At 37.3% G+C, this 117,728-nt stretch overlaps 8 protein-coding genes and 1 pseudogene across 10 annotated transcripts; all 9 read left to right on the top strand.

Moving 5' to 3' along the window:
* Positions 1-5,718: 5,718 nt before the first annotated feature.
* LOC149026174 (putative LRR receptor-like serine/threonine-protein kinase At1g07650) lies at positions 5,719-20,497 on the top strand. The gene is made up of 25 exons (XM_089143628.1): positions 5,719-5,847; positions 6,023-6,233; positions 6,679-6,847; positions 9,652-9,726; positions 9,843-9,911; positions 10,008-10,079; positions 10,154-10,225; positions 10,392-10,463; positions 10,594-10,665; positions 10,768-10,839; positions 10,961-11,032; positions 11,134-11,205; positions 13,069-13,140; positions 13,248-13,310; positions 13,463-13,528; positions 13,646-13,681; positions 13,842-13,885; positions 15,755-16,131; positions 16,206-16,404; positions 16,851-16,994; positions 17,396-17,514; positions 17,615-17,825; positions 18,788-19,025; positions 19,300-19,450; positions 19,586-20,497. The coding sequence occupies exons 1-25, from the start codon at positions 5,719-5,721 to the stop codon at positions 19,991-19,993; spliced, it is 3,285 nt and encodes a 1,094-aa protein (XP_088999754.1). The 3' UTR covers positions 19,994-20,497.
* A 773-nt stretch (positions 20,498-21,270) lies between these two features.
* Positions 21,271-49,628, top strand: LOC149026173 (putative leucine-rich repeat receptor-like serine/threonine-protein kinase At3g14840). Its single transcript, XM_089143627.1, has 27 exons — positions 21,271-21,274; positions 21,821-21,970; positions 22,417-22,582; positions 24,806-24,883; positions 25,020-25,088; positions 25,187-25,258; positions 25,334-25,405; positions 25,578-25,649; positions 25,767-25,838; positions 25,944-26,015; positions 26,137-26,208; positions 26,310-26,358; positions 26,683-26,698; positions 28,677-28,683; positions 41,749-41,823; positions 41,931-41,993; positions 42,147-42,212; positions 42,338-42,373; positions 42,518-42,561; positions 44,002-44,381; positions 44,467-44,665; positions 45,110-45,238; positions 45,635-45,753; positions 45,852-46,062; positions 47,091-47,325; positions 47,661-47,811; positions 47,946-49,628. The coding sequence occupies exons 1-27, from the start codon at positions 21,271-21,273 to the stop codon at positions 48,351-48,353; spliced, it is 3,087 nt and encodes a 1,028-aa protein (XP_088999753.1). The 3' UTR covers positions 48,354-49,628.
* Positions 49,629-52,415: 2,787 nt separating this feature from the next.
* On the top strand, positions 52,416-82,438 carry LOC149026172 (putative LRR receptor-like serine/threonine-protein kinase At1g07650). Its single transcript, XM_089143626.1, is given in 25 exon segments — positions 52,416-52,632; positions 52,946-53,083; positions 53,086-53,113; positions 56,323-56,397; positions 56,603-56,671; positions 56,774-56,845; positions 56,921-56,992; positions 57,154-57,225; positions 57,349-57,420; positions 57,517-57,588; positions 57,700-57,771; positions 57,873-57,944; positions 59,739-59,810; positions 59,918-59,980; positions 60,134-60,199; positions 60,318-60,356; positions 60,521-60,567; positions 71,369-71,748; positions 71,822-72,020; positions 78,098-78,241; positions 78,675-78,793; positions 78,894-79,104; positions 80,170-80,404; positions 80,654-80,804; positions 80,939-82,438. Coding segments are annotated over 25 exon segments (3,297 nt in total). The 3' UTR covers positions 81,479-82,438.
* A 631-nt stretch (positions 82,439-83,069) lies between these two features.
* On the top strand, positions 83,070-86,676 carry LOC149026171 (protein trichome birefringence-like 41). The gene is made up of 4 exons (XM_089146418.1): positions 83,070-83,601; positions 84,072-84,249; positions 85,681-86,015; positions 86,128-86,676. The coding sequence occupies exons 1-4, from the start codon at positions 83,333-83,335 to the stop codon at positions 86,414-86,416; spliced, it is 1,071 nt and encodes a 356-aa protein (XP_089002544.1). The 5' UTR covers positions 83,070-83,332; the 3' UTR covers positions 86,417-86,676.
* A 1,407-nt stretch (positions 86,677-88,083) lies between these two features.
* Positions 88,084-89,659, top strand: LOC149026170 (protein trichome birefringence-like 41; annotated as a pseudogene). Its single transcript, XR_016171461.1, has 4 exons — positions 88,084-88,413; positions 88,564-88,741; positions 88,850-89,187; positions 89,275-89,659. The product of XR_016171461.1 is annotated as a protein trichome birefringence-like 41 (transcript).
* A 3,784-nt stretch (positions 89,660-93,443) lies between these two features.
* Positions 93,444-95,880, top strand: LOC149026169 (protein trichome birefringence-like 38). The gene is made up of 5 exons (XM_089146417.1): positions 93,444-94,022; positions 94,092-94,263; positions 94,782-94,957; positions 95,069-95,227; positions 95,329-95,880. Exons 1-5 carry the CDS (start codon positions 93,736-93,738, stop codon positions 95,630-95,632), a joined length of 1,098 nt encoding a protein of 365 aa, XP_089002543.1. The 5' UTR covers positions 93,444-93,735; the 3' UTR covers positions 95,633-95,880.
* A 1,821-nt stretch (positions 95,881-97,701) lies between these two features.
* LOC149026168 (protein trichome birefringence-like 38) lies at positions 97,702-100,071 on the top strand. Of its 2 annotated transcripts, none has more exons than XM_089143261.1 (6): positions 97,702-97,894; positions 98,001-98,294; positions 98,371-98,542; positions 98,647-98,822; positions 98,915-99,073; positions 99,163-100,071. In XM_089143261.1, the coding sequence occupies exons 2-6, from the start codon at positions 98,017-98,019 to the stop codon at positions 99,461-99,463; spliced, it is 1,086 nt and encodes a 361-aa protein (XP_088999387.1). In that variant the 5' UTR covers positions 97,702-97,894; positions 98,001-98,016; the 3' UTR covers positions 99,464-100,071. The 2 variants fall into 2 exon arrangements, with proteins under 2 accessions (XP_088999387.1, XP_088999388.1); XM_089143262.1 differs by having other exon boundaries at positions 97,704-97,801.
* Positions 100,072-106,284: 6,213 nt separating this feature from the next.
* On the top strand, positions 106,285-108,249 carry LOC149026167 (protein trichome birefringence-like 37). Its single transcript, XM_089143260.1, has 5 exons — positions 106,285-106,544; positions 106,647-106,809; positions 106,897-107,072; positions 107,705-107,863; positions 107,949-108,249. Exons 1-5 carry the CDS (start codon positions 106,285-106,287, stop codon positions 108,247-108,249), a joined length of 1,059 nt encoding a protein of 352 aa, XP_088999386.1.
* A 1,039-nt stretch (positions 108,250-109,288) lies between these two features.
* Positions 109,289-111,309, top strand: LOC149026166 (protein trichome birefringence-like 38). Its single transcript, XM_089143259.1, has 5 exons — positions 109,289-109,524; positions 109,612-109,783; positions 109,876-110,051; positions 110,127-110,285; positions 111,009-111,309. The coding sequence occupies exons 1-5, from the start codon at positions 109,289-109,291 to the stop codon at positions 111,307-111,309; spliced, it is 1,044 nt and encodes a 347-aa protein (XP_088999385.1).
* The last annotated feature ends 6,419 nt before the right edge of the window (positions 111,310-117,728 follow it).

The following is a 117,728-nucleotide window of genomic DNA, read 5'->3' as shown; positions in this document are numbered from 1 at the left end:
TTATCAAAGACAACTGTCCATACCCAATTTGTGAATATTTTTAGGGTATCGAGAATGGACTGGATTAGTTAACCTTTACAAAATATTGTTAGGGTGATGGGAATGCATTGGGCTAGTCAATTTGTCAACCTTCACAAAATATTAATATGGAAGCCATGCATTGACTTACCCAACTTGTTCAAACACTTCTTGTGAACGCATGCTGTCTTTCCTTCCATATCTTTTCCAACCTTTAGTCTTGGTTATCCTGTAGTTTTTGGATATGGGGTTTAATAAACATTTGGGATTAAAAATATTACTCATTCTTGAAATTTGACTTAGAAGCACACGTTGTGTTGTGCTGTTTGTGGCAAACACCTATTTTCAAATTCAGTGTGATGTCATTTAGGCTGTGTTTGTTTGGGGTGGAAAAAAAGGGGTGGGAAAAAAAATTTGGGCCCAAGTAGAATATGGTGAGGGAGAAGAAAAGGAAATGAAAAAAAAGATTTTGTGAAAAACTAAGTGGTGGGTCCCACTTTATACTTTTTCCAACTTTCCACAAAAAGTCCCACCGAATATGTAGGGTTTTAAAATGGCTTGGGATTGAAAAATTGAGCTGCCACATCACCAAATAAGTTTCCTTGATTCAATGAAGCTTATCTCTCACTTTCCCACCCTAAGCAACCAAACATTCTATCATTTTAGAATTTAAAAAAAAAGTAAAAAATCTACACATTTTTTAAAAATTTTCCCAACCTACCTTTATTCCAGCAAACAAATGCATCTTTATAGAATGTTGATTTTCCTATATAGTGTCACCCAGACCCGTCTTTTGCTTCCATCAAATTAATCCTTTTTGTGGTTCACACACCTTGTTTGGCTCATTAAGAGTGTCCGGTATATGTATTATGGTTGGTTTGACTTATGTACGGTTCATTCTACTTAAAGTGAACTAATTAAGTACATATTCAAAGTCAACTGTTAATGTTTAATGAAAATATCTGCCATGATCTGGATGGCCAGACCACACCATTACCCTACAGGGTATGGATCCGGTTCAAAACCTAAATTGATTTTTTTTTTTTCATTGTCCCATATAAATGTTGTGAGTTGGGATTCTCTACCGCCAGGGTAGAGGTCTTTTAACCAGAAAATAAATAAAATAAATAAAATAAAAGAATACTATCAGATTGGTATTATTTTTCGGTTTTGTAGGCTAACCTTTCTGAAGTTATTAATTAAATGGTCAAAGAGTAGCTCATCGACTTTTGGATATTATTTTAAATTGTATAATCTTTTCTGGAATGTAAAATACCATTATTTGTCTCCTTCAATATTAAAAATAAAATTTTAAGATAAAGATGATGGGTTTAGATGTGATTCTTAATCATTATCAATGATTGCCATTAAACCCCTATTTTAAGGAACAAAATTTTGAAAAAAAAATTAAAATTTAATTAGGAAGTAATTAGTATTCGTAAATTTTCTATTTTTCTTTGGAGAAAGCGAATTCATATTATGGGGGGAATATTACTAAAATATGTGCAGCCGGCTGGTTATGAACCCAAGACCTCCCCATGGGAGGTTGGATTGTTAACCACTTGACTATCCTACCATTGACAAATTCTCTATTTTTGTTCTCTTCTTTCTTCAAACCTCTCATAAATGGCTTAGGTAGTTAGGAAAAATTTGAGAAAACTAGTACATGTTGCATGAACAAATTGATTTTTTCTTTTCAAATTAATTACTAAATTAATTTTTTTTCTAATATTATATTTAAGTAATAGATATTCTCTCTTTTTTTGAACTTTTTTTAATTTAATTATTGAACTAATTGTAATAATTATTTTTCTAACATTTTATATTTGTATAATTGTAGGTGATATGGACTTATTATTCACCCCCTATGTTTAATCCTAGTTCCGCCCTTGTTTTGTATAATATTTTATGAGATAATGCTACCCATAAATACATCTTTAATTGAATGCTTAACATCCCCAACTTGTATTCATACACAATGCTTCAGTGGCTAAGATGGTTAGACATTGATATAGTTCTCTGGATTTGAATTGGCTAGTCTATATACTTTGGGTCTTTGAAACTATGGATACTTTAACTTCAATTTAATTATAATATTCTTGCATTTTTTTTTTTTTTTATGTATTGATGAATTTTGAAATTCTCACAAAAGAAATTTTGAATTAATAGTATTGTAAATTTTCCCCAAACAATAGTGTTGTAAAAATTTCCCAAAACTATATCATGTTTAATATGTCATCTCTATTCATTTACTTTTAGCGTAATATATTTTGGTACATTGTCTAGTAATCTTTTCATGATTTCTGCATGGTCAATTAAGAACACTACTTAAATATTATAAATTCAAAACAACCATACCACCTTTCTACATGATGCAAATAAGTGAGCATGTCATATATATTGTTCGATGTATTTCTTTTTTTCGTATTCTTTTTTGTTTAATTAGTAAAAGCCAAAAAATTACAACAGCTAGTAAGTATGCGTTTGGTAACATTTCTGTATGAGAAACAAGTTCTTATGCAAAATCGTTTTTTAATGTTTCTGTGCTAAAAGATCGTTCTTTGCTTGAAAATGGCGTTTGATAAATCCATTCTAAAAATATTTTTAGAACACTAATAATAGAATAAGTTGGTGTTTTTTTCCCTTTTTTTGGATTGAAAAATAAAGTTGATTTTTGATAAACTCGTTTTAAAGCTTCAATTTGAACCAATTTTATCACTTTCGTTTATGTTCTTTGGTAAAAACATATTTTTTATGTTTTGCAAAAAGCGTTCTTTATAACACTTTTTTGACTGGTTCATTCTTAAAGAACAAAAGAATGAACCGTTTTATCAAACGCCTCTAATCCGTTCTTCCATTCCTAAAGAACAGAAGAAATGCCAAAAATGTTTTTTAAGAACATTATTAAACACGCCATTCTAGTCTTCCTAGTACATTCTCAATAGTACATTCTCAGTTGAGAACTAGTATCCATAGATAACCTATCTTATTGTACTAGCAATGATTTTATTTTCCAAGCTCAAAATAGATATCATCTATTTCTACTATTTCATAGGAAATTGATTTCAACGAAGAGCGACTCAATGCCGAGTCTCAAGAACAATCTTCTAAAAATGATGTGAATAAATCATATCACATGCCATAGTTTCAATTTATCATTAGATTTTTTTTTTTTGTAATCAACATCTCATTGAAAAGGAGCAAAGGAGTGACGGCCTTTCAGCTGGGCTCTCAACATCAAATGTCATCCTAGATAGAATCCACTATAGTATTGGAATTTACATTAGACTTTAAATCATATGATATGCATAATATAGTTTCATTACACATGATTTCAATTATATGATTTTCCCAGTTTCACTTTCAAAACTTGTTATAGGCACTCAAATTATTATTATTATTTTAAGACAAATTTGAACTTGGATAACTTTCTTTGGATGGCTGTAACATTTTCCATGTGATAAATCTGAAACTTTTTATAGATTTTTTTCTTTTGCAGGTCAAATAAACTTTAATGGATTGGTTGGACGTCAAAATCTCCAACTTGAACTGTCAGTTTTATAATGAATTTCCAGGTGACAGAGAAAAAAATTTATAAACACCAATATGGCAACATGGTGGATGGTTTTGCCCAAAAAAACAAAACATGGTGCATGGTGGAACTCCACAGACAATTAATTAATAGAACAGCAGGTCCTCGTTAGGATCAATTTGAATAGTGAATTTTTCTGAAGGTCAAGTAAAGTTTTTCCCTTTTACCAAGGAAAATAATAAAAATGTGAGTTTTTTCTTAAGCCATGCATGGTCAATGAAAAACTTTTTGCCTTTTACCGAGGAAGAAAAAAGAAAGTGAGTTTTTCTTAAGCCATGCATGGTGATCGAGAAACCCCTCACCATTATTTTTTATGAATAAGAGGGGACACGGTGCAACAACGAAGGATATGCTTTTGGACTATTCTGGGTTGCTTGGTTAGCTACGAAACTAATGAAATATGGCACGTTGGTTTATCCATGTTTGCCTTTTGAACCACATTTTTAAAACCACCTCTGCAGTAAACTATATAGAATATTGGTGCGAAAAGATGGAATTTAGAACCCAGGAAAGGTAGAAAGTTTGTGGCGCCCACAACAACTGACCAACCCTTATAGCTAGCCTTCTTCTGCTTCTTCCGAGTAATTAAGAGGTTGATCTGATTATTAATTATCACTTTCTGAATTGTCTCATCTGCTCTGTGTATCAGTCTGCTCCATGAGAAGTTGTTGCTGCGTTAGTGATTCAGGAGCTGAGACAAACACAAAGAAGAAGAAGATGTTAACAGGAAGAAGCTTTGCTGTTATTATTTGGTTTATTTCTCTGATGAGTTGCTTCCTAGCTTCTGCATTTGGAGCAATGACCACTCTACTACCTGATGAGGAAGGTATTCCAATTTATTCTTCTGAAATGTTGACATTTTTTTTTTTAACTTTTTACATTAATTATTACTTTCTTCCTCATATAAGTGACCTAAAAATCATCACTTCATCACTTATTTCTACCATTTTAAAAAACATGACAAGCCTGGTTCTTGGATTCTCTACTGCAAGGTTTAAAATATCCCACGATACCATACGATATTAGCCGATACGTATCCATATTTAACCAAATCGATACAATACATCTCTCCATTGCATTACATTAAAATACACTAGCCAAAGCGATACAATACTCGATACAAAACGATACGTCTCTAAAAGTCACATAACCGATACGGTAATCAATACCGATATGTTAAACCTTACTCTACTGTAGAGTAATATACTATATTTTAGATTTCTCAAAACACATTCAAGGGGGACCCATAAACCAAAATAGGAAGTTTCAGGGAATACTGATGTTTCTGTCTTTTTGTCTTTTGTTCCTTGAATTCAAATATGGTAACTTACAAATTCATCTCTCTACCCTAAAGCAATCTATGCTTTTATCTTGAAGTGGACCACAGTTAAATTAGGACAGCCTGGCAGGGTCCACTTACAATTATAAGACCCTAAAGCACTGTTTCTTGTTATCATCTTATCTAATAAAGCCCTTGCTCTTCATCTACATTTTTTAGTTTATTCTATTTTTAATTTTAGTGAAAGTTTTTCTTCATCAATGATGGCAACAAGAATCTTTCCACTATAGATAATGTGACCATTCATTGAGATCTTTGTCTTAATGTAGGAAAATTCTTCCCTTCCCTCCCCAATAGGGGAAGAGAAACTTACTCATCCTATTTATATACAAAGAGAGAAAAATTTTTAGGAAATACTTCAAAATGTGGAATATAATTGTTTGTACTTTGTAGGAGATGGGTAACAACTAACCACGTCATTTTTTATTTAAAAAAGAAAAAAAAGAAAAAAAAATTTACTCTTGTCAATACCCAAATTAGAAAATGATAATAAATTATTAATCCCTTTTTTTTTGTTAGGTAGGCTAAACATTAAATTGGTGGTAATGAGAAAGCTTCAATTATTGAAATTAAATAAGGGTTGACTCGTATTGAAGCTGGCGAAATGTATTGAAAAGACACCAAATTCCCACTTTCTTTTCACATTTAATCAGAGTTTAGGTATCTGGACCCCAAAAAACATAAAGAAAAACGAATTTAGAGTTTAGGTATGAAAACAAGCGAAATAGACAGTTGGATAATCAATGATGTCTTGAAAGGTTTAGGTTGAATGCAGAGAATTAAAACACGTACACTGAAGAAGCTTAATAGCCAGCAGAAAAGAATAGATTCGATTCTAGATCCCAAGAAAGGTTGCAAAGAGTCTTTAAAGATCGAGTTCCCTTCATCGAGCCCACCAGTGTGGCACCCACCAACCATACCCCAGCTGAGGATCCTTATTATCGCGCCTTCTTCGTCTTTTCCTTCTTCTTCAGAGAGCAGCCATCAACTATCAATAAGTAGATCTGAGTTTCTTTCTCATCTTCTCTACGATGACGAGTGGTTCAGAAAGCATTCGAATCGAGTACAACTAGCTACGTACACAAGTACTAACGACAGCAACTTATTCTGCTTCGCTGCTGCTGTTTCACCTCTGCTCCAGGAGGAGGAAGAAGAAGATGTTATCGAGAAGAAGCTCTGGTGTTCCTTCCTCAGTTATTGTTGTTATTTGGTTAACTACTTTAATGAGTTGTTTTTTGGCTTCCTCATTCGGAGCCATGACTACTCTTTTACCAGATGATGAAGGTTACTCCCAACTTATTCTCTGAAATTTTTTTTTTTTTTTTTTAATTTGAAATTTTCTTCTACATTATTAGTTTCCCTTCTCATCAAAGAACTCAGATCTTCCTTCCTGAAAAAGGAATCTTGATTATTCATTCTTCATTTACTAGAATGAACTGTTGGTTGAGTAGCTGTGGCAGCTGTTCTAAGATCGTCGTGAAGCCCCAAAACGGGAAGTTTCACGGCGACTGTCGTTGACAACATACCTTCATTGAATTAAATGTATGATTTCATTGAAAACGTGAAAGATGAGATTTTACAAAAAGAAAAACACTGTTTTTTTTTTCCAATTTTGAGTTCCTAAAGGAGATCTACGAACAGGATATGTTGTTTCCTCCGCTTTGGTCATAAAAAAGTATATTTTATCAATATTTTATGAAGAAATGATCGATCTCTTCTATTGTTGCAGTGAATGGTTTGAAAGAAGTAGGGAAATCGTTGGGGAAGACTTGGGATTTCAGTGTGGATCCATGTAGTGGCAAATCGGGATGGGCAACAGCTAATCCCACTGAGGGATCGGAGAATGCCGTCACCTGCAATTGTTCCTTCCCCAACGGTACTTGTCACGTCGTCAGCATGTAAGTTTATCTTGCAATTTTTTAAAATAAATTAGCCTTATATTAAAATGTGGGAGGGTTATCTTTTTTTTTTTAAAAACCATCTTTTATATATATATATATATATATATATATATATATATATAATAATATAATATATATAAAATATTTTTTTTTTTTATATAATATATATATATTTTGATCATTATCTTCTCGAAGAGAAAATTGATAAACCCTTACTAAAAAAAGTGTCATGTGGTTTATCCACCAGATAGAGCTTCAGTGTTGTGCAACTAATGCACAGTACTGAGCTATGTACGGTGAAATTTCGATTACCTGATTTGTAATTTTTTTAAAAACCTTTTGGTTACCTGAGTACTTTCAAAAATTTAAAGATTTCAAATATACGTTCAAACCTCTAGAATCATGGTTAGAATTGAAATTAAGAACGGGGTTAGTTTGAATTTTGGAATGAAATCTTTGGATTTGTCCAAAAAAACTATTGAAGTTGAACCCGTCCATGGTTCAACCATGCTTTAACACTTGTGATTCAGTATGGGTTGATTTTTAAATAGTTCTTTTTTCTATAAACGAATCTTGACGTATATAATTGAAGAGCAAGAACAGTGGTGCAATGTAGGTAGCAGATAAATTATAAGTTGTCTGTCCATTTGTGAATCCGGAAGATTTGAGATCTCCCCATGCATAATCCCAGCACGGTCCAAACTTTGGGTTGGGAGGACCAGGCCTGCTTGTAACTTATTGTAAGTCATCTTAAGTTGGTGTAGGGTCAAATTCAAAGACAAAGACAAAGATAAAGACCCCACCATATATCATTTCTATGTGTAAGTAATGAAATCATCCACAACCATGTTTCAACCATGCCATATTTTTTGTGCTTTCTATTATGTGTTAATTTTTAAATAGTTCCATTTTTTCTTTGAACGAATTATGACGTATATAATTGAAGATGCCCCTCAAAGACAACAGGGGGTTTGGGTTCTATTTTGAGAGTATCACAAGGGCGATTCATTATAAGTTGTCTGTCCCTTACTCCTTTTCTACACCTCTTGAGGGAGAAGCTTTAGGAATTCGTGAGGCTCTTCTAAAGTCACTACTTCTGCATGATCCCTTGTTGAATATTGTAGAGGATAGGGGTCATCCACCTTTCTTCTTATTTTATGGATTGTCAGTTTTCACTTTGTGTGCCGTAGGGGATGCAACATTCAAAGACATTCTCTCGATAGGAAGGCCCCACCTTAACATCATTTCTAACTGTAAGCCATGAAATCTTCCACTAATTGGTTGTTGGCTCTTTGTAACCTTTCTACCTTGTCATTTCCCTGTTCTTTGACAATGAATGTTGGATTTCACTTCAAAATTATCCGTAAAATGCAGTCAAATAAATGCAACGCATGGTCCAATACACGTCTTCTTCTAGTAGACTCATTGGGCCAAATTTGACCTCAGTCTATCACTTTTTGAATGAAATTACTTGGGTCCACGCGCAATACCTATAGCGGATGGTTGAAATTTCAATCTCGACCGTTTATTTTTGAAAAGTTTGTTTTCACACTTTTAAGAAATGAACGAATCTCGATTGCGACTATTCGCAACATAGTGCTGCACACTGAAGTCGAGCTCCTTTCTCAACTTTAATGTCCCCCCATAGTTTACTTGCGGATATGTAGATCATGCAGGATTAATCCAATTTGTGGTTTCCATCACCTCTTATGACAACAACGATGATGGTGACATTTTCTTATATTTTTGTGGTTGTTATTTTTGAACAAATTTTTTTGTTCAAAAGAAAAATATTGCATTACCGAGTGCTGAAATTACATAGTTCCTCAGTTAGTATGAGGCTCATTTCACTTCTATTGTGGCAATAGTTATTGATAGTTTGACTGGCAAGGAATTTAAAATAGTATAGCAGGGGTGGGGACTTATAGTTACAAAAGATCACATTAGGCGGGGGGTGGGGGTGGAATAGGGATAGTGTTTCCTCTTCATTGAACCACATTTCCTTGATTTGATTTGTGTGTTGCATGGCTTCCCTTATAGCCCTTATTATTGCTTCGTCAGAATCGCTCTTTTTCAGGTATCCCGCCATTGCAATCAAAATTCCTCCTTGTTTCAAGGAAGTGTTATTTATGTGATGCTTTATAGCTTATAAAAGGTGTGGTAAAACAAATGCTTGAATCGATAATCACTTTGAACTCAGTACTTTTACATAAGAAGCTGTCACTATTATATTAAAAATTATATACAAGAGACTGTTACCACTATATTAGAGCATCTAATTAAAAGATTGTCACCAATATGTTAGAAAGCCCATCTATGCATTTGTATTTTTTTTTTTTTATAAAAAATTTTTTTTATATATATATATATATATATATATATATATATATATATATCACGGAGAGCCCACATGCATTTTCTATTATTTGCTTTTCTTTTAAAGGTTAAAATCCAAAATCGAGATTTATTCAGTTCTAACCGTTCTATTTTTTTTCTTCTTCTTTTTTGTGCAATAAAAAAAAATCACTAGGAATTAGCCAAAATGTACCCTAAGCTATCGATAATCGGTTCCAACTTCCAACATGGTTTATTTTACCAATTCGGTTCTAATTTCAGATAGGAAGACCAATACGACGCTGAGTCACATTTCCATTAAGTAGGACCGAATGTCTTTTGGCTGCCGGCTTGTTGGACCCGGTCCGATGGTTCAAGTGGATCCGGTCCCATTGGGTCAATTTTTGGGTGAGATTTCACCGGTGACAGTGAGCTGTAGCACTAATAAATCACCGTTTGAATTGCAGAGTTCTTAATTCTCAGGGTCTAAAAGGCGTCCTACCTGCTGGAGAACTGCTTAAGCTTCCCTACCTCAGCCAACTGTAAGACTCTTCATCTTATCTGGCTTAACACAGAAAAATGAAAGCAGAAATAATTGTCTTCTTTGTCAACTAATTTTACTTCAAACCCATTTTCTCCTTCTCTCTCTCGTGCACAGTGAGCTCAATCGTAACTACATTAGCGGTAGAATCCCTGCGGAATGGGGTTCCATGGCATTGGTGAACATGTAAGTTTTCCCTTTATTGTCTTTACTATATGTATGAATCCAGATATTTTGTTCGTTCCCTGAAAACTTTGGGTTGACGGAGAGATGTCCTTGTAGCTCCGTTCTTGGAAACCGGTTGTCGGGTGTAATTCCAGTGGAACTTGGGAACATCACCACTCTCAGAAACCTGTAAGTTTTGATTTTCAACCCTTATTTTCTTTTTCATTGTATAATTTTCCGCTTACACAAGTTTGATTTTTCAGGACCCTCGAGGCCAACCTGTTCTCTGGACCACTTCCTTCAGAACTTGGCAAATTGGTCGACATACAGAGAATGTACGTCATATTCTTTTTTCCACTTCGACTCGACGTCCCTCGTTTAATATTCACTTCCGTGTTGGGCTTTTTATTCCTCTCGAATTTGATATCCTTTTTAAGATATTTATTATGTCATGGAATGTCTTGACTGCTCTCATCGTTGGGATTCTATTGGTTATTACAGCCTGTTTTCCTCGAATTATTTTACTGGGCCATTGCCAGAGACACTTGCAAACCTAATCAACATGAAGGACTTGTAAGTTTCTACTACCATACCAACCTGTCCTGCTCTGATTTTTTTCCCCCACTCTTCTTCCTCCTCCTTTTTGAGGTTTATGATGACTCATTTTTTTCCCCAAAATGCTTTACTTTTCCGGGACATGCAGTCGGATAAGCCAAAACAACTTCACTGGAAAGATACCCAGTTTTATAAAGAACTGGAGAAGTCTTCAAAAATTGTAAGAATTTTCATCACTGAATCCCTCCAAGAGCCCTACTAAGAGAAGAGTTCAAAATTTTCACTTGGTTAATTCTCCTTGTCTTTATTGTATCATTGGCAGGGCCATGCAGGCAAGTGGTTTGGAAGGGCCAATTCCTCTTGAAATTTCTTATTTGTCATCTTTAACTGACTTGTGAGTGGAAGACTTATCTTTCTATAATCTTTCTGGTTTGTACGTTGTTACATTCCTTTTGTGTTCTTCATTGAACCAAATTCGGATAGCTAGTATGGGTGAAACTTTTTTTTTTACCCAGGCGGATCAGTGACATAACCGGACCAGAAATGAAGTTTCCTCCACTGGGTAACATGACAAGCATGAAGACTCTGTAAGTTGAATGTTTATATTATCTCTCAAAGCTAATTGCAAGTTGTGCCTTTTTGTTATTTTGGCTGGGTGAAGTGACAATACTTGGAACACTTCTTTTAGAATATTAAAGAGTTGCAATATTATTGGACCACTGCCTGATTATCTCGGTGAGATGACAACACTGAAACAATTGTAAGTACAATCCTTTCTGTGTCACCTCCCCCCACCCGCTCGGCCCATTCTTTACCAAAGTTTCTTCTTTTGGTTTTCACTTACCACCTGTTGACCTCAATATAGGTTTACCTTTCCATAATATATGAGAGGATATTATGATAAGTTCATCTTTTTGCACATTGGTCATGACAATTTAAGTTCATCTTTTAAAACCTGTTGAATAATATATATTTTATATAAACAGTGGGGAGGGGGAATCCAAAACAGTGTATCTGTAGATTGGGCTCCAGCGTCTGCAATATAAAGATTTCACCTCCAACCAACATATATCAGTCGTACTTTTTACAAAACCAAAAAAAAAAAAAAAAAAAAAAAAAAAAAAAAAAGAAAAAGAAAAGAAAAAAAATTGGGAAATAGAGGATAAAGGAAGAGTGAACTAATGAGTAGAAAAAGAAGTACCAAGAACATCTTTTGGAGATTACCACTGCAAACATCCATGGCCACCCATAGTTAATGAAATGATCAAGGGAGTAGCTGTAAAAAAGCCAAGGAGAGTGAGAACTTCTAGTGTAACTATGTCAGTTTATATATATTTATATACAGAAGGTTTATTCTGTTACATCTGCGCTGGACTTCGATTAAAGTATTCTCAATGTGAGATATCAAAAGAATTTCGATGACAGATTACTCCATGGTTTCGGAGTTGGTTATGTGTTGTATGAAACAGTTAGGTTCTCAGACCAAAATGTAATTATCTGGCTCACAGATTGAATAACTCTTAATAAAGTAAGTATAATACTAGATGACAATGTTAAGCAGACATTTACATAGGAACTGATGTTGAGTGTCCAAATCTGGGACCATTAAGTGAAGATACTAAAGGGAGAACCCCTAGAGGACCAATTTGATGTAAGAGCAAGAGAATCTCAAACCTGCAAGTGAGAGAGAGAGGAGACATAAATGCCCCTGAACATAATTCATCACATATAGAGAAACCTTTTTACCTGAAAGCATAAAACTACCCTTGGGATATAAAAACATCTGTGGGGAAAAGTGATCACTACCTCTGCTAATAATACCAATACTCCTCCTCAGCCTGGAGCTTCTAGATCTAGTAGGTTCACCCTGACAATGATGAAGTGAAAGTGAGCAGCAACAGATGAGAGACATAGTGAGAGAGAAAGTAGAGAGATATGAGACAGAGAGGAAGGGAGATTGTGTGAAGACCACACCATCTATTTTTCCAGCTGATTATAAAAAGAAAGAGAAGTAAATAAACACCCCTTGAACATAAGCTATTACATAGTGAAAAACCTACTTCCCAAAAGTATAAAACAGTCAAGGATATGAAACAGCTACCCAAGAAAAATACATTCACTGTTGGGGAGAAGTGAACAGTACTTCCTCTGCTAACAACACCAACACAAGTGGCAGGTGCTCATCTGCATTTGCTACTATTTCTATCATTTGCTCCTGTGTTGTCAATAAATGCTAACATATTTTGATATGAAGCTAGTTTCTTGTACTAAGAGTTTGTTCCCAGATTTTCCCATCGTAAATATTGCCCACCACTTGTTGAAATGTTCTTTCTTTTTGTTGATATAGGTAAATGCTGATGACAGATGTCTGAAGATAAAATTCTCTTACGGACTTTCTTTATATGTGTCATCAATAAATGTTAAACATATTTTGATATGAAGCTAGTTTCTTGTACTAAGTGTTTGTTCCCAGATTTTCCCAAAATATTGCACACGGCATGTTGAAATGTTCTTTCTTTTTGTTGATATACGTAAATGCTGATGACAGATGTCAAAAGATAAAATTCTCTTAGGGGACTTACTTTAGACCAAAACCTCATTTTTGCTTCCATTTTTTATGCAGAGATCTCAGCTTTAATAAGCTGGTTGGAGAAATTCCAAGCCGTTATAGTGGATTGGTAAAAGTAAAATTCATGTAAGTGAGTTTCCGTTGTAATAACCTCTAGGAGAATTGGTGGCACCTTACCATCCTAGTAAGATTTGGAAACTGCATAATCCAAGAACTCCATCTCTTGTGATTAGGTATCTAACTGGAAATTTGTTGAATGGTACTGTTCCTGACTGGATGAAGAAAGGCCAAAACATGTATGTTGGTACCCCTTTGATTTTACTCCTATTGGTACTTCCAAGATGGTTATCATATTACTCTATGATACCTATTTTCGAGGTTTGAAAATTTGTAATTAATATGAAAAATATTTCAGATTATTGAGATTATAATTTTCTGTGATGCATAGTGATCTTTCCTACAACAACTTCTCATACGGAAACTCGGGAGTGTCTACCTGTCAACAGTATAATGTGTAAGAATGCATACCAGTTGTTTCAGCTTCCTTGATAACATTCAGCTTAATGGAAGTTTCTAGTATTGGATCTGCTTATCCTTTTCCTTCTTTCTTTTCATTTGTTGGCCCACACAGAAATTTGTATGGAAGCTCTTCATTGGCCAAAAACTTGTAAGTTTCTCTATTTCTTTTGGTGAATTTGCATAACAGGTTTTATGTATTTTCCATTTGAATTAATTTTTTTAATTATATTCAAATGGGAAGACGAGAAAAAATTATAATGTTGTTGATCTCATAAATCTGACTTGATATTAAACTTCTATTGGTCTAGAAGTGGAGATGTTCCTTGCTTGAAGAGTCTTACCTGCCCAAAGAGTAAGTATATATATATATTGTTTCAAAGTTGTAATGAAAATTTTGCCTTGGTCCTGTTTTTGGTTCTATTGACATCCGCCTTGGCTAGTCATGGTATTGTTTTCATTTACACTTTGTCTAGTTGAATGTAAAATGAGCAAAAAGGAAATGAAAACAAAGAAATTAAAGTAAAATTTTCCTAATCATATTACCAAAAGTGTAACTAATTCAAAATCTCACTGAATATAATGTTACCTCATTTTTCAACAAAATTACTTATGTGTTGAATAGAAACTCTTATGGGGATATGATTCTGTTTGAAAATTTCATCAATTGTACTTGGTAAGATGTAAGTGCATTACACAATCAAAAGTACAAAGATTCCAATTTTCTTCGTTTGTATCAATTTTATTTCTCTTCATTTCCCTTGTTTGTAACTTGGAGCGTAGATGAACATAATCAGAATATTATTGGATTAAAGCACCTGATTTAATCCATTTTAAAGGCTGATGTACCATTTTAAGAATTTTAATATACCTTTTCCCAAAGAAAAGTGAAGCTATCCAGATTCTGCAAATTGAAATTTGACTGCATATACGTCTTCCCACTACTTGAAAATGCGAGCTGCAGTATTAGTTATGCATAATCCCATGTTATTTTATTTAAGACTAAATGTATATGTGTAAATATAATTTACTACATAAATTCATCATAGTATATACCTTCTAGAGGATGAGAAGCCTGAAGATTGTTGGTTCAACCTGAAACTGGCAAATAATTGAAAATAACAGGTGAATAGGTAGACAAATTACTAGTCATCTCATACTTTGTATAGAATGATTTCCCATATCATTGGCCCCAATGCAAGAATCTCTGTTATGTAGGCTATTCTAGGTGACTTATCTGAATCATTTTGCATAATAAAGGACAAACTTATTTTTGTTGAGATGCCTGGGGAAAACTTTTCCTTATTACACATAGTACAAAACAATAACCAATTTCAGTGAATACGTAACTCTTTTTCCATTAAAGAAACGGATATAAAAGAAATTTACAGATGTTGATATGATTTTCTCATCTATATAAGTAATGATTTGCCTCAAAACGTTATCAAGACATTGTTATTGAACTTCCAGATATTAAATTGTGAATTAATGATTGACAACCATTAAGAACATTTATAACCTATTGGGAGGTAGACTAATAATTTCCCCCTAACTTGGAGGATGCAATAAGTTTTTTCAAAGCTATCACAAAAAGAACATCCTAGTGCATGATGTTCCCACTATTGTAGGGTCTGGAAGTGGCAAATGTACGCAGCCCTACCCCTTTTTCTCAGAGATGCTTTTTCCATATCTCAAACCCGCAACCCGATGGTTGCAATACCATTTGGAAGCTCACACTGAGCATTATCCAATGATGCAAGAATCAAATCTAAGTTTAGCCACAAACTCTACTGAAAATGTGCAACAGGTGGCAAAGCCTGCTTGGCAAGGTGGGGTGGGAATTTGTAGTCATTCTGAATGATTCTCACACCATTGTCTAATGCGTGGCTCTCATATGAAACGAACAATTATTGTTTGTCGCATCAAAATGAACCACCCTAAATAGTTGAATTGTTGATTATCAAGCAAGTGAGAGTCTTTTGTCTTTTTCCCATGACTGCATTTTCCTTGAGAGAGATGTCAGATCTATTGGCATCCTACTGATATCTTCAGTTGGGGGGTTACAGAATGGGGTATCTGCTCTCATCCTCTTTATCTTTCCCGTAGCTTGATCTTTGCTTATTTCCAACTTTGAAGCACTTTGGGATTTTTCTTTAAAAAATGCTAATGATGTTATCTGCTTTGCTCGTTCTAATTCGAACTAATGAATTTCTCTTCTGTGCAGAGGGGTATTCATTTCATATCAATTGTGGTGGAGACACTGTCCACAATGGCAGTACCACTTATGAAGATGACCGGGATTCTGCTGGTCCTTCAAAGTTTTTCCAAAGTAGATATAATTGGGGATTTAGTAGCACAGGAAATTTCATGGACAATGACATTGATATTGATACCTATACAACTCCAAATGTGTCCACGCTCTTGATGAGAAACCCTGAATTGTACACAAGGGCACGTCTTTCTCCTCTCTCTCTCACTTACTATGGGTACTGTTTACTGACTGGAAACTACACTGTGAACCTCCACTTTGCGGAAATCATGTTTACGAACGATCACAATTATAGCAGTCTAGGGAGGCGCATATTTGATGTTTATATTCAGGTAGTTAAATGACATTGCATAAATTACTTTTAGTGGCTTATAGAAAAGGCTTGGTTATAACTAGTTCTATGCAGGGACAATTGGTACTGAAGGATTTCAATATAGTAGATGAAGCTGGTGGAGTTGGGAAGGCTGTCACAAGAAATTTTAGCTCAATTGCTGTAACGGATGGGACTATAGAAATCCGGTTCTATTGGGCAGGGAAAGGGACAACAGCACTCACTTCTAGAGGGACCTATGGTCCTCTCATATCAGCGATTTCTGTAGATCCTGGTAATGTTTGTCATCTGTGAGGTCAATTTTTCTCATAATGAATCATCTTGTTGGTGACATGAGTTTCATATTTGTGATGTCAAGATAGACTTTAATTACAGTTGATTAAAATATATAAAATGCATCCTTTTGTCACTCATCATCCTTTTTCCTTGCTTTGAATCCACATGAAAAGGCAAAATAGTTGAGATATAATTTTATCTGTTATATGTGGAAAACTGAAATAGGGTAGAAATAAATTACAGAAAAGTGATATGTATTTTAAATTCTAATCCATGAATTTTTTTTCTTATTTATTGGCTTATTCAGTTTGGTTGTTCTATTTCAAATTACAATTACAGGAATTCAGATTTTCTTGCTCTGTGTGTGTGTGTGTGTGTTTTTGAGTTCAATGCAACAGAACATCTCCTGATTATTTTAACCGTTTATATTCTTTCTTCATGCAGAGTTTACACCTCCCGAAGGCGGAAAGAAGATGTCTACAGCAGCTGTCATTGGGATTGTGGCTTCAGTGGTAGCCCTTACCTTTATAGTTCTTGGGATTCTTTGGTGGAGAGGCTGTCTAGGACGTAAAAACATGATGGACCAAGGTACAAACACAAAAACACACAAAGAGAGCTTAGAATTACTGAAAAAGTATATAAGAAAAAAGGGACAACTATTTTCCAATTTCATTTTTATCTATTTCATTAACATCTGCTAACAAAGGAACACCATGGATGAAATATCAGTTTCACCTTGATGTTTCCATGCAGTCAACATACCATTTGAAATATTTGTTTGATCCAGTTACTTATATTCTAGTTACATGGAATCTTCCTTTTTGTCTTTCCACATGCATATTAAGTATGGTTTCTAACATACAGTTGGCTTCTTTAGATGACATGCTTTTTCCCACTTTCAAGATTTGAGAGTTGAATCGAAGTTACTAGTCATGAAGCAATTGATGAACTTAATAGGACACATGTTTCTAACTAATATCCTCATGCAGAGTTGAGAGGTCTAGACCTTCAAACTGGTTCCTTTACCTTGAGGCAAATCAAAGCTGCCACAAATAACTTTGATCCTGCAAACAAGATAGGAGAAGGTGGTTTTGGATCTGTTTATAAGGTATGCCAAAAAGGTTCTGTCATATTACTAATTTGTTATATTATTTCTTCCAAATGCATGCTTAGTTTGAAGAAATGAGACAATTATTACCACACTGCAGGGCTTATTATCAGATGGCTCCATAATAGCAGTTAAGCAACTTTCTTCCAAGTCAAAACAAGGAAATCGTGAGTTTGTAAATGAGATAGGCATGATCTCTGCTCTTCAACATCCTCATCTTGTAAAACTTTATGGATGCTGCATTGAAGGAAACCAGTTGTTGCTAGTTTACGAGTACATGGAAAATAACTGCCTTGCTCGTGCTTTGTTTGGTAAGAGTAAGTGTCATTTGCTCGTTCACATTTTCTTGTGGTGTTAGACAACTCAATTATGTAAGCATAACGAATGAGAGCCTGGTTCCTACATGCCCAGCCAAAATGGCAAACCACATGGAACCAAACTTTGTGAACAGGTAGACCCCTAGTCACTGCTCACTTATCAAGCTTCAGGCCTACTAGGGTTTGCCACATGGCAAATGTGGGCTATGGGAAGGTAAGCATTAGTTTTTGGAGTTTCCTACATGTGCCTTGAGATGTACAGAATAGTGACATTTCAGGTTTGATCTCAGAACCAGATTCATCTCCTCCCTCTGTTTTCCCCTTCTCTTGCGCTTTCCCTTTCTTTTGTTCTTCTCTTTCCTTTCTCTCCCTTTTCTGTTTCAGGTTTCAGCTTCAACTCATCGAGGGATCCAATCCTTGATAGCCTCTTTGGCATTGGGGGAAAGCCATGAGAGCCATTGTTTGTCATTCTCTTTCTCTCTCCCTTTTCTATCGCCTGTCCTCTCTAACTTGGGATGCTACCAGCCCTAGCGCCTGTGGTGCTTTGACGGTATCTGCCGCTTGTCCTGCACTTTGTTGCAATGAATGCTTTTTGTGCCATTGATCAATCAGAGGAGACTGCATTGGTTTAGTCGGGTCTATTGCCCTTTGGTCCATTTTGGTTGTGCTAATATTGTATTTTCTGGTTTGACTCTATGGTTTTGTGCTTCTTGTGCTTGTGTTTTGTCTTTGCACTTGTTTTATCGAGCCTGTCTTTCGCTTTGTACTTTTTTTCTTCCCTTTTTCTCCTCTTTGGTTAGTGAATTATTTATTCATCCCAATCCCAAAAAAAAAAATGTCTCTACTCATTGATCCTTAAAGTGGGCATGTAGAAAGGGTTATCATCATGTGCGTTTAGGAAGCACTTGTTTGTAATATGAGCATCTCTAATTTGTCTTTATTTTGATAATGTAAAGGTTCATCAGAATGTAAACTGAAATTGGATTGGCCTACGAGACAAAAGATCTGTATTGGGATAGCAAGAGGATTAGCTTTCCTCCACGAAGAATCCAGGTTGAAGATTGTTCATAGAGACATTAAGGCTACTAATGTTTTACTCGATGAACATCTTAACCCTAAGATATCTGACTTTGGCTTGGCCAAGCTTGATGAAGAAGAGAACACTCACATCAGCACACGAATTGCTGGAACCATGTGAGTCATTTTAATCCCTCCCAGAAAATCCTGTAGCATTAACAAAAAAGAGAAAACCATTATTGCTTTGTTCATTTCCATTACTACGTATATTTCACATCCTGAGATTACCAAATCCCTTATATCTTTCTTTTAGATATTTGATCGAAGTCACATATATACTGAAAACTATTTCAACTCTGAGAACTATTGCCCATGCAGGAATTTCAGTGAATTTTTTGTTGTCGAGATTGACTTCATATGTGAAAATCTCTGATTTATCTCTACTTTACAGAGGATATATGGCACCAGAGTATGCCATGAGAGGTTACCTGACTGATAAAGCAGATGTCTACAGTTTTGGGATTGTTGCCTTGGAAATTGTCAGTGGGAAGAGCAACACCAGCTTCAGGCCAAAGGAGGAATGTGTTTACCTTCTAGACTGGGTAACTTTGTTAGCTTGCTATATTTCAGTTTTTGTCTGTCTTTACATTTGATACGTTTGCATGTGGTGGAAGATAACTTTATGTGATTGTATTCAGCTTCAATACAAGTACTCTTATCCCTTGATTGTATCTCAGGCCCTTGTTCTGAAAGAAAGAGGAAACTTAATGGAATTAGTGGATGAAAAGTTGGATTTGGAATTCAACAAGGAAGAGGTTTTGAGGATGTTAAATGTGGCTTTGCTATGCACAAATGCATCTCCAACTCTTAGACCTACCATGTCAGTTGTGGTAAGCATGCTTGAAGGCCGAGCTACAATTAAGGAGTTTGCACCACATTCAAGTATCACTGGTGAAGATGTGAAATTCAAGGCTATCAGGAACCATTGTCAATATAACCAAGATCTGAGCACGTCCACAATTGAGAGCCTCACCCATAGTACATCTATAGATGGACCGTGGACTGGGTCTACTGGGTCTGTTCCTGATCTTTACCCAGTCAATCCAGATTCCCAATACTGGAACGACAGAAATAGGCTACTGTAAACACGAGTAGAGTGTTGGCTATGCCAATACTCTCCTGTGTCTTTCTCCTCTTCAAAACAAGATGACAAAGAGAGAGATATCCTCATGTGAGTTTGTAACATTGACCAACATGTATTTTCGTGTAGTTTACAAATACAGGTTTTGGTATATAATTTATTTTACACATTTCTATGCTTATCTTTTTTTCTTCGTTTTCTTGGCACAACAGACAGATGCACATATGGTTGTGGCAACTTGTGTCAAATTTTTGTTAGCATGGAGTTATGATAAAAACAAGTATTCTACTCCAATAAACGTTCATGATTTATAAAGTTCCTTTTTTGCATATTTCAGCTTAATTGACTGCTCTCCAGTGTCGAACAAAAATCTGTCTCTTTTCCTCATGTATGGCTGCAGATATTGATGAATTAAGACAGGTTGCTAGACAAGATTCTTCATTCTATTTGCTTTATAAAAGGCAAATCTGGATTTGAAAAGATCACTACTTTGTCATGTAGCCCAGATTTCAGGAGGGGTTGAGTGGGTCATCTACTTGTGCATGTTGCCCCCCAAATCTCCCCACCAGAAATACAAGGTGGTGCACCTCTGAGAGCAAGTTTATCTCAGTGATACTCTCCTCCCCTTATATTTCTGTTGGCTGGACCTGATCGAGAGTAACATACAAACCTGCCTTACAGATAGAGGATCCAGACTCTCACAATGGTGTACAGCTAGAGAATGGAAATAATTCATAAATTGATGTTACTGTTGTATGCCTCATTCAACATAACTTAATTAATGTATATTATTTTTTATATAAAAATATATATTTTAATCATATCATTTATCTTATGGTTTTTATAACGGAAATTTTTGTCCCATATCGGACAGAAAAAAACTGATTATCTTGTTTATATATGGTAATGACCTATATAACATATTTTTGATATTAAGGATCGAATTCTTGTGAGACTTGAACCAAGCATGAACCTGGAATGACCCAACCATGGATAAATAACTATATATTAATTAATATTAATAATTCTATATGACCTAAGACTTTGGTCGAGATCTGTCTTAATGTAGGAAAATCTTCCCTCTCCAATAGTTGAAGAGAAGCTCAGTCATCCTAGTTATATATATATATAAAGATAAAGAAAAAAATTTATATGTTTGAAAATTAAAAAAAAAAAAAATACTTCAACATGTGAGATATAATTGTTTGTAAATGGGTAACAATTTAACAACTAGCGACGTCGTTTTTATATATATAAAAAGAATTTACACCTCAGAATAGAATGGGTAACAATTTAACAACTAGCCACGTCGTTTTCATATATATAAAAAGAATTTACACCTCAGAATAGAATGTATGTCAATTCTCAAATTAGAAAATGATTATAAATTATTAACACCCTAAACATTAAATTCGTGGTAATGAGAAAGCTACAACTTATTGAGATTAAGTAAGGGTTGACTTGTAACTTTGTGGGGTTCACAAATAAAAAATAACAAAATATTTAAAAAAAAAAAAAGTTTCTATCAGGTAAATCTTGTGGACTCTTGTCATTTGTAGTCAGTACTCGTCCGTCAGCACTTCGTGCTCCAGTCCGGAGAGATGATCCGGACTTATTTAATTAGAGTTTAGGTATGTTGAGTATCAAATATCAATAAATAGATCTGAGTTTCTTTCTCATCTTTTGTACAATGATGAATGGTGGAGAAAGCATTTAATTCGAGTGCAACTAGCTACACAAAGACTAACAACAGGATTCAGGAACTTATTCTGCTTCGCTACTGCTGCTATTCACCTCTGCTCCACGAGGAGTTGTTAAGTTAAAGATTCAGGAACTACGAGGAGGAAGAAGAAGATGTTATCGGGAAGAAGCTCTGGTGTTTCTTCCTCAGTTATTGTTGTTATTTGTTGGTTAGTTACTGTGATGAGTTTGGCTTCTTCATTCGTCGGAGCCATGACTACTCCTCTACCAGATGACGAAGGTTACTTATTCTAATAATACTCCCAACTTATTCTCTAAAATTTTGACTTATTTTATTTTTTGAAGTTTCTCTTCTACATTATTAGTTTCCCTTCTCGATCATCGGAGAACTCAGATCTTCTTCCGGAAAAAGGAATCTTGATTATTCATTCTTCATTTACTAGAATGATGAACTGTTGGTTGAGTAGTTGTAGCAGCTGTTCTAAGATCGCGAAGCCCCAAAAAGGGAAGTTTCGCGGACTTACCTTCATTAATGAATTAAATGTATGATTTCATTGAAAACGTGAAAGATGAGATTTTACAAGAAAACACTGCTTTTTTCAACTTTGAGTTCTTGAAAGAGATTTACGGACAGGATACATTGTTTCCTCAACCTTGGTCATCAAAAAAGTAAATTTTATTAATATTTTATGAAGAAATGATCGATTTCTTCTATTGTTGTTGCAGTGAATGCTTTGAGAGAAGTAGGGATATCGTTGGGGAAGACTTGGGATTTCAATGTGGATCCATGTAGCGGTAAATCGGGATGGGCAACACCTAATCCCAGGGGATTAGAGAATGCCGTCACTTGCAATTGTTCCTTCCTCGGCGGTACTTGTCATGTCGTCAGCATGTAAGTTTGTCATCTCTTTAGGTTAAAAAGTTAAAAAATGGGAGGTTTTTCTTTTTTGAATAACGATGCATGGTTGAAGGCTATTATAGAGTTGAATCTATGAGCTCTTTTTGAAAAGATATTGATCACTACATTCAGGAAGAGAAACTGATAAACTCTTACTAAAAAAATCTGTCCGATGGTATATTCACCGGATGGAGCTTCAGTGTTGTCCAATTAATGCACAACATTGAGTTGCTTACGGTGAGGATGGAATGAAAAGCAGGTGAAATCTCAATTACTTGATTTACATTTTTTTTTTAACTTTTTCAACCACACCAATTTGTAAAAAAATTTAAAAAATGCAAAATGAGTGGTCGACATTTTGACCTTGACCCCTCAAAAAGATCGTAACCATACGCAGCTCAGTGCTGCGCATCAAGCTGTAGTTCAAATTGCAGTCATGCCATATTTCTTGTGCTTTCTACCATGTGTTGATTTGAAATAATTCTTTTTCTTTGAGCCAAACTTGACATATATAATTGAAGAGTAGAACAGTTGTGCAATGTAGGTAGCAGATAATTTATTAGTTTTACCTGTCCATGTTAATGAAAGATTGACATTCTCCATGAATTATTGATCACATCATTTCTAAGTCTAGGTATGGAAATCATCCACAGAGATTTTTCTCCGCCTAATCTTTTCGCTTTATAATACTTTTGACTTTTCACACACACACACATGGACGCACGGACGCACGGACGCACGCACACGCACGCACACACACACACACACACACACACTCTTGTGAGGATTTTCCAAGAGGTCACCTATCTTAGTATTATTCTCGCCCAAGTATGCTTAATTTTGAAATTCTAATAGAATCTAATACATTAATACCACGGTATTGTGTGTCGGCGATATACGACGATCAATTGGTGTGTCGCTGGAGGGCGACACAAAACACCCCCTAGTGACACGATATATCCCTTAAGTTGGCGATTATTCTAGCGATGGAGGAGGGAAAACAGGAGGTGGCGGAGGAGGTTGTGGAGATGGAGTAGTGAGTGGACGTGGTGGTGGGGGTGGTGGCTGTGTTGAATAGAAGGATCCTCTTGAAGAGAGATTTCGAAGGAGAACAGATGGGGTTTGATTAGAGACAGAGAGAGGTTCTTTGGCAGCAAAGTTGGTAAGAGTAGAGCCAGTGAGGTGGAGAGAGCAGAGTAGTCGGAATGAGCAGGCGAGGGGTGGTGCCAAGCGTAAACGGCTTCTTTCATGAGGCGGCGTTGCTCCTTGCACTGTCTCACAAATCACAATGTCTTCATTGTCGAGCCCGAAGACTTCTCTGCTAAAAATTAAAAAAAAAAAAAAAAAACAAAAAAAAAAAAAAAAAAAACAGAGCAAAGGAAATTAACGGTTCTGGTCTTGCGGGGATAAAAAAACCCTAGTGTTTTGGTGGTTGCCCAAGACACTATGAAAGGCTGCTATAGATCTCCGGCGAAAAATAAGAACTTTGATAAAGCTAAAGTGGTGAAGCGGGAAGCTGTTATTGCTCACTGTCTCTTTGTCTCTATTGATGAGAGGTTTCTTCTTCTTTGCCCAAGTTGTGATGGTTATTTCAACTGGGTGTTCGATTCTCGGAAGTAAAAATCGTCTGACATGTCGACCTGTGTCGATGGTGTCGCTAGGCACCAACACAGTGACACTAGTCGACCTGTCGGACGGTGATTAATATTGATATGATGGCACCTACCACTATTATATTAGAAAGTCTATATAAAGAGACTGTTACTACTCTAGTAAAAAACATCTATTTAAAAGATTGTTACCACTATATATATATATATATATATTATGCTTTGATCATCGGGAGATTATTTTGTATTACGTAAGAAGGTGGAAGAATGATATGATCCAGGCAGAGCCAACATGCATTTTTCATTATTTGCTTTTCTTTTACAAGGTTAAAAAATTAAAATCGAGATTCAAATAGTCAATCAGTTCTGTTTGAAATCGAAGTACAGCTATCGATAATCGATTCCAACATGGCTCGTTCTACCAATTCAGTTCTAATTTCAGATAGAAAGACCAATATCTCCATTAAGTAGGACCGAATGTCTTTTGGCTGCCACTCTGCCAGCTTGTTGGACCCGGTCTGATGGGTCAATTGGATCCGGTCCGATGGGTCAATTTTTGAGGATATCTCTGAGCTGTTGCACTAATAAATGACCGTTTGATTTGCAGAATTCTTAGAGCTCAGGGTCTACAAGGCGTCCTACCTGCTGGAGAAGTACTGCTTAAGCTTCCCTACCTCAGCCAACTGTAAGAGTCTTTGAAGTATTTCATCTTATCTGGCTTAACACAGAAAAATGAAAAAAGAAATAATTATCTTCTTTGTCAACTAATTTTACTTCAAAGTTCAAACCCGTTTTCTCCTTCTCTCTCTCTCTCTGCACAGTTGGCTCAGTCTCAACTACCTTAGCGGTACAATCCCTGCAGAATGGGGTTCCGTGCCATTGGTGGACGTGTAAGTTTTCCCTTTCTTATCTTCGCTATATGTATGAATCAAGATATTTTGTTCGTTAATCCCTGAAAACTTAGGTTGACGGAGCGATGTCCTTGTAGCTACCTTCGTGGAAACCGTTTGTCGGGTCCAATTCCAGTGGAACTTGGGAACATCAGCACTCTCAGATTCCTGTAAGTTTTGATTTTCAACCCTTATTTTCTTTTTCATTGTATAAATTTTCCGCTTACAGAAGTTTGATTTTTCAGGACCCTCGAGGCCAACCAGTTCTCTGGACCACTTCCTTCAGAACTTGGCAAATTGGTCGGCTTACTGGTATTGTACGTCATATTCTTTTATCCACTTCGACTCGACATCCCTCTTTGATATTCAGTTCCGTGTTGGGTTTTTTTTTATTCCTCTTGAATTTGATATCCTTTTTAAGAGATTTCTTATGTCATGGAATGTCTTGACTGCTCTCGTCATTGGGATTCGATCTGTTGGTTATTACAGTGCGATTTCCTCGAATTATTTCACTGGGCCATTGCCAGAGGCACTTGGAAACCTAACCAACCTGGTGGAGTTGTAAGTTTCTACTACTATACCAACCTGTCCTGCTCTGTTTTTTTTCTCTCCTCCTTTTTGAGGTTTATGATGACTCATTTTTTTCCCCAAAATGCTTTACTTTTCCGGGACATGCAGTCGGATAAGCCAAAACAACTTCACTGGAAAGATACCCAGTTTTATAAACAACTGGAAAAAACTTAAAATATTGTAAGAATTTTCTTTACAGAATCCCTCCAAGAGCCCTACTAAGAGAAGAGTAGTTCAAAATTTTCACTTGGTTAATTCTCCTTGTCTTTATTGTATCATTGGCAGGTCCATGCAGGCAAGTGGTTTGGAAGGGCCAATTCCTCCTGAAATTTCTAATTTGACATCTTTAACTGACTTGTGAGTGGAAGACTTATCTTTCTATAATCTTTCTGGTTTGTACGTTGTTACATTCCTTTTGTGTTCTTCATTGAACCAAATTCGGATAGCTAGTATGGGTGAAACTTTTTTTTTTACCCAGGCGGATCAGTGACATAACCGGACCAGAAATGGAGTTTCCTTCACTGTGTAACATGAAAAGCATGAATACTCTGTAAGTTGAATGTTTATATTATCTCTCAAAGCTAATTGCAAGTTGTGCGTTTTTATTATTTTGGCTGGTTGAAGTTACAATACTTTGATCACTTCTTTTAGAATATTAAGGAGTTGCAATATTATTGGACGACTCCTGATTATTGTCTCCGTGGGAAGAAACCACCAAATCAATTGTAAGTACAATCCTTTCTCTGTCACCTCCCCCCTCCCGCTCGACCCATTCTTTACCAAAGTTTCTTTATCTTTTGGTTTTTACTTACCACCCGTTGACCTAAATATACGTTTACCTTTCCATAATATATGAGACGATATTATGATAAGTTCATCTTTTTGCACATTGGCCATGACAATTTAAGTTCATCTTAAACCTGTTGAAATAATATATATTATACATAAACAGTGGGGAGGGGGAATCCAAAACAGTCTATCTGTAGATTGGGCTCCAGCGTCTGCAATATAAAGAATTCATCAGCAACTAACACATATCAGTCGTACTTTTTGTAAGAAAAAAAAAAAAAAAAAAGGAAATAAAGGATAAAGTAAGAGTGAACTAATGTGTAGAAAAAGAAGTACCAAGAACATCTTTTGGAGAAGGTTTATTCTGTTAATGAAATGATCAAGGGAGTAGCTGTAAAAAAGCCAAGGAGAGTGAGAGCTTCTAGTGTAACTATGTCAGTTTATATATATATATAGAAGGTTTATTCTGTTACATCTGCGTTGGACTTCATTAAAGTATTCTCAATGTGAGATGTCAAAAGAATTTTGATGATGATACGGAGAAATTATGATCAGACCGGGTTCATACCTGGTCCGACCCTCGACCCCGGTCGAGACAGAGGGAACCGACTTGCTCCCGAGCGAACCGGATCCAGAAGATGGCTTGCTGAAGAAGAAAGCTTATTCAGCTACAAGCGTGCCCTAATCCTACTTATGGATTAGGGTAATTACCCTAATGATGGCAGACTCGAATTAACGGCTGCGGATAATCATTATCGAAGGGATAATCATCACATAACCTAAAGGTTATCTCAGGAGTCCTCTACTAGTCCAAACTAGTAGAAGTTTATTGCTCAACGGATCTAACTGTTAAGATCCAACGACTACCCGAAGAAGGCTCAAGTGCATCCAACGAAGGAGATTCGAAGGTACACTCTATATAAACCTCACTACCATACGAGGTGAGGGGATCGAAAAAACACAATCTGAGACTTAGGTTCAGATACATACTGATAGACTTAAACTATCAACGCTCTGCTATCTAAATCACCTTTCCCAGTTCTTCATTCCTTAGCTCTGTGCTTCTAGCAGAGCCGTTTGTGATTAAGTTCATCAACTGACTTAGCCTTCGGAGGTGGACTCCCGACTCCAGCGGTCGGGCCACATCTGACGCTTTCGTTTTGCAGGTCATCACGAGGAGATCTAAGGGCTGAGCAGATTTTGGACGCATCATTTGGCGCCGTCTGTGGGAAATGACTTGAAAAGCTATGGTGACTAGATCAGCAGCCGCTGCACAACGCAATTCCGGTGTTCAGATCCCTGGAGCGAATAATCCAGATATTCCCCAGGGAAGCCAAAATCCTATTGAGGTAGATGGTGGCCAGGGAGGACGTAATCCTCCTCCTGATACACTCCAAGATCAATTGGATCAGGTAAAGATTCAACTCTTGGAGGTGAGCCAAGCACTCCGCATGCTCACCAGACGAGTGGTTTTACCACAGGAACCTGATCAGCACGATTTAGGGAGAAGTGCATTGCCACGTGATCAGAGATTGGCTGAAGACCGGAATATCGGTCAGAATTTTCGTGAAGGAGACCGAGGACCTAGGAGGATTGATGATCAACCTAGGCTAGACGATCGGTTCGACAGGCCGCAAGAGAGTACAACTGATTCAAATACAAGGTTGGATACATGGGTAAGAACTCACTCACCCACTGACAAAAGAACCGTTCGTGATGATCGAGCAGTTCGCGACGAGCGGAATGCTCGGGAAGGACGGGCTGTTCGTGATGATCGAGTAGCACGGGATGATCGTGTTAATCGAGGTCGTGATCATATTGCTGAAGATCACCCGACCCAAATTGGTCAGGAATTGGCCAACATCAATGAGAAATTAGGGCAGTTGGCTAAGGGAAGAATAACTGAGGATATTTACTCAGTCATTCGGAAGACTCCCTTTGCCGATCCAATTGCGGGATATCAGTTTCCCCATAACTTCCGTTTGCCTACCTTTTCAACATTCGATGGCTCCGGAGATCCAACAGCTCACATCGGCTATTAACAACAGACCATGGCAGTTTCAGGTAATTCTGATGAAATTTTATGCAAGGTTTTTGGTTCATCTCTAACTGGAGCAGCACAAAAGTGGTTTTCAAACCTCCCCTCTGGAAGGATCGTAAACTTTGATGAATTGGCGCGCAAATTCATAGGGCGATTCCAGAGTGGAATACAGGTTAAGAAAACGGAAGAAACCTTGTTTACTGTCAAACAAGGAAAGAACGAATCAATCAGAAAGTTTCTGAAAAGATTCAACAAAGTAACGATGGAGATAGAAAATTTGGATGAGCAAGTAGCCAAAATTGCTCTATTCACGGGACTCACTAATCGGAAACTCCTGGAGTTATTACTACAGGATATGCCTGCGACTTATGCTAAGTTGGTACAGAGATGCCAGAAGCAGGCTGAAGTCATGGAGATTCTAGACGCGCGCCAAGGAGATAATAAAGTCTCCAATAAGGAATAGAAGGCTCCTGAGCAGAAGCAGAAGCCAAAGAAAAATGTCCATGATCGGGTTGGAAAATCTTAGGCTTGGCGCCAAAGGTCCCCCGGTAAAAGTGAGTACACTCCATTGAATGTTCCTCGGGCTGATATTTTAAATATCATCAAAAGAAAAAATATTTTGAAGTGGCCGCCTAAAATTCTTTTGAAACCCGGAGAGCAGCAGGATCGAGAAAAGTATTGCCGATTCCACAAGGACTATGGTCATTATACTAATGACTGTCGTCATCCGAAAAGCGATATTGAGAGATTAATATCTCAGGGACATCTGTCCAGTTTTGTTAGCAGGAGGGAGGAGCCATGTGAGCCACGTGAGCCACGTACGGCTGCTCCTAAAAGGGATCGTTCGGTTAGCTCGGAACGATCAAGGGAGGCCCCGAAGTCTAAGAAGGGCAAGGAGGTGATTGAAGCTACTCGGTCACCGATCCTTACCATCTTCGGGGGACCAGAGCCCGAATCACTCCGGAGTCTGAAAACAAAATCCAAATTTGTTGGAACCGGAGAGACGCAGAAGCGGAAGAAGCTGAATGGTGAAGATTCTATCACCTTTAGCGAGGAGGAAGAAAGAGATGTTTGTTTACCTCATGATGATGCCATAGTCATCAAGGTAGAGATTGCACGTCGGGTAGTGCATAGAGTTTTGGTTGATACAGGGTCTGCAGCTGACCTAATTTCTTACGAAGTGTATCAAAAATTGAAGGTGGATCAGGACTTGATAAAACCTTCATCCACACATCTATATGGTTTTGCAGGGTCATCTGCAGTGGCGGAAGGATCGGTCTAGTTGGACTTATCTATTGGAAGTTTTCCTAAGGAAACAACCGTCCGAATCAATTTTTTGGTGGTTCGGGAACTGCCAGCTTATAATATGATCCTCGGGCGACCATCTTTATCCAAGATAGGTGCTATTGTTTCGACAAAGCACCTGAAGATAAAATTCCCGACTGATATGGGAATTGGTCAAGTCTCCTCTAACCATAAGATCTCTCGGCAGTGTTACGTTGCCTATTTAAAAGACAAGGAGGGCCCGAGGAAGGTAACTGCCCTACCTATAGAAGTTCGAGACGATGGGGAAGAGGCAAAGATGCAAAGACCCGAACCAGTGGAGAAGCTGGAACAAATCCAGCTGTGTACCGAGGATGAGAAAAAGATTACTTATATCGGGTCTGAACAACTGGAGGAATTTAAAGATGAGTTGAAGTTATTTCTTCAACAGAATAAAGATGTATTTGCATGGTCTGCTGAGGACATGCCAGGAATCGATCGGGCCGTCGCAGAGCATAAACTCTGGATAGATCCTAAGGCGAAACCAGTGATACAGAAAAGAAGAAATTTCTCCATTGAAAAATATGAAGCCGTTCGTAGCGAAGTTGAAAAACTCAAGAATTCTGGTTTTCTAGAACCAATTGAATGCCCAACTTGGTTGGCCAACGTGGTAATGGTAAAAAAGGCGAATGGGAAGTGGAGGATGTGTACAGACTACACAGATCTTAACAAGGCTTGCCCTAAAGATTGCTATCCGTTGCCTCGGATTGACCTCTTGATAGATGCGACTGCAGGATATGAAACTTTAAGTTTCATGGATGCCTACTCAGGGTATAATCAGATCCTTATGAATAAGGAGGATGAGAAGTTTACGGCTTTCATGACTGATCGTGAAAGCTATTATTATAAGGTCATGCCTTTTGGCCTGAAGAACGCAGGAGCAACATATCAGAGGGCCGTCAACAAGATCTTCAAAGAGCTGATAGGAAAGAATGTTGAAGCTTATGTTGACGACATGCTAGTGAAAAGCTTTACAAAAGCAAATCATATTGCGGATTTGACTGAGGTATTCTCAGTACTGCGAAAATATCAAATGAAGCTAAACCCAGAAAAGTGCGCCTTTGGAGTCTCCTCGGGCAAATTTTTGGGCTTCATGGTATCACAGAGGGGAATTGAGGCTAATCCTGCCAAAATACAAGCTCTGGTTGATATGGAGGCTCCCAAAACTGTTCGTGATGTGCAGTGTTTAACAGGGAGAGTTGCTACTTTGAATCGATTCATCTCCAAGTCTGGAGAAAAATGTTTGCATTTTTTCAAGGCACTTAAAGACTTGAAGGGCAGCAAGGAAGCAAAATGGACTGAAGAGTGCCAGAAAGCTTTCGAGGAGTTAAAAGAAGCACTTGGACAACCACCGATCTTGTCCAGACCAGAGAAGGGGGAAATATTACAGCTATATCTAGCGACATCCCTTTCAATGGTCAGTGCAGTACTTGTTCGTGAAAAAGATAAAAAACAGTGGCCGATTTACTATGTAAGCCACGTGCTGCTAGATGCGGAGACAAGATATTCACAGATTGAGAAGCAGGCTCTGGCTCTCATGATGGCCGCCAGGAAGCTAAGGCCATATTTTCAGGCTCATCCAATTGAGGTATTTACAACTTTTCCTCTTAGTAAAGTTCTTAATAAACATGATTTGTCTGGAAGGATGGTGTCCTGGTCGGTTGAACTCAGCGAGTTCCAAGTGAGCTTTAAGCCCAGAACTGCAATCAAGGCTCAGGCATTAGCCGATTTTGTAGTAGAAACTACTGCACCGGTGGAATCCACCATCGAGGATCCCATTATACCAACCACTTGGGAGGTATATGTGGATGGTTCGAGTAATAAAGATGGAGCAGGAGCTGGAATTCTATTAAAAAGTCCAGCAGGATTTATTATTCAATATGCTTTGAGATTTGCATTTGAAGCAAGTAATAACGAAGCAGAATATGAGGCTCTGATAGCTGGACTTCGGTTGTCAAAAGCATTTTCTATTGCAGATATTACTATTTATAGTGACTCTCAACTTATAGTCAACCAAGTCCAGGGGGAGTATGGTATTAAAGAACCACGCTTGCAGAAATATCAAGAGATAGTGCAGGCATTTCAAAACCAATTTCGGAATTTGAAGATATCTCAGATTTCGAGGAATGAAAATTCAGTGGCAGATGAGCTATCCCGACTAGCCAATGCCAAAGAAAAGAATATAGACCCTTCGGTCTATATTGAAGAGATAACTTTTCCAAGTTATAATGAGAAAGAAATTTCTTATATTGAAGCAGAACATTGCTAGATTGATCCGATAATCGAGTATCTGAGAGATGATAAATTACCTGAGGATCCGAAAGAGGCAAAGTTGATCAAGATTCGATCAGCTAGATTTGTCATTCAAAATGGGAGACTATACAAAAGATCTTATTCTGGACCCCTTATGAGATGTATAGGCCCCGAAGGAGCAAAATCGGCTTTGGCTGAAGTTCATGAAGGAATTTGTGGAGCTCACATGGGTGGACGAGCCCTGGCTCACAAAATTCTGAGACTTGGGTTATATTGGCCTAAGGTCCAAGAGGCTGCTATGGAATATGTTCGTCGGTGTGGTAACTGTCAAATTCACGCTACAGTATCGAAGCGCCCGGCGGAAACCATGACTTCAATTCTAGATCCCATTCCCTTTGCGATGTGGGGAATTGATATCATGGGCAAATTCACCAAGGCGTCAGGCGGACGAGAAAATCTTATAGTAGCAATTGATTACTTCACAAAATGAGTTGAAGCCAGTGCATTGGCAGCAATTACTGAGAAAAAAGTGGAGAAATTCATGCTTGAATCAATCATATATCGCTTTGGGATTCCAAAGATTATTGTCACTGACCATGATACTCAGTTCGACTGTCCGCAATTTGAGCAATTTTGCGGAACATATATGATCGAGCATCATATGTCCTCGATGGCATACCCCCGAGCAATGGACAGGTAGAGGTTACTAACCGAACGCTACCTGGAAGGAATAAAGAGAAGACTCGAAGTCGACAAAACTTCTTGGGTCGAAGAACTTCATAATGTACTTGTGGGCTTATAGAACTACGGTTCGAACACCCACGGGAGAAACTCCATTCAGGGTGGCATATGGATCCGAAGCATTGGCACCAGTGGAGATAATGGCGGGGACATTACGGGATCGTGAGTTCGAGGAAAAAGCAAATGAACAAGGACTGCTTGATAGTCTTGATCTGTTGGACGAAGTTCGGGCAAAAGCAATAGTACGAACTCAACATTATCAAAGAAGGATAGCGTCTCATTATAATACTCGAGTGAAGAATCGTCGGTACTTAGCCAGAGATTTGGTGTTGAGAAACACCCTAGCTTCCGACCCACGTCACCAAAGAAAATTGGACCCTTCCTGGGAAGGACCTTATATGGTTGTGAAACCGGTCGGTTCAGGAGCTTACAGGCTGAAGAACATCAACACCCAGAAAGAGTTGGATCGTTCGTGGAATGCTAGGCATCTCAAAAAGTTTTATCCTTGATGATGATTTCAATTTTGTTCGCGATGTAATCATTTTCAACTCAATCAATGCAATTTTTGGCTTTCGACAAACTATCTTTTGGTTGGGGGGCATCATACACCACATTCAAGAACAAGATCCAACTATAAGGCATCGAATGAAAATTCGTGTGGGTCCTTCAACACTTATGGAATTTTTTTGAACTTTCGGAAGTCGAGGCATCGGATGAAAATCCGAGTGAGTTCCTTTTGCAAGGCGTCGGTTTAAAACCCGAGTAAGTTCCTTCAAGACTTATTGAATTTTTGAATTATCCTTGAGTAAAGGCATCGGTTTAAAACCCGAGTGAGTTCCTTCTCAGACTTATTGTATTTCTCTGGAAATCCTTAAGTAAAGGCATCGGTTTAAAACCCGAGTGAGTTCCTTCTCAGACTTGTTGTATTTCTCCGGAAATCTTTAAGTACAGGCATTGTTTCAAACAACTAAGACCTAATTCAACAGCGATTCAAATGGCTAGCAAAGTTCAAGATGAAGTTAATTTCTTATTTCTTCAAAAGATCGAAAGAGGCTAGTATCAAAACAATTACAAGAGCTGGATACAATCTTCGGTCAAAAAAGAAAGTCATCATCAATGACTGTTAAGAAGTTATACAAGATCGACACGACTTTGCTAGAATAAACATATGAGTCAACCATTGGTGTGGATTCAAGGAAAAGAAGAGGAGAAATGAGGATTACAAAAAATGTTTTGGTATGCATAAAATCCTCCGCAATTTCATACTCTTTGTCCAGCTTGTCCAGGAGAAGTATGGTCCTCGACCAAACTTGCATTCAAGACGAGCTCGTCATAATTGACTTCTTCCAGGGGAGAATAAACAGGAGAATCTTCCAGATAATGCATAATATCTGGATCGGAAGGTGGAGGATCAATCTTATCTTTGGTCCAGTCAGGAGGAGGAATACCCAGGTCGGTAAATACTTCAGGATGGCAAACAACACTGTAGGGAGTCGTATCAAAATGAGGATCCTTCCTTAATATTGATTCCCATACTTCGTTCTCACCATCCCGGAACGCCTGCAAGTTATAAGCATTCAGCATATCAACAAAGGGCTTACTGTGTAAATACTTGAAGACGTAGGCTCTGCGAACATCAGTTGGAAGGGATTCGGGCAAAGGAACGACAGCTTGCCTTGGAGGTAATGTCTCAGATCCTTTGGCTCCTGACTTTCCAACTGTTCGCTCCAGTCGCTGGATCTTCTCCCTGGCATCATCCAAGTCCGACTGAAGACGACCGATCATCGAATTCTTTTCTCCTGCCACCTCCCAAGCTAGTTTCCGAATCTCAGCATCTTTAGCTTCAGAGATTTCCCGAAGCTTGGAAACTTTATTGCTCAACCTACTAAGCCTAGAAACTGCTTCCACTTGGTTGTGGAAGTTACCAGTAAGACTCCTGCAAACAACTTCCGAGTTAAAAAGGAGCAGAAGAGTAATTTTTCAGAATCGAAAGATAATGAAGAAAGACTTACATCACTAGTGACTTCGTAAAGACTTCATCTGGAAGTTTGGAAAGAATTGCCCTCTTAGAAGTCATTCGAGCAGCAGTACACCATTCCAACGCTCTGTCAAACTCGTTTGACACTAATTCAGGAGAAGGATGAGAAGGATGAGCTACATCAAGAGAAGGATGAGCTGCATCACTTGTCACCCGACGGCGCTTCCTGGTGGCAAAATCCTCCAACTCGGAAGGAGAGGAGGAGGATGCCAAACAAGCACTAGAATTGGATATAAGAGCAACGCCTGCTGGGACCACACCTTCATCAGACGCCAACATAGTTGCCTCAGATGCCCGAAGAGTCTCCTTCGGGGGTGCACCAACAGTCTCACCAGCAGGGGCGTCGGCAGCGCCATCAACAACGAAGCAATCAAGATCTTCCTGGGAAAGACGAGCGATCACTTCGGGCAAAAGAGGCGCAGGGACGGCATCAATAGAAACTGTGGGAATCTGACTTGAAGATTCACCAACAGCAGTCGCCTTACGCTTGGAGGATTCACTAGCTGAAACCACCTCACTGGCCCCAACCACCGCCGACGGAACGATTTTCTTGCTAGATTTCGCTCTGATAAAGTTCGGGTTGATCTTGGGAGCCACTAAGCAAAAAGAAAAGCCGTATCAGTACAGAATACCAACGACGACAATAAAGAGGGAAAACCCTAGTTTTCTATCACTTCTGAAAAACCCGAGTAAATAAACCCCAAGTATTACTGCTGTGCCGTTTACTCAAGGGGGGAAGTGGGGAAAGAGATGAGTAATAAAAAAACTCACTTGTTCAGAAGTTGATAGAGCTGTTGTTGGAGTACGAGGAATACGGGAGCAGGCAGAAGGACGGAATGTCGCTTGAGCACTTTAGAAAATCTAACTTGCAGATAGCAGGATAAATGGAGAGTACCCACGAAGGCTTTAAATAGCCTCAGGTATTAAGACGACGGTTGAAGGCTAAGGACAACCGACGACCTAGATCGAAATGACGCTTCGAAATCCGCAGAAAGCAAGATCAACGGTCGGAGGGATGCCAAATGGAAACATGTGGAAACGAGCACCTGATGCAGAGATAACTCCAATCGTCGCACTGCCATTATAATAATGGATGTATTTCCGATTCATTGGAAATAGTGAATGGTATACAAAAGCAAGAAAACGTTTGAACTTCGCAGAAGGGAAACGTGTGGACTTTGCAATAAATGAAGTAGTGGGGAAGATTAATGCATCTTTCCGAAACGCATCTTCACAATATTTCTACAAAATTATTATTCAGCGAGGAATGTAAAGTTAAGTGATAAGTTTTATCATTTATACTTTGATATTCAACACAAGATTTCGGCAGGAGACGGGGAAATGGAAAGGCCAACATGAAAAAGAAATGTCTATTCATTAATAAGAGGGTAAATCTTTACAATAAAAGATAACTCCCTAAGCTTCTTCTTCATTGTTGCCCGAGGGACCTTGTTCGGGAGGACTTTTCTCAGGATCTTGAGAAGAGCCTTCCTCAAGAATGGCATCGGCTGAGTCCTCTACAGCAGCAACTTGAGACTCGGCTTGTGATTTCTCCTCTGGAAGCGCCGGCTCGTCAGCCAGGTATGCCTCATATTTAGGGTCAGCTGGAAAAGGATCATCTTCTTCCCGAGCCCAGTCTGGGAGATCCATGCCAACTTTCCCGAAGATCTCTTTATGGCACACCTCACGAAAGGGAGCAATATCGAAGGAAGGGATTGATGCGAGAATTCGCTCCCAAACGTCGTTCTGCCCCAAGCGATAAGCTTGAATGTTGTAGGCACCTAGCAGCTCGGAGAAAGGTACGCTGTTCAGGTATTTCCGAACACACTCCTTTCGAAGCTCTCGCTTTATATGCTAGGGATTGCCAACTTCAGATATTCTTCGTTCTCCCTACATCGGAATTCAAGCCTGTCACCAAACAACGTGGCAGCTGCTTTTTGCTTCCTGGCCTCGCTCTCGGCAGCAGCGGCACAAATCTTCGAAGCATCGAGGGCTTCCTTGAGGAAGATCACTTCTTCCTCATACTTTTTCTGCAACTCCTCAGCAGCTGCAGTCAGCTGGTCTATTTCAGAATTGGCCTTGGCCAAATTCTCTTCACAGGTTTGCAGCAAGGAGCTGGTGCGACCAACCCGGCTTAATGCTTCCATGTGTTGATAAAAGCTCAACACAACATTCCTGGGAAGGCGGAAAATATCAGAAGAAGTTATAAGAAATTATGAAAAAATAAGTAAGCAAGAAGACTGGTACCTTGTGGATTGACTAACAAGGGAAATGTCATCCAGGGCTTCAAATTCCTGGAGGTCAGAAGGAGCAAGACTGAGAGAGCTCCACTCTGCAGCTTTCTCAGGATCCCGAGTCACCCTGTCGGTCAGCTTCAGGGTCCACTGGGGGGTGAAGACCTCCTCACAATCCGTTGAAGCTTTGGATTTTTTATGGGAGGAAGCATCAATTGTGTCATGCCTCCTTTTGGTTCGGGCGGAGGAAGAGACATTAGACCTCTCCACCATCGGCTTCTTCCCTTTACCCGAAGCATCAGCCACGGGCCTGATATTCCTGATACCCCTATAAGAGGGGTCGGGAGAGGGAACAGAAGCCTCTTGATCTACGGTCAAGGCTCTGGGTGATCGTTGCTCGGCTGTCACAACGGCCCTAGCGGCCTTTACTCGCAGGTTCTCAGGGTTCATTCTTGGAGGCACTGCAAAGAAGAATGACGAGAGTTAGAATTAAAGACATATCACTTCAGTAAAATTAAAGGATGGTGGTTAGAAGCTCACAATGAGCCAAGCCCCAGTACTGAAGAATGGAGTTATACTCCACTTCAAGTCCATGTATCTCTTGATACCATGGAATGGATTTGATCTTCCTGACGGCCGCCTCGTCTTCTCTGGATAAGGGAAGACCTCGGTTATTCTCGGAAGAAGAAGTACACCTCCTCCAGGGCGGTTGGGAAGTTAAGATCCGATGGAGGCGCTCGACGAAAAAAGTATCGTTCGCGCCATCTTTTGTGATTAGAAGGGCAAGTTCCTTTAACAAGGATGCTGCCCCTCCAATCAAGTTCAGCCTTATTGGGTTTGGACAGAAAAACCCATCCGGGAGGATGGGAGATAGAAAGAACATGAAAATGTACAAAGAGAGAAAGAGATGGCGTAATGCCAAGTTCAAAACACAAACCCAAGAAGCCGACGATGAGACGCCAGCTATTGGGAAGGAGCATTCCGGGACAAATGTCCCAATGATTCAGAACTGCGGAGAACAAAGGATTAAAAAAGGGAAAGCGAACCCCGCTTTCCAGTGCATCTATATACAGAGAAAATTCACCCGAGAGGTTTGAATCAACCCTCTCATCAGGGTGGGGAGCCCTAACCTGATAAGAGGAAGGAAAATCAAAATCTTGGATGGTCGAAAGAAGGGTTTCCTCATTATAAATGGAGGGAACAGAGCCAGGTCCACCATCGGACCTGGAAGTTTGAGGCTGCCTAGAAGACTCGACAATCTTGGAAGATCCAGACTCGAGGAGGGCAGGAGGAGTTTCAATTTTTCTCTCTAAACCTTTTTGAGAAACTTCAGCAAACTCGCGCCAGAGGACAGTTAGGGTTTTGTTATCACTATCCGACTGTTCGGGAGCAGGAGAAGCAAAAGCCTCACTGCTATTACCAACACTGGGTACTAGAGAAGCCCCGTCGTCACACTGGGTACTAGAGAAGCCCCGTCGTCCGCCATTACTTGTTTCAGTAAACTATAAAAAGAAAAAGACCGGTAAGAAACTTACCGATTCGATGAGCGAAGCTTGAGAGCAAGAAGGCGCGAAGCAGACAACAAAGGTTCAAATTCCAGACAGGAAGAATGAAACCTACGAAGACAACAAACCGCTTTTAAAACCCCCGCACGAGTGTTCGGGAATCTGAACGATCGAGATTGAAAGACGTTTTGAAAGTTTGAACTCACGAATCCGAAATAAGCGTTCGGAAACCATCGCTTGGATGACGTGAGCCACGACAAATCGACTGCAAGGAGACACGTGGCCTTACACTCACAACGCTCGAGGAAAAGTGACCACCGCGTTAAATGTGATATGACATTTAATGAAGCACGCAGAGATTATCGCCTGACGAAGAACCCAGTTAAAAACCAAGCCCTCGGGATCGACCAAACGCTTGGTCTGGGGGGCTCATGATACGGAGAAATTATGATCAGACCGGGTTCATACCTGGTCCGACCCTCGACCCCGGTCGAGACAGAGGGAACCGACTCGCTCCCGAGCGAACCGGATCCAGAAGATGGCTTGCTGAAGAAGAAAGCTTATTCAGCTACAAGCGTGCGCTAATCCTACTTATGGATTAGGGTAATTACCCTAATGATGGCAGACTCGAATTAACGGCTGCGGATAATCATTATCGAAGGGATAATCATCACATAACCTAAAGGTTATCTCAGGAGTCCTCTACTAGTCCAAACTAGTAGAAGTCTATTGCTCAACGGATCTAACTGTTAAGATCCAACGACTACCCGAAGAAGGCTCAAGTGCATCCAACGAAGGAGATTCGAAGGTACACTCTATATAAACCTCACTACCATACGAGGTGAGGGGATCGAAAAAACACAATCTGAGACTCAGGTTCAGATACATACTGATAGACTTAAACTATCAGCGCTCTGCTATCTAGATCACCTTTCCCAGTTCTTCATTCCTTAGCTCTGTGCTTCTAGTAGAGCCATTTGTGATTAAGTTCATCAACTGACTTAGCCTTCAGAGGTGGACTCCCGACCCCAGCGGTCGGGCCACATCTGACGCTTTCGTTTTGCAGGTCATCACGAGGAGATCTAAGGGCTGAGCAGATTTTGGACGCATCAGATGACAAATTACTCCATGGTTTCGGAATTGGTTATGTGTTGCATGGAACAGTTAGGTTCTCAGTCCGGGGCGGACCCAGGATTCAATATTGGAGGGCAAAAAAATGAAAGCCAAATAACCTTCTCGTTGGGGAAGCATTAATGTTTTTTTGCCACACATATTGTGTGGCCCTTATAAGACCTATTGAGGATCCCACCTCTAAATTATTTTATTATATTAGGGAATAACCCACATATATTTGTGGGGCCCACACATATTTGAAGAAAAAAAAAGGTAAATTATTGATAATGATATACACACGTGACTTCAACCCTAAAAAGTTAGATGCAAGCCAAAATTTTATTTTGGTAGGAGATGTAGACTAAATTTTTTTTAGAGTAAGAGATGCAAATCAATGGTAATTACCTTACTAACTATAGATATTTTATTCACAAATCAGAATACAAAATCACAAAACAAAAATTGCAGAAGAAATAAAGAAACATAGAATATAAAATCAAATAAAAAGAATGACAAAAAAAAAAAGAGTAAAAGAGAAACTATAAATAAATTGAGAGAGAGAAAGAGTACCTAATTGTGTAGTATATTTTTTCCAAATTTTCTTAATCCATGCTTATAGAAAGGGAAGAGAATAAATAGAAAGAAAGGAAGGAGAGAGGAGAGAGGAGAATAAATAGGAATTGAGGAGTTAGTTTTTAGTTAGGAATGAAATTTTGAATCCCTAATAAGATTTTTTTTTTCGAAAATTTCCTTAACCCACGATTTTAGAAAAAGAAGAGAATAAATAGAAAGAAAAGATGAGAGAGAAGAGATGAGAGAATAAATACGGATTGAGGAGTTAGTTTTTAATTAGGAATGGAATTTTGAATACCTAATAAGATTATTTTTCAAAATTTTCCTCATCCCACGTTTATAGAAAGAGAAGAAAATAAATAGAAAAAAAAAGATGAGAGAGAAGAGAGTATAAATAGGGATTGAGGAGTTAGTTTTTAATTAGGAATGATGTTTATACCTATTATTTTACCTTTGAAAATTGTTATCAATATTTGGGGGACCATATAGTGATATTTCACATGTGGGAAGAGAAAAAACCGGAAAAATTAAGGATAAAATCCAGGGGGCATGCCCCCCTCGAGGTCTGCCCCTGGTTCTCATACCAAAATGTAATTATCTGGCTCGCAGATTGAATAACTATTAATAAAGTAAGTAAAATACTAAATGACAATATTAAGCATTTACATAGGAACTGATGTTGAGTATCCAAATTTGGGACCATTAAGTGAAGATACTAAAGGGAGAACCCCTAGAGGACCAATTTGATGTAAGAGCAAGAGAATCTCAAACCTGCAAGCGAGAGAGAGAGAGGAGAGATAAATGCCCCTGAACATAATTCATCACATATAGGGAAACTTTTTTTTTCCTTAAAGCATAAAACTACCCATGGAGCCAATGGTGGGATAATTGAGCGGTTAAAAACCCAGACTCCCATGAGGAGGTCTTGGGTTCGCACCCATCCGGCGGCATTTCATTTCACGTATTAAAAAAGTACCAGTACCAAAATAAAAAAATAAAACAGATGAGAGACTTGGTGAGAGAGGAATGGGGGATTGTTCTGATTATAAAAAGAAAGAGAAGTACATAAATACCCCCTTGAACATAAACCATTACATAGTGAAAAACCTACTTCCCAAAAATATAAAACAGCCACCCAAGAAAAAAACATTCACTATTGGGGAGAAGTGAACACTACTTCCTCTGCTAACAACACCAACACAAGTGGCAGGTGCCCACCTGCATTTGCTAGTTGCTACTGTCTCTATCATTTTCTCCTTTGTCGTCAATAAATGCTAACATATTTTGATATGATGCTAGTTTCTTGTACTAGGAGTTTGTTCCCAGATTTCCCATCGTAAATATTGCACACGACATGTTGAAATGTTCTTTCTTTTTGTTGATATAGGTAACTGCTGATAGCTGATGTCAAAAGATAAAATTCTCTTAGGGGACTTTCTTTAGACCAAAACCTCATTTTTGCTTCCATTTTTGTATGCAGAGATCTCAGCTTTAACAAGCTGGTTGGAGAAATTCCAATCTCTTATGATAATAGATTGAAAGAAGTACAATTCATGTAAGTGAGTTTCCGTTGTAATAACCTCTAGGAGAATTAGTGGCAGCTTACCATACTAGTAAGATTTGGAAACTGCATAATCCAAGAAATCCATCTCTTGTGATTAGGTATCTAACTGGAAATTTGTTGAATGGTACTGTTCCTGACTGGATGCAGAAAGGCCAAAACATGTATGTTGGTACCCCTTTGATTTTACTCCTGACTGGTACTTCCAAGATGGTTATCGTATTACTCTATGATACCTATTTTTGAGGTTTGAAAATTTGTAATTAATATGAAAAATATTTCAGATTATTGAGATTATAATTTTCTGTGATGCATAGTGATCTTTCCTACAACAACTTCTCATACGGAAGCTCGGGAGCGTCTACCTGTGAACAGTATAAAGTGTAAGAATGCATACCAGTAGTTTCAGCTTCCTTGATAACATTCAGCTTAATAGCAGTTTCTACTTTCTAGTATTGGATCTTCTTATCCTTTTTCCTTCTTTCTTTTCATTTGTTGGGCCACCCAGAAACTTGTACGGAAGCTCTTCATTGGCTAAAAACTTGTAAGTTTCTCCATTTCTTTTGGTGAATTTGCATAAAAGATTTTATGTATTTTACATTTGAATTAATTTGTTTAATAATATTCAAATGCGAAGACGAAAAAATATACATAATTCTAACTTGATATTAACCTTCTATTGGTCTAGAAGTGGAGATGTTCCTTGCTTGAAGAATCTTACGTGCTCAAACAGTAAGTATATATATATATATATATATATTGTTGCAAAGTTGTAATGAAAATTTTGCCTTGGTCCTGTTTTTGGTTCTATTGACATACACGCCTAAGCTAGTCATGGTATTGTTTTCATTTACACTTTGTCTAGTTTAGTTGAATGTAAAATGAGCAAAAAGGAAATGAAAACAAAGAAATTAAAGTAAAATTTTTCTAATCATTACCAAAAGTGTAACTAATTCAAAATCCCACTGAATATGATGTTACCTCATTTTTCAACAAAATTACTTAATGTGTTGAATAGAAACTCTGATGGGGATATGATTGTATTTGAAAATTTCATCAATTGTACTTGGTAAGATCTAAGTTCATTTCACAATTACACAATCAAAAGTATAAAGATTCCAATTTTCTTCGTTTGTATCAATTTTATTTTCTCTTCATTTTCCTTGTTTGTAACTTGGAGCCTAGATGAACATAATCAGAATATTATTGGATTAAAGCACCTGATCTAATCCATTTTAAAGGCTGATCATGAACCATTTTAAGAATTTAATATACCTTTTCCTTGGGAAAAGTGAAGCTATCCAAATTCTGCAAATTGAAATTTGACTGCATATACGTCTTCCCACTACTTGAAAATGAGAGCTGCAGTATTAGTTAAGACAAAATGTATATGTGTAAATATAATTTACTACAGAAATTCATCAGAGTATATACCTTATAGAGGATGAGAAGGCTGAAGATTGTTGGTTCAATCTGAAACTTGCAAATAATTGAAAATAACAGGTGAATAGGAAGACAAATTACTAGTCATCTCATACTTCGTATAGAATGATTTCCCATTTCAATGGCTCCAAATGCAAGAATCTCTGTTATGTAGGCTGTTCTAGGTGACTTATCTGAATCACTTTGCATAATAAAGGACAAACTTATTTTTGTTGAGATGCCTAGGGAAAACTTTTATTTTTTTATTACACATACTACAACTCTTTTTCCATTAAAGAAACGCATATGAAAGAGATTTACAGATGTTGATATGATTTTCTCATCTATATAAGTAATGATTTGCCTCAAAACGTTATCAAAACATTGTTATTGAACTTTCAGATATTAAATTGTGAATTAATGGTTGAGAACCATTAAGAAGAACATTTATAACCACCCTAAATAGTTGAATTGTTGATTATCAAGCAAGTGAGAGTATTTTGTCTTTTTCCCATGACTGCATTTTCCTTGAGAGAGATGTCAGATCTATTGGCATCCTACTGATATCATCAGTTGGGGGGGGGTTACAGAATGTGGGTATCTACTTTCATCCTCTTTATATTTCCCATAGCTTGATCATTGCTTATTTCCAACTTTGAAGCACTTAGAGATTTTTCTTTAAAAAATACTAATGATGTTCATCTGCTTTGCTCTATCTAATTCGAACTCATGAATTTGTCTTCTGTGCAGAGTGGGATTCATTCCATATCAATTGTGGTGGACACACTGTCCAAAATGGCAGAACCACTTATGAAGATGACAGGAATCCTGCTGGTCCTTCAAACTTTTTCTTAAGTACATCATCTAATTGGGGATTTAGTAGCACAGGAAATTTCATGGACGATAACAGTCATAGTGATACCTATACAACTTCAAATGTGTCCACGCTCTTGATGGGAAACCCTGAATTGTACACAACGGCACGTCTTTCTCCTCTCTCTCTCACTTACTTTGGGTACTGTTTACTGACTGGAAACTACACTGTGAAGCTCCACTTTGCGGAAATCATGTTTACGAACGATCACAATTATAGCAGTCTAGGGAGGCGCATATTTGATGTTTATATTCAGGTAGTTAAATGACATTGCATAAATTACTTTTAATGGCTTATAGAAAAGGAGGCTTGGTTATATATAATTAGTTCTATATATGCAGGGACAATTGGTACTGAAGGATTTCAATATAGTAGATGAAGCTGGTGGAGTTGGGATGGCTGTCATAAGAAATTTTAGCTCAATTGCTGTAACGGATGGGACTATAGAAATCCGGTTCTATTGGGCAGGGAAAGGGACAACAGCACTCCCTATTCTTGGGAACTATGGTCCTCTCATATCAGCAATTGCTGTAGATCGTGGTAATGATTGTCATCTGTGAAGCCAATTTTTCTCATTATGAATCTTCTTGTTGGTGACATGAGTTTTATATTTGTGATGTCAAGATAGACTTTAGTTTCAGTTGATTAAAATATATAAAGTGCATCCTTTTGTCACTCATCATCCTTTTTCCTTGGTTTGAATCCACATGAAAAGGCAAAATAGTTGAGATATAATTTTATCTGTTATATGTGAAAAACTGAAATAGGGTAGAAAAAAATTACAGAGAAGGTGATATATATTTTAAATTCTAATCCATGAATTTTTTTTTTCTTCTTATTTATTGGCTTATTTGGTTTGGTTGTTCTATTTCAAATTACAATTACAGGAATTCAGATTTTCTTGCTCTGTGTGTGTATTTGAGTTCAATGCAACAGAACATCATCTGATTATTTTAACTGTTTTTTTTTTTCTTTCTCCTCCAGAAGGCGGAAAGAAGATGTCTAGAGCAGCTATCATTGGGATTGTGGCTTCAGTGGTGGCCCTTACCTTTACGGTTCTTGGGATTCTTTGGTGGAGAGGCTGTCTAGGACGTAAAAAGATGATGCACCAAGGTACAGACACAAAAACACACAGAGAGCTTAGAATTGCTGAAAAAGTAAATAAGAAAAAATGGACAACTATTTTCCAATTTCATTTTCATCTATTTCATGATTAACATCAGCTAACAAAGGAACACCATGGATGAACTATCAGTTTCACCTTGATGTTTACATGCAATCAACTAACTGCTTAAAATATTTGTTTGATCCAGTTACTTATATTCTAGTTACATGGAATCTCCCTTTCTTTCTTTCCTTATGCATATTAAGTATGGTTTCTAACATACACTTGGGTTTAGATGGCATGCTTTTTCCCACTTTCAAGATTTGAGAGTTGAATCGAACTTACTAGTCATGAAGCAGAACTTAGTAGAACAATGCTTCTACTTAACTTATCTAATCGTGCAGAGTTGAGAGGTCTAGACCTGCAAACGGGTTCCTTTACCTTGAGGCAAATTAAAGCTGCCACAAATGACTTTGATCCTGCAAACAAGATAGGAGAAGGTGGTTTTGGATCTGTTTTTAAGGTATTCCAAAAAGCTTCAGTCATTACTAATTTGTTATATTAGTCCTTCCAAATGCATGCTTAGTTTGAAGAAATGAGACACTTATTACCACACTGCAGGGCTTATTATCAGATGGCACCATAATAGCTGTTAAGCAACTTTCTTCCAAGTCAAAACAAGGAAATCGTGAGTTTGTTAATGAGATAGGCATGATCTCTGCTCTTCAACATCCTCATCTTGTAAAACTTTATGGATGCTGCATTGAAGGAAACCAGTTGTTGCTAGTTTATGAGTACATGGAAAATAACTGCCTTGCTCGTGCTTTGTTTGGTAAGAGTTAAGTGTCATTTGTTCGTTCACATTTTCTTGTGGTGTTAGACAACCCAATTATGTAAGCATAATGAATGAGAGCCTGGTTCCTACATGCCCAACCAAAATGGCAAACCACATGAAACCAAACTTTGTTAGGAGGTAGACCCCTAGTCACCACTCATTTATCAACCTCAGGCCTACTAGGGTTTGCCACATGGAAAATGTGGGCTATGGGAAGTTAAGCATTAGTTTTTGAAGTTCCCTACATGTGCATTGAAAGATGATGGTGTCCACTGTTGTCTCTCTATCAGATGTACAGAATAGCAACATTTCAGGTCCGATCTCAGATCCAGATTCATCTGCTCCCTCTGTTTTCCCCTTCTCTCGCGCTTTCGCTTTCTTTTGTTCTTTCTTTCCTTTCTCTCCCCTTTCTGTTTCAGGTTTCAGCTTCAACTCATCGAGGGATCCAGCCCTTGATAGCCTCTCTAGCATTGGGGGAGAGCCATTGTTGTTGATCTCTCCGTATCAAGTTTGAACTCAGTTTCGACTTAATCTTCTCCCTCTGTTTCTCATTCTCTTTCTCTGTCCCTTTTCTATCGCTTGTCCTGTCTATCTTGGGATGCTACCAGCCCCAGCGCCTATGGTGCTTTGACGGTATCTGCCTCTTGTCCCACACTTTGTTGCAATGAATGCTTTTTGTGCCATTGATCAATCGCGAGACTGCATTGGTTTAGTTAAATTATATGTTTATTGCCCTTTAGTCCATTTTGTATTTTCTGGTTTGACTATGTGGCTTTGTGCCACTTGTGCTTGTGTTTTGTCTTTGCACTTGTTTTATTGAGCCTGTCTTTGGCTTTGTACTTTTTCCTTCCCTTTTTCTCCTCTTTGATTTGTGAATTTATTTATTCATCCCCAAGAAGAAAAAATGACTCTACTCTTTGATCCTTAAAGTGGGCATGTAGAAAGGGTTATCATTCTGTGTGTTTAGGAAGCACTTGTTTGTAATATGAGCATCTCTAATTTGTCTTTATTTTGATAATGTAAAGGTTCAGAATGTAAACTGAAATTGGATTGGCCTACAAGACAAAAGATCTGTATTGGGATAGCAAGCGGATTAGCTTTCCTCCATGAAGAATCCAGATTGAAGATTGTTCATAGAGACATCAAAGCTACTAATGTTTTACTGGATGAACATCTTAACCCCAAGATATCTGACTTTGGCTTGGCCAAGCTTGATGAAGAGGAGAACACTCACATCAGCACAAGAATTGCTGGAACTATGTGAGTCATTTTAATCCCTCCCGGAAAATCCTGTAGCATTAACAAAAAAGAGAAGACCATTATTTCTTTTTTCATTACCATTAGTATGTATATTCACATCTTGAGATTACCAAATCCCTTATATCTTTCTTTAAAATATTTGATCAGAGTGACTATATATATATATATATATATATATATATATATATATATATATCACACATATCCTGAAAACTATTTACTCTGAAAGCTATTTCAACTCTGAGAACTATTGCCCATGCAGGAATTTCAGTGAATTTTTTGTTGTCGAGATTGACTTCATATGTTGAAATCTCTGATTTATCTGTACTTTACAGAGGATATATGGCACCAGAGTATGCCATGAGAGGTTACCTGACTGATAAGGCAGATGTCTACAGTTTTGGGATTGTTGCCTTGGAAATTGTCAGTGGAAAGAGCAACACCAGCTTCAGGCCAAAGGAGGAATGTGTTTACCTTCTAGACGGGGTAACTTTGTTAGCTTGCTATATTTCAGTTTTGTCTGTCTTTAAATTTGATACGTTTGCATGTTGTGGAAGATAAATTTATGTGATTGTATTCATCTTCAATACAACAACTCTTATCCCTTGATTATATCTCAGGCCCTTGTTCTGAAAGAAAGAGGAAACTTAATGGAATTAGTGGATGAAAAGTTGGGTTTGGAATTCAACGAGGAAGAGGTGTTGAGAATGTTAAATGTGGCTTTGCTATGCACAAAGGCATCTCCAACTCTAAGACCTACCATGTCAGTTGTGGTAAGCATGCTTGAAGGCCGAGCTGCAATTCCGGAGTTTGTACCAGATTCAAGTAGTACTGGTGAAGATATGAAATTCAAGGCTATCAGGAACCATGGTCAATATAACCAAGATCATAGCACAACCACAACTGAGAGCCTCAACCATAGTACATCTATAGATGGACCATGGACTGGGTCTTCTGGGTCTGCTCCTGATCTCTACCCAGTCAATCCAGATTCCCAATACTGGAACGACAGAAATAGGCTACTGTAAACACTGAGTAGAGTGTTGGCTTTGCCAATACGCTCATGTGTCTTTCTCCTCTTTAAAACAAGATGATAAAGAGAGAGAGATACTCATGTGAGTGTGTTCCATTTACCAACATGTATTTTCCTGTAGTTTGGAAATCCAGTTTTCAGTTTATAACTATTTTACACATTTCTAAGGTTTTTCTTTTCTTTTCTTTTATCCCTCTTTTTTTTCGTTTTTTTGGCACAACAGACAGATGGACATATGGCTGTGGCAACTTGTTTCAAATTTTGTTAGCATGGAGTTACGATAAAAACAAGTTGTCTTCTCCAATAAACGGGTCATTATTTATAAGGTGCCTCCTTTTTTGCATATTTCAGCTTAATTGACTGCTCTCCAGTGTTGAACAAAAATCTCTCTTTTTCAGTAGCAACAATATTTATTTTTCCCTACTCTAGCCCTAAAACAACTTCTTTTTTCCCTGGGTTAATGCCCTAACTGCTAAGTAATGGGACACAAACATGGTATGTACCCTGTCTTAAAACACTAACTACAGAGAAATTTGTTGTAGCACATTTAATGTCTATAAAACAGTGAAAACTTCTATGGTCAATCATTCAAACTTTCAAATGATATTGATGAATGAAAACTTCTATGGTCGATCATTCATACTTTCAAACTTCTATGGTTTCATTCTTTGTATAGAATGATTTCCCATGTCAATGGCTTCAACGCAAGAATCTCTGTTATGTAAGCTGATCTAGGTGATTTATCTGCATTACTTTGGCTAATAAAGGAAAAAATTATTTTTGTTGAGATGCCTAGGGAAAACTTTTCCTTATTACACATACTACAAACCAACAACAAATTTCAGTGATTATCTAACTGTTTTTCCATTGAGGAAACGAATATGAAAGAGATTTACAGAAGTTGACATGATTTTCTCATCTATAAAAGTAATGATTTACTACTGCTTTGCACTATCCAATTTGAACTAATGAATTTGTTTTCTGTGCAGAGGGGTATTCATTGCATATAAATTGTGGTGGAGAATGTCAACAATGGCAATACCACTTATGAGGAGCCTAAATGACATTGCATAAATTACTTTTAGTGGCTTATAGAAAGGTTTGGTTATAATTAGTTCTATGCAGGGACAATTGGTACTGGAGGATTTCAATATAGGAGAAGAAGCTGGTGGAGATGGGAAGGCTGTCACAAAGAAATTTTAGCTCAATTGCTGTAGATGGTATTGTTTGTCATCTGTGAAGCCAATTTTTCTCATAATGAATCATCTTGTAGGTGACATGAGTATTGTATTTGTGATGTCAAGGTAGACTTTAATTCAAATATATAAAATGCATTAGCCGCTATCAGATTGGTATTATTTTTTGTTATGGTAGGCTAAGCATTAGCAGCACTAGCATGAACTTCGGTTTTTTGTGAAAAGTTCGTTTTAATTGTAATATTCGTGAATTTTTAAATATTTGGAATTGATGAATTAAAAATACTAGCATTCAATATTAAGGATATCCTTACGTGGAACTGTGAAAAAATGTTTTTTTATTGGGATAATTACTATTGGCCCCCTGTACTTTGATTTTATTACTAATGTATCCCCTATACTTTTCAAAATTACTAATTCAACCTTTAACTTTCTCTACAATTACTATTGTCCCCCTACCATTAAGTTCTGTTAATTTACTGATGATGTGGCATCTTTATATTTTATCAAAACCCCCAAAATACCCTTATACTTATTTCTTTATTTATTTACCCTTTTGTCAAGTTACAGTACTACCCTTAATTAACTGTGGAGAAAAAAGTAACTATAATCCATTTTATTCTCCAAAAAAAAAAAAAAAACCAAATAAATAAATAATGATTGAATAAAACTTAAATAGAAACCAAAGAGGAAGAAAAATCAAATTCAACTCAAATTGGAAACTGAATATCACCTAAAATATTTTCAAAATAAATGAAGTTAAGTGAAGGTGGGAAACCAAATTGGATTTGGATTTTATTCATTTCTTTAATTCAAAATAAATGAAGTTTAGGGTGAAATTGACATTTAATCTAGTTTTTATAGATGGGATAGCATCTTCTTTTGATTTCTTAATTTTAATAAAGGGCAAATTAGACATTACATATTTAAACTTCATGACTACTTAACACCGTTATAAGGAAGGGGGCCGGGGCCAACAGTAATTTCATAAAGAACAGGGTTTTATTAGTAATAAAATCAAACTACAGGGGGGCAACAGTAATTATCCCTTTTTTATTTTATTTTTGGCTGTAAGGTTCATCCGGCCAGTTTACGCACACCACGATTACATCTTCAAAGGAGTTTTTTTATATAATTAATGCCACCGAATGGATGCGAACCCAAGACCTCCCCTAAGGAAGTTGGGCCTTTAACCGCTTTACTAACCAATCATAGCCACACACTCTTAATGTTTTATCCAAGATTATGTTAACTCATGTGTAAAATATTCATATTACCTTCATTAAAATCAAATGATATAAATACCCCTGTCAAAAAATCTCTGCACCCATTGAGAAGATTTAAAAAGGGTATTTATGTCATTTGACTTTAATAATGGTAATATGGACATTCAAATATAAGTTAATAGAATTTTAGATGGAATGTTAGGAGTCTGCAACATGTAATTTTGAGTGTATGTAATCTGTAATTAGGGCACTAAAACGTGTAACCTAGAGTTTAAACTCCACTAATGCGTGCAATCTGTAATTTTCTCTACTTCTAATCTTTCATCGTATATACTGTCTTGGATCAACAAGCTATTTTATTTTCCAAGTGAAAATGAATTTTCAAAATAGATATATTGATAGGTTTTGGATTGTATATTGAAGATTCTTTTTTAAAATACCGATCTTAAAAATAAAATAAAAAAGAAAAAAAACACAACTAAATCTTTACTCAAGATATTGAATAATTTGGCTATATTACTGATTTAAAATTAGTTGGAAAATAAATTTTTTTGGGAGTATTGAGATAGAAAATTGTATTTGTTGGCTTACCAAGAATTTGTATATTTCCAGGAAGAAGAAAGAAGATAAAGGTGGTTGTATAACAATATTGTTGAAGAAAGACAGGCCTAAGAGTCTCTTTCTTTCATTGTTGCCTCCTCTTCATGTAAATGGCAGAGGTTTATATGTTTTTCATACATTTCCACCATTGCCCCTTCTTCATGTAAACTGTAGAGATTTGAATTTTTCTTTTCATACTTTTCCCCCATGCCTTACGAGACCAATCTCTGATGTGTTTTTTATCAGTTCACATAGGTGGGTCTCCTCCCAATATGTGGTAGAACACTGTGATGAAGGTAGCATATACTTCTATCGTGACGAGTAAAGAATACGTGTTAGAATTCTGCGACAATTCAAACCGTATAAAATGGTGCACACAGATGGACTTCGAATAATTATTAGATCCCAAGAAAGTTACGTCGACGTCAATGTCACCGATGGAAATTGCTTCAAAATTCAATCTTCACAGCTGGATTGAAGGCTAAATTTCAATCCGACAGTCCCAAACGTGTGGCTTGATGGTTTTGCGCATTAAATGTGCAGGACCCAAGCATGCTGCTTTTTCTTTCTACTTCAGCTTCTTCATCTTTCTACTTCATCTTCAGTTTGCTCCATCAGGAGTTCTTGGATTCTGGAGTACGTGTAGAGTATAATAATACTGTCCTGATCGCATCCCTCCTCACCACACATTTAATGAGAACCATTCAACTAAAAAATAACAAGTTTCAAAGAATATTATGTCGACGTTGTTGACCTTTCCTTCATTCCATGCATAAGCAATTTATGATTCTATGCATCATCTTGGCATTTAAGAGCGTTCAAGAGTGAACCACGTTAACCTAGGATAGGATCCAGCTCCAACTTATACTTTTTTTTCCTAAATAATTTAGCACTTAGTTGTTTATGTTCACAATCAAGCCCCTGATCCCTATCAACATTTTTAATTCTGGTTGAAGTTTTTTTAGGATTATTTGGAAAGTGACAAATTTCAGGATTTTTAAAAAATATAAGTTATTTTCACATTTTATAAGACCAATGAAATTCACAATTGAATCATCGGGAAGGCTGGGAGTTGTTGTTAAGTTAAAGATTCAAGAGCTACTGAGGAAGAAGAAGAAGATGAAGATGTTATTTGGAAGAAGCTCTGGTGTTTCTTACTCATTAATCATTGTTATTTGGTTAATTACTCTGATGAGTTGCTTTCTGGCTTCCGCATTTGGAGCCATGACTACTCTTCTACCAGATGATGAAGGTTAGTTTGTATAATAACTTCAATTTAATTATTCTCTGAAATTTATTCAAAAAATTCAATCTACTTTGAAAAAGAATATTAAGTTTTCGTTCTTTATTTCCAAAAATGTGTAATTTCATTGATACGTGAAAGATTGAAATTTTACCGAAAGCACTACTATTTCCAACTTAATTTGAGTTCCTGAAGAAGATGTACGGACATGATGTGTTGTAATTTCCTCAACATTGATTATCAAGAAAAAAATATTTTATTAGCAAGGCTAGGAATTCAATTCATTATGTTTAAGTGATATCAATCTGTTCTATTGTTGCAGTGAATGCTTTGAAAGAAATTGGGAACTTGTTGGGGAAGACCTGGGATTTTAGTGTGGATCCATGTAGTGGCCAATCGGGATGGGCAACAGCTAGTGCATCCAAAGAATCTTTGAATGCCGTCACCTGCAATTGTTCCTTCCCGACGGTACTTGTCACGTTATCAGCATGTAAGTTTGTTACCCTCGGGAAATTGATAGCTTTATATTAAGAGGTGACAAACTATTACATATACCAATTTTAGAGAATTGAATTTATGATTTCTTCACGAGTAGTTGATGGTCGTTGCCAAGTGAGCAACCATGGAATATCACTGCAAATTGTTGACTTCATTTTTCCTCACACCACTGAAGCCGTCATCTGGAGAAGAAAAATCTGTCATATTGGTATATCGGGTCATGTTTGGAGAAAAAACTTGATAGGATCAAATCGCAGACATGCCATATTTCTCGTGCTTCTCCATTGTTGATTTGAAAATTACATAAGATTGAAAAATAAGAACACGGTTTAATGTCAAGAGGAAAACAGAAATCCCACCATCCCATGGAATAAACATGCGACTGTGATTCAAATCATTCATAAAATATTTTTCTACGCTTTAACATTTCTTCTTTATGATAAATTGACCTTTCACTCTCCAAGCCTAAATTTTGAATCTTCCATATTATTTTTTTCGGTAGGAAAGAAAATTTTATTTATTTATAGGGAGAAACCTCAGGTACAGCGTAGACCTAAAATATCAAACAATAAAATCCAGAATAGATGAGGGGGGATTTGATTGTTAAGAAATCATCTTGGGTAAGAGCACCTTCCTTTGCTAGAACATCCATTGTCATATTAACCTTGCGAAATACATGCCTGAAAGAGATAGATTTATATGAAGTCACTAATTGTATGATATTTGCTATGATTGGGAATACCTTCCAAAGTGCTTCATTTGGATGATTCTTCAGGATACAAATGAGAGCTTAATTGTCAGTCTCTACTTCAATTTTAGGCAAATTAAAATCAATAGTTCACAATAAAAGCTTATTTCATTGCCAAAGCTTCTATAGTTAGGATGTCCTGAGCATTGGTTCCCCGACCAAAACAGAAGAGCATATAGCCTCAGTGGTCCCTTGCAATTCTTCCATAACTAACAACCCTTCGATCTTTAAAAACTGATCCATCGACATTCAATTTGAAACAAGGAGGAGATGGAGCCACTCATTTAATCCGACTCCAATTAGCATTGAGTATCTACACTTTCTTAGGGTCCTAACTATAGAATTGAAGGCATTTCCAAATTTGAAATTTTACTTGTAATGGAGAAAGATTCTCATGCAAATCAAATTGATTTGTATAAGCCTTCCACATAAGCCATAACACCATTAAATTTGCAATCGCCACCTCAGTTGTTGTCCTGAAATGCTATTGATTTGCTAGTTGTATGACTTTCTCCACCAATGTCCCATTTGTGGCCATTACAGGAAAGTGTAATGCCTCCCAAACAGTCTTTGCAAGTGAGCATTACACAAAGATACGATCGGGAGACGTTTGCTCCTCCCTATAGTGAAGGCAACTATTGGAACACGAGCACCCTCTTTGTATCAATAGAGAGGTAGTAGGCAAGTTGTGAGTCATTTCCAGATGTTAGCTTGAGAGACGAGGCTATTGGAATCACCAATCGATTCCAACATGGATCGACTTATTCTACCAATCCGGTTCCAGTTCTAGATAATATGACTAATACACTAGTCGCCTGGTCACCATTGAATTAATTAGGATCTGAATGTAGATCAATCATATTCGAACTAGATTAATGCGGTAATATCATATTCATCTTTTACTATATTCAGATGGATTCGAATAATAGCTTATCGGTTTTCAGACAGATTCAATTGGATCCGATAATAGGCGGATAATTATTTTTTTAAAGTAAATCCTTCTAAAACGTATGAATGTAGATTGAATATAAGTTTACGTCTATTTGTTGACATCTTTACCATTTTATTTGTGCTGGTTAAGTTTGAAATTTAAGAATGTAACAACCTTAACTTTGGTCAAGGATATGGAAACTTAAAGTTCCTCAACGTCTAATTACTCATCTTTGGTTGATTAGTAACAACCGTCTTCTTACAAACTCTCATTTAGGAAAATTACAGCTCTTGAATCATACAACTTGTAATTTTTGCCTAAATCCTTTTGAAGATATTCTTCATGTGATGAGGTATTTGCACATATGCGAAAGGATTATGGATCGAATTGCTTGGTTCCTACAACTCTACGAAATAAATTCTTTGAGCTCAACCAGGAAGCCTGGCTTCTGGATAACATTTGCGGCTATAGTACTAAAGAAAGAGATGGGTGGCCGGTAATTTTCTCATGCTTACTTTATCTATTATGGGGATGGAGAAAAAAGGAAGCTCATGAAGTAGATTATCATTGACCCAACCAAGGGTTGGAAACATTGCAAATTTATAAAGGAGGTAAATGAGCTGGCCCTGGACGGTGGTGGTTTTTTTAAAGAGAGGGGATGGCCCCCCCTATAGGCTGGTACAAATGTAATATAGATGGAGCGACTAACAGGAAGGGGGTTTTGCCCAAGCTGGTGGGATCATTCGTGACCCAGCTAGAAAGTATATAGCTGGTTTTGCACAACATTTATAGCCATGCTTAGCACTAGAGGTTGAACTACAAGCCCTTTTATGGGGGTCTACAATTCTCTTTATTGTTGCAAAAAATTCCAATAAGTATGGAAACGGATTCATCGGAGGTGGTGCATTTGGTGCACTCTTCCAAGAAGCTTCAAGGTAAGTTTGCAAATTACATATAAAAGATAAAGAAAATTCTGAAGGATAGAAATGATATTCGCTTAGTTTTGATATACAGAGAAGCGAATTCAACCGTTGACTAAATGGCGAGAGTTCACACTCTGGGAGAAAATGCCTTGCCGACCTATCTGGATCCTCCTTCTAGTTTAGAGAGAATCCTTCAGGCGAATAAGTCTCTCATTATTATGAGTTTGTTTTCTTTTTGAGTCCCTCTGACTCCATTTGTTTGCTTGGGTCTTTGACCCGTTTGTGTACCAAAAAACAACTTTGGTATTTATTTTAGTATAAAGTATAAACTCGAGAAAAAAAAAATTCACATATTTTAAATAAAATATTTATAAAAAAAAAGAATAAGTAACTTATAATCTGATAATTTTATCGACAGAGTCAGCAATGGGTATTATTATATGATTTATATCTACATTCTATTAATAATTATATATATATTTTTTTGGTAGAATAATTATATAGATTTGAATACTCTTACGCATTTCCTTTAAAGCCTAATATATTTTTTTTGTTTTTCGGATAAATGACTCTAATAATATGGCTGTTCGATAATGCAGAGCTCTTAAATCTCAAGGTCTGCAAGGTGTCCTCCCTGCTGGAGAACTGGTTAAGCTTCCTTACCTCAACGAGATGTAATAATCTTTGAAGTACTTTATGTTACCAATCTAACACAGAAAAATTAAAAAACGAAATGATTTTCTTTTTTTGTCAACTAATTTTACTTTAAGCCCATATACTCCTTCTTCCCCTTCTCTCTAAAGTTAGAAAAGAATTGATTATCTTCTTTGTCAACTAAATTTTACTTCAATCCCATTTTCTCCTTCTCCCTCTGCACAGTGATCTCAGTCGCAACTACCTTAGCGGTAGAATCCCTGCGGAATGGGGTTCCATGGCATTGGTGAACATGTAAGTTTTCCCTTTATTATCTTGGCTATATGTATGATTGTATGAATCCACATATTTGTTCGTTCCCTGAAAACTTAGGTTAACCGAGAGATGTCCTTGCAGCTCCCTTCTTGGAAACCGGTTGTCGGGTGTCATTCCAATGGAACTTGGGAACATCACCACTCTCGGAAACCTGTAAGTTTTGATTTTCAACCCTTTTTTTCCTTTTTCATTGTATAATTTTCCGCTTACAGAAGTTTGATTTTTCAGGACCCTCGAGGCCAACCAGTTCTCTGGACCACTGCCTCCAGAACTAGGCCAATTGGTCAACATAGAGAGAATGTACGTCATATTCTTTTATCCTTTTCGACGTCCCTCTTTGATATTCAGTTCCGTGTTGTTCCTTTTATTTCCTCTCGAATTTGGTATCTTTTTTAAGAGATTCATTATGTCATGGAATGTCTTGACTGCTCTCGTCATTGGGATTCTATTGGTTATTACAGTCTGATTTCCTCGAATTATTTCACTGGGCCATTGCCAGAGACACTTGAATACCTAACCAACCTGAGGGACTTGTAAGTTTCTACTATTATACCAACGCGTCCTGCTTTTTTTTTTTTCCCTTTTTTTTCCCTCCTTTTTGAGGTTTATCATGACTCATTTTCCCCCAAAATGCTTTACTTTTCCGGGACATGCAGTCGGATAAGCCAAAACAACTTCACTGGACAGATACCCAGTTTTATAGGGAACTGGATAACACTTGAAAAATTGTAAGAATTTTCTTTACTGAATCCCCTTAAGAGCCTACTAAGTGAAGACTTCAAAATTTTCACTTGGTTCTCCTTGTCTTATTGTACCATCGGCAGGGCCATGCAGGCAAGTGGTTTGGAAGGGCCAATCCCTCCTGAAATTTCTTATTTGACATCTCTAACTGACTTGTGAGTGGAAGACTTATCTTTCTGGTTTGTACATTGTTACATTCCTTTTGTGTTCTTCATTGAAGCAAATTCGGATAGCTAGTATGGGTGAAACTTTTTTCTTTTACCCAGGCGGATCAGTGACATAATCGGAGCAGAAATGGAGTTTCCTCCACTGGGTAACATGGCAAGCATGAAGACTCTGTAAGTCGAATGTTTATATTATCTCTCAAAGCTAATTGCAAGTTGTGCGTTTTTGTTATTTTGGCTGGTTGAAGTGACAATACTTTGATCACTTCTTTTAGAATATTAAAGAGTTGCAATATTATTGGACCACTGCCTGATAATCTCGGTGGGATGAAAAAACTGAAAGAATTGTAAGTCCAATCCTGTCTCTGTCACCTCCCCCCTCCCGCTCAGCCCATTCTTTACCAAAATTTCTTCTTTTGGTTTTTACTTACCACCCGTTGACCTCAATATAGGTTTACCTTTCCATAATAATGAGAGGATATTATGATAAGTTCATCTTTTTGCACATTGGTCATGACAATTTAAGTTCATCTTTTAAAACCTGTTGAATAATACATATTTATATTTAAACAGTGGGGAGGGGGAATCCAAACAGTGTATCTGTAGATTGGGCTCCAGCATCTGCAATATAAAGATTTCATCACCAACCAACATATATCAGTCGTACTTTCTGCAAAAAAAGGAAAAAGAAAAGAAAAAAATTGGGAAATAAAGGATAAAGTAAGAGTGAACTAATGAGTAGAAAAAGAAGTACCAAGAACATCTTTTGGAGAAGGTTTATTCTGTTAATGAAATGATCAAGGGAGTAGCTGTAAAAAAGCCAATGAGAGTGAGAGCTTCTAGTGTAACTATGTCAGTTTATATATATATATATATATATATATATAGAGAGAGAGAGAGAGAGAGAGAGAGAGAGAGAGAGAGGAGAGGGTTTATTCTGTTACATCTGCGTTGGACTTTATTAAAGTATTCTCAATGTGAGATATCAAAAAAATTTCGATGACAGATTACTCCACGGTTTCGGTGTTTTATATATATATATACAGAAGGTTTATTCTGTTACATATGTGTTGGACTTTATTAAAGTATTCTCAATGTGAGATGTCAAAAAAATTTCGATGACAGATTACTCCATGGTTTTGGAGTTGGTTATGTGTTGCATGGAACAGTTAGGTTCTCAGACCAAAATGTAATTATCTGGCTCGCAGATTGAATAACTCTTAATAAACTAAGTATAATACTAAATGACAATGTTAAGCAGACATTTACATAGGAACTGATGTTGAGTGTCCAAATCTGGGACCATTAAGTGAAGATACTAAAGGGAGAACCCCCTAGAGGACCAATTTGATGTAAGAGCAAGAGAATTCCAAACCTGCGAGTGAGAGAGATAGGAGAGATAAATGCCCCTGAACATAATTCATCACATATAGAGAAACCTTTTTTTCCTGAAAGCATAAAACTACCCTTGGGATATAAAAACATCTGTGGGGAGAACCTCTGCTAGTAATACCAACACTCCTCCTCAGGCTGGAGCTTATAGATCTAGTAAGTCCACCCCGACAATGATGAAGTGAAAGTGAGCAGCAACAGATGAGAGACATCGCGAGAGAGAAAGTAGAGAGAGATATGAGACAGAGAGGAAGGGAGATTGTGTGAAGACCAGTAGACCACACAATCTATTTTTTCAGCTGATTATAAAAAGAAAGAGAAGTACATAAATAGCCCTTGAACATAAGCCATTACATAGTGAAAAACCTACTTCCCAAAAGTATAAAACAGCCAAGGATATGAAACAGCTACCCAAGAAAAAAACATTCACTGTTGGGGAGAAGTGAACGGTACTTCCTCTGCTAACAACACCAACACAAGTGGCAGGTGCTCACCTGCATTTGCTACTATCTCTATCATTTGCTCCTGTGTTGTCAATAAAGGCTAACATATTTTGATATGAAGCTAGTTTCTTGTACTAAGAGTTTGTTCCCAGATTTTCCCATTGTAAATATTGTACACGGCATGTTGAAATGTTCTTTCTTTTTGTTGATATTGGTAAATGCTGATGACAGATGTCAAAAGGTAAACTTCTCTTATGGGACTTTCTTTAGACCAAAACCTCATTTTTGCTTCCATTTTTTATGCAGAGATCTCAGCTTTAATAAGCTGGTTGGAGAAATTCCAAGCTCTTATGTTGGATTGGTAAAAGTAAAATTCATGTAAGTGAGTTTCCGTTGTAATAACCTCTAGGAGAATTAGTGGCAGCTGACCATCCTAGTAAGATTTGGAAACTGCATAATCCAAGAACTTCATCTCTTGTGATTAGGTATCTAACTGGAAATTTGTTGAATGGTACTGTTCCTGACTGGATGAAGAAAGTCCAAAGCATGTATGTTGGTACCCCTTTGATTTTACTCCTGACTGGTACTTCCAAGATGGTTATCGTATTACTCTATGATACCTATTTTTGAGGTTTGAAAATTTGTAATTAATATGAAAAATATTTCAGATTATTGAGATTATAATTTTCTGTGATGCATAGTGATCTTTCCTACAACAACTTCTCATACGGAAGCTCGGGATTGTCTGACTGTCAGCTGGGTACTATGTAAGAATGCATACCAGTAGTTTCAGCTTCCTTGATAACATTCAGCTTAATGGCAGTTTCTAGTATTGGATCTTCTTATCCTTTTTCCTTCTTTCTTTTCATTTGTTGGCCCACACAGAAACTTGTATGGAAGCTCTTCATTGGCCGCCAAAAACTTGTAAGTTTCTCCATTTCTTTTGGTGAATTTGCATAACAAATTTTATGTATTTTCCATTTGAATTAATTTTTTTTTTTAATTATATTCAAATGGGAAGATGAGAAAAAATTATAATGTTGTTGATCTCATAATTCTGACTTGATATTAACCTTCTATTGGTCTAGAAGTGGAGATGTTCCTTGCTTGAAGAGTCTTACTTGCTCAAAGATAAGTAAGTATATATATATTATTTCAAAGTTGTAATGAAAATTTTGCCTTGGTCCTGTTTTTGGTTCTATTGACATCCGCCTTAGCTAGTCATGGTATTGTTTTCATTTACACTTTGTCTAGTTGAATGTAAAATGAGCAAAAAGGAAATGAAAACAAAGAAGTTAACCTCTTCTCTCTCCGATTACCGCCCTCTCTCTCTGTAACCTCCTTTATAAATTCATATCTAAGGTCCTAACAAATAGACTCAGAAAGGTTTTGCCCTCCCTTGTGAGCTTGAATCAATCTGTTTTATCTCGGGCCATGGTATAGCGGATAACATCCTTCTTTGTGCGGAAATTGTCCGCAACTTTGATAGATCCGTTCACTCCTCGGCTTCTTTTCTAAAGGTTGATCTCCACAAAACCTTTGACTCTATTCGCTGGGACTTCATTAGTGATGTTCTTTCTTCCATGGGCTCCCCACCTCTTCATCCATTGGATTGAGATCTGTATCTCCTCTCCCCACTTCTTCATCGTCACCTACGGCTCCCCTGTGGCCTTCTTCCCCTCCAGTGTAGGTATTCGCCAAGGTTGCCCCCTCTCTCCCTACCTTTGGAAGTCCTTTCCCATATCCTCCAGTCTAAAACTAATCATCTTCTCATCTCCCATATCCCCAATTGCAAATCCCTAAATCTTACCCACCTCGCTTTTGCTGACGATCTCACGATCTTCTCCAAAGTGGATAATCAGTCCATTTCCTCCAACCTCTTGGCCATTTTGCTCTTTGAATCCCTTTCTGGCCTTCGGGTCAACCTTGATAAATGATAAATCCACCCTCTTTCTCTCTGGTGTCTCTTATCAGCTTTGTGCCTCCCTTGTCTAGCTCTCGGGCTTTAAGCCAGGCTCCTTTTCTGTCGTATACCTTGGCCTCCCACTCATTCCCGGTAGGCCTACTTGCCACCACTGTCTCCCAATGCTCGATTACATCCGTAAAAAGCTTCAGCTCTGGAAGGGCATGCTTCTGTCCTTTGCCGGCAGAGTGGTGCTCTTCCGTTCATGCTTCAATCCTCCTATCTCTACTAGTGCGGGATCTTCTCCATTCCCAAATTTACCATCCATGCTATGGAATCATTGTTTTGTGCTTTCCTTTGGAAAGGGCAGGAAGCCTTGCGCTTCATCCACCCTGTTAGTTGGTCGACTATCTGCCGCAATCTTTGAAGGTGGCTTGGGTATCCGCCAGATCACTAATGTTTACTTAGCCTGCCTTCTCAAACTTATCTAGAAAATTGTCTCAAAGCATGATTTCATTTGGGTTAAGTGGGTCTATTCTTACCTTCTCCAGTTTGACTCCCTTTGGACTGTTCTTATGCCCTCCAACCCTTCATGGGTCTGGAGGAAAATCCTCTTGCTGCGTCCTTGTGCTCTCTCTACCATTTTTACCACCATCTCCACTGGCTCTTCCACATCATTTTGGCTCGACCTGTGGCATCCGATGGACATCCTCTTTACCCACTTTGGCCCCTGCACTGTTTATGATACTTTAGGGGTGTCAATGGTTCGGGTTGGGCCGGTTTCGGGCCGGGCCTAACGGTTTCGGGCTGAAAAACACCCAGCCCAAACACGGCCCATTAAGAAAATAACGGTTTTGGGCCGGCGCGGTTTGGGTTCGGGTTGACTAACGGTTTAAAATTGGGTTTACTAACGGTTTGGGTTCGGGCTTACTAGCGGTATGTTTTGAGTACTTTGATGATGTGTGGAATTTATCAAGAGCATGTAAACACATATAAACATTAAGTTCTCTCCAAGTCTCTTGTGTTCGGTGTTCAAACCAAAAACTTTTTTCTACAAAGAAGTAAAAATTATAGAACTAATATATACAAATGAAAGTTGGCATCTTGATAAATTTTAGTGGATTGTCTCTGCTTATTCTACTCCCTCTTCTTAATACTTGTAAAAATTGATCAAAATAAAGCATTTAAAGATTTTCAAATGATAATACAATTGCTAAATATTCACTAAACCCATCTTTCAAATGGCAAAGGCTTTGATTGGCTTCTTGTTTGCATGTTCCAAAGCAAAACAATTAAGGAAAACAAATGAACACTTGGGGGTTTTCTTGTCTTTTACATTTAAATTTAATTTATTTCATTTATTTATAACGGGTTTTATAGAACTAATATATACAAATTTATCATTTCCTTGATAAATTTTAGTGGATTGTCTCTGCTTATTCTACTCCCTCTTCTTAATACTTGTTAAAATTAATCAAAATAAAGCATTTAAAGATTTTCAAATGATAATACAATTGCTAAATATTCACTAAACCCATCTTTCAAATGGCAAAGGCTTTGACTGGCTTCTTGTTTGCATGTTCCAAAGCAAAACAATTAAGGAAAACAAATGAACACTTGGGGGTTTTCTTGTCTTTTACATTTAAATTTAATTTATTTCATTTATTTATAACAGGTTTTACGAGTTGGTTTGGGTTCGGGCTAGTTTCGGGCCAAACGGTTTGGGCTAGCGGGCCTGATGCAGCACAACCAGAAATTACCGTTCACGCTACAGTAGCGTGAACAGTAACCTAGATGATATTTTTCATATTTGGTGGGCCCCAAGTCTAGCTTGCATGGAAATAGATTCAAATTTGGTGGGCCCAAACTCCAGCTTGCAAGGAGATAAAATAGGATCTGTTTTCGTGGGAGTTCTAGAGATAATTTAGAATTTTATTATTTATTATTGGGATAATCATGTAATCAAAGTTTTTTTATTTGGGTAGGATATCTAGGATAAGTTTTAGTTATTTTTAAATTCCTAAGAGTCCTTGTAGGATCAGTCTTTTGTTAGTTTTAAATTACCAAGAGTCCTATTAGAGTCTGTTTTCGTATCAACTATGTTTGTTTTGTTATTTAAACACTTGGAATCAGCTTATTGAGTATGGAATAGAAAAATATGAATTGAAGCTTTAGCTTTGTGCGTTTGCAGCCCCCCTCTCTGTCTCTCTCTCTCCTCTTTGCTTCTTCTTCTTATAAGTGTTCTTCTCCTTCTTCTCCTTCTTCAAGCTTGATTCTTCTCAGATTTCTCCTTCTTCCCTCTTTCTTCTTTATCCTTCTTTCTACTCTATTCTGTCCCCCATTAGGGCCACACACGGGCTGGCCCGGCCCAGCCCGAACCATTGCGGGCTGAAGTTGTTCAGCCCAAACACAGCCCATTAAGCTTCGGTTCGGGCCGGTTCGGTCCGGTTTTAACGGTTCGGGTTAGGTTTTGACACCCTTATGATACTTGTATCCCCAAAGCCACCCCCTTGTCCACTTTTATCTCTGATGGCTCTTGGATCCCCACTACCTTCCCCATTCTCACACTGGTTTGGAATTCTCCCCCCTCCCTCTCGCTCCACTTGCGACCTCATTGTTTGGCTCCTACCCCCCACCAAAACATTCTCCACCCACTCAGCCTGGAATCTTCTCCGTGCCCACCAAGGTAAAAATTTCGATCGATATGAACATTTCGACCTTGGAAAAGGTCGAAATTTTGAGGTTTCGGTCAAAATTTTGACCGAAACTGGATACTTTTTTCCTGAATCTTGAAAACTCAATTTCGAGCCTCAAATGCACTCAAATTGATTTGGATTTTTGCATACTAGCTATTTCAAGCATAATAAACCCTATAAAACTACTAGTTTACTAAAAAACTACTGAAAATGTAACATCCAACATTCCAAGTATATAGTACATGAATCAGAGAAGAAGCGGGAATGTTATTACTTAGTACTTACAAGTCTATTCTATTCAAGCCTCAAGGTCTCCCTCTTCCGTTTGCACCCCATACAAATGACAATATAACTCCCATGATGTTTGCCCCCGCCCCATATAGTTTTGGACATAGTCAAGAACTGGTATTTCGTATGTGGCCTCATCCACATGCATAAGATTACCTAACGGTGGGAAGTTGTGAATCTCCAAAGGAACTGGTGGTGGTGGGCCTTGTGGCTGTGGAATAGTGTGGAAAATTTGCTCAACAAATGAAAGAGCACCCTGGCTCTCAGGACTAGGAGAAGGATAAGGATACTGATAAGGTCCCAGTGGTTGACTCCGATAATCGACAGTGGGAGGGACACCATAAGCTCCATAGGCCGCTCCATAACCATAAGGCTCCAGTCGTGGCTGACTGGCCTGACCCTGAATCTGATAGCCAGGAGGAACACCATATGGTCCATAAGGACCATAACCATAAGTCGATTCGGTAGAACCAATACTCTCCACAGCAGTATCATATGAGGACTCTGCAGGCCTATGCCATCCGGATCCTCTGGAGGTGGAGGAGTCTCTAGCATCATCAATGCTCATCGATCTCATAGATCCCACCAAGCTCTCGGCATCGGATGGACGGTAGGACCCATATGATGGCGTGTCCTTTATGCTCCAGCCGTGCTGTTTCCCCTTCCCCTTCCTCGAATATGTAGAGGAAACATTTTTGCCTTGAGATGCAGCTCCAGTATGGTCTGAATCTTGTGTCGTGTGGGTGAACTGACTCTCTCCTGTGAATCTCGGTGGTCATCCTCCCCCCATGACTCTCACGTACTGATGGTGGTCTGTCCGTGATTAGCTGAATCCTGATCATGAGGTCCCACACCCTCCTCATCCCCTCCATCATCACCGTCATTGCCATCGTCATCATCACCACCATCGTCGTCATCGCCGGAGGCCTGAGTCACCTCATCCTCAGTGTCGGACCAGAAAATCAAATCCTCACTTTGGGTGGATGCACTAGGGTGTGGCATGAAGGGACGGGCGGGCTCTGCATGTGGCCTCCCCTCCTGGGCCATGAAGTCCCCCACATCAGCCCCCATCTCCTCTCGCAACCGACTATTGGGAAGACCTCCCTCCTCATCCAAAGAATCCGTCTCCACTATCCCCCGATCCAATCAACTACCGGGTTATCATCATCATCCATCTCAAATATGTCGGCCAACTCGATATTGGTGCTCTCTCTATCCATCCCCTGTCTAATATGATCCTCTCAGTCTCATATTATAGTGTAGGTAGGCAAGGTCCTTTAGACGCTTCACACCCAATCGGTTGTGCCTCTTCGAGTGAATGAGGTTGAAGGTGCTCCAATTTCGCTCACAACCAATGGCAGAACATGTTTGGGAGAGCACTTTGCTTGCAGTCCTACTCAAGTTGTGTGAATCATGTCCAAATTGCAACCACCACTCAGCTGCAACAAACATAGACTCAAAGTCATTTTAATACTTAAATAACTAAATTAAAGATAGAATATAATAATTAAATGTATAATGAAATAAATGATTGAACTTACCCGCAGGGCGGTTTCCCGTCCCGATACGGCCACAACACGACCGAAGCTCCCAGTGGCATCCCTAAAAGCCTTTATCTAATATATAAAGAGAAAAAACAATAACTAGTTACTAGGTTAATGACTTAGTATAAAACTACGAATTGTGAATATCAAATGATTCAAATCACTATCTCACCTCCATAAGGATGACTGCTTGTTTAGCTGTATCCGGTTCGAACTTCTCCACTACAGTTTGGACAGCATCCATCAAATCTTGCCTCATCCCAAGATTGTCCTTGTAATGGTACTTGGGATTTAAATAGTATGCTGTGTAAGAAAAAGTATGTCATAAAAGGGAATAGTTAATGCTTAATAATGTGATAACATAATGAAAATTAAATTAAATACTAGACTTAACAACTCACCAGCCTTATGCAGTGGATGCTGCAACATAGACTCCCATCTATTGTTGATGATTTGAATGACTTTCTTGTTGCCGCGTGGGTGGACCTGAGTAACTTGCTGCTTCATCCTATCTACTGCAGCAAATATGTGCACTAGAGTAGGTTTTCTCTGCTGATCTACCATCCTCAACACATTCACCATATGCTTAAGCATCTTCACCACTATCCTCACATTGTGCCAGAAAGTCTCATCAAGGATGGTCAACTGTGCTCTCCTTCCTCCCACTGATGAAGAACCCTCCCAGTTAAACCACTCCTCTGATGCAAACATACTCCTAAGGCCAGTCTTCCTACTCTCAAAGCTCTGCAGTGCTATCCAATTAGTAGCAAATCTGGTTTTGCCTGGCCTCACTAACTCACCTTAACACTTGTCCCTCATCATCCTTAATGCATAGGTGTGGTTATATATGAAGGTGCTAACATGTCGAGCTTGCTCCACGGTATTCTTCACAAGCTTGACCTTTCCAATGTCCTTCAACAGTAAGTCAATGCAGTGAGCAGCACAAGAAGTCCAAAAGAGCCTATATCTGTCCATCCATCAAGGCATCAAGCCATCAATACAAAGTTATAAAGTGTACATGTATATGTGTAATGTAAATATATGTATTTACAAATGAAAATTTATACTATATGTTTAGATACCTGGAGTTCTCCTACATCTTCAACCCAGCTTTCTTGTAGTTGGAGCCATTATCAGTCACAATTTGAACCACATTTTCCACTCCAACCTCCTTCACCACTTGCTTCAATAATTTGTAAATGTATTTTGCATCCTTCTTCTCACCGGATGCATCTACTGACTTGAGGAACACTGTCCTCCCATCACAATTCAACATGAAATTGATGATGGACTATCTAGTGGGACCAGTCCAACCATCAGCCATCAGAGTCACTCCATAATGATTCCACATGGGCTTTAATCCCTTAATGTACTCATTTATGTCCTCTTTATGCTTAGGCAAATACACATTATATATCTCATATGGAGTGGGGCCCTGTACACCACTCCCACCCTCGCCTATCTCGCTTAATCATATCTCTCGTAGTAGGGCCCCCGGGCTGTATGTGCTGGAACACTATGGTAATGCGCCCATTTGGAGAAAGCCATCCCCACTTTCTCCTTCACACTCCCCCATAAGTGCTTCAACTTTCTCTGTTTATGCTCAGGCCTGGCAAATAGGGCCGGATCATTGTGAAGATTCTCAAGATCCGGATCTGTAGGATGTGCTGAGGAAGCTCGACCCCTTGTAGGGGCCCGTGGGATAGGAGCCTCCTGCCTCACACTCTGAGACCTCCTCATAGGGACTTGGGAGCCACCTGTGCCTCCTATACCTATTGGCTCTCTAGAGGACCCACAACCCAGACCCCTCTGTTGCCTCCTCATGTCATCAATCCTCTGTTGCTCCCTACTCATCATCATCGCCCTCCTCAGCTGATCGGCCTCTGGATCAGGGTCACTGTCTCCTGGCTCATCCCTACCATAACCCTCAGGATTTGGAAAGTCATCTAAGTAGGCATCCTCGAACTCGTCCCTCTGTGTTTACTTCTCTTTCCTCTTTTGCTCTGTACCAGTAATATATGAGGTCATTGCCCTCTTGACCTCTACGAGCACCTTTGGGCACCCTGTTACATCCCTGTTGCCACCAGCTAGATGCACCTTCAATCTAGTGGCCCCACCTCCTCCTATTTGTTTCTTACAATAATTACACTCGCTCTTCCTCCTATCAGCAGTCAGTGGCCTCCCATGTTCCCAAGCTATGTCAGACATCTTTAAAATAGAGTGTCTGTCTGCCTGATACAAGAAACACACACTAAGTATCTTGAAAAGCTCCACAATATGCTCCAAAAATGACATACATGCTTTTAATAATAACCTCCTATTTTTAAATATAAAAAAAAAATAAATGTATAACTATATAAGTTTTTTTAATATATAAATAATTTTAAAATATATAAAATACACACAAACTATCTTAAAAATATCCACAACATGCTCCAAAAATTGCATATATGCTTCCACTAATACTCCGCTATTTTGAAATTTAAAACTGAAATTAATTGGTTTTTTTTAATATTTAAATATTTTTTTAATTATTTAAATATATATTAAATACAGTAAAATTACATAATTAACAGAAAAAAAAATTAATTCAACACCATCACAGCAATATGGTGTCTCAACTCTCACATACATTCATTTGAAGCTTAAACCTGTACTATACATATACATTTTTAGCAATATACATAATTTAGTAAATACTTTTTAATAACAGAAAAATAAAAAAATAGTAGGAAGAATACAAAAATAATTTTGACACTACAAATTCATAGATCAACAGTCTAAAGTAAACATATATAAATTTGGAAGCAATCTAACATGATTTAAGGCACAAATGAAACAAAAATAAAAAAATGAGGAAGTTGGTTACTCACCTTGCAAGATTTGAGAAAATGCACAAATGGAGGAGTAAATCAAGTGTTTGAAGGAAATGGAATACTATAAATTAGGTGTAGAAGGGGATGAAAGCAAGAGAAATCACAAAAATTTCAAACAGAGGTCAAAATCTCCAGGGCGATATTGCTCGAAACAGATAAAAAGGCTCGGATGTCATAAACTGGGTCGATTTGGATACTTTAAAGCATAGGCAGGTATCCATATCGGGTTGATACGATATGATACATTTCGTTTCAATTTGGAATTTTGCAGGCATTTCGGTCGAAATTTCGACCATTTCGATCGAATTTTTTTCCATGGTGCCCACAACCCTAAACCCCCTGGCCCCCTTGGTTTGGTACAAAGGCCACATCCCCCGTCACTCCCTTACCCTTTGGAGGGCCCTTAACCTTGCTCTCCCCACCCAAACCTTCCATTATTGGCCGCCATATTCCCGCAAACCCCAGCTGCATTCTATGTTGGAATAGTTTGGACGACCTTGAGCACCTTTTCTTTTCTTGCCCTTTCTCCAGATCTATCTGGGGAAAAGCCCTGGCTTCCATTTGTCCCCGTTTGAGGCGTTCTTTTGGTTTTGCTCGTGATTGATCTTGGATTTTAAGAAACTTTTCAAGTTCTTCCCTTTGCGATCGGATTAGTAAACTAGTATATTGTGCCTCTATCCATCACCTATGGTGGGAGCACAATCTTAGAAGAAGGACCTCCAAATCTTGCTCTAATGCCATCTATTTTGATGTATTTTCGAGACTGTTAGGCTATTCCCCACCTCCTAGTGATTATACCCAAGGAATAGTTCATTGTTGTCTCCTGGGGCCTTAGTTCTTCTTTTCGGTCTTCTGCTTAAAGACCTTGTTCTCTTGTTCCCTTGTTCCCTTTTCTTTTAAAATAATTATTTATTCATCCAAAAAAATAAATAAAGAAATTAATTAAAATAAAAACTTTCTAATCATTAACAAAAGTGTAACTAATTCAAAATCTCACTGATGTTAACTCATTTTTCAACAAAACTACTTATGTGTTGAATAGAAACTCTGATGAGGTTATGATTCTATTTGAAAATTTCATCAATTGTACTTGGTAAGATCTTAGTTAATTACACAATCAAAAGTAAAAAAATTCCAATTTTCTCCGTTTGTATCAATTTTATTTTTCTCTTCATTTCCCTTGTTTGTAACTTGGAGCCTAGATGACATAATCAGAAAATTATTGGATTAAAGCACCTGATCTAATCCATTTTAAAGGCTGATGAACCATTTTAAGAATTTTAATATACCTTTTCCCAAAGAAAAGTGAAGCTATCCAAATTCTGCAAATGAAATTTGACTGCATATACATCTTCCCACTACTTGAAAATGAGAGCTGCAGTATTAGTTATGCATAATCCCATATTATTTTATTTAAGACTAAATCTATATGTGTAAATATAATTTACTACAGAAATTCATTTGAGTATATACTTTCTAGAGGATGAGAAGCCTGAAGATTGTTGGCTCGACCAGAAATAATTGAAAATAACAGGTGAATGGGTAGACAAATTACTAGTCATCTCATACTTTGTATAGAATGATTTCCCATATCAATGGCTTCAATGCAAGAATCTCTGTTATGTAGGCTGTTCTAGGTGACTTATCTGAATCACTTTGCCTAATAAAGGACAAACATATTTTTGTTGAGATGCCTAGGGAAAACTTTTCCTTATTACACATACGACAAAACAATAATCAGTTTCAGTGATTACCTAACTCTTTTTCCATTAAAGAAACGGATATAAAAGAGATTTACAGATGTTGATATGATTTTCTCATCTTTATAAGTAATGATTTGCCTCAAAACATTATCAAAACAGTCATTGAACTTTTGGATATTAAATTGTGAATTAATGGTTGACAACCATTAAGAACATTTATAACCTATTGGGAGGTAGAGTTATAATTTCTCCCTAACTCTGAGGACGCAATAACTTTTTTCAAAGCTATCACAAAAAGAACATCCTAGTGCATGATGTTCCCACTATTGTAGGGTCTAGAAGTGGCAAATGTACGCAGCCCTACCCCTGTTTCTCAGAGAGGCTCTTTCCATATTTCAAACCCACAACCCGATGGTTGCAATACCATTTGGAAGCTCACACTGAGCATTATCCAATGATGCAGGAATCAAATCCAAATTCAGCCACAAACTCTACTGAAAATGTGCAACAGGTGGCAAAGCCTGCTTGGCAAGGTGGGGAGGGAATTTGTAGTCATTCTGAATGATTCTCACACCATTGTCTAATGTGTGGTTCTCATATGAAAGAAACAATTGTTGTTGCATAAAAAATTAACCACCCTAAATAGTTGAATTGTTGATTATCATGCAAGTGAGAATATTTTGTCTTTTTCCGATGACTGCATTTTCCTTGAGAGAGATGTCAGATATATTGGCATCCTACTGATATCATCAGTTGTGGGTTTACAGAGGGGGGATATCTAGTCTCATCCACTCTATCTTTCCCATGGCTTGATCGTTGCTTATTTCCAACTTTGAAGCACTTTAAGATTTTTCTGTAAATAATACTAATGATGTTATCTGCTTTGCTCTATCTAATTCGAACTCATGAATTTGTCTTCTGTGCAGAGGGGTCTTCATTGCATATCAATTGTGGTGGATACATTGTCCGCAATGGCAGTACCACTTATGAAGATGACCAGGATTCTGGTGGTCCTTCAAAGTTTTTCCATAGAAATGATTATATTTGGGGATTTAGTAGCACAGGAAATTTCATGGACAATGACAATGATATTGATACCTATATAACTCCAAATGTGTCTATGCTCTTGATGAGAAACCCTGAATTGTACACAAAGGCACGTCTTTCTCCTCTCTCTCTCACTTACTATGGGTACTGTTTACTGACTGGAAACTACACTGTGAACCTCCACTTTGCGGAAATCATGTTTACGAACGATCACAATTATAGCAGTCTAGGGAGGCGCATATTTGATGTTTATATTCAGGTAGTTAAATGACATTGCATGAATTACTTTTAGTGGCTTATACAAAGGTTTGGTTATAATTAGTTCTATGCAGGGACAATTGGTACTGAAGGATTTCAATATAGTAGATGAAGCTGGTGGAGTTGGGAAGGCTGTCACAAGAGATTTTAGCTCAATTGCAGTAATGGATGGGACTATAGAAATCCGGTTCTATTGGGCAGGGAAAGGGACAACAGCACTCCCTTCCAGAGGGACCTATGGTCCTCTCATATCAGCGATTGCTGTAGATCCTGGTAATGTTTGTGATCTGTGAAGCCGATTTTTCTCATAATAAATCATCTTGTAGGTGACTTGAGTTTTATATTTGTGATGTCAAGATTGACTTCAATGAAAGTTGTTTATAGTATACCTTTTGTGACTCATTTTCCTTTTTCCTTGGTTTGAATCTGTTGAAAAACACGATATTGGTAGAATGGCTGATTGATCAATGATCTCAAGCCTTCTATTTATAATTAAGTGGAAAGTACACTAATACAAGGAATAGAATTTTACATGAATACAAACTCTAATTTAACTCCTATACAAACTCTAATTGAACTCCTAGTAGAATCCAACACTCCCCCTCAAGTTGAGGCATAAATATTAGTCATGCCCAACTTGCCTACAATAGGAAGGAAATCTCTTTCTTTCAAACTCTAATTGAAAACATCTGCTACTTGGTCTCCAGTTCTTACAAAAGGCATGCAGATAAGCCCTTCTTCCAACTTTCCTTTGACAAAAAACCTGTCAATTTCAATGTGCTTAGTTTGATCATGTTGCACCGGATTATTAGCAATACTAATAGCAACCTTGTTGTCACAATATAACATCATAGGATTTGGAACTTGGACTCCAATATCTTGCAGCAAGCCTTTCAACCATAGTAGCTCACAAATTCTACAAACCATAGTTCTATATTCAGCTTCGGTACTAGATAAAGCTACCACATTCTGTTTCTTACTTCTCCAAGTAACCTAGATTACCTCCAACAAATGTATAATAACCTGAAATTGACTTCCTGTCTGGAGATCCAGCACAATCTGCATCAATGTATGCTTTAATGCTTATAATTTTAGATTATCAGTGGGTGACAGAAATATTCCTTTTCCAGGAATTCCCTTCAAATACTGTAGTATTCTGGTAACAGCCTTCATATGAGCTAAATATGGATCATGCATGAATTGGCTCACTATCCCTACAACATAAGCGATGTCTGGCCTGGTGTGGGACAAGTAAATAAGCTTCCCTACCAGCCTTTGGTATCTTCCTTTGTCCACTGGTTCTCCCTCTTTTTCTTTAAGTTTAGCTCCAGCTTCAATAGGGGTATCAATTGCTTTACACCCCAACATTCCCACTTCTTATAATAGATCTAAGACATACTTTCTTTGGGATAAGAATATACCTTTCTTTGATCGAGCCACCTCAATCCCTAAGAAATACTGTAACTTCCCTAGATCTTTAATCTCAAACTCTTTACCAAGAAAGTCCTTCAACTTTTGAGTTTCTTCTCCATCATTCCCTGTGATGATAATATTGTCTACATAGACAATGAGAAGTGTGATGTTAGTACTTGACTTCTTGACAAATAGTGTATAATCAGCATTGCTTTGCTTGTACCCAATAGAAGTCATTGCCTTCAGGAGGCGTCCAAACCAGCATCTAGGAGACTGTTTTAATCCATTAATTGACCTCTTCAACCAACAAACTTTCCCTGTAGTATTGTCATCGGAGAAACCATGTGGGATTTCCATATAGACTTCTTCTACTAACTACCCATGTAAGAAGGCATTATTTACGTCTAATTAGGTGCAAGTTCCAGTCTTTGTTCACAGCTACAGACAACAGAACTCTGACAGTGTTTAGTTTCGCAACAGGGGCAAAGGTTTCTTGATAATCAATCCCATAGGTTTGGATAAACCCCTTTGCAACTAGTCTAGCTTTCAACTTGTTGATTGATCCATCCATATTTTGTTTAACCACAAATATCCATTTGCAGTCCACTAGTTTTTTTCCTGGAGGAAGTGTAACCAGCTCCCAAGTGTCATTTTTCTTCATTGCCTGCATTTCCTTTACCATAGCTGCCTTCCATCTCTTATCGCAGCATAGGCTTCCTGCCAACTTTTAGGAACAGATACAGATGACAGAGAGGATATAAAAGCACGGTAGGAGTTAGACAAAGAGTTATTAGAAACATATTTAGCTATGGGATGTTGAGTACAAGATTTGACCCCTTTTCTAACAGCAATAGGAAGATCAGAAGAAGATATCTTAAGGGGAATGGTAGAATCTGATTCTGGAGCAGGAGACTGAAGCGGTAACGTATCACCTTTCTCCACCTGCTTTAGCCGGTTGTAATTCTTCCTCTGATAAGTCTACACCTCCTTATTCTAGTCGATCTGGTTTTGAAAGACCCCAACAGTGTGTTTATGAGTGGTCTCCCCCTGGCTAGGTTCTTCACATGGTTCAAAAAACAAAGGGGGAGGATTAGAATCCTCAGGTATATTGGCCGAAGTCTCCCCCTGGTCAGGAAACTCTTCTGAGACTTTTAAGTTGTGTTGGTGTGTGATAGAAAGATCTAAAGTCGGAAAGAATACCTCTCCTCTAGGACTCTCCCCCTGGAGAGGTGCATAGTAAGGGCAAGACCCATAAAAAATTACATCCATGGATACGATGGTTTTCCGGAAAGAAGGATGATAACATTTGTACCCTTTCTGAGTAGCAGAATACCCAAAAAATATGCAACGTAGGCCGCGGGGAGCCAACTTACTCTGGTGGGCTGTGATTCTGGCATAACACACGCATTCAAAAACCTTTGGGGGAATAACAAAAGAAGAGGCTCCCTGAATAATCTCATTAGGACATTTAAAACCAAATATCCTACTGGGCATCCTATTCATAAGGTAAGAAGCAGTGAGTATAGCATCACTCCAGTATTGGTCTGGTACATTCATAGCAATCATGATGGAACAGGCTATCTCTAAGAGATGTCGATTCTTCATTTCGGCAACCCCATTTTGGGCAGCGGTATCAACGCAACTGGTCTGGTGTATTATGCCAGAGTCAGAGAGATATCTCTGAAATTCACCATCAATATACTATGTGCCATTGTAATTGCGAAGGATCTTCACAGTGGCATTGAACTGAGTTTTAATCATATTATGAAAATCACGAAAACATCGAAAAACCTTATTTTTTTGTTTTAAAAGAAAAATCCATGTAGAACGAGAGTGACAATCAATAAAAATAACAAAGTACCTATGGCCAGTAATAGACACATGTCGGCAGGGACCCCACACATCAGTATGAATTAGCATAAAAGGAATAGTTTTTCTATTATAAAGAGAAGGTAAATAAGTAGAAAGAGTCTGCTTCGCAAAAATGCAGGCTTTATAAAAAAAATTATCCTCATTACAAGAAGAAACCAAATCAGGAAATATTTTCTTAAAGAGTTCCTAGAGGGGGTGACCTAGCCTATGGTGCCACTGATGAATGTTTGATATTACCGAATGGACTGGATTAGAAGATGTAGTCAAAGCAAGAGCAGATACTTCAATCGGCTCGAGCAAATAAAGTCCATTGTCTAGTTTACCACGTCCAATCTCCTTCCCTGTGACCAGATCTTGGAAGACACAGTAAGATGGGAAAAAAGTCGCTTTACAATTCAAGTCATGTGTAAGACTACTGATAGAGAGCAAGTTAGTAGAGAAAGAGGGAACATGTAAAATTTTAGACAAAGAAAGTGATGGAGAATGCTGAATGATCCCTCTTCCAGCAATGGAAGAATATGAGCCATCAACAATTCGAACTTTATCTTCTCCGAGTTGGAGTTGGAGAGATATTGTAAGAAAGATGAGGATAAACCTGTCATATGATCTGTGGCTCTTGTATCAATGATCCAAGGAGTAGAAACTGAAGAAACTTGAAAGCCTGTAAAAGTTTTACCTTAAGTAGCAAGGTAGGAGTTGGTATGGGTAGTAGAGGAAGCACTGGTCGAGGCTGCACCAGTAGTAGAAGATTGCAGAATACGTCGCAGAGTAGCGAACTCCTCCTGTGAAAAACCAATGTCTGCAGAGGGTGTGGTGGAAACTGTCTCAGAAAGATTAGCCTTTGGTTTTCCCTTTCTTTGTGCTTGTTTTTGCTCAAAATCAGCAGGCTTCTCATGCAGTTTCCAACAATTTGCCTTGGTATGATATGGTTTGTGATAGTGCTCACACTTGAAAATCTCCTTAGCCAGATCAGATTTAGTGCGAATAGACTGTAAGGCTGATTTTTCCATAATAAGAGTATGACGTATGGCTAAGCGACGACTTTCCTCACACTGAACAAGAGCATAAGACTATTCTAGTGTAGGAAATGGAGAACGACTTAAGACTTGTACTCTAATCTGATCGTACTCCACATTCAAACCTGCCAAGAAGTCATATACCCGAATCTTATCAATGTGCTTCCTATAAGTAATCACATCATCTGGGTTAGTGGGATGATAATCCCCATAATGATCCAACTCTTGCCAAAGAGATCGCAACGCTGCATAATATTGAGCCACAGTTAGTTCCTTTTGGGTAGTATCATAAAGCTTCTTTCATAGCTCATAAACATGTGCATCATTCCCCAACTGTCCATATGTTTCAATAGTAGCCTTCCAGATTTGGGCTGCAATATCAAGTAATAGATATCCACAGGCAATATTTGGAATCATGGAATTCAAAATAAATGACATAATAAGAGAGTCAAATGAGGTCCATTTATCCTGTGAAACGCCTGTGGTAGTAGGTTTGATAGTGGTGCCCGTAATGTGTCCAACAAGTCCTTTTCCAGCAATTAGTCGTAAGCCAGATCAGGACGAAATCAAATAATTTGTCCCATCAAAGCTTACCGAAAGAGGATGAAGAGTGGGGTAATGTTCGGAGCCAATGGGAGCAGGAGTACCATCAATAGTTGTCATGTTGACAAAATTATCTGCAGTTCTTCAGTCTTCCAACCTTTCGAAGTAACAGAAATGTTGCAGAATGCAATAGCCGAACAACCCAAAACAATTATAAGTAATGATAACACGTGAAAAGTATCTCCTCAGGTTACCTCCAATTAGTATATTGTTGAACCAAAGTACACCAAGAAAGTTTCCAGGAAAGACTGGAGGGACACAACCGGTCCGCTTAAATACTAGACTCCTTAGACAAAATTTTCCTAGACATGCACTTAATCACCCAATATACATTTTTAAGATACCCGGAAAAAAAAAAAAACACGTGAATAACGACTTCAAAATTTTTTTCTACAGCACTTCCGTAGGATGAAAACAAAACCTTGCTCTAAATGGTCCAGCCAAAGAGCAGTGGGTCTGGTCTAAATGTAAAGAGAACTAGTTTGGTTTAAATATAAATGTAAAAGAGAACCAAATATGGTTTGGTTTGGTTTGGTTTAACTATAAAGACTTTCAGAAGGGTTTTAAGGGTTGAAGGTCGTGTTTCAGACGAAGGTTACCTGGCTTTGTGTCAATGGCGATGGTGAAGACGAAGGCTGAGGGTGACTATGGCGGAGATGGCGGAACTTCAATGGAGATGGTGAAGACAAACGATGGTGGAGTTCTTCTTCTTCTTTCCCTTTTTTTTTTTTGTTCTTGGTTGAATTGAAGAACATCCAGAAAGAAAGGGCGATGAGTTTCGATGGGTACTGGAAGAACATCCGAAAGAAAGGGCGATTGGTTTCGATGGGTCTTTGATGGGTTTGAAGAATTGCCAGAAAGAAAGGCGATGGGCGATGGTCTTTCTGCGACAGAGACAGCGAGAGAGAGAGAGAGGCGAGGAGGTAGGTTAGACACTTCTCTATTTTTTTTTCTCACTTCTGTAATTGAAATTAGGCTCTGATACCATGTTGAGAAACACGATATTGGTAGAATGACTGATTGATCAAATGATCTCAAGCCCTCTATTTATAATTAAGTGAAAAATACACTAATACAAGGAATAGAATTTTACATGAATACAAACTCTAATTTAACTCCTATACAAATTCTAATTGAACTCCTAGGAGAATCCAACAGAATCCACATGAAAGGTCTAGGTTGTTGAGATAAAACTTTTATCTGTTATATGTGGAAAACTGAAAAAGGATGGAAATAAATTACAGAAAAGGTGATATATGTTTTAAATTCTAATCCATGAATTTTTTTTTTCTTTCTTATTTATTGGTGTATTCAGTTTGGTTGTTCTATTTCAAATTACAATTCCAGGAATTCAGACTTTCTTGCTCTGTGTGTGTGTATTTTTGACTTCAATGCAACAGAACATCACCTTATTATTTTAACTGTGTATATTCTTTATTTATGCAGAGTTTACACTTCCAGAAGGCAGAAAGAAGATTTCTACAGCAGCTGTCATTGGGATTGTGGCTTCAGTGGTAACCCTTACCTTTGTGGTTCTTGGGATCCTTTGGTGGAGAGGCTGTCTAGGGCATAAAAACATGATGCACCAAGGTACGACACAAAAACACACAAAGAAAGCTTAGAATTACTGAAAAAGTAAACAAGAAAAAATGGACAACTATTTCCAATTTCATTTTCATCTATTTCATTAACATCAGCTGACAAAGGAACACCATGGATGAACTATCAGTTTCACCTTGATGTTTCCGTGCAATCAATTAATCGTTCAATATATTTGTTTGATCCAGTTACTTTTTTTTTTTTTGGTAAAGTTTGATCCAGTTACTTATATTCTAATTACATGGATACCCCCTTTTTTTTCTTTCCTTATGCATATTAAGTATGGTTTCTAACATACACTTGGGTTCTTTAGATGGCATGCTTTTTTCCACTTTCAAGATTTGAGAGTTGAATCGAACTTACTAGTCATAAAGCAATTGATGATCTTAGTAGGACAATGCTTCTAACTAATCTAATCGTGCAGAGTTGAGAGGTCTAGACCTGCAAACTGGTTCCTTTACCTTGAGGCAAATCAAAGCTGCCACAAATAACTTTGATCCTACAAACAAGATAGGAGAAGGTGGTTTTGGATCTGTTTATAAGGTATTCCAAAAAGCTTCGGTCATATTATTAATTTGTTATATTATTTCTTCCAAATGCGTGCTTAGTTTGAAGAAATGAGACATTAATTACCACACTGCAGGGCTTATTATCAGATGGCACCATAATAGCAGTTAAGCAACTTTCTTCCAAGTCAAAACAAGGAAATCGTGAGTTTGTTAATGAGATAGGCATGATTTCTGCTCTTCAACATCCTCATCTTGTAAAACTTTATGGATGCTGCATTGAAGGAGACCAATTGTTACTAGTTTATGAGTACATGGAAAATAACTGCCTTGCTCGTGCTTTATTTGGTAAGATCAGTGTCATGTGCTCATTCACATTTGCTTGTGGGTATTATACAACCCAATTATGCTCACATAATGAATGAGACCCTAGTTCCTACATGCCCACTTTAAGTGTCAACAATTGCCAAAATGCTAACCACATGGAACCAAACTTTGGGAACAGGTAGAGCCCTAGTCACTGTTCACTGATCAAGCTTTAGGCCTACTAGGGTTTTCCACATGGCAAAAGTGTCTTGAAAATCTAGTCTATGGGAAGGTAGGCATTAGTATTTGGAGTTTCCTACATGTGCATTGAAAGACGATGGTGTCCAGTGTGGTCTTTCTATCAAATGTACAGAATAGTGACATTTCTGGTTCAATCTCAGATCCAGATTCATCTCCTCCCTCTGTTTTCTCCTTTTCTCGTGCTTTCCCTTACTTTGGTTTTTCTCTTTCCTTTCTCTCGCCTTTCTGTTTCAGGGTTTAGCTTTAGCTCGTCGAGGGATCCAGCCCTTGGTGGCCTCTCTAGCATCAGCAAAAAGCCATGAGAGCCATTGTTGTTCATCTCGAATCAAGTTGGAACTCAGATTCAATTTCATCTCCTCCCTCCTTTCTTCTCTTTCTCTCTCCCTTTTCTATCATTCCTCCTCTCTATCTTGGGATGCTACCAGCCCTAGCGCCTGTGGCGCAGTGATGGCACCTGCTACTGCTTGTCCCGCACTTTGTTGCAACAAAGACTTTTTCGTGCCATTGATCAATCGGGAGACTGCGTCAGTTTAATTGGGTCTACTGCCTTTTGGTCCATTTTGGTTGTGCTAACGTTGTATTTTCTGGTTTGATAGTATGACTTTGTGCCACTTGTGCTTGTGTTTTGCACTTGTTTTGTTGAGCCTGTCTTTGGCTTTATACTTTTCCCTTCCCTTTTTCTCCTCTTTGGTTAATGAATTTATTTATTTATCCCCCAAAAAAAAACGTCTCTACTTGTTTGATCCTTAAAGTGAGCATGTAGAAAGGGTTATCATCATGTGCATTCAGGAAGCACTTGTTTGTAATATGAGCATCTCTAATTTGTCTTATTTTGATCATGTAAAGGTTCAGAATGTAAACTGAAATTGGATTGGCCTACGAGACAAAAGATCTGTATTGGGATAGCAAGAGGATTAGCTTTCCTGCACGAAGAATCCAGATTGAAGATTGTTCATAGAGACATCAAAGCTACTAATGTTTTACTCGATGAACATCTTAACCCCAAGATATCTGACTTTGGCTTGGCCAAGCTTAATGAAGAGGAGAACACTCACATCAGCACACGAATTGCTGGAACTATGTGAGTCATTTTAATCCCAACCAGAAAATCCTGTAGCATTAACAAAAAAGAGAAAACCATTATTTCTATTTTTGTTACCATTAGTACATATATTGACATCTTGAGATTACCAAATCCAGTATATCTTTCTCTAACTATCCTGAAAACTATTTAGACTCTCAGAAATATTGCCCATGCAGGAGTTTTAGTGAATTTTTTGTTGTCGAAATTTTCTTATGTGGATGTGTCTGATTTATCTCTACTTTACAGAGGATATATGGCACCAGAGTATGCCACGAGAGGTTACCTGACTGACAAGGCAGATGTTTACAGTTTTGGGATTGTTGCCCTGGAAATTGTTAGTGGGAAGAGCATCACCAGCTTCAGGCTAAAGGAGAATTCTGTTTACCTTCTAGACTGGGTAACTTTGTTAGCTTGCTATATTTCAGTTTTTTCTGTCTTTACATTTGATGCGTTTGCATGTTGTGGAAGATCACTTTATATGATTGTATTCAACTTCAATACAACTCCTCTTATATGTTGATTATATCTCAGGCCCTTTTTCTGAAAGAAAGAGGAAACTTAATGGAATTAGTGGATGAGAGGTTGGGTTTGGAATTCAACGAGGAAGAGGTGTTGACAATGTTAAATGTGGCTTTGCTATGCACTAATGCATCTCCAATTCTTCGACCTACCATGTCAGTTGTGGTAACCATGCTTGAAGGCCGAGCTGCAATTCAGGAGTTTGTACCAGATTCAATTACCACTGTTGAAGATATGAAATTCAAGGCTATCAAGAATCATTGTCAAGATAACCAAGATCAGAGCACAGCTGAGAGCTTCACCCATAGTACATCTGTTGGTGGACCAGGGGCTGTGTCTTCTGGATCTGTTCCTGATCTTTACCCAGTGAATCCAGATTCCAGTTACTGGAATGACAGGAGTCATTATCTAAATAATCAAGATCAGAGCACAACTGAGAGCCTCACCCATAGTACATCTATAGGTGGACCATCTTCTGGATCTGTTCCTGATCTTTACCCAGTGAATCCAGATTCCAGTTACTGGAATGACAGGAGTCAATTGTCAAAATAACCAAGATCAGAGCACAACTGAGAGCCTCACCCATGGTACATCTATAGGTGGACCATTTTCTGGATCTGTTCCTGATCTTTACCCAGTGAATCCAGATTCCTATTACTGGAATGAGAGGAATAGCCTAGAGTAAACACTGAGTTTTATAATTGAACCCTGTCTAGGAGTGTGGGTACGCCAATACTCCCATGTTTCTATCTTCTCTTCAAAACAAGATTATAGAGAGAGAAAAACTCATGGGAGTGTGTTTTCCATTTATCTTTGTGTATTTTCATATTGTTTAGAAATACAGTTTTTGGTATCCAATTATTTTACACATATCTTTGGTGAACAGTGTTTTTTTTTTTGTTGTTGTAAATATGCATCACGACGGACATATGCAAACTTTTCTTAGCATTTATGTTAAAAACAAATTATCTACTTAGATAAGTGGGTCATGATTTATAAGGTGCTTCGGTGACTGCTCCCAGCATTGAACAAGTATCTTTCTCTTCTTCACTAGCAACAAGATTGATTCTTCCTACTCTTTAACTGCAAAGTTATGAGACAGAAACATGGTATGTACCCTGTTTCAAAATACAATCTTCAGAGAATTTCATAATAACAGATTTAATGTTTATAAAACAGTGAAAATTTTCATGGCCATTCACTCAAAACTTTCAAATGATTATGAGACCTTCATCTTCCCCAATCCTCTTCTCTGTATAATACCTGCACCATATTCCTAGAAAAGAACAGCATTCCTCTCTTCTCGTCTCTCAAGCTTGTGTCGGTGGAATTGGTCCAGCACCTCTACGTCCAATAATCTTTCCTAACAGGTCATTCCTCATGTGTGGCAGCAGATATTTGATGAATTAAGCAAATGTGGATACGCAGAGATCATTATTTTGTCATGTAGCCCAGATTTCAGGAGGGGTTGGGCGATGATTTCATGCACTCCTACATTTCCAAGCACAGAGGGCAGTGAAATGGGAATATCATCTATCCATGCATGTTGTTTTTCAAATCTCACCAGCACAAATATAAACAGACTCATGTCTCAATTGAATCCTCTACCAACATAGAGGTGAAAATTTTCAATTCTCATGTAATCTTTAGGTCTGAGAACAAGTTACTGCTACTGTTGACTTCACTTGGAGTGGATATCATCCTTTGAAATATTATCAAAAAAAAAAAGTCATCTTTTAAATTATAAAATAAAAAGTCAAAATAGCATTGTGTGGTTGAATTCATGGGGCAGACTTGAATGTTATGCATTAAATGTATGGTACCTGTTGCTATCGATTGAGATCTAAATTTCAACGGAAAAAAGCCCTAAGTTGTTTGATTTTAGATGAGAATATAGTCAAAAAAAAGAGTGAATGAAAAAAAAGAAAAAAAAAAAAAAAAACAGAAAAAGCCAGGGGAGGGTGAAGTATAAGTATCACCTTCATATGATTTGATCATTTTTTTCTTTTTATATTTTTGGAATACAGGAGTGGCTTTTCTTTATTTTTAGTAAATGAGATTGATTTTGTTACTAGTTAGGGCAAAAGATTTATTTTCTTTCATCTTTCAATTCTAGATCCAAACTCTTTCCACATTTAATTCATGCGTAACCGAGCAAGTCATTCTTACCAAAGAAGAAGAAAAGGAAAAACACAAAAAAGAAAAAGAAAAAAAGGGGGAGGCCGAGCAAGGCATTTACTACCCAACCTGGCAGATTCTGTCTCCCTCTCTCTCTATATCTCTCTTTTTCACATCTTCAGCAATGCAATTCTCATCATTCCTCCCGGTCCCTTCTCATTGATTCCTTCCTATTCTTCCTTCTTCCAGGCCAAACCCATCTCTCTAGCTGCAAAAACAGATCAGTAGATGGGTTCTCAGTTCCATTACTGTTCTTCTTCTTCTTCCGCTACTACTACTACTGCTGTTGCTCTGTTCTTGTTTTGGCTTCTCCAAGTAGCAAATGGATATGGGTGCAATTACTTCGAAGGTAGCTGGGTAATTGACCCTTCGTATCCTCTCTATAATACATCAAGCTGCCCAGTCATCGACAAAGAGTTCAGTTGCCAGAAGAATGGCCGCCCTGATTCTCAGTACCTCCATTATAGATGGAAACCCATCGGCTGTGACTTGCCCAGGTATGTTACTCTCAGTTAACCCTTTTTTTTAGTATTTCTTCTCTCTGTCTCTCAGCTAGCTTCATTGAAATTTGAATTCCAAAAAACATTCGTCAATGCCTATGGTTACAATTGACCGACAGAAAAAAGAAGAAAAAAAAATTCGATTGGTTACTGTTTCCAATGAAACTGAGTTGTTTCTGAATTTTCATGTCATGTGACTTAGATTCTGATGTGTAGATTCATGTGAAAGTGACTTCATTTTCTCTTTTCATGGGTGGGTGGGAGGGAGAAAAGTTAATCTAATAGAGATTGTCCCGTGTGTCATGGGTAGAAAGTCAATTAGGTTCTGGTGGAGATCAACCTAATATTTTATGGGTCCCAGATCTTGAGCAGGAATTGGTTGTTGTTTAGCCGTCAAAATGGGACCAGATGAAGTTTAATATATCTGATATTGTTAATGGTTGATGATGATGTTGATGATGATGCAGGTTCGACGGTGTGGATTTTCTGGAGAGGAATAGAGGGAAACGGATCATGTTCGTTGGTGACTCACTGAGTAGGAACCAATGGAAATCGCTGGTTTGCATGTTACATAGTGCAGTGCCACATGCCAATTACTCAATTGTGATACGACCCAAGGAAGACCTCTCAATTTTCACCATTCCGGTAAGGTTTTCTATTCAACTATAAAATGCCGAATTTCCTTTTAAAATTTTGTTTTTATAGTAAATTACGAGAATCATTCTTGTTTTGTTCCATACGGAAGATTCTTTTCACCTAGCCTGTCTTTTAATCGATGCATAGATGAGACACAGGCAGCGTAGGTCCCATGCTCACGTAAGTATGGGTGGTAGAAGGCAATTTGGTAAAGAAGATTTGGACTTTTTATTGGGATTCTTAAATCCCATTAGTGCTTTTAATTGTACGAAAACTCGACTCAAACATCTCTGTCTATGTCACAAGTCTAGATCCTCCGCATCTGATTAGACTGTTTTTTTCAATGTGTGTATCATCTTTTTTGACGGATGTAGGGTTACAATTACAAATTATGTAGGGTCTATAAGTAAAAAATAATAAAATATATTTTTTAAAATTTCGTCACATTAACTTTGTGGGCTCTCTATAATTTGTGGTCAACAGCTGTGAATGACGATCCAGGCTCGTCTTTTCATCCTCCCAGTCTCATAGTTAAACTGAGGAACAGGATGGGAAAACCACTTGCCCTGGATCAGACAGAATCTGATTAATGGTGTCACATTTTCTTTTTTGTTTTCTCTTTTTCTCCCGCTTGGCCATTTTGATTTGATATATGAAAACCACAAGGAGAAAGGTTATACCGGTAAGCTGGAGTGGGCCAGGCTCTTTATGTCGTTTGACAGCTGCAGCCAGCCAACCCTTAGCTCATCTCATATTTCATGTGACCACAATTCACCTCCGCCCCCACCACCACCACCACCATACTCACCCCACCGCCGCACGGTCTATACCCCTACACCTTATTGAATTATATTTTTTTCCTTAGAGTCCCCTCTTCTTTCTTGACGTGTTGGTTTATGTGTTTAGTTGTAAGGTCAATTTTTTCGTTTATTTATTTATTTTTTCAGAAAATTGAACTGGAAGTAGTGCTAAAATCAGCTAGATTTTTTGAATTATAGAGTTAGTATTTGCTTGCTGATAGCTTTAAACAAAGTTTGTAAACCAACTGGAATATTTATATCCATCCATTTCTGAATTTTGACGATGATTAATAAACAAAGACTGATAACTATTGGGTGGTTTCTACTTTCTAGAATTGAAAGATCAGTTTGAAATCATCTAATCTTATCATGGCCCATCATTCGGACTATCTTATCATGACAGTTCATGCAATTATCAATTTGCATGAAGTGACATGATAAAGAATTGAATCAGGACAACCAAGATTCAAGTAGAATTTCCACGTGTTCATTTATGTGGTATAAGAAATGTAGATTCTTATCTTTTGGGTTTCAAAACATTTTATTTAATAAATGGGGAGATCTCTATATGGGTTATCTGAGTTTACACTTATCTTATAAAGTTTCTAATTAACCGAGAGAGAAACAAACACTTTTGCAGGACTATAAAGTTACAGTGATGCTGTCCAGGAATGTGTATCTAGTGGATATAGTGCAGGAAGATATCGGTCGAGTTCTGAAACTAGATTCCATAGAGGGAGGCAAGGCATGGATAGGCATAGACTATTTGATCTTCAACACTTGGCACTGGTGGAATCGAAGAGGCCCCTCACAACCATTTGATTACTTTCAACTGGGAAACAGGACTTTCAAAGACATGAATCGTGTAGCTGCGTTTGGTATTGCTCTTCATACATGGGCTACCTGGGTAGACACCTACATTGATCCCACCAAAACTAGAGTTTTCTTTCAAGGCATCTCTCCCTCCCATTACAAGTAAGTCAATATATACTCAACCAGAACATCATATATTGATCTCTTCTTCTTCTTTTTCTTCTTTGGATTAATCATTAAACCCTAATACCGAATGATGTATATTATATCACAGTGGCACAGAGTGGAATGAGCCTGGTGTGATGACCTGCCAAAGAGAGAAGGTACCCGTGGGTGGGACAACTTACCCAGGAGGGTTACCTGTGGCACTGACAGTGCTCAAGAAGGTGTTGAGCAAGATGACCAAGAGTGTGTATTTGCTTGATGTGACTGAGCTGTCATTGCTAAGGAAAGATGGCCATCCATCTAAATATGGGCTTGGTGCTATGGATTGCAGCCATTGGTGTCTCCCTGGTGTTCCTGATACTTGGAACCAACTCTTTTATCATGCCCTGCTTCTCTGATCTCTCCTACTCCATATTCATCTCTAATGAAAAAGGAATAATGTTTTAGCATGTACGATTGACTAGACATATTGTTATTCTTTGGGAAAATAAAGTTGTTCAACTCCCTATCTATATGTGTTCGGTTTGTGTGAATGTGTGGGAAAGGAATTAAATAAAGGATAGGAGAAGGCAAGAAGGTATGGGCTGGAATATTTGATAGAGAACAGATTTCAAGAGTCTATAAGTAATGCCTTAGTTAAGAAGGGCTCAATAGTGACAAGTTTGCTAACCACTAGGTAGGGTTAGAGAGAGAGAGAGAGACATACCAGACGTGTATCTCTTTCTTCTTGGTTTTGAGTAAATATCTCATCTCCTAATATGATGGGACAAGTTAGTTTGAAATCCATGTAATTCAAACCGGTGGGATTCGTTAGCTCACCTCCTAATATGATGGGACAAGTTAGTTGTTTGAAATCCCTTCAATTCAAACAATGTGGGATTTGTTTTGTTGTCTTGTCAACATAATAAATGCATCCATCCTTAATCTTTAATTAAAATAAAGACAAGATGTAAAAACAAGTTCGCACAGTATGTTCTCATAAAATCCTTGATTGCTATGTTATTGGTATTGGAAAGAGTCCTTAAGCACTTCAAATTTCCTTTATGAATCATCTTCCCAACATTTTAAGAAATCAAAGTTTGGGAAGATTAGACCAATTGGCATCAAAGGTAGAGAATAGTATTACCTTGTGTCTTTTTATTTTTTGGTAGGAAAAACTTGATTAAAAGGAAAAACTACGATTACAACCTACAGATAAAACATCAAATAACATAAACAACCTAATAGAGGTAGGGGGATGTGAACATGTAGGAAAGCATCCTGGGATAAGGCTCCTTCCTTAGCCAGCGCGTCAGCAACAAAGTTGGCTTCCCTTGGGACATGAGTGAAGGAAATGGATGCAAATGATGCTGTCAGAATATCTTCGTGTCTTTTTATCAGACGTTTAAATGGGTTTCATTTTTTGAATAGTAACAAATTGAACATTTTTAAGTAGATAATGACAAGACATAAAGATAGTATTATCCTCCACTCTACCTCTGAAGATTACAAAAAATTTGAGTCGACCACCCTAAGATGTATTAAGAGTAGTTAGACATATGGCCTTATTCCCTGTTATACATTTTGTATCCCATGTGGTCTTGTACTCATATATACATATTGAATCTCAAGCAAAATCAATGAGAAAGAACATTTTATTCATTCTCTAGTCTCAAGATATATGTGTATACATGAGATTCAAAAAAACTAAAACAAATAATCAAGAAATAAGAAAATTTTGAAATTTCAACAACTTAAGTAATATTTTGAAAAGACTCGCCAACCACTAGTTACGCATGAAGGAAGAGACACAAGAACATATATTTCAGGAGGTTTTGATCGAGCAATGATTTGATCATGCCTTGTTAATTACGTGTCCAAGCACAGGGCAAGGCAATGGGAATCAGGAGCAACTACCCATGCATGTTGCCCCTTAAATCTCCCAACCACAATCCTGCTTCCATAGATAGAGGATCAGAATCCGGCAATGTTGCATGGCCAGAGAAGTGAAATAACTCACAAGTTGTTGTTCTATTTAAGAACGCAACTCTGCTAGCTAGCTCATTCATCCTGATCCCTTCTCATTGATTCCTTCTAATCCTTCTTCGAGGCTAAACCCAATATCTCTTTAGCCTCGAAAACAGATTAGAAGATGTGTTACTTTTCTTCTTCTTCTTCTTCTTCTTCTTGCTACTGCTGCTTTGTTGTTGATTTGTCTTCTCCAATTAGCAATAAATGGGTATGGCGCCGAGTGCAATTACTTCGAAGGTAGTTGGGTCATTGACAATTCCTATCCTCTCTATAACACATCGACTTGCCCATTAGTCGAGAAAGAGTTCAACTGCCAGCCGAATGGCCGCCCTGATTCTCAATACCTCCATTACAAATGGAAGCCCACTGGCTGTGACTTGCCCAGGTTTGTTGTAACTCTCAATCTCTCAATCTCTCAATTAAACCTAATTAATGTATCCTTTATGGGACCCAGATCTTGATCGACCAGATGAGTTAAAAGTTTAATCTGCTGTAATGATCGATATATGTCTTGATGATGATGATGATGATGCAGGTTCGACGGTGCGGATTTTCTGAAGAAGAATAGAGGGAAACGGATCCTGTTCGTGGGGGACTCACTGAGCAGGAACCAATGGAAATCGCTGGTTTGCATGTTACACAGTGCAGTGCCAAAAGCCAAATACACATTTGAGGTTCAAGCCAAGGAAAACTTCTCTATTTTCAGCATCCCGGTAAGGTTTTTCTTTTTCTTTTCTTGGGTAAAACTCACATCCAAACATCAATTATGAAATTATGCAATCGAATGGAAAGTAAGGCTAAAATCAGCCACATTTTGGCAGGACTATGAAATTAAAGTGATGCTGTCCCGAAATTTGTATCTGGTGGATACAGTGAAGGAAGATATCGGTGCAGTTCTGAAACTGGAATCCATAGAGCAGGCAGGCAAGACATGGTTAGGGTTTGACCACTTGATCTTCAACACTTGGCACTGGTGGACTCGAAGAGGTCCCACACGACAATTTGACCTCTATCAAGTGGGAAACAAGACTGTGAAAGATATGGACCCTATAGCTGCCTTTGGAACTGCCATTCAAACATGGGCTAACTGGGTAGACGCTAACATTGATCCCAACAAAACCAAAGTCTTCTTTCAAGGCATCTCTCCCTCCCATTACTAGTAAGTAATTAAGCAAGTATATATGTTTTCTTCTTTTCCTTCTTTGGATTAATCTATAAACCCTAATACCAAATGATATGTGTACAGTGGCGCAGAGTGGAATAAGCCTGGTGTGACCTGCGAAGGAGAGAAGGAACCCTTTGCTGGGACAAAATACCCAACAAAGTTACCTGCGCCATTGACAGTGCTGAAGAAGGTGTTGAGCAATATGAAGACCAAGAGTGTGTATTTGCTAGATGTGACTGAGCTATCGCAGCTGAGGAAAGATGGCCATCCAACTAAATTTGGGCTTGGTGCTGTGGATTGCAGCCACTGGTGTCTCCCTGGTGTTCCTGATACTTGGAACCAACTCTACTCTAACGCCTTGCTTCTCTGATCTCTCCTACTAATTCATTCATCTCCAATGACAAAGGAATAGTTGATTCAATTGATTGGATGTATTGTTGGTTATTCTTTGAGGCAATAAAGTTGTTCACAGAAGGGATTAAATAGAACAAAGGGAAGAAGCTATCGGTTTAATTTGGACAGGTAATTAATGACTTTAATTAAAGAAGCTAGCTCAATAATGATAAGTTTGCCAACCACTAATTAAAGTAGAGTGGGAGAAAGAGACAGGAACATAATCAAGGGAACAACCTATACATTCAAGGGATCTCATTCTTTGATTTACTCCTATCGGTGTATTTAAAGTTTTAAACAGTACCAAGCCATGCAATATTTTTATATGAATCAAGAAAAAGGACAGCACCTTTAGTACAGTTCATTTAGCAAGATGAAGATCTTTAGCCAATCCGAAGAGCTTGATGTTGCAATCAAACAAACCACCGATAAATGAGGCTGAGTCACCCCTTGAGTGTTGTCTTTAAGGTAATTGATGCACCCTACTACCAAGAATTCTTCGCACCACCACCTCCAAGATAAGACAACCTCCAACTAGCAGAAGAATGGATAGTTCTTTTAATCCCTTAAAGGAGCCAAAAGCTAAAGCATAACACTTAGACAAACTCAAAGGAATAAACTTTTAAAAATAAGTAGCAAATTAATAATGCAAGTGTGAAGAGTGCTTCCATTACACACTATATGCAAGGAAGGTTGGGTTTACATAGGCCAAAATCACACCTTATACCCCTTGAGATTCTCAAGACAATGAATTGGGTCATTAAATCACAATGACTCACCTCCTCACAAGGTAGATAATCAATTCCCTACTAATGAAAAATCAATGGGAGAATTAACTCTCATATTCACATCTTTTGTATGAATGGATTCAATCTATTCACTAACCTTAACCCAACTCATAATAACGGCCATGAATGGTCGTGAAATTAAAATGACACTTGAAGGTTAATAGTTCTTACAAGTAAGTCCGCCTCATCATCATGATTAAGACTTTTAAGACTCAATGACCAATATCATGAAGAGCCTCATAACCAAGGTTATGAAAGGCTTCCTTTACTCATGGGGCCTCATTACCACTCTTATCTCATGGATCCCACACACTAACAAAATAATTGAAATAAAAAAAAATTACAAAAATTAATTTTTAAACTTAATTTAAATTTTAATAAAAAAATCTAACAAAAAAATACAGTTATTTACAAAAGTGATTCAATAGAACAAAGAGAAGAAGCTATCAGTTGGACAGGTAATGACTTTAATTAAAGAAGCTAACTCAATAATGATAAGTTTGCCAACCACTAATTAGAGTGAGAGTGGGAGAAAGAGACAGGAACATAATAAAGGGAACCACCCATTCAAGAGACCTCATGCTTTGATTTACTCTATCAGTCTATTTAAAGTTTTAAAGACCAAGCCATGCAGTTTTAAATAAGAAAAAGGTCAGAACCTTTAGTACAGTTCATGTGACAATTGAGAACCGCATTAAACTAGGCTAAAAAATATGTGGGGGTGTGTATTTCTTTCTTTTTGGAATGGAGGATTTTATATATTGGTCCTAACCATGAAGGGAATCAAATTCCGATCTCTTATTTAGAGGTATTGATTTTTTACCATCTGAGTCACCCATAGGGTTCATGTATCCCTTTCTTAATAGTAAAATTGAATAAATTTCTTCTCCTAATATTTGATCCTCTTAACCCTATTCTCATAAAATCTTTATTAATTGTATGCTACTGGTATTGGAATTAAAGAGTATAACATTCCATGGTGTTGGGAAACAAATTTTTTTAGTCTATGTGTGAATCAAAGACAATAGATGAATAACTTGCAATATGGAAACAAATCAAACAAAAATAAACAATCAAGCATACAATCACATGAATACTATACTTTTTAACAAGAAAACCATTCAAAACAACGGTAAAAAAAACTACAGGGCCTAGCCCAGACAAATCTTGTACTATATGGTAAATAATGAATTTACAAACAACACTTCTTCTCAAGTTTTCTATATATCAAGTCTTGAGGATAACACAACCATCAAAGAGAAAACAAAACACATGAAAAAACCAACAAGAATATAAACATAATGGTTTTTTCTCACCTCTTGAAAACTCAAAATAAAATACCCCAAAACTTAGATATTACCTTTAAATTGAAAACAATATGAGCATGAGAAATTGCAAGAAAGATAATCCCCAAAATAAGCAACAAAGAAGAGAATGCTTGTTGAAATATTTTTTTGTTTTTCTTTTGCTTCAAAAAATTCAAAATGTTTTTTAAAAAATAATTTCTATTCAATATTCTCTCTCCAAAAATATAAAAATTGAAAAGTCACTTTCAAAACACTTTTCTCTCTCTTAGAAAAATATTTGATAGGCCTTTTTCAATTTTTGTTCGTCAGCTTCTTCAAATGAGAATTTTCTTCTCCTTTCTACTTTACAAGAAAATGGGCTTAATTTTCACCCAATAAATGCCACCTCATATATATGGCTGATCCCAAGGTGGGTCAAACCTAACACATGGATCCTTCAGGGCTTGTTTAGTTACATGAAGATTTTAATTATCCAAAGAGTTCAAATCAAATATCTAATTCCAGATTTCAAATGTATAAAGTCAAAATTAGTAAAAGTAACTGTTTTGTTAACCTGAATTTGTGGAAATTTCATTATGAAAAATTGTTTGGTCGACGTGATTTTTATAAATGCACAAATATTAAATACTTTTATAGTGTAAAAAGATGAATTTCTAGATTTCATGAATCCAAGGATTTTCACAATCAAACGAGTATAAATCTTGCATTCATGAATCCAAAGATTGAAATCTCTGGATTCATGTAACCAAACAAGCCCTTAATGGATCGATCTTCCTGCATTTTTAAGTAAACAATGTTTGGGTGAGTCTTGACCAATTGAGGTCAAGGGAAGAAAATAATATTAACGCCATATCCTTTTATTAGATATTTATTTGAGGTTCACTAGAATCACTACTGAACACTGATATGAAGAACTTGGCCCAACTTAAGATACGTGTCTTATCCCCCAACCGGCCCCTGCCCGCATTAAAAAAAAAAAAAAAAAAAAAAAAAACTTAAGATATATATGTATGCATAAGATTCGAGAGAGAAGTGGAAAAAGAATCAAGAAATGAAAAAAAAAAAGTAAGACAAAAGAAATACACTATGCGTGTAAATAAATGAATTTCAACGATTTAAGCAAACACTTAAAAAGGTTTAATGATTGTTATCGTTGCCAACCACTAGTTAGCCATGAAGGAACAGACACACGAACAATTAAAAAGCACAATTGAAGGAACCCCTAAAAAAGGCATTGCATGCTTTTTGGATTAGATTTTTCTTTTTCTTGTTTGGCTTTGGTTTGATACCTACTTAAATTTTTAATACAACATTCACCTTAATTACATTTTTGGAATCGGTAACAATGGGAGCCCATCAGTTTTGGAAAATTAAATAAGCAACCTCAACCTCTCCAGACTCAAACAGAGGACATGAAACTCAGGCTTGTGCATTTTTTTCCTTCCGTAGGGACCAAAAGCAATTAAGAGAACTAGACTCAAAAGCAATCCTTTGCTCCATGATGTCATGATGATGATAAACTATTTTACTTTATTTTTTTCCTTTTATTTTCCTGATATCCAAACATAGCCTGCTAAATTATAAAATGAACAAGCTCCATGTGTATTGTGTAATATCAAACACACACAGAGACAAAAGGAAAGTGTGGATATAATTTAAAGAGAGCACTCCTTTCCTTGCAAGGTTGGATGACAGCCAAATGATTTTAGTTTATAACTGAAGTATTGATGAGAAATAGACGTAAAGTCACGAGATGAATCAATAGATATGAGGAATTCCTATATATTCAATAGAACCTATTTGTCTTTCTGTGCCCACTCACTCATCTAACTAATGGCTCTTATCACTCCCATGTTACACTGTGACACCTCCCTTCTCTCACTTCTTCTGTATTGATTGCTTGCTTCCTTCAGAATACTCGAATAGCCATTTTAGCCATTTTACTTCGCTTCTTTCTTGGTGGGCATAGCCAACTTCTCTATCTCTCTCTCTCCCCGCTTCCTTCCTTTGCATGTCACTTTCCATTCTCCTTGATCTATTGTGAAGCACACGAGATGGGAAATGGGTATCAGAAATCTTTCTGTTATTTGGCTGTTTTACTTTGTTTATCGCCAAGTGTTCACTTTGCCACTGCAAAACCAGAATCAGAAGATGAGGTAGATGCATTAGCAGCAAACAGCTGCAATATCTACCAAGGGAGCTGGGTGGCTGATTCCTCTCCTTTCTATTCGACTTCAAGCTGCCCCTTCATTGACAAAGAATTCGATTGCCAGAAGAATGGAAGACCAGACAAGCTCTATCTCAATTACAGATGGAAACCAACTTCCTGTGACTTGCCAAGGTACCTACCCTCTCTACAGTAGTTTCAATCTAGTCCATGGGTCCTTCTTATCTCATGGTTGTGATGCAGATTCGATGGTCAAGATTTCTTGAGGAGATTGAAGGGGAAGAAAATCATGTTCGTGGGTGACTCACTGAGTGATAATCAGTGGCAATCTTTGACATGTATGCTTCACAGTGCTGTGCCACAGGCAAAGTATAACTTAGCAAAGAAGGGAGATATTTCCACCTTTACATTTCCGGTAAGTTCTGTAAATGCTGAACCTTTAGATTTAATAAATCAATATTACATTATAATTAGGACCATCATCTCTTTCTTTTTCTTTTTTTTTTTTTTTTGATTAGCCCATTATCATCTCTTCTGCACCTGCAACTAAGTACAGAACTCTTCAGTCAGTTTTTATACGATATATATATATGGACACAAGATTTGATTTGATTTGATTCTTTTGCTCTTCTGCCATAGCTTCTAGGTTCCAGCTTCACCAGCACTTTTCTGGGCTTTAACCCACAAATTTACAAAAACTATAGTACGGCCGTTAGGTTTAATTAAAGATAAATGCATGCATGTGAGCAGTTCAATTAAAAAGTCATAAGAGATGGCCACTAGAGGACATGACTCGTGAATAGCGAGTCAGACCGATTTCTTGTCTATTTCTTAGAATTGACGTTGACCTATCTATTATTTGGGTTTTGCTTCCACACTCTGCTATTCAAGATTGCAAGTATCTGACCCAGTGACGAACGAATCTTTCTACAGGACTATGGAGTGTCGGTGTTGTTCAATCATAACGTGTACCTTGTGGATCTGGTTAAAGAAAAAATCGGCCGAGTGTTAAAGCTTGACTCAATCACGAGTGGCGATTCGTGGAAAAATGTTGATTATTTGATCTTTAACACTTGGCATTGGTGGGTTCACAAAGGCAAAAGCCAACCGTAAGAGACTCAAAATTTCAAGCTAAAACAATTAATCTTTCCTGACTTTCGTTGCAAGATTCGATATTTAATTACTAATTGCTTCTTCTTCTTCTTCGTGTGGTGTTGCAGATGGGATTACATAGAAGATGGAGGAAACACACTCAAAGACATGGATCGTTTGGTTGCCTTTCAGAAAGGACTCACCACCTGGTCCAAATGGGTTGACACCAACATCAATTCAGCCACAACCAGAGTTTTTTTCCAGGGCATTTCACCAACCCATTACCAGTAACCTTCAGAAAAAACTCTCTCTTTTCTCTGCAACTAGTTTCTAATAGAAATTAATGTGGAAAGAACTAATAGTGATGAGAGATTGACTGTGTGAACAGAGGTAAAGAATGGAGTCAGTCAAAGGGAAACTGCAAAGGGCAAACACAGCCTCTGAGTGGAACGAGTTACCCAGGAGGATCACCTCCAGCAGCAGCAGTGGTGAAGAATGTATTGAGCAAGATGTCGAGCAGGGTTGAATTGCTGGATGTGACGACATTGTCGCAGCTGAGGAAGGATGGGCACCCATCTATTTATGGGATTGATGGAAATGATTGCAGCCACTGGTGTCTTGCAGGTGTTCCTGATACCTGGAACCATCTCCTTTACACATCTATTGTTCTCAATAGTGCTAGCAAACAATAATAATGGCCACATTAATCTAAAATTACTCTTGATTGTTTGATGGAAATAATTAAACAATAAAGTTATTCCATTGCTGTTGTTCTTGATCACTGCTAAAATTTAGAGGACTTTTATATTTTTTTTATCATGTACCAAAGATGTCTAATTGTGTAAATTAAATTAGAAGGGCGGTCTATTCCCTCTATGACTAGTTATTGAATATTTTGTCCCTAAATGTTTTATAGGTTGTATTAATATATTATTATTATTTAACCAAAAGTGTTTGTTAACAGTTGGCTTTTCTTTTTTTTTGGAGAAAGGTAGCTTTAGATTAAAATTTTAAAAAATCAAGGGTTTACAAATGATAGAATTTTTTTTTCACTAGCATCATTCCTAATAAGACAGGAAAAAGCTTCAGGGAGATAAAGGGGGTGAATGTGGAAATCTTGGATGGATTGCGAGAATTCAGCCAGGAAGTCCGCATATGAGTTTACTTCACGCACAATATATTCAAAAGAACATGCAACAAAGTCCCCATCCGAGCTCAAGAATTTGTTGCACAAGATCTACTACATACCATGGAACCCGATAAATCTTTTGTATCATCTTAATAGTTGACTCAGAATCGGATTGTATCTGGACTCTATTGTGCCCCAAATCGCGAGCTTTCAGTAGGTCAATAGCAATTGCTTTAAGCTCAGCATGAAGGGTGTTAAAGCTGAGCATACCACTGGCTACTAACAGTTGGTTTTTATACATCCTTCAAGTGTCAAACAAATTTCATTTAGAATTTGATGGGCTCAAAACCCATCAACATATTAGGCATATTCAAGCCTGGAACAATCGACCAAAGCCCAAATCCATTTAACATAAAGCCCTTCTCCTTCTCGTATAGTTTTTCCCTTTTAAGGTTTAAATTATCCCACGATACGATAACATATTAGGTTATATATACTCTTATTGGATATAACCAATACAATATATATTGATACGTCTCTTTATTGGATCCCACCAAAATATATTGGCTAGCATGGTGTAATATTCAATACCGGTCTTTTTTTTTTCTTTTTGGAAAAGTGTTGTGACATAAAACTCCTATACATCAAACGAAGCACTGCAAACCACTATGACATGATTATATTTTGGGGGGAATGTTTCCTACCCTTTTTTATTTGTTAATATTAGTTTAAATTTTATATTTTTTTCAAAGTGTTTGTTTGCAAAGGTGGGGTGGGAAAAAAACACATGTCAGCCCTATGTGTAATTGAGTGAGGGAGAAGAAAAGAAAACTAACGTATTTTATAAAAAAAATGTTAATGGGGTCTTACTTTTTTATTTTCTCACATTTTTTTATAAAATTCTACATATTTTACAAGGTTTCGAAAATATATGGGGAGAAGAAGTTAGCATGCTACCTCGTTTGAGGAAACTTGTCTCTAACTTTTTCACCTCCATCAACCAAAGAAACCACAGTTTTAAGAATTTAATGAAAAATTTTTCCACCCCACTTTTATTTTAGCAAACAGACACTAAGGAAAATAATCGCTTAAATTTTTTATAAGAAACATTAAAAGGAAGAAACTCCAATTTAATATTTAAAGATTTTTCATTTTCTAATAATACATGGTTAATTTGATGGATAAATTACTTTAAAAAAAAAAAAAAAGAAGCAATTTCATGCAAACCCTAGATTGTACTCATTTCCCCTCTTTCCCCCTTCTTATATACTATCTCCAGATTCTCTTTCTGAACTCTCCAGTCAATCAATTTACTTCAATTACACCGGCTCTCAAGCATGAATTAATGCAATATTTTGTCCTATTTAGACACAAAACCGGCATGGCCACTAAGCCCTGTCTGCATCTCTTTCTGAATACATGGATTTCCAGATCTAATCTGGGAAAGAATATTAACTTACGGTGGAACAACTTTTTCTTTTCTTGCTAAAACATGATTTATTTACATTTAAAAGAAAATTTACAGATTCCGCTTTCTTCTTTTTTTTTTTTGGTAAATACAGATTCCGCTTGAAACTTATATAGAGTGAGTTTTTGTTTTTTGGGTACGATTATATAGAGTGAGTTAAGATTACCTATAAGATATAATTCAGACTGTGCAACTGGAAACAACCCAGTTTGAGTTGGATTCCTTTCTTCGTTTATGTCCTCAAAATCTCTTGGTTTTTCAACTGTCTCTTTCTCTCTCTCCAATTACTGTGTCGACAACGCCACTTTGTTTTTTTCTGAATTTATTGCTTTTAGTTGGTTACTTTCTCCTTTAAGAGTACTTAACTTAAACTAAGCTTATACCCTAGAAAGTTGTTTCCTTAAACCCTATGATTTCACTTTGCTTTCTCATTTGATGCTCCAATCTTCCTTCCTTCTTGCAGATTGAAACTGCGGGACATGGGTTTCGAGTTTCTTCGCTGTTTCTCTTCTCTTACCGTTCTGGTGTTGATTTCTTCGTGTCTTCACCATGTCGCTGCGAAATCACATCATGTTAGACCCAGAAACAGAGTAGGTTGTAATCTCTACAAAGGGAGCTGGGTAAATGATTCATCTCCCCTCTATGACACTTCGGGCTGTCCCTTCATCGATAAGATGTTCGATTGCCAGAAGAATGGACGGAAGGATAAAGGTTATCTCTATTACAGATGGAAGCCTACTTCCTGTGATTTGCTAAGGTAGTCTTTTATCTTCTATTTCTTCAGTTAAACTTAACCCTAATTCCGTTTCATCTTTAATAATGTTTTGATGTAGGTTTAATGGGGAGGATTTCTTGAAGAGGTTTCAGGGAAAGAAAATCTTGTTTTTGGGTGACTCGCTGAGCAATAATCAGTGGCAGTCATTGATCTGCATGCTTCACTCCTCTGTGCCCCAGGCGAAATATAACTTGGAAATGAATGATCCCTTCTCTACATGTACATTTCCGGTGTGTTCTTCATTCTGTACTGTTAGGGCTAAATTACGATAACTAAATTCCTGATTCATGTTGTTATGATACATCAGATGCTGATTGGGATTTAATTCTTACAGGATTATGGGCTGTCATTGATGTTCAATCACAACAACCTCCTTGTGGACATTGTTAAGGAATCAGATGGGAGGGTTTTGAAGCTTCAGTCCATCACAAATGGGGATTCTTGGAAAAACGTAGATGTGTTGATCGTCAATACTTGGCACTGGTGGTTCTATAAAGGATTTTTACAACCGTAAGTAGTTGGAGCTACTAAGAACACTACTTAGTATCCTTCAAAAAGCAGAGGATTCACTGTACAAATAATGGGTACCTCTTGTGTTGCAGATTTGATTTGATCGAAGATAAAGGCAAGAGATACAAAGACATGGATCGTATGGTTGCTTATGAGAAAGGGCTTACTACATGGGCTAAATGGGTAGATTCCAACATCGACACAGCAAAAACCAAAATCATTTTCAGGGGAATTACTTCTGTCCATTATGAGTAAGTTCAAGAACTCCACTAATCAAGTCAAACAGAGATGAAAAGAAGAATTGTGGGAAACTAATGAAATCTTCTTTATTTATGATCAGTGGTAGGGAATGGAACCAGTCTGGTCAGACCTGCAACGGGAAAACAGAGCCTGTAAGTGGATCAAGATACCCAGGAGGACCTCTTCCTGCAGGAAATGTGTTGAAGGGAGTACTGAAAAAGATGTCAAAACCTGTGGAATTTCAAGATGTGATGACCTTATCGCAGCTGAGGATCGATGGGCACCCATCAATTTATGGGATTGATGGGGCAAAGGGTGTGGATTGCACCCATTGGTGTCTTGCTGGTGTTCCTGATACTTGGAACCAAATTTTGTATGCGTCTTTTGTTCTCCACCAGTAATGGTTCAGAAGTGGCTACCATTGTTAACATCTTCTGGGGGGAATTATTTCTTCTGTTTTCAGTTGTTCTCCATTTCTTCTTCACTAATTGGTTGTTGAGTCTGCTGTGGCTTGTGACTTTGTTATGGATGATTCCACACAAAAACTAGTATGAGTCTGTTTCTCACTTGATCCGGCGAGTTTCATTAGCCTTGGATCTGACACTTAGCTAAAAGAGTACCATGATCTACTGTATTGAATTTGATCAACGAGAAAAAAGAAAATACAAATTCCATTTTCTGGTTTTTCTAACCTCGAGTGCAGAGGATATCACTAATTTGTTTTCTCTATCTTCAAGTGTAGATGATACTTAGATACCTATCTTCTTCTTTTTCCTAGGTGTAGAAGCACATCTTAAAAGTGTAGTATGTCCCCCTTTGAGGGTGTTAGTGTGTTTTTGGTGTGCTTGTTATAAGGGCTTTGTGGATGTGATCCACTTTGGGCTTGACCCAACCCTTACCCTGGCTGACCCTGTCTATTGCATGTCCGACAGTTTGGTCATTTGCCGCTCTTTGGTTCGCTTTGAACCTTGTATACTCATGCAGGTGTGTTTGTACTTTTTTTAGTTCTCTAAATGAAGTGTTGTTTACAAAAAAAAAAAAAAAAAAAAAAGAAGCACATCTTAAATTGTAAAGTCTACCTTGTTAATATTCAGAGAACTTTTCTCTTGAATATGTGGCAGAAAGGGTAAAAGAGTACGATTCAAACAGACTTTTTCTCTTGAACATGTAATGGAAATGACATTTAAGATAATGGAAAAGAAAATAGAACTCACGGTTCATCTGAATGGACCAGTTTGTGCGCGCACCTTGGTTACATCGTCAAGGGTGGGGGAGACGTTGTCTGCAAGGATCAAATCCACGACCTCTCCACTGAGAAGTATGGATCTCTATCAATCTTGCATTGACATTTATCTCATTATTTAAAAGATACTAAGACGAAACTTCGGCATAATATTTACTGTGAAAAAACAATACTAAAAGAGCACGAATCAGTCATGCGCATTTTTAGTCAAGCAGGATTTTAATCTCGGCTGTTGAATTTCAATAATTGAGATCAAAATCTCAATTGAGATTTCGATTCGATGGACAAAAGTGTTTCGTTTGACGGTCTTGTGTATTAAATGCTCAGAACTAAAGCAAAGTGTCACGAAATAGTATGTACTTCGACGGCAGGGTCATTGTGACTTCCCACACTGATTGCATGTGAAATCACCAATTGCATGTGAAACCACAATATATAGAAGGCAAAGCCTATAAATGCCGCCTATGGGCACATGCATATCCTTTCCCGAGTGGAAACTACCTAAGACATTTTGGAATGTGTCTTCTCACCGCTTCACTTTCTCTCTACCCGCAAGCAAGGAACGAAGTATCGTTCGTTTCGCCCGGTTCGCTACCCAGCGAACCGGGCGATATGGCGAAATCTCGCCGAAATCTCGGCGAGATTTCGCTGCCTGGTTTTTTTAAATTTCAAAATAAACCTGCAGCGGTGCGATTACCCATGTAATATAAATATAAAATTGATAAAATAAACCTGCAGCGGTGCGATTACCCATGTAATATAAATATAAAATTGATAAAAATAATATAAAAAATAATTACAAAAGGGGTGAGGATTCATGTAATAAATGCAAAGTTGAAAAGTACAAAAATAATATAAAAAGTTCTTACAAAAAGTACAAAACGTCATTCAATCATATAAATGTATAATATAATAATATTATTTAAACGAAAATTTGCTTTTAACTCTCTCTCTCTCCCACCTTTCATCGTCTCTAACATCTCCGGCCACCTCTGCAATAATATTTTTCCCTTTGCAAGCTTTCACTCTCTCATTTTCTCTATTTTTTCTCACGGCGACGCACAGTCGGAGACTGCCGGCGGCGATAATCGGCGAAATCTAACTCATCTCGTTTCGGAGCAACCTTTCGGTTCGCTGATTAACGAAACTGGCGAATTTCGCCGAAATTTCCTTCCATGCCCGCAAGTATATCTATAATGTGTTTACCAAAAAAAAAAAAAAAAAAAAAAATATATATATATATATATATATATATATATATATATATATATATATATATATATATATAATGTTGCTTGCCCCAAATAAAAAAAGAAGAAAAGGTATATTCATGATGGTATGACGTCGTCACAAGGATAATTTCTACTTGCAGTGCTTTTTTTGGATAAAAAAATCCACCTGTGTGAGAATAGCACTCTTCGTTGGTTTTGACACGTGCGTACCAGCAAACGTTACCCGTGTTTGGCGTATGCTTTTCATTTTTTAAAGTAAAATATATTCTGTATCGAAAAAGAAAAATAATACTGCCTATTTTAGTGGTTCTTGAATCAAAGAGAAATAGGGGAAAATATTCTCATATGGTCCAGATCTTTTTCACCTAGTCTGCTTGCCAAAGCATCCTTCTTTGTTTTTTTTGTTTGTCAAATCCTAGTTTTCAAGGCTTTGCCCTAACTAATCCGGTGTTCGACCCGGTTGCACACCTGGCTATAGTGGGTGAGTCTCCCAATGGAGATTTTTTGCATCCACAAGGTTTCAATACTGGAACTTTGCTTAAGCGGACCAAGCTCCTTACCACTTGGACCAACCCCCATTGGTCAAATCATCATTCTATACTCATATGAGTGTTAGTTTCAAATTGTCTTATTTGAGTGTGAAAAATGGTCTAAAATGCGGACTAGTTGGAGACTATCTTCACTATTCTCATATATATTCTTGAAATTGAAACCTTCATGGGCATGGAGATCAATCCTGATGGGCCGTGAGGTGCTTAAAAAAGGTCTCTTATGGTGTGTTGGTAATGGGCAGCAAGTGAAGGTTTGGGAAGACCCATGGATTCCTACAGTCAAAAACTTCAAAGTCCCAGTATCAATTGCTCGTGTGGAAGGTATTGATGTGGTGGCAGATTTGATGACTAGGGAAGGCGTTTGGAATATAGAGGTAATCAATGAAAAATTTCCTCAAAGTATTGCAAAAGAAATCTTCAAAATTGCAATTCCTATGACTCCTCAGGATGACAAGTGGATTTGGGGAGCGGACAAGAAAGGGATATTCTCAGTTAAGTCAGCTTATTCTTTACTAGCTACTGAAGAACTGGAATCTTTAGAAGCTCAACCATCATCATCAAGAACTTGCAGGTGGACATCAACACCAAAAAAAACATGGAAGGTAATATGGTCTACATATACTCTTCCAAAAATTAGATCTTTTCTGTATAAAGCTTGTGCTGATGGGGTGGCTTCTGGAGAAGCATGTCATAGGAGAAAATTCAATTTGGATCCTAGCTGTCATAGATGTGGCAAGGAGATGGAAACCATTGATCACATACTTATGGGATGCCCCTTTGCTGGAGCAGTATGGTTTGGTTGTGACCTATCATTTAGAGTGCCTCAAAATGAAGATAATTCCTTTGCAGAGTGGTTGTTTAACAACCCTCAGTTGGAGCAGCTAACCAAGGCAGTTAGAAGGAAGGTGGTTGGACAAATGTGCTTTATGGCCTGGTATCTCCGGAGAGCTAGAAATGAAAGCGAGGTTTAATAATAACACATGGAGCCCGACTGATGTGATTGACTATGCCGTGAAAGCTTTTAAGGAATTTGATGAGGTCAACATACCAAGGAATTTGAGGACAGCGCACGGAGGGGTTATCAATGAGACTAGTGTTCGTGGAGAAGTTAGGTGGAGGGCACCATCTCAACCATGGTTTAAGATCAATGTAGATGCTTCTTTAGATTTGAATGGCAATTCAGGCATTGGTTTTATAATCAGAAACTCCGAAGGTTCTCCTTTAGGAGCTGTGTCTCAGAGGGTGGGGTTTACAGAAGTGGCAGTGGGAGAAGCGCTTGCGATCCGTGCAGCTATAATGGAGGGGAGCAAAAGAGGTCTACAGTATCTCATCATCGAATCTGATTGTAAATCTGTTGTAAATCACCTAAATAGCAGGTCCCCTTACGCCTCTGCCCAACTGGGGGTGGTGCTAGAGGATATTAGGTTGCTTTCCCCCCCTGAGATGTCTGTTGTTTTTGAGTTTATTCCTAGAGAGGCCAACTCTGTGGCAAACTCTCTAGCCCAGGAGGCCCGGTCTATTGAGGGTGAGACTGTTTGGCCGTTATCCACTACTTGGCTCCAGGAAGCCTGTTCCTGTGAGGCCTTGTGCCCATCCCTTCAATAAATGGATTTCTACCAAAAAAAAAATATATATTATCAACATTTCGTTCAAACAATTTCTTTGCAAAAGCAAGGGAAGACACAACCAACACTATGATCCTCAGTTTATCATTTGGGGTTAGTGTTGTCCTTCAATCCAACCAAGAAAATAAAACCAAGGACTCATGTATATGTTTAGTAATGTTTCTATTTTGAGAATCCAATTTTATGTAAAATTATTTTTACATGTTTCTATAGTAAGAGATCATTTTTTGAGCATTTGATAAATTATTTTTTCAAAATATTTTTAATTTTAATTGGTCTACAATATGAAATTTAATTTCGACCAAGGACACGAGGCAAGAGAGCAGGCTAAAGGGATTTGCAAGTAGGGTTGGCGGGTGATTTTGGCCAACCGTTTTATTGACTTAATATCCCTTAAAATTAGTTCTTCAGGCCAATTTTCTCAAAAAAAAAAAAAAAAAAAAAAAAACTATTTTAACAAATGCTTATCACTCATTCTTCTGCTATAATTGTTTGATCTCCAAGAATATTACAATGTATCCTTAGGTTTCACATATGTCATCACCACACCTTAGTGGCTCTTGGTTGTCACATACATATTCATGGGCTAAGCTACTAAGGTCCCCTTAGGCTGAGGGAGCCATGTCCCCCCCCCCCCCCTTCGTAGATATTAAAGAATTTTTTTTACAATAAAGGCAATGGAAAGTCGTTATGCCCTCCCTCCACTTCCTCCCTTCAATGTTAAATCCTGGCTCAGTCCCTATACTCACATGCAATAAGTGGAATTATCAGTCTTTTCTTTGGTAAGAGTGGAATTATCATTCACATCTTCCTTTATCAACTCTATTCTTCACTCTCCTTAATTTTATGATTTCCTTGGAACTTATGGATAATAAATTCTTTCTTGGATGATAGATACAATTGAATATCTTCCATGTTCTTATGCTAAGAAACTGCACTTTATTCGGAAATGGGCATCTGATGTATCCATTCTAGAAATGTTTGTATTAGACCCACAAAATAGAAAATAAAGATTTTAAACAGGTGATCTTCTCGCTAACCAATCAAAACTAATCTAACTAGCAAAAAGTACGTGGTCGAACTATGGGGAACTAAAAGGCTAAGTTATTAGGATTGAATTTAACAAACTAAATTTAAATTAAATCTATTAATTAATGTAAATACTTTAACTATGAATACATGAGGATCTTTGGGATTTCGAATCCCCAATGCTTTTCATTAACCGATATAACTTTACGCTTTAAAACAACGAATGATCTTTCCTAGATATGCTCTATCTTCGCAAAATTATCGTCTTTCGCCGAAGCTTGGAACGCTTAGTTTGCTTAGCTATAGAACATCTTTGGTCAAACTCCAACACAATCAAATAGAAGATATAAAACAATCAAATTAATGAAATAAACAATAGTTCATCTACATCCCAAAGAAAATGATCTAGCTACTCATTGTAACAAAGTTCATAAAACAAATAAAAATGAAATTGAGAGAGAGAGAGATGAGAGCCAAGATCCGTGTTTGCCATCTTCTCTTCTTCTCTGTGGCTAGCTTCTCTTTATGTATCTCGACACAATGAATTCGTTATCTTTACCCATCCATTCAACCTTTATTTGTTTGGATTTTAGAAAAACTTAAAACTAGAAAGTTATAGATATTTTCGTTATCTTTACATAGAATTTTGAATCACCACAATTCAAGTTCATACAAAAGAGATATTCCGAAAATACTCAAGGTGGGTCTATTTACCCGATTTTCAAATCTTATTACTAATTGTTCATTGGACCTCCACTTGTTTCCAATTTTGCTAAGATTCATGCTCTCTTTGCATTAATTAAGTTGGATCTCACTATTCATGATTTCTTGGGTAGAAAGATTGAATCCCATGATTTTATTTTAATTAAAATCTTCAAATATATTTTCCAATTTTACTCCACATTATTTGTAATAATTCAAATCACCTTATTCCTGAAAAAGATACAAAATTATTCAATTAACTCTCTTTTAATTAACTAAGTAAGAAAAATTAAATCAAATAAATAATGATAAATGCATGTTTATCACAAAGAAACCTTGTAAAAGAGCAAGCTAACAGAGTATGTGAGTTGGGGTAGAGCTAGAGGAAAGACTTTCACCATTTAAACCATTTTTATCAAGTTTTTGTTTTCCGGCTTACATGTTTTATAAAAACCCATTCTTTCCGGGACTTTTCTCACCAGTTATGTCTTAAAGAATAAAATGACGAACAATTTTAACAAACACCAATCACCGTTCCTGAAAATTTCATAAAAAACGTTACAAAACGCATCCTGTACAAATATGTTTCATATTATTAGAATTATTTTATGGTAAATGGCTCTTGGTTGTCACATACGTGCATGTGGAACGTCAGCATTTAATTTTTACCAAAAACAAAAAGAAAGCGAACATTAATTATGTGTAATAATTTCTTTCCTTGGATGATATATCATTGAATTTCTGGCCAGTAATTTTCTTCTTAAATTCTCCATTTCGTATCTTCGCCAAATGCTTCAATTCTATTCCCTTGCAAACTGAAACCCAAAGGTTATATGAAACATGGGTTCTGGGTTTCAAAACAGTATCTCTTTTCTTACAGTTTTGCTGCTGATCTCTTCATGTCTTCACCAAATCTCTGCTAGATTAGAGTCCAATCAATGTAATCTCTATGAAGGTAGTTGGGTGAATGATTCGTCACCTTTCTATGACTCATCGAACTGTACATTTATCGGCGATGGATTTGATTGTCAGAAGAATGGGCGGCCAGACAAGCTCTATCTCAACTACAGATGGAAACCCACAGCTTGTGATTTGCCAAGGTGAAGTACTTCATCATCATCATCATTATTTTTCATCTGATCCAAATCCCATCTCACAATCTTGTTGGTGTTGTGATATATATATATATATATATATATAAGGTTCAATGGTGAGGATTTTCTAAATAGATTCAGGGGGAAGAAGATCCTCTTCGTGGGAGACTCACTGAGTAATAACCAGTGGCGGTCTTTGACGTGCATGCTTTACAAGTCAGTGCCAAATGCAATGCACACCGAGGGAAAAGAAAACGGCGTGTACTTTCCTGTGTGTTCTTCAATATTGCTGTTGGTCTCTGTCCATTTCATACCATTCGTTTGGTTTCTGGACTAAATTTGTTTCTTGGATTTTCAGGACTACAATGTATCTGTGAATTTCGATCACAATGGGTTCCTAGTTGATCTAGTTACTGAAAGTATCGGCAAAGTTCTTATGCTGGACTCCATTTCAGGAGGTGATAGATGGAAGAACCATGATATGTTAATCTTCAACACTTGGCATTGGTGGTTTCACACAGGAAGGCTACAACCGTATGATCTTAACTGAAGCAATCTTCAATCCATTATGTGAAGGATTTCATGAATTTATGTTGCTCAAAGACAAAATTGATCTTCAAAATCGATTATATTTCTTAGGATCTTTTGGTATCATTTTTCGGTTTTTTTTTCTTTGGTGATGTGTTTTTATTTTAAAAACTATATATTTTTGTTTAAAAGAAACGAAAAATCCATGGTGGACTTTTGTCTACTATAGGTTTAGGTTAAAATTTTATTTTATTCACTTTTGACAAATCATTTAAAATTTAAATGCAATGATAAATATATTTTTTTATGCAAATTATTGTTTATCCCAAACTTTAACGATTTGTTCCCAATTTCTATTATTTTTTTTTTTTATTAATTTTTCATTTTCACGTTGCAAACTTATTTTTTATTTCATAATCTATGTTGAACAAAAGCTACCAAACCATTTTTCATGTTTGACCAGAAATGAACTCTCATATTTATATCTTTTGAATAGATAAAATAAAGAATAAAAATTGATATAAAAAAACTGTTACGATGTTCTTTCCTTGTCTCTCAATATAGTTTTGGTATGATTTTTTTCATTCAATTATGTATTGAGCAAGACAAATTCATAAATGATTTTATTTTTATTGTAGATGGAACTACATTAATGATGGAGGCAAGACAGCAAAAGATATGGATCGTATGGTTGCAGTTCAGAAGGGATTAACAACTTGGTCCAAATGGGTAGATTCCAATATCAACCCACACACAACCAAAGTCTTCTATCAGGGCATCTCGCCTAGCCATTTCACGTAAGTGTTGGTGCAACTCTCTGCAATAGCTGATTGATGCATATCATTCTTACTTTTGTTTGTTTATTGTGATCAAATGATTCAGAGGAGCAGAATGGAACCAACCAAATCACAACTGCAATGGGCAAATAGAGCCTGTAACTGGGTCCACATACCCAGGTGGTTCCCTTCCTGGTGTAGCTATGGTGAAGGACTTGTTGCAAAAGATGTCAACACCAGTTAAGTTGCTGGACGTGACGACCTTATCGCAGTTGAGGAAAGACGGACACCCATCTGCTTACAGTTCTGGTGGAAAAGGGGGCATGGATTGCAGCCATTGGTGTCTTGCTGGTGTTCCTGATACTTGGAACCAACTACTCTATGCGTCTATCATCCTTAACAGCTAATGAGAGTTAAAAAAGATACATTTTGGTAATTTAGCTAAAATGTAATTCTTTTGGAAGAATAAATATTCAATCTCTTCAGTTTCGTAATTTTTTTGGTAAGACAATTTTTTGGTGGGCTTGGAATCTAATGCCAACATTGATAATTTCTTCAGTTTTCACTGTATAGGGTCATGCTCAAAACATGTCAATTTCTGGGTAAAATAACAAGAGTGTGAACATCATCAAGGAAGAGGACTCTTTGTGCAAGCGATATATATATCATTGCAAGATCAACAGGGTTAAGATGTGAATTGACGCGTTCTACGAGATGAGACAATTGAAAATAAAAATTAAAATAAAAAAAAAAATCCATTTTAGGGTTCGCAAAGCCTTACAGGATTTTAACATATTGGTTTGGTTTTGTTTTGCATTTGCATCTTATGGCTAGAATTTTAACATAGAATCTGTGTATGTCAAATCAAAATGGCATGGATTGTGAAGCAGATTAACATTGAGACTTGGCCGGCTTGTGATATGAGTGAGAGAGAGAGAGAATATGAACAATCTCCTGTCCTGTCATGCGGACATGCGGTGCTCATGTTATTGAATCAGAAGAGAAAATGGTCAGAACCGTTATCCTCAGCTTTAAACCCTAGTTAATTAACGTGTGACATAAATTTCTATACTCCAATGTCACAGCTTATGGCGGAGTTAACTTCTTAATTTAAAAAATTAAAGGGAATACCTAACAGTTACCTACATTTTCCTGAAGATTTGCTGAAATCTATGTTGAAGGCTGAATTGATGAAGAAGTAAACGTTAACAAATTAGTAACGCACGAGCCCACGAAGCCTAATTGCAGAGGTAGTGGATCGTCGTTGCTAGCTATAGAGTCGGCAATTAATCTCCATTCCCTTCTCTTCTTTATTTAACATCTACTAGCTCTCCATCTCTTCTCTGTATCTATTCATTCACTGCATCAAGATTCATATTTGAGCTTACGCCAAGATCGGAATCTCAGATGGGTTTCATCAATCTCCTCGCTACTGCAATTTTAGCTATGCTTACCCTTCTGATGTCTTTCATCCATCAAGCAAATGGAGAGAATCATCTTCAGAAGAAAGAACCCAGATGTAATCTTTTTGAAGGGAGTTGGGTTCTTGATAACCATGATCCTTTCTATGATAATTCAAGTTGTCCCTTCATACCTAAAGAATTCAACTGCCAATCCAATGGTAGACCTGATCATCTTTACCTCCGCTACAGATGGAAGCCTCATGCTTGCAGATTACCCAGGTAATTATAATCCTCAACTATTAATCAACTTTCTAACACTCTTTTTACTCTATTAAAATGACAATATTTTATATATTTGTAATGTAGATTTAATGGTCATGATTTCTTGAGGAGATTTAGAGGCAAGAAGATAATGTTTGTGGGAGATTCTCTGAGTTACAACCAGTGGCAATCTCTTACGTGCATGATTCATGCTTCGGTTCCACACTCCCCCTACTCATTGGTCCGAAATGGGTCCCTTTCTACCTTCACAATGCCGGTGGGTTCAAAGCAAAACCTAGTAGATCTATACCTGTTGGTTCTGGTTCTCATTCTTCTACTTGTTGTGTTCTTCTCTTTCAATCTGTGTAGCATTATGGAATTTCAATTTTGCTCTCTCGCAATGCTTTTCTGGTGGACCTCGTGCATCAAAAAACCGGGTCTATTCTGAAAGTCAACTCCATCAAGGGTGGTGAATTATGGAAAGGCTTTGATGCTCTGATCTTCAACACCTGGCATTGGTGGGGTTACAAGGGTGCTCAGCAAACGTAAGATCATGTTTATTAACGAGTTTAGGCTTTTTTCTTCTTTTTTTTAATGATTTTGATGAATTGCTACTGCAGATGGAAATACCTTGTAACAGAAGACGGAATAGTTAGAGACATGAATCGTCTAGAGGCCTTTAAGATGGGCCTCAATACGTGGGCCCAATGGGTGGAGTCCAATATAGATCCTTCAAAGACGAAAGTCTTCTTCCAAGGAATTTCTCCTTCCCACTACAGGTATGAGTAGTTGGATATACATTTCTTGTTTGGTATAATTACTGTTGTTCCTCTGGCATAGCTTAGTTATTATTTTTTATTTTTTAAAACTACTAATTCAATTTTAGACTTTACTAATTTACACTTTATATTAAATTACATTAATACTCTGAATAATTGGGTAAAATTTAACCAAGGCTAGATTCTCTTTTTTTGAAAAAAAAAAAAAACTACCCTCTTCTCTTACCCTCCTTAAAAAAAAACTTTCTTTTTTTTTGACTTTTTTTTCTTTCTTTTTAGTAAACTAGTTCCATCTCATTAAGATTTGATTTTTTTTTTAAATTTAAAATGATAAAAATGCTAAGGTTGACTTGGTATTTCATATGGTATTGTCTTTTTACTTTTTTTTTTGGTGAAGATTGTCTTCTTACTTCTGGAAGGGCAAAATGGACATTAAACAACTAATCATAAGGTTTAACATAATTAGAAATGAGAAGGCATAGTAATTTCACAAATAATATGGTCTTTTTAGTAATTAAGCTATAGAGGAGGAGGCGATAGTAATTATCCCTTTTGTTTTGATAAATGATAGTAATCTGTAATCTCCCCATAGGCTGAATGACACTTAAACCCCTTGTTAATAAGTGGAATAGAATGTCGATTCTACCCCTAATAATGTTAAAATACTAAAATACCCCTTATTTCCATGTATAATTTGTTTATGTGCTATATATGATCAATCAGGGGAAGTGCAAGGGGTGAATCAACTCTGAAGAACTGTGGAAGTCAAACTCATCCGATAGATCACTCACAGAATCTAACAAGGTTTTCTAAACCACGAGGTGTGGTGAGGAGAGTGTTGAAGAAGATGACAAAGCCTGTATATTTGCTAGATATAACAATGCTTTCCCAATTGAGAAAAGATGGTCACCCTTCATACTACACTAATGGAGTTCATTCGGGCATGGATTGCACCCATTGGTGTCTCGCAGGTGTTCCAGATACCTGGAACCAGCTCCTCTATGCAGCTCTAATCCAACAATAAAACCCAAATTAATTGTAACACTTGGATTCATAGCTTTTATGTTCACTAATCAATGGTTCCTTCTTTATATTTTATGTTGTCTTCTACTATACCCTTGTTAGTGTTTAGATCTCAGAGCTAAGCATGGATTTATATACTATATAATTTCAGTGGTCCTCGTTAAAGTCTTGTTTGCACCAGCTGATTTATTTTTATTTATTTTTATCATTTTTCTAATTTTTATCCTCACAAAATTGGGTTTTGCGTCAAATTAATCACACCGGTAAAATTCCTTCATGTTTTCATTCACCAAATCATATTGTCACAATAAAAATATGAAGACGTCTCATACATTATTTATTTTTGTTTCTCTTATTTTAAAATGTTTTACTTGAAAAACAATAGTAGAAGTATACCTTCATAACCACATATGAAGCAAGATTGAAAATATGTTCAGAATTAGATTTGTTTTTCTTTTAAGGAAACTAGAATTGTATATTACTATTCTTTGAGAGATTGGGGAAAACTAAATAGTCAAAATCTTCATGTCCTTTTCTTTTTTTTTGAGTAGTGTGAGTGTGAGTGTGAGACATGCTCTGCTCTGAAGGTTTGGAAGATCCGTTTGAGAGGTTCGATCTGCGAAGAAGGAAGATGACGGTGCTCCGAAGGTTTTGAGAACTTGCTTTGCTCCGAAGATTCGATCTGCAAAGAAGGAAGATGATGGTTTGAAAGCCTTTATAAGGCGAGTACTTGCCTAAATAAGTGGCTGTTAACATCAAATTTGAAATGTCTATTTTGCCCTAAAAATTAAGAAATAAAAATATGGCATTACCCTCATTTATAGAAATTATATTGCATGTCAATTATATCCTTAAAATCTTATATTTTAGAATTAATTTTGGATTTTGTGGGTTCACATACTTATGATTGTTGAAATTTTCACATTCTACTTAAATTTTTCATAATCATCATGATGGAAGATTTACAAATAAATTAGCATATAAGATCTAATTGATAGAAAATTTGGTAACATACATAATGGTCAGCATATATTAGGTGATTTTCAACTTGCAGCTTTGAATTAAATTTGATATTTCTTAATATTTTAGTTTCTATTTAATTACATCTTTCCTTTATTTGGTGGTTTCTTTTTAAAAAAGAAAGTGAAATTAAAGTTAATTTTTTCCTATTAAGGGTAGTATTATAACTTAAAAAAAGAGCAAATAAGTAAAAAGATAATTGCAAGGTTATTTTTGAAATTTTGAAAAAATATATAGATGCCACATCATTAGTAAACTGACAGAGCTAAAAGGTAGGGGGCATTGTAATTATAGACAAAGTTAAAGGTTGGAATAGTAATTTTAAAAAATACAGGGGATAAAGTAGTAATAAAATCAAAGTACAAGGGGGCATCAGTAATTATTCCTTAATATTATTTATCTAATCATAATCATTGATTTTTTTTATTATTAATTAATGATAAATTGATTGTTTATTTATTATTTAGTTAATAGACTTCTAATCTATCTTGTTTTCTTATAATTTCTCCCACAATTTCTTTTTCACCCTTTTCTTTCATGATTTTTCAAAGTTTTTCTCCCACAATTTTAGCCCTTTCTTTATTTTACTATATATATTTTTTATAATTTACTTATAATTTTGTTATCTATATTTAATACTCCTATTAATTTACCTAAAATTTTAAGGTAAACCTGAAACGTCAAAATATAATAAAATATTTTGATATGGAACCGATAGTGGGTCCCGCATTGGCCCCACGTATATTCGGTCCTCCCAATGTTCAATCCTGGCTCTGTCCCCTGAAACATATAATCAAAATTATTTAGTCTATAAAAGAATAAATTATAATTTGACAAAATCATAATAGAATTAACATACCTTTTTGAAAAAACATTTCAATCTTGTAGGAATAATAAAAAGAAAATGAAGTTTTTGCACCTTTGAAGCAAAACAACATTAAAGATGAGATATGAAGATGATCATCACAATATGAAACACGAATGATGCCAAGGATCTCACAAGCAATCAGGGTGCTCACCCTTGCTGGACAGGTATACCATTACTTGGTATTTTGAGCTTCTAAATATCAAGATTCCTTTACCTGTATGACCTTGAGATATTTATATCTCTAGGGTGGAGATGACTAGCCATAAAGTCTACCCTAAGTGAGATGTTAACCTACTAACGCTCATATCTAAAATGACTTTAAAGCTTTTCTTGACAATTACTAAAAAAACCCTAAAAGAATTAGGGAAAAAAAACTACAGAACTGCCATTAAATAAAACAAAACAAAATTGATTTTACAAAAATCGAGAAGAAAGTAAATAATTTTTTTTTTTACTAATATATAAAAACAGATTTACAAAATCACTTTATCAATAAATCATTTCAAAAGGCAATCTATAGGTACACGTACACTTTCGTAATTGTCAAGTCACTAACAATGGAACACTAGTCACTAAGATCAATACTCAACGTACATATAATATTTACATGGATGGACTCCACATATTCAAAGTGTATTAACCATAAAGAGACTAGTCCTCATATCTCCCATAGTCTGAGCAATTTTAACTTGCACTCCTCAAACCCATCATAGTCTAACAATGTATATTTATTTTTTTTTTGGTAACCAAACAATGTATATTTAAACATTAATACATTATGATGGGTGCAGTCAAGTCAATAACTCAAAGTGGTTCAAACTGAATGATTATCCATAAAATTAATCAAAAGATTCCAATGGACCAAATAACATAAATCATCATAAATAATAAATTCCACATATAATCAAAATAACCTTACCCAATGTGAATGTGCAAGTAATATAATGACATGTATTGGGTCACACAATTCCTACATAGTTCAGTTAAAGTTAGGAAAATAATCGAAATTTCTCTAAGTAGTATGTACTTTCAGAGCTCAAGGGCTTGACTCACATTGCAAGAGTATATACAAGAGAATCAATTCTAGGGAGTCATTCCTCCTGATCAATTTGCAGAAACTGTAACCTTTAAACACTTGTTATGTTCACTTATTTTTACTCCGACTACTCTTCTAGTGACCTGTAATGATATGCTTTCCAATCTCTTTAGGGTTCTCTAAATCGAATCGGTTCACTGGAGAATTCCCTGCTGCACTTGGCAAGCTGATCAACTTGACTGACCTGTGGGTGCCTATTATTTATTATGGGCTGCATAATGGACCAACTATGGGTTCTGATACTGGGCTGGTTGTGGACTTTAATAAAGCTCCAGACTTCCATCTACTGCAGTGGATATTAAAGTTGTGGGCCTCCATTCTAATCCTGGGCTGCAGTCCAACACAACTACTGTTTAAAATTTTTCCGTATACCGTTCAAGTCGTGTGGGCTCAATTTCATTTGGCCCATCGGGTTCTCATACTGAAGTCCGTCCACAGTTCTCTTGCACCATCTGTGGTTGCGGGTTCAGCTGGTTTGGTCCGGTTCATGTTGACTCGTAATCTCTGATTCGGTCCAATGACCATGTTAGGTGATCATGGAAAGCCCCTCACCCCAAAGGAACCATAGGGACATTACAACCTATGGAATCTCAAAGGAGAAACCAATAGAGATTTGAAGGAGGAGCATAATGTACAAAAGTATTTTGGGAGAGGGTTGCTTTCTTAGCTAAGCAATCAGCCACTAGATTAGCCTCTCGGAGTACATGATCAAACTTGATGGAGGAGAAGGAGGTAGCCAATAGTTTGATATCATTAATGATGTGAAAGAGCTTCCAAGGGAATGCCGTGAAACCTTTGATCATGTTAATCAATGCCTGAGTATCACTTTCCAATTGTAGTCGATGGAATGAGAGTTGAGAACTCCACTGTAGCACTCGTTTGACAACTAAAGCTTTTGCTGTAATTGAATCTTAGTGACTACAACCCTGTCCAAAGACAAATAGAAATTGACCCATGCGCTGACCTATCTGGATCCTCCTTCTGACTTAGAGAGAGATCCTTCAGGCAAATAAGTCTCTCATTACTATGAGTTAGTTTTTTCTTTTTGAGTCACTTTGACTTTGTTTTTTTTTTTTCCTGCTTGGGTCTTTGACCCCGTTTGTGTACCAAAAAAAAGAAAAAAAGAAATTAACCCAGTGCATTCCTTACCACCCCACCATATCTTGTTAGTTGCTACATTACGTGTTGAAAGGATGAACCATCCACATTGAATTTCACAAATTTAGTTGATGGTGATTCCCATTTAATAGAAGCCTTATTGTTTTCAATAGAGACCTTCGAGTGAAAGGTATGTTTGATTAGATAATCACTTAGGACAGTAAAGCCTTGTCCTGAAATGTTATTTTCAATTTGACTTGAGCTCTTCAAAAAACAGTGCTAGGTCACTGTATGAACAAGTTTTGAGCTACTCTCTCAAAGTTAGACTGTGATTTGCTTGAGGGATCATATTTAAATGCAACAACAACCAGCCAAGCAATTGATTGCTAAGATTTCCATCTTTACCTGTCTAGAGCTTGGCGTTTTCTCATACTCCATGGGTCCAGGGAGGCTTAGAGCCAAAAACAGAAGAGATAATATAAGTTATAATCAAACACAATCTAACCAGGAAAATCATAGACTTTATTTCCTGACAAAATGGAAAAAATGTGTTCCACAGTAGATGCATTCACATGGATAATTTCTTAACCTTTTTGAGTCAAACGTCAAGTTCACACTCTGGTATTAATTATCCACCCCACATAGAAAGGACTTTAATAATACAGAACTCGTGTCAGTGCAAGGCCCACAAAACGCGTCAACTGATCTGTCCCTTGTGGGCTGCCGAGGCCCAACTACTAGTTGAGGCATTTATCTACCAACTTGCTTTATGAGGGTGACATCCATTTCAAGACATCAGATTATAAAGGTTTAATTTCGTTTAAATCTTTTGATTATTGATTATTAAATTAATATTACTAATTTGATATATACTCCTGAAATATAGGATAAATCCATGAAATCAAGAAATATTGAGATTTAGTTTTATAATCATTAGTGGAGCACTTAGAAAAGCTCATCCAATTCTCTGGTTACATCATTACTCATCACTGATAATAACTCACATCTGCAGGTTCTGTCTTTTTCTTAGCACCTTGTCTTTTTGACTCTTGTTATTTCTTTATTTCAATCCTGCATGCATGCTGGAATCTTCATAGAATCACAATCAGATCATCTTGTGAACCAGAGTGGAAATACATGAAAATTCTACGTGAACCCTCTTTGATCTTTGGGGTGTGGTTTGACCCTATGTATTTCTTGCTGTTCATACTTCTATGGATTTCGACTTTATATCACTATATGCACTTGGTTCACATTAGGATTGTCAACTCATATCATACGTGACTTGTCGAATTCAAATGGTGTTTCTTAACACCGTATCATATGATACAGCGAATGACTCTTGCTTCGTTCACTAAAGGATACAGGGGTACGAGCCTATAGAACAGATTCTGTTCAAGTAAGTTCGTTTTTTTGATAGAGCACTCTAAAGCTTGCTATCCCAATCCTCCACTCTTTGCCTCTTTGGCCCCTTCCCGACCAATTTAATACTTTTCGGAGTCCGGATCGTCTTCTTGACCGCTATTGAACACAAATTACAAGGATTAGATAATGGAATTTTTTTTTACTAATGAGTCCCATGTAATTTATAGTTATAAAGCCATCAAGTCTGTGCTCTCCAAGGGGAGATGATCCAGAGCCTCTCCTCCCTTCCCCTGTCCCTCCCCCAATGACCATCTAATTGGCTCCTAACCAAAAATTCATTGTTTTGTATCCCTTCTGCTTAAAATCTCACTCCCCACCCCAAACTACCCCTTTACCCTTAGCCCTTAGGACCAAACTTGTTTGGTTCACAGGCCACATCTATGGTCAAGTCTTCCTCTTTTGGGCACCGTTTATTTGTAAAGATGGAATGGAAAAAAAAGCTTTAAAAAAAAAATGTGAGCCTCATATGTAATGGGATGAGGGAGAAAGAAAGGAAATGAAAGCAAATTAAGGGATTTTGTAGAAAAATGTTAAATATAGGTCCCATTTTGTTATTTTCTATACAATTTCACATATTTTGTAAGGTTTTGAAAAGACATGAGGTGAAAAAGTTAACATACCACATCTACAAGCTTGTTCAGCTTTCCCACCCTTTTTTTTTTGGCCAAATTTAACTCTCTTTTTTTACATTTTTTTTTATGAGGTTCATCCAGGGCCGCTTGCGCGCACCACGATTATATCCTCAAGTTAATGCCGCCGAATGGGTGCGAACCTAGGTAGAGTCTTTCACCGCTTTACTAACCCATCATTGGCAGCTTTCCCACCCTATGAAGCACACAAACCATACTTTAGAGATTCTATAAAAATTTTTATTTTTTAAAACTTTTTCTCACCACACTTTTATTTTGGCAAA

This window comes from Hakea prostrata, chromosome 2 (genome assembly GCF_041222555.1).
Source record: "Hakea prostrata isolate BN-2017 chromosome 2, UWA_Hpros_2, whole genome shotgun sequence".
In the NCBI taxonomy this organism is placed as follows: Eukaryota; Viridiplantae; Streptophyta; class Magnoliopsida; order Proteales; family Proteaceae; genus Hakea; species Hakea prostrata.
The sequence above is the reverse complement of the archived record's forward strand: the minus strand, read 5'-3'. Positions and strand labels throughout refer to the sequence as shown.

What these genes read in the sequence shown, in the direction of transcription:
- LOC149026167 (XM_089143260.1), top strand. Translation starts at nt 106,285, where the DNA reads ATGGGTTCTGGGTTTCAAAACAGTATCTCTTTTCTTACAGTTTTGCTG. An exon ending in ACAGCTTGTGATTTGCCAAG is followed by an intron (nt 106,545 to 106,646) that starts GTGAAGTACTTC and finishes TATATATATAAG; the next exon opens with GTTCAATGGTGAGGATTTTC. An exon ending in CACACAGGAAGGCTACAACC is followed by an intron (nt 107,073 to 107,704) that starts GTATGATCTTAA and finishes TTTTTATTGTAG; the next exon opens with ATGGAACTACATTAATGATG.
- LOC149026171 (XM_089146418.1), top strand. Translation starts at nt 83,333, where the DNA reads ATGGGTTCTCAGTTCCATTACTGTTCTTCTTCTTCTTCCGCTACTACT. An exon ending in ATCGGCTGTGACTTGCCCAG is followed by an intron (nt 83,602 to 84,071) that starts GTATGTTACTCT and finishes ATGATGATGCAG; the next exon opens with GTTCGACGGTGTGGATTTTC. An exon ending in TCTCAATTTTCACCATTCCG is followed by an intron (nt 84,250 to 85,680) that starts GTAAGGTTTTCT and finishes ACACTTTTGCAG; the next exon opens with GACTATAAAGTTACAGTGAT.
- LOC149026173 (XM_089143627.1), top strand. An exon ending in TTGAAAGAAGTACAATTCAT is followed by an intron (nt 41,824 to 41,930) that starts GTAAGTGAGTTT and finishes TCTTGTGATTAG; the next exon opens with GTATCTAACTGGAAATTTGT. An exon ending in TCTTCATTGGCTAAAAACTT is followed by an intron (nt 42,374 to 42,517) that starts GTAAGTTTCTCC and finishes CTATTGGTCTAG; the next exon opens with AAGTGGAGATGTTCCTTGCT.
- LOC149026168 (XM_089143261.1), top strand. Translation starts at nt 98,017, where the DNA reads ATGGGTTTCGAGTTTCTTCGCTGTTTCTCTTCTCTTACCGTTCTGGTG. An exon ending in TCTCTACATGTACATTTCCG is followed by an intron (nt 98,543 to 98,646) that starts GTGTGTTCTTCA and finishes TAATTCTTACAG; the next exon opens with GATTATGGGCTGTCATTGAT. An exon ending in ATTACTTCTGTCCATTATGA is followed by an intron (nt 99,074 to 99,162) that starts GTAAGTTCAAGA and finishes ATTTATGATCAG; the next exon opens with TGGTAGGGAATGGAACCAGT.
- LOC149026166 (XM_089143259.1), top strand. Translation starts at nt 109,289, where the DNA reads ATGCTTACCCTTCTGATGTCTTTCATCCATCAAGCAAATGGAGAGAAT. An exon ending in TACAAGGGTGCTCAGCAAAC is followed by an intron (nt 110,052 to 110,126) that starts GTAAGATCATGT and finishes TTGCTACTGCAG; the next exon opens with ATGGAAATACCTTGTAACAG. An exon ending in ATTTCTCCTTCCCACTACAG is followed by an intron (nt 110,286 to 111,008) that starts GTATGAGTAGTT and finishes ATGATCAATCAG; the next exon opens with GGGAAGTGCAAGGGGTGAAT.
- LOC149026174 (XM_089143628.1), top strand. Translation starts at nt 5,719, where the DNA reads ATGCAGAGAATTAAAACACGTACACTGAAGAAGCTTAATAGCCAGCAG. An exon ending in CTAATCAACATGAAGGACTT is followed by an intron (nt 10,464 to 10,593) that starts GTAAGTTTCTAC and finishes CGGGACATGCAG; the next exon opens with TCGGATAAGCCAAAACAACT. An exon ending in ATGAAGAAAGGCCAAAACAT is followed by an intron (nt 13,311 to 13,462) that starts GTATGTTGGTAC and finishes TGTGATGCATAG; the next exon opens with TGATCTTTCCTACAACAACT.
- LOC149026169 (XM_089146417.1), top strand. Translation starts at nt 93,736, where the DNA reads ATGGGAAATGGGTATCAGAAATCTTTCTGTTATTTGGCTGTTTTACTT. An exon ending in ACTTCCTGTGACTTGCCAAG is followed by an intron (nt 94,023 to 94,091) that starts GTACCTACCCTC and finishes GTTGTGATGCAG; the next exon opens with ATTCGATGGTCAAGATTTCT. An exon ending in CACAAAGGCAAAAGCCAACC is followed by an intron (nt 94,958 to 95,068) that starts GTAAGAGACTCA and finishes GTGGTGTTGCAG; the next exon opens with ATGGGATTACATAGAAGATG.